General features: G+C 38.3%; 2 protein-coding genes across 2 annotated transcripts; both read left to right on the forward strand.

The window, feature by feature from the left end:
* Window positions 1–16,553: 16,553 nt before the first annotated feature.
* LOC124290813 lies at window positions 16,554–76,976 on the forward strand. The gene is made up of 8 exons (XM_046727639.1): window positions 16,554–16,616; window positions 69,166–69,339; window positions 70,769–70,936; window positions 71,508–71,783; window positions 72,340–72,573; window positions 74,429–74,614; window positions 76,083–76,265; window positions 76,843–76,976. Exons 1-8 carry the CDS (start codon window positions 16,559–16,561, stop codon window positions 76,974–76,976), a joined length of 1,413 nt encoding a protein of 470 aa, XP_046583595.1. The 5' UTR covers window positions 16,554–16,558.
* Window positions 76,947–103,323, forward strand: LOC124290812 (sushi, von Willebrand factor type A, EGF and pentraxin domain-containing protein 1-like). Its single transcript, XM_046727638.1, has 12 exons — window positions 76,947–77,066; window positions 79,749–80,003; window positions 81,092–81,340; window positions 88,864–89,142; window positions 89,679–89,852; window positions 90,370–90,543; window positions 91,832–92,005; window positions 93,942–94,115; window positions 98,532–98,705; window positions 100,237–100,410; window positions 101,212–101,382; window positions 102,673–103,323. Exons 1-12 carry the CDS (start codon window positions 77,039–77,041, stop codon window positions 103,020–103,022), a joined length of 2,376 nt encoding a protein of 791 aa, XP_046583594.1. The 5' UTR covers window positions 76,947–77,038; the 3' UTR covers window positions 103,023–103,323.
* Window positions 103,324–105,507: the final 2,184 nt, after the last annotated feature.

Consider the following 105,507-nt stretch of genomic DNA (forward strand, 5'->3'; position numbering starts at 1 on the left):
TTATTTAAACAATTAGTTTTCAAGATATAGGTCGCACAAATGTTACACATGTTAAAATCGGTAAGTTCAGAATCATTTCATTGCAGAAAATTCATATTTAATTCAATTTAATCCTCCTCTTCTCTTTAGTTTGGAAACTGCTCACTAATTAAGTTCTAAAATGATCCAAGGAGTAGTTTCCAGTCCCACAAATGTTGAAGACACACAAATCATACGTTCAAAGCATGTAAAATAAAAGTACTTTTTCAGAAAACCCATATGTTGAAAATGCACTTTGCACTGCATCCCTACGGAGGCTGTTCAAGTTTGAAATGAATCTAAAACATCTCTGTGTAGGAAAGCCGGAATTCCTTGGTGTAACAATATGCCGCTGACGTTTTGAGTCGGAGGTATAATATTCATAAGAGAAACAGTCTACTTGGAACCAAACTGTATCAACAACTACCACATATCCATACATTCCTTCACCCTAGTGAAGAACCCACAACCCCAGTCACAAGAACGCTTCCACATCCTACATCCACAAACTAGCCTACGCTTACACATCTAGTACCCATTTAATAATACAAAAGTAGTGAGTGAGTGAGTTATTATTTAACGTCACATCGGCAATATACAAAAGTAGTGACAAAAAGGCTCATTGGAGACACACATTTGTTCCTTGACATTTTACAAATTATCCATTTTAATCTGTTATGTAAAAATATTCACTACTTAACAGCTCGGACACCATATCAGAATAACGACAGAATAATGTAAGGAAAGCTTTATTTTGATTCAGACGAAATATCTATACACAATGCATTCTTTTCAGAGCACGCTGCAGGAATATATATTTTTGAGTATTTGTGTGATCATTTTGTCGAACTCATTATGTTTCAAATATCACTTGCACATAAGTCACTACAAACTGTTATATATGCTGATCCACTCTACGTAAATATGTGTTTGCGTAGCTCACAGACGATTGCCCTGTTTTCACAAATAGCTAGCCAGAAGTCTACACGAGGGTTGATTCTTATCCAAATGAGGACTGTTTTATTTTTCTAGGTTTGTTAACATTATGGGCGCAGCTAGTACATGTAAAATATCTTCATTATTTTCCTCCAACATTATGTTGATTGTCGGTTGCTTGATATAACTAAAATATTGTAAAATCTAAATTCATTTGTATTTGTCTTGTTTGACACACCAATATCGCGACAATTGTAATAAACAGGTTTATCAACCATACTATCTGGTCATGTTATGTTTTCTAGGGCACGTGTAAGCAAAGATATTGTGGCACACAGACAACAAGGAGAACATGTGTTAAACTTGTACTTTCAACTGAAATGTTATTACATGGAAAGACGAATGTTTCAAGGAAAGGTAACGATCAACAGTCCATAAGAAATACGCACCTAGCATATGCAAATGAGCCAGAAGTAGGTGTTCACCAGCAAGTTCACACGGTCAGTAGCGAGTGTGTCCACCTTGTGCATTGATGCAGGCACCCGTGAAGGTCCGGGTTAGAATTGATCTTCAGTAATCCATGCTTGTCGTAAGAGGCGACTAACGGGATCGGGTGGTCAGGCTCGCTGACTTGGTTGACACATGTCATCATATCCCAATTGCGTAGATCGATGCTCATGCTGTTGATCACTGGATTGTCTGGTCCAGACTCGATTATTTACCGACCGCCGCCATATAGCTGGAATATTGCTGAATGCGACGTAACACTAATCTCACTCACTCACTCATTGATGCAGGCCTTATACCTTCACCGGATTGAGGCCGATAATCGTCGATTGAAGTCCTGAGAAAGATTAGTCTATATCCGAGGAAGGATTTTGCGGAGTTCCTTCGGCGCTGTGGGGGATTTGGACGACGTCGTAAAGGTCGCTCCATTTAATCCCAGACGTGTTTATGTCTTTCATTCATCCTTATTTCAGGAGAAACTTCATTTGGATTAATTCAATGTGCTAACTAATGAAGCGTCTTTAAAATATATACATGTTGAACCTCACCAATGTGAGTCTTGCAGACGTCAGCCCAAATCCAGCTGACTACAATCCTTTTTAACTGAACGGCCCGAATTGTCCAGCACCATAGAACAATAGCAGACTCGGGTGTACACTAGTAGTGTTCCGATTAATTGAAATAATCGAAGATTGGTCGCAGTGACCAAACGACCAAGCAATCGATCACATTTTCTCATAATCGAACATAAACGATTTTGGACCTACTGTTTTAGTCTTTGAAATACTTGACAATGGAACATATCTTAGACGTTGTCAGGGCCTGAAAACATGTTTATTTCTTAGAAACCTCACTCCACTAACTTAAAAGTCATGACTGAATATTTCTCTAAGACTCCAGGAAGTTTATGTTCATGATAAAATTAGTCATCACTTTAATGTAGCAAGTTGCAACATGTTATACTTTTCTGCAGTAACAACCTGGATAGGAAAACCTGAAAAATGACGCTAACCAATATTTTTCGATGATTGTTCGTTGGTAATGAAGCAATCATCAATTATGAGATTTCAACCAATTCCCAACACTAGTGTACACCGATACAGAATCCCCTTGTTCCTGAATGCAAATACCGGTGAAAAATAACAATGTTTCACTTGAAATTAGCGATGACAGGAGCCATTTGCGAAAAGGATATACAACTCCTTCCTTACAATCAACTCGCAAAATTGGCTCATGGACGTTATTGCCGATTCTTGAACAGTCAAGTAGCAACCTAATGAGTTAAAAATGTACTGTCTGGAAAGGGGCCATTACAAGCTTTGTCCACAGTGCACCGAGGATCTCTCCCAAAGCAACTCTAACGTCTCAATGCCCTCTACTCGGATATGCTTAATATATACTCACAGGCAAAAGTTAGTGTGATCAAAACATTTGTTTATATAAATGAGAAAGTTTTTATAACGCATTTCAATATTCTTTATATAACTGACTGACTGACTGAGTTTAGTTTTACGCCGCTTTTAGCAATATTCCAGCAATATCACGGCGGGGGACACCAGAAATGGGCTTAACACATTGTGCCCATTTGGGGAATCGAACCCGGATCCTCGGCGTGACGAGCCAACGCTTTAACCACTAGGCTACCCCACCGCCCCTTTATATAACACTTAATTCATAACCAAAACAGGGTCCTGTTGGAGTTTTTGCATGCGTTAATCGTGCTTTCAAGAAGTTGGTGGAAAAAAGGCATAAAACGAGCCCTTTAAAAAGTGTGGCTCTAAACTTCGAATCATTGTCACCCAAATCATTGTTCAGACGTCGACGGGTGCAAAAAACACAAAAAACACAAAAAAACGTGGGATGAATTTCTTGCACATATTAAAAAAACGTGGGATGATATTTTCTTGCAATATTAAAAAGATCTCATCATAAAAATATCAATTGTTAATTCACATTTCAAACTCCATCTGTCAAGCTTTGGAATATTTAGAAAGAATGAATAGCCATGTTTTCAGAATGATTCGTCACTCATACTAAGTTTAATGAAGTGATTCGTCACTGATACCAAGTTTTATTAAGTGACTCATGCCAAGTTTAATGAAGTGATTCGTCCCTCATACCATGTTTCATGAAGTGATTCGTCACTGATAGCAAATTTAATGAAGTGATATGTCACTGATACCAAGTTTAATGAAGTGATTCGTCACTCATACCCTGTTTCATGAAGTGATTCGTCACTGATACCATGTTTCAAGGAGTGATGCAAACAAACGTTTCATGTACGAATGAGAGAATGAATAGCCATGTTTTCAGAATGATTCGTCACTCATACCAAGTTTAATGAAGTGATTCGTCACTGATACCAAGTTTTATTAAGTGACTCATGCCAAGTTTAATGAAGTGATTCGTCCCTCATACCATGTTTCATGAAGTGATTCGTCACTGATAGCAAATTTAATGAAGTGATATGTCACTGACACCAAGTTTAATGAAGTGATTCGTCACTCATACCCTGTTTCATGAAGTGATTCGTCACTGATACCATGTTTCATGGAGTGATGCAAACAAACGTTTCATGTACGAATGAGAGAATGAATAGCCATGTTTTCAGAATGATTCGTCACTCATACCAAGTTTAATGAAGTGATTCGTCACTGATACCAAGTTTTATTAAGTGACTCATGCCAAGTTTAATGAAGTGATTCGTCCCTCATACCATGTTTCATGAAGTGATTCGTCACTGATAGCAAATTTAATGAAGTGATATGTCACTGACACCAAGTTTAATGAAGTGATTCGTCACTCATACCCTGTTTCATGAAGTGATTCGTCACTGATACCATGTTTCATGGAGTGATGCAAACAAACGTTTCATGTACGACAGAAAGATTATTAACGATAGCTGTCTGAGACATAAAAGGTATGTTCAACGTCATTGAATAAAGAGAAACTAGAATTGGAATTGGTGAGTGAGTTTCACTTTAATCAATATATCGGCATTACATGGTTGCTATTTGCCTAAAGTCAAATCTTAAATGACCTATCCCAATTCTATTGTCAATTCTTTTCAGTTAGTGCATTCTACCAACGGCATCACGCACTGACCCATTTCAATACAGATGTTGATCTTCTCCAGTAGTACATTATTCAGCAACATCCACACTGAAGCATACTGGCAAGCAGTTAAGAAATTTCGGGAAGCAACTTAATAACTGACGAAAGTTTCAGCTCCTGCTACAGAACCTAATATTGCTTACGTACGTTGTAGTTTACAATGGAGTTCAGCCTTAACAGGTGTGAGGTCGCTAGTTCCGATGGGTTTGTAAACGTTGTGTTCATGTGGTTATAGAATATCTCTTACTAGCTCTGTCAGGAAAACGACAGAACGTATGGTAAATAATCATATAGTTTGGTACCTGGAAACCAGCAATCTGATTACTAATACTCAACGTCGTTTCAAACAGAACTCTTAACATCTTTCAATATTCCATGATCAATCAATAACAGTTTTTTTCTGTTTTATCGATCCAGAAATGGTATGTGATACCAAATGGAAGCACGGAATTTTAAAAAGTCTTCATGATTTTGGTTTGGAGGGGTGTTTGCCTGTACTTATATTTCAGTTGTTAAATGATGGTGAATATATAGTCCGTGGGAGCCCTACCCTGTCTAACCATTACCATCTGGATAAGAGTGGCCCAGAAGAATGTATTTTGTTTGCCACATTGTTTAGTGTCAAGATCAACATTATGTCAACGGTCAGTGGATAAGTTTTTGTGGATGAGCTTAATGTTTCTTGTTGCGGTACAACATGCATATTATTGAAAGACAACTGCATTTGTGTTTAAATTCATATATTGTGTCTTGAAACTAGTTTTAAGATTCCAAATACCAAGACTAACTGCATTCATTTTTGTAGAAAATATAAGCCACATAAGGACCCTGATTTAGTATTGGATGGCTGCTCCTATCAAAGTTGTAAATGAGATCAAGTTTCTTGGTATTAAGTTTTACCATCGCCTGTTCTTTCTACCGCATATAAATCAATTAAACACTAAATGCACATGATTAATACTATTTATTAATTCCAAATGGAGAGGGGATCAAACAACCCTCCTCTAATGGCACAGAACGCTCATACGGTCCAAACGTGATTACCGCTCAATCATTTATGGTGGAGCTTGTAAAAACAATTTAAAAACCAATAGAAATACCCCATCAGCACCAATAAAAAAAACAACAGACTAAAAACCCATTGAGATTCAATTCATCACCGAGGCCTGAGGATTTGCCTTTTGGCCTGTACAACTTCTGCGTAGTTTATATGTGGAGGCTGATGAGCCATCTTTTAAACAACGTTAAAACAAGTTCAATTTGTTTCACAATTATTCTCTGTCAAATCCATTCCAGCTAATGACTGTGTCCTCTCTGTCGGAATAACTCTACATTAAAACAAAAACATACTTCTTCTATGTCTAGGAATACAGCAAACTGACACTTCAGCTGAAAAATAATAGATCCTGGAAACATAGTCCCACTCTACTTTTGACTTCACCACCATTGCAATTATTAAAGCCAGAATTCATTTTAATATTACGTACATTATAGAATATAATCATTTGAGCAGCATATATTTTCCTTCCAAAGTTATACTCATCAATGGATGCAAGAACGGTAACGCTGTTGACAGGGCCACTTACATTAGAACTAGGACTATATCCTCAAGATTACGAGATAACTGATCCATCCTTACGGCCGAACAAAAGCTGTATTAAAGGCATCAGTCTTGTAGTCTGAAAGCATTGAATTATTATGTCCTTGCAACAAGCCAATACGACTTCGTTTGTTGTTGGTAACTAACCATACAGGAATTACTGGCAACACAATGGTTAATGCTGCAGCAAAAGCAGCACTCAACAAATCTGTGATACCTCTTCTCCAATATACTGATGTGGTTAGATCTTACACCCGTGATCTAATGGGAAAGAAGTGGGACAGCCAAGTAAGTAAATTACTTGAAATTAATGCAAGTATCGGTTGCATCTACTTGGGTTGCCAGTCCAGTTTTGAAGAGGGTATTTCAAGACAGGCCATTCACTGGCCATTCTCTATATACACGTACTCATGGCAATATACAGAAAGATGAAGATCATCGCTATCCATTTTCCATCCTTTTGACAGTCAAGCATATCCTGCTTGACTGTATTGATTTTTATATCACAAGGGATAACTGTTCCAAGGGTTCATCCATGAAGGATCGTGTTAATATCAGTTCACATTTAGTTACTGCTTTAGTGAAAGAAATTGATTCAAATGATATTTTTTTATTGTAATTAGAAACTGAATTTTCTAATATGGCAGAATGAATGAATAACTATTATTTTTAGTAGCGTAACTTCAAAGATGGTTGAAGTAGCGTAAACTAATGTTTATATTGTTTTTCTTATATACTAGTTTTAGATCTATGTATGTGATCATCTAGGTATTTCACTGTTGACAGGCTGTATTGTTTAAAATGTATTACTAACTTGTATAACGGATTGTAGTCACGTTATGGCTGAAATACTGTCGACGTTACTTTTATTAACTCAACCACTCACTGCGTTAACCTGGGTATTGACACCTGCATCGATTTTGTAAAGCCAAAATACCACAAAAGTCCCTTGATGTACAGGTTGTCCAGGATGAAATGTTGGAGAACAAATACTTCAATTATACAGTCATTAAAGTTAAATGTTTCACAGTGCGTGTAGGCGATTGTTACAGAGCGACTTAGAACTCGATCAATATTGACGTTGTGTTTCACTATTTAATGCCTGTATTGTTCTCGTGATTGTTCTACAATGTTTCTATCAGTCGACCGTTGAGAACCCTAGCCAGTAGACAACGCAGAGATGTACGTCAACTCCACGTGGCTAGGTCGGACAGGCAAGTAAAGATATGTAGTAGCCACGTCAGTATATCTTTAAATAAAGGGCGTTTAGGCGAGTCTCATAAGACGGGTAACACCATTTGATATTATGTTCATGATTAAGAGCCTTTGTTTCTTTTCCTCCTTCTCCTTCAAAGTATTCATCAGTCGACTGTGGCGATCCAACGCCAATAGACCACGCAGACATGTACGTCAACTCCACGTGGCTAGGTCGGACCGTCAAGTACTCCTGCCATGACGGTTATGTGCATACGTCAGGGTCGCACCAGGTCACGTGTCTTGACACGGGAGTTTGTGATATCGCAGGTATGACATGTGAAGGTAAATGATGAAACCAGGCATGTAACCGTCTACGTGAAATGAACGATTTCATATACTAGATGCTGACGGGATTCCTGTCTGAATGGTCGTTTTAAGGTTTCAAGGGAAGACTTCAAGGATTGAATGCTGAGGCTCCGTAGTTCTCAGATCGCATGCCATTGTACCCCGAGGGCATGGATCAAACAGTGGACAGTCTAGTCCGGACTAGATTTGTTTCAAAATAGGGCTGGGACGGGTACTCGGGTACTCGAATCCGGGTCGGGTACAGCTAAAATCGAGTCCTATTTCTTGGAATCGAGTACCCGGAAAGGGAAAGGCAGATAATATCTTGTCTTTTTCATAATTGACGTAACACACATTTACATCATTGGTATTGTCCAATTAATGAAGATTATTTATTATTAACGACTGTAATTTATCTGCGCATGAGCAGTGAAAGTTACAGTAACAACGGGAACGAAAGGTTCTGCCCAGCGGGCACACAACGTTGAATCAACGTTGAATCAACGTTGAATTTTGGTTGTTTGGTTGATCAACCTTTCATAAACGTTGATTCAACGTTTATCATGCGACCAAAGAAAGTTAGTCGAGATTCGTTTAGTTGTCAACGTTGTTTCAACGTAAGGAACCAACAAAATGTCAACTAATTGTTTCCTTGGCAAATTTGATACATAATTCATATTGGTAATAGGTATCCAACTTAGCAACTATCATTTCGGAACATTATTTTCATAAAAGATCAAGATCGAGCTAGTGACAGATATAATCTTATATATTATTTGATTGTGCATCGATCAACGGACGGAAATATTACGTAAATCGCAGTTTTAGGTATAAAGTCATCAGTTATCCAAATTGCATTACATTTGATATTTTCCCACAAAACTGTGAAAATTGTATAATTCCCGACAATTTGCTTTCAAACACAAGCCAGATGTTGACCTTTCGATCGCCTCGTTTGGCCATATCCGGACATGCGCACAATTATCGCGCGCGCAAAGGCAGCTGATCGTTGTCAGTTCACTTTGGCGAAGTTCAAGGCAATGTCGTTCTATTTTCACCATCTTCACGGCATGCTGGTGTTTATGTGGTAAGTATGTCCTTCATGTATAATGAAAACGTAGGAATGCCGTTTAAATCTAGCAGTAGCAAGAAACTCCGAATTAGGGCTCATGTTTTATCTCACAAGGTTACCGGTATGTCACAGTACATGTTTCTCAAAATTTTGTTTTGTTATTTTTCAATATATTTACATGCATATATTTGGCATTTTATTATATAATCGAATAAGATTTCCTTTCGTACCCATCACCTGATTTGAATTTTGCAAATATACATTTTCAAATAATCAATGAAGTACATCAATATAAGGAACCGTTCATAATTAAATATATGGCTGCGGGTGGGGGTGTTGATTGTAAGGGTTGGAGGGTGGGGTGGGGTGGGGTGTCACCCATTTTGTTCAGGGGAGCTAAGGGGTCAGCATTTTTGTACACACGCACTATGTTTAGAAATTATGGGAAGGGGCGAGGGCGTCATATATAATGTACATGACATGCAGGGTGGGCCGTCTCTTATTCTGTACATACTCATACACTTTTAGGGGTGGGGTGGGTGGGTGGGGTGTAATTCACATTGTACATAAAAATCAACATCACCCCAAAGCCATACATTATGAACGGTCCCTAAGGGCAGCTATACAAAATCGGATAGGATAAATCAACATTTTATATTGCATCCCATTATTATGAACATTTGTTCGTTTGAATAGATCTATCAGTAAATGATGCATTGAGCACGCCCTGAACCCTATCAACATATGTATATTATTGGGGGGGAAGGGGTGGTGGAGAATGGCGTAAGGAAATGCAACGAAAATTTTCACTTTAAAATGTCTTGTGAAAGTCTTTGTTAAGGATTAAATTGTATATAATTTATTTGAACTTTTATTTATTTACAAAAAGTGTAACTTCACTAATGATTCTTTGATGGGACAATTAACAAAACTGCACCCACAGACTTTCATTCTTACACTTGTTTGGAAGGGATATGATAATTCATGTCTCTTAAAGGTTAAAATCTTACATACAAAAGAAGTAATTTTAATGTAAGGAACATTTAATTATGAAATAAGATTATTTTAATGGAATTTGCAGAAATCTCATCTTCGATGACTGGGTGGCAACAATTTTGTGGATCACATAAAAGGAGCAAGGCTAAGGTAACACGTTTTTAACATTTCACATGTTTCCAGTATATCCACCACAAAGTTTAAGAGAAAGATGATAATGCTCTTTCATTACCACCTGTTTTGAATATTTGTGATAATGTTTGGTCTTTTTTGGTGATAATAGTTGGTCTTTATTTTCATTTATATATTAAGGTTGATCATTTAAGAGAAAAAAATTGACAAGGATTTCTCCCGGAGATGTTTAGTTTAATGAGCACTCCCTTGCTTGGCGCCATATTGTTTTTCGCCGTAAACAGCTGGATGCAAGATAGCACGCGAGAGGACAGAAGTCATACATTTATAGATATATAGAGATGTTTATTGCTGGGAAACACACTCTTCAGGTATTTGGTCAGCTGTAGAATTTGAATATGATGTTTTTATTATTGTCAAAGGGTAGGTTTTTCATTATTTGCAATCTAATATGTGTGCAGTGAAACATACTGAGATTTGGAAGAGTCCATTATTTAAAGTACAGGTGTGGTTAGATATCAGCATTTTATGTACATGTTCCTTGTTAAGATCATCTATCGAGTATATTAGAGAGAAGGTGTATATTTGTAGTGTTTTAAATCAGAGTTATTTTCAGTGTATGACCTACATTTCAATATGTTTTGGCCACCTGTCACCCCTTTGGTCAAATAGAGTAGGACTTCCATTTCTTGGAATTGAATTGAGAGTCAGAGATGCACTGTTTCCAAGAATTTGCGTTAGCCAGCGATGTTTATTTACGAGTACATTTAAGTCTTTTTGAGTGTAGATTGGAGTTGTAAGAGATGTTATTCAATGTCTTATTATTCATGGTATGATAGATTATTTCTGGCAATGTAGAGTTTAATCTCATTATTTTATTGTTCATGATTCAGAGAAGCATAGTTATGGCGTCGCAGATAATACGCACACATAATTCATTATATGAGAGATTTTCTAAGCGTTCCTATAAGAGATTACGTGTTAACATTTATGAATTATAAAAAAGTTATTTATCTGAGTTTTATGAGTGTACAAATGACAAAGAGAGAGAGAGAGAGTAGATAATAGAGAATATATTGTATACTTATGAGAGCTCATTATTGTTTTCAGAACTCCATGATCCATACTTCCTTGTGTTTGGGAACAAATGGTGTTGGGAGACCTCCTACAATAGACTTGTTCTTTGACCTGTGAACCACCACCCATTTTGTTTTCTTATCATTTAATGTAAAATGGCTTTTGTTACAATTTATGACTCCTGGTAGCAAAATTGCTACATCAGTTCAACTCCTATTAATTTGAAATAATCATTTCCGAGAATCTCTAAAGAAAACTAAATCTGACAGAATAACAACAATCTTCCATTGTTTTGCAGGACAATGTCAAACAATTTGATGTCAAGAATGAATGTTGATGGGCAAAACGGCAAGTTTTTTTTTTAAGACTACAAGGTTGTATTCAATCATCTCTGGTAAGTTAATTACCAAGTGCAGCATTTTCATCATGACCATGGCAAATAATATATGACAGTAAAGCATCGTCTAATTCATCCTACCGGCAATTCATAGTCTAATTAAATAATCAACTTGCAATTGAGGATTTTCTTTGAAAATGTTTAAGAAAACTTCCATTCCTTCGGTTGAAAATATAAATTGTTTACACTTTTCGTCATATTTTGTATTGATGCTGTTCATATGCTCACATGCCAAGTTACAGCAGTGAAATGAACCTTTCAAGTGATTGATTAAACAAATACTTGAATCATTTAAGACAATATATCTTCCATATAACTTATTCATGTATTTAAATATAAAATTTCAGAATGTGTCCTATCTCAAGGGAATGAGATGGGAATGCATCCGAAGCAAATTTCAAGAAAGAGTTAGGAACGTTTCTGAAGTATCCACCTGACCGCCAGGCAGGAGTGGCAGAGAGAAGAGGAGACGATAATTGTGCTTTTGGAGTTGTAATTGTGTTGAAAAAATCTGAACTGTGGTATTGAAATTGGTGGCGTAAATGTCACTTTGATGCTATATGCAGATGATATTGTGTTATTAGCACAACAGAGATCACCTACAGACTATGTCATGTGTGATGTTTTACATTATGCATTAAACCACGTTTTCTGTGTGCGTGTGTGTTCATAAAGATTTCATGAAAAGTGACTTGTTTTATGTGCTGTCTTCAGGTATAGTTCCTGGTCATCTTGGATCCCTTTCATGGTGAAAGTAATTGCATTGTGTTTATTCAGGGGTCTGTCTAAGAGCTGAAATTCAGACAAAATGTCTTCTCGGGACAATTTTCACCTTTTCAAGGTAACAATACAACAGTAAATAGTTTTTCTTAATTTGGAATACTCTTTTCTTCTTACTGGAATTATACGTCTTACTGACATAAAACTTAAATGAACATTATATTGAATGTGGAATTTTAACCAAGTATTTTATCAGGTAAATATTTTTACTGCAATTTTCTGTTTGAACACTGTTTATTGCAGGTAGCTTTTTGGGTATTTTAGCTGGATGCAGGAGTTTGGTGCTACTTTATTGTAGTTTAAAGATGAAATGCGAGTCTATTTACAGGAAAGCGTAATACCTCCCAGACACAACCACGGAACAACCCATTTTCAACGTTAATAATATGTCAGACTTCAACATTGATTCCACGTCGGATATCTACGTCAAAAAAACTTTCATATACAACCTATTTTCAATCTATTTTCAACGTTGAGGATCAACCTTTTTCAACGTTAATAATATGTCAGACTTCAACATTGATTCCACGTCGGATATCTACGTCAAAAAAACTTTCATATACAACCTATTTTCAATCTATTTTCAACGTTGAGGATCAACCTTTTTTCAACGTTAATAATATGTCAGACTTCAACGTTGATTCCATCGTCGGATATCAACGTCAAAAAACTTTCATATACATATTTACAACCTATTTTCAACGTTGAGGATCAACCTTTTTTCAACGTTGATAATCGGTCAAACTTCAACGTTGATTCCACGTCGGATATCTACGTCAAAAAAACTTTCATATACAACCTATTTTCAATCTATTTTCAACGTTGAGGATCAACCTATTCTCAACGTTGAAACAACGTTGATATGCCTGCTGGGTTTTTCTGTGTGCGTGTGTGTTCATAAAGATTTCATGAAAAGTGACTTGTTTTATGTGCTGTCTTCAGGTATAGTTCCTGGTCATCTTGGATCCCTTTCATGGTGAAAGTAATTGCATTGTGTTTATTCAGGGGTCTGTCTAAGAGCTGAAATTCAGACAAAATGTCTTCTCGGGACAATTTTCACCTTTTCAAGGTAACAATACAACAGTAAATAGTTTTTCTTAATTTGGAATACTCTTTTCTTCTTACTGGAATTATACGTCTTACTGACATAAAACTTAAATGAACATTATATTGAATGTGGAATTTTAACCAAGTATTTTATCAGGTAAATATTTTTACTGCAATTTTCTGTTTGAACACTGTTTATTGCAGGTAGCTTTTTGGGTATTTTAGCTGATGCAGGAGTTTGGTGCTACTTTATTGTAGTTTAAAGATGAAATGCGAGTCTATTTACAGGAAAGCGTAATACCTCCCAGACACAACCACGGAACAACCCATTTTCAACGTTAATAATATGTCAGACTTTAACATTGATTCCACGTCGGATATCTACGTCAAAAAACTTTCATATACAACCTATTTTCAATCTATTTTCAACGTTGAGGATCAACCTTTTTTCAACGTTAATAATATGTCAGACTTCAACGTTGATTCCACGTCGGATATCAACGTCAAAAAAACTTTCATATACAACCTATTTTCAATCTATTTTCAACGTTGAGGATCAACCTTTTTTCAACGTTGATAATCGGTCAAACTTCAACGTTGATTCCACGTCGGATATCTACGTCAAAAAAACTTTCATATACAACCTATTTTCAATCTATTTTCAACGTTGAGGATCAACCTATTCTCAACGTTGAAACAACGTTGATGTGCCTGCTGGGTGTGTTTTAACGATGAATGTAAGTAATGGTGTTACTCTTTATATTGGTTTAACAGACGTAAATTAAATAGCCTCAGATCTGTTTTAATGTCTTATTGCCATCCTTTCGAGTTTTCTATAATAATCTCTGTCAACTCGTGATTCAGAAAGTTGACAGAAGCGCTGTATTCCTTACATTTCCGGGTACTCGATTCCGATTCGGGTAAGTACATGCGGGTACTCGATTCCATTTTTTCCTACCCGTCCCAGCCCTATTTCAGAGTGCCGTCATGTACCTGTAATACTGCCGAGACCAGTGTTCCAGAACAAACAAATGATCAAAGTCTCTCTCTGTATTTTTCTTGTCTATTAATTTATACAATGATACTCGACTTGGTCGCTTGCACTAAACGTCACATAACCTTACTGAAATGGCGGGCAGGGAGGCCTTGTCGTCTGAGGTGCATGTCGTTGTGCAGAGTTGCGACCGTTGCGCGATAGAAACGTGTGAACACCGCTTCTTGTTCAGAGTAACACTCATTATGTTTCTAGGTTTGTCAACATTATAGCGGTACTTTTAAAGCGACTTAGACCTGACTCATCTTTCGCTTTCCTCCGCCATAACGCTGACAATAGATGTCGTGACCAACTGAAATTCTGTAACACTTTATAGCTCCCTCGTATTGCCTTTGTGAAGAAATATAATACATTTACTTTTACATCCAGCGTCTTATTTATCCTTCACCTGTGTATATGTATAAACTTGTTCTTGTCGCAATAAAGGCGTAAATATTTGAACTTTTCACGGGCTTGATGATTATGGTGGACTGTAGGCCACAAACATTGCTGTAGTATACGTTTGTCAACCATACAATCTTGACGTGAGTTAACATTTTGTATCAGATATGTTCACACGCGACTTACACTTAATGACACACTATCACGCCACACTTCTCTAAAAACAATATTGCATTTCTCTCATTAATACTAACTACCAGCCACCAGCGAAGCTACCATATAATTTATTCCGAAATAAAATACGTATTAAGAGTACAAAATGAAATTTAAAAGTTCGAATGAATCGATTCTCGCGCCCTATACCGACCGAACTTTCCTTCAAGCGAACCCCATAGAGTTATGTCCCTTAGAATGCACTTTACGAATATCCTTTAACGCAACTTGTGATTAAGGCCAGTTCGGCAAACACCGACAACACCGCGTGCGACAGTTTTCGATATGCGGATGTTATCTGTTTGGGATCTGTTCGCCTCGAAGTTTCAAATATCGATTTCGGGCAAGTCGTAAGGAGTAATAAGTCGTTTATTGTATCAATAGGAAGCTAACGTGAGTGCACATGCACCAATATATGTATTATAGACCAAAATATTGTCAAAAAAGCGTGACATTTTCTCGCTCATTCAGCATCACACACACTCACACCCTCAGTTCATTTTATTCCTCAACCTCTAAATTTGAACCATGTTTTATTTTCGTTTGATACATACAATCATGTGTGCGTACAGTGAAACCTGATAAATCTGGAATCCGTTACTCCTGACGATTTCTGTTTTGGCTTGCAGAAGTTTCTATGGGCCGTCTCCCTTCTGTGTGAGGCGACCACGCCCATGCATTCACTTGGACATACAATCAACAGATCATGACCTTTGTGTTTCCAAATAAATGTTACATGTTGATTGCCAAGTTGTAACTGAAAGTTGATCGGGAATATGTCCTTAAAAGCACTTTGGACAGCCAACAAACAACAAAGCAGTATTATATAATTATAAAACTGTATTCTAAAATTAACTAAGTTTACAAATTAATACAACGGTATTGCAGTGACAGTGCAAATGCTAATGCAGTATGATACAAAAGCAGTGATTATAGCAATAAAGGCAATGTCAAGAATCACCTTACCGCAACAATGGTCAAATTTCCAAAATATCCAGTATAAGAATGATCTTCATACAGTTGTTGGTCTTCTTGTAACTTCAGAGGTAATGTAATGAGATGAGATGGAATGGTTAATTCCCTGATTGTTCCATCAATACATTAAACGATTTTTGTTACACTTTCGGATCTAAGGCCGGGGAAAAGACGGAAGCTAGGTACGAATTAAACTATTTGTAATCTCCAATATCCTGGTTTCAACGGCTAATGTATGTATGAAATGATTTGGTCCAAAGCATGGAGAACAATCACTCTGCAATACTAAAAACATGAAAGGACTCGCATTTAATCAGATTACACATCCTAGAACATAACACAATCTCGCTCTCCTCTGTTGTGCAAGAAAAGTTCGATCAAGATCAAATTCAATTAAACTATTATCCCTCAACAAAACGTATCCGTCGACAAAGGCCTTTACTGTAACAAACCAAATGTTAATGCACTTGGTTCATCACTGTATCACAAAAAGGGCATTCAAGAATGCAAAGAGTGATGTCTGTTTTGAGTGAACATATTTTACACATAGTTGCTAAAAGGCGGCACCAATAAGTGGTATCACTACAGTAAAAGAGCTATTTAGCAGAGAGATGTATTGACTGGTTTCAGTAAGTATTGATCGGTTCTTTAGAAATCAGCTGCATCCTTAATTGCATCCCATGACATACACTGCTTCAGACAACAGCGAGCAGCAGGATGGTGAGGAGTGGAGCTTTATCAATGCTTGTGTTGATGGTATATCATACTGCAGCTGGTAAGTATGTTATAATTACTTATAGGTTCCAGGTGTATTTTTATTTTATCCATGTATTTGTTAGGTTTTACAAAACTACATTGTCTTTTTAAACAGTATTTTATTGTCAACAAGTTCTGCGTCAAGGATGCGTGTTACGCCTTTCGCTGTTTTCTTATATATTAGTGAAATACAATTCTATCCTGATGTTGTACAATTATTCTGTTTGTAATTTGCTGTTCCAATTCTTACATATGGCGCTGAGATCTGGGGTTTTCCAAAAAGAGAGAATATTGAAATTATCCATCGTATGTTTTGCAAATTCGTGTTACAAATTGGTTACAGATCTCCTAATGTTGTTGCTTATGGGGAAAACGGACGACTCCATCTGTCAAATGTCTATTTTGTAAAATGCATCAAATATTGGATAAGACTATTACACCTGCACCCAGATAGATACCCTTATCAATGTTATCGATTTTTATTGTCAATTGAATCTAGAAAACGCCAAACCTGGGCAAGTTATGTAAAGCATTTATTGTTTAGACATGGGTTTGGAATTGTATGGAACACACAATCTGTTGGTGATCCAAAGATATTTTTATGTAAATTTATTGAAAGAATTAATGATTGTCTCCACCAAGAGTGGCATTCATCTCTTCTTGACAGCAAATCACTGTGTTTTTACTATTCTCATAAATCCTTGTTGAACTCTGAAAAATATCTCCTGTCTAATATTAGTAATGATAATAAACGTATTTTTACAATGTTTAGATCTGGATGCAATATACTCGGTATTCAGGCAATCAGGAAAAGTCTTGCTACTGTCAATGATAATGTTGCATTATGAATGCATTGTAAAGCTGTTGAAGATGAAGCTCATGTTATATACCACTGTAAGTTTTATGAGAGTCTTCGGCAACGTCTTATTCCAAAGACATCAAGTGGACACTACGTCTCCATTCAAAGTCTCTGTACATCCGTAGATATTAATATCATTAACAACTTTGTGAAATATTTGAATTACGTTTCTTTTTATTCTGAGAAACATTGTTAGCAAATACGTCCAAAACACGTTTCTTCGATCTATACTATGTACAACAATTGGTAACATTGTTAGCAAAGTTTCTTCGATACAACCATACTATGTAACTATTATTTTGTACTATTGTAGGTCGTATGGGTATGTCTCTGTATGCAAATATGTCCAAAGAACATCAAAAGTGGGCATTACGTCTCTTGTATGCAAATATTCAAAATCCATTCTGATCATCCTCTGATATTAATATCATCAACAAGTCTGTGAAATATTTGAAATATGTTTATTTTGCGAAACATTGTTAGCAAACACGTTTCTTCGATCCATACTATGTACACATCTGGTAACTCAACAATTATATTATGTACTATTTTGTACTGTAGGTCGTTTGGCCTCATATGCAAATAAATCGCTCTCACTAATTTGCTGATGACATAGTGTTATTTGCTGATACTGTATGTGGTCAACAAAAAACGTATTGAAGTTTAAGGAGGCTTTTGGAAAAGTCATCAGTCATCTGTGAACTAAGTTTTTTGTTGTTAATTATTGAAAGATGTGAACAGTGCAGTTTTCAAGACGAAAAAGATTTTGTATATTGTCCTTAAATTTTACATATGGTTAATCCTCTGCCACATCTCGTAAGATGTTTCAGACGAAAATTATCCCTATTTTTTAAGATTAATCATAAAGTATTTGAATCTGTCCAAATGGATGGGTGTAATGGTTCTTGGTGATACGTCCTCAATGTCAAAGCATGTAGCCAGGGAAGAATGTTGACTTTGTTCAATGTATGATTTTTCTTATTAAAATGACGATGTGTATAAAATATGCCAAATACCTGATACGAAATTAAAACAAACGTTACAAAATATCAGATTGTGTCAAAGGACATGTAGTTTAATAAACTGTTACATAAGGGTTAAATTAACCCAGGTTAGCACTAATTTTCCACGTCATTAAATTGTCTTACTATTTACTGTTAATCATGAAATTAGTGATGTTTTCCAATATTCTAGCAAAGTTTAAAGATACATAAGGTTGTCTTGGATGGTTAAATACATCCTATTTATTCCTAATACAGGACAAAATACAGCTCAAAATTCATACATGTGATAACATGTGATTCTTAAATTAAAACACTGCTGTCTTCGTTCACAAAGGGTTAACATGTTCTTGGAATGTGCGCATTAACAAATATTACATCAGATGTTCTCCGATTTGTCAGTCGGATAGTGACAACAGTCAATGTTCTTCCGACTGAAATCTGTTTTAGACTGTTGTGTTATTAACAAAACAACACTCGATTACAAATATGTCAGTCCGGCCGCTAAAATAATTGCTCTTAAAAATATTCCCTTCAAAACAACAAGGGATACGTCGATGAAACTTGGCAATGGATATTTGAGAATTGTAAGCACTTTCTAGTAACAGTTATATTGGAATGATAAACGAATTGGGAACACATTATATTAATGAAGTATTGCCAGTAGATGTAGGCCACCGACGTTCTTAAAGGGCGATGTGGGATACGACTGTTGACGGTTTTGGATCCGGAATACTTAGCAATGCTGCCATGGTTTGTCAAACATTCGTTCACTGGACGAGGCAGACTGCGCAATGTCGATCTGAGGGAGTCTGTCCCACTCCTGTTGCAGCGCGTGGTGAAGTTTAGCCAACGTAGTTTGCGACCATTGAACAAATGTCCTCAGTGTTCAGTAAGGGAAAGTTTATACGCTCTTTGCTGGTTATGGCATTCTGTTTATGTTGTGCTGCAGGAGGTGAGCGTTGATAATCCCGTGCGTTGTCGTACTGAAGGAAAAAGACCCACAGGCCTTGCTAACGAATTAACAAAAGGTGGCAGCATGTTGTACTGTCCCGGAACCTTATATGGAGTTCGATCACTGACAGTAATACCACCCACCCCATAGTATAACCGAGCTTCTGTGAAATCGGTAATGAGGTCTCAGGTTGCTTGGGGTTCTTGGGATGCAGCCAGACACAACCATCTCTATCAACTTCTTTGATTGGCATTTTAAAAGTTGGGACCTACAATATTGAACAAACTTTATGGATAACAACTTCTTCGAAATCTTTGGCTTCCACGCCGTTCCCTTTGTCAACGCACTGGCTTTATCAGCTTACTGCACAGATAGTTATGTTAATTATGCTGTTTTCCTTGTTACATTAAGTGTATATACTTACCCCCATCCCCTCCTCGTCATATGAGCGAAATATTCTCAAGCACGACGTAAAACCCAATTTCACCTCACCTCACCTCCTCGTCATCTTACATTCCTGCTTGACGGTACAAGAATCTGTATTCCTGCTTGGCAACGGTATAACAATCTGTGTCGAAACGTCGCACTCACGAAATGAAAGAAGTTGTTATCCATAAAGTTTGTTCAGTATTGCACCTCTATCAAGGAAGTGCAAACGGAATCTTTACTCACCTGAAACATTACATGTGACCAGTCCCGACTACCCCACTTTTGGCTTTGACTCCACCTTGGACATCTGTTGGCAATGACTGTGTTATGGGCGGTTCAACACGTAGCGTCCGAGTATGTAGATGAGCTTGGATGACGCGTTCTAATCGTCTGACTTGTAACTTGTACTTAAGTGGTTGTCGTGTTATACATCCTGTCAACATCAAGTTTATATTTCATCATGCTCTACTTGTTTTGGTTGAAGTGTACATTTGAGGTTCCATTTTGCATGTTTCTATGAGTAGAATAGAACCTCAACGTAAAACATTCTCATCTTATACGTGTTAGATTAAATGTCGCTAATATGTCCTGCAACATGTTTCATAGTTATTGGACTATGACCACCTTCTGAGATTGACTTTTCAGACTACTAGTTTGTGTGCATATTTTTCACCTATTTGTGCTGTCAAACCGAATCCCTGGGTTCAATTCCCCACATGGGTACAATGAGTGAAGCCCATTTCTGGTATCCCCGCATTGCTGAAACAAGCGGCGTAAATCTAAAACTTACTCACTCCTATATGTGCACTCCTTCCATGGTCTCTAGTGTTGTGATCTACCTTCAGTTGTTGGCGATCAATAGCCCACTTTTACGTTGTATTGTCCACAAATAGTTTTCTACTTTTAAGATATCTGCTAGCTAGTTTTAACTCATTTTGTGATAATCTAGTAATTTTACTGTCTTTCGTTGACAGGGTTTTATATATCATATGTATGTATTGTGAATTTATTATTATGAATCTTAACTCACTCACTCACTTCTTTCTGGATTTTTGATGTGATAAAATAGCAAAAACAGACCTATGATTGTCGCTAGAGGCGTCAGATTGATCAGGAGGTCCCATTCAACATCTTGGTAGGATGCAATACAGAATTGAACTGATACATGGCATTGTGCGGCAATATTCAGGAATGTTGTGCATAATAACTTAATTATTTACAGGCCGTGATATAGTACTGGTGACATCGAACCAATCAATGTAAACAAAAAAAATTATGGCTCAGTTGAATGTTTCGGTAGAAAATCAATGCTGAATCGTCTAAGGTGTTGATGTTACATACTATGTTGACTGAGTGCACGAATAATGATCTCCGTCCAACCATTAACCTTCAATGTAGATTTCAACACAACATTATCCAGCAGTATTGATGTTCCCAATCGTTTACTTTGTGCATGTAACTACATGGATCAATGTTCATGACAATGATCACTGGATTAACGGGTTCCCGTCGGTGACAGGAAAATTGATTGGTGCGGCATTAGGCAACAGACAGACACATACCTAGCCTTGTGTTGGTACGGTTACCCAATTGATATGATTCCCTGGTGGTTATCTTGTCCAATAAAAGTAACGTCTCATTAACGTTCATTGTAATGGAAACAAGTGCATTGACTGCATTTCATGTTGAATTCAAATTGTTTTTAGACTGAGGTCCTGTTTCTAAAATCGATAAACACGTACGTGTAGAACACACAGTTTTTCAATTTGTAACGAAGCTGCTGAAATGCTAATAAATCACCGCGATACTTGCAATGAATGGTAATGACAATGGTGTGTTTCTCCTGGCTCTGTCACACAATAAGATACACGTGACACATTCTCAAATTATTGATTTAATGATATCTGGATTAGCAGATTTTGCTTGTATGTATATGTATGTATCCAAACACAGTCGTATGGAAAGAGGAAAGTTGACCCGTTTACCACGGTGCAAGTTCAGTAAAAAGACAATTTATATTACATGATCACTATACAGCTTTTGGAGAATGTCCCTTGTTATGTAAAAGCTTTGTTATGTAGAAGCTATTTACAGATTTTGTATTGTTTTGCAGTTTTTTACCCGCTCTAAGGAATAAAGTTAGAGATTCCAATGCAATATGGGTTAACTTGCTGTTATAATATCTCGATTGACACAGTACCGTTAGTGATGTACAAAACGGTAATAACATAAGACTCATGATTTCTGACGTGTGTGCACGTCATCTGTCATAACGGTACATTGTTTCACTGTCTATTGTTAAAAGTCCAGTAGATGAAGCCGCAAAACCATTTGCGTATTCTTAAGAAATCACTACTATAAGCGTTGGTCAATGTGCCCTCCGTCTATTCCAGAAGCCACGTTACCAACTTATCTATCCATAATTTTCTCCACTGTTTGTTTTGCACGACAATGACTGGAATGGTCATTGCAAATCAGTACTGACAATAGAGTTGACAATAGAGTTGACATATCCTCTGTTACCATAGTACCCGCCATAGGTCGCTTAGTTGAGGAGGATATGGATTTTTACATGTCATTAGTAGATTTTAAACAGTACAGTATGATACAGTTTATGTTATAAATGGTTTCAAAGTAAATCTTACAAACCCAACACTGAAACCTTTCAGTTCTCGTTGTTTAGTTCCTGACAACGCCTTCCTAATGAAACAAACAGGCTCCGTTGATGACATTCTGTAGGGTGTGTAAGTCACTCAAACACATCACTAAGAAGAGTGGCCCTTTACCTTCCTTCATTCCCGTGCGTACATGTGAATAAACAATAGACATAAGTCATTTCCGGTGTCAAATGTCAAATACACGTATATATACATGTAAGCTGGTATATTGTCCACTTTATGGAAAATCATTTTAAACTCATCATAAAATTATACGCCAGATAATAAGCAGTCTCCCTCTTCTGTCAAAAAGGATTCCATTGGGTTTAGAAGTCAAAACAGAGCCGAGATTTTATGAATGAAAATCATTGACAGGAGGTCTTCGCCGAAACCTTAAAAGATGTCCTGAGCCCCGTTTCACAAAGCTATAATTTTATGAAATGGGACCCTGCTTTACCGGAGATCCTCCAAGTTATGTCTGGTGATTTTGGAAAGGGTTTAATTGCCTTTATTTAAAGGCTTATTATCGAGCCAAAGGTATTGGAAAAAGGTCTAAATCTATATTACACGTATGATTTAGATGGGGATAGTGGGGCTCGTCAAGACATATTCTGTTCCCTTTTGGCCTGGCAAATGGAAATAATACGATCATATATTTGCTGGGGAGTAAGAGATTGGATCTGATGGGTTTTTGTGATTGTTGACGAAGTGATCACGTTACAAACGCTGCGCTAAAATACGGCATTCGCTTTTGGACAGCCAACATCACTAAAATTGGTGGAAACTACTTCCTTTGGTCAGACATGTACGAATACTTCGAGGATTGCTTCTAAAGAGTCGACCATTACCATCTTGACTCCACTTCCACTCTTCAATGAGAGCTGACACGAGTTCATTTAAATTGCTGCGTGGAGTTTGACGCTGACATACACATCTGTCTGCCAGTGACGTCAGAGGATATGTTTAATACGGAATAGGTCATCGGCGGAACTGGGTAACAATCATGGCAGGTTGTATCTGCAATATGACCCTGCACTGTCATTTGGATAACACGTTGCCCTGTAGGTTATACAAATGGCAACAGTGTTGTCCCTTGATTCACTTAAGACTATACCCTGTGACTCTTCTCATGACGGAGATAGCTACACGTGAACTATACCTTCAGTCACTGTATCTATTGGGAAGTCATAGACACAAAGACACCATTGTAAACTGATCAATAATGCTTGCCGCTTGGAATACGGTAAACATTCGCGTATTGAGAAATGTCCTTTCAAATAGATAAAAAAAAGTCTGGTTGGTCTTATGCCGTGTATACACAAAGAAGAAAGACAGGTTTACGTACAGATAATACAACTGCACTTTGTCTCCTCTGTTTCCTTCAGGGATTTGACACCTCACTGCTGTGAAAGGCTTGTTTAAAATTCAGTTCGTGTGAACACAAACAAAGTACTCACGCAAGGGACACGCACATGTGGACGGACTGACTGACTTACTGAGTTTGGCTTCACGCCGCTTTTAGCAATATTCCAGCAACATCACGGCGGGGGACTCCAGAAATTGGTTTCACACGTTGTACTTACGTGGGGATTCCCTCTTAGAATCAGGTCTTCTGTAATCCTGGCAATATTGATCGGTTTTCCGCACAAAGGTACACATGCATGATTGAAACAATACCCAGTAGCATAATAACTAGAAATATACATACCCACGAAAGCAGATAAGCGAGGCAGACACAACAGCAGGTCTATATACAGTTGAACAACGACTTCACTTAGCCGAAAGTTATCAGTTATTACGAATGTTTTCACTCCAGACACACATTAAATCACAACACAAAATACAGGATAGGTCATATGACCACGTAAGTGCATCAATTACAATGTGTTCCTCACATTGGTAATTTTCTAAACCTCTGGTCATTTTATACATGTGTCATAGCGAAACAGTTTGCAAAGTTGGGTCACGTTTGTGTGTATATGCTACTATGAAACCGTGTAGTTTCACCATTGCGAACTTCCTTTACGAAAGGCTCAAAACTCATTAATCAATCATGAAACTTTACACCTCTGCTTAGTCGCAGTTGACTTGACATACACGATCTTGTATGCTCTGACGCACAAGAAAAGTGCTAAAGGTACATCAAGATCAAGCAGAATAGTGAGGGTAATTATTAGTTTTGGGAATTGGTTGAAATCTCATAATTGATGATTGCTTCATTACCAACGAACAATCATCGATAAAAATTGGTTAGCGTCAATTTTCAGATTTTCCTATGCAGGTTGTTTTTGCAGATATGTATAACATGATGCACCTTGCTACTTTAAAGTGATGTTGATATATCATTAACATAAACCTTCTGGGGTCTTCAAGAAATATTCAGTCATGACTTTTCAGTTAGTGAAGTGAGTTTTCTAAGAATTAAACAGGTTTTCAGGCCCTGACAACTTCGAAGTCATGTTCCATCGTCAAATGTTTCAAAGACTAAAACAGCAGTTCCAACATCGTTTGTGTTCGATTATGAGAAAATGTGATCGATTGCTTGGTCGTTTGGTCACTTCGATCAATCTTCGAATATTTCAATTAAACGGAACACCACTAGTAATTATGTAAGGAACGACTGTCACACAGACACATTCTTTACAATGGCCGGAATCCGACACATCAATTATTGCTCACGTACATTTATCATACCCATGTCCATCTGGCCTTAATCTTTGCAATCGTATTTCTACGTTTTCCTACTGTATACCAGTGTGTCCTCGTATTTTAAAAGAGGATTCTTCGAATTTTATCTGTTCCGTAACTCAAGACGACTCGGGATTTCAGGACAAAACACAGTAACACAAAGCACAAACCTGCTTATCGTACACCTTTGCACAGGGCGGCAGTCGACTTATCATCTTTGGAAATTTTGTATTCGTACTTGAAGACCAGTTGAGATCACTTGTATTTAAATATTTGTTACCAATTTTGGTTACAAATTTAAAATACATTTAAAAGAAATTCAAATACCATATCATGGGACCTTAGCCTTAAGATCCCCCTTTGAACTTTTTGTTGATGATTTAGAGTGCAACATCAACAAAACCAATTAGCGCATAGCAGGTTTAACAGATTCTTTGAAGATGTGAAATGCGACAGTCTGGTACTTAAGGCTGGTTACTTAAGTAACGATGATCGATTTGTTGTTTGCTTGTTTGTGCCCAAAGTTTCTGCCACGGCAAATAATGTATGAACCTTTCAAATGTCGAGTCGTTCAGAAACATAAAAGAAGAAAGGAAAAGCTTTGTCAAAGAAAGCTTTGGATTCTTACTAAATAACCTTGTCATTTCATCCTTGATGCTTTCGATTTTAAAGCAGTCATACAGTGAAATGTCGATTGGTGAATAAGTCAGTCCGTAAGTTCAAAGGACAACTGATGTGCAAGAACACAAAGATACGTCGATGGGCCCAAAAGGTACCACAATATCACAGAGAATAACTACAATCAAGGAAGGACTTTCTTTATCTTCACAGAAAGAACAAATACATTAATATTTATTTCAATTCTATCAAAATATGTGACTGTTCAACGTTGTATTCCACCTTTCTACATGACCAAAGTAAGGAATAACTTCATTCTCTGATCTAAGGAGCTTCTAAAAAAGCGGTGACCTTAAATGCCGTTACATATCTATATACATAGGGTCAGTAAAGTGTGACAAAAATGATAACAAATGTCATATGAAGTTTACTGAGAAAACAATACGTGGAACGATGGACATTTCTGCCCATGGACACTATTTGTGCTCGCCATATGAACCTGAATTTCTGTTCCTATTGACAAGTAAAACCAAAGGAATTTGGCGGAGAATTGAGAAACTGAGTTTATCTTCAGCTTCAGGTATATCGAAATTCTGATGCTGTTCTATAACTATACATATCCACTTCCCATTCCTTAATTTACCTACCTGACCTAGAAACCATGTAGAACGCCTCGTGTGTCTCATTTGTCACTGGATCAATGCATTGAAAAAGATCAAACACTCTCATCAAAGCTTTTCGAGAGGACGGATGACATAAAATTTCATGTCAATGAATATTCCAGCAGCTCCTCCTTCTTCTTGCTGTATACATTTCAGAACTGTTCTTGGTGGGGCAGGATATGCTCACCTCGTCGTGAAAACCTGGTATCGTCACTATTTGATAGTGATTCCTAAACGCATTCTCATGCTTAAGTCAAAATCGTTCACTTGGCAAAGAGTTCATATGACATTAAAAGGGGTTTTATCATGTTAATTGAACATGAGTGCAACATGTTATGTATACAATTGTTAAGATTGCAGACTGATGGCATCTTTAGTGGGGTTAGCTAAATATTTTTGAACGTTTACACCAAAGAACTACGGCGTTGTTATGGAAACTACCCCATGTGTTGTTTAAGTATTAGCATAGAGGAATGAATAGGTATATCAGGATCAAATGAATACAAACGAATTTCATTTCAATCATATGTTAGTTTTATGGACAAAAGAGAAATGTCTTACCAGGTTATGTTCTCATCTGTGTATTATCTAAATTTTCTTTTCGCCAATCCATGACAATGTTAGCATACCTTATCGTTTTTGTGACAATACACTTAACGACAATGACCTTCAGCATAGAATGCAATTCCACTTGGCACTTAAGAGAGCCGCTGTATTGCCAAGAACGCCTCGTCAATGGAACTGAATCATATTGCTTTTAAGGCTTGTGTCACTTGTTATTGTTACTGTGATAGCACATTTATATGACATATCTCTCTGGTAGCTCTACTTGTTACGCCCGAGCCGCTGATCATTGGTATCTAGAAACTCAAGAAGAAGAAAGAATGATATGGGATGAATCTCACCCTCACATCTTTTGACATCCTACACATCAACACTTGGCGATCAAGGTTAAAAACGCGGCAAATTACTTGGCTCAATATATTTGATATTGAAAAATAAATACATAATGTTAATGCATAATGTCTTCAGACAACTTTCACTTTGCCTCAACGGAAAACTAGGCATAAAACCTTTTGAATGGACCACTCAAGAACACTGGGTGACATTATTTTAAAACACTATTGGGCCTCACCCAAAGCTTGGGATTCCAAAACAAAAACAAAACAAAACACGGGGGCATTCGAACTCACACCATCACCCTCAGATTGCATGTGTTTCATTTGACCACTGTAGCTTTCGTTTGTGGGAACCGTGCCAATTTACACTTATCAGAGGGCTACACAAAGTCCATTGTCTAGACAACCAGTTATCCGACTTCACATACTATCAGGATCCGGGATGGACTTGATCTTCATCAACCCATGCTTATCGTAATCTTAGGCTACTAACGGGATCGGGTGACCAGGCTCGCTGACACATGTCGGTACCGAACAGATCACGCATACTTGTTCTTGTCAATGATCCATCGATATTCACAAAAGCGTAAAGAGCATTGTTAAAGAGTCAGACTTGATTATATAAAAAACAAAATAAATATTGTCAGAGAGTTACCACGAATGCCTACATGATTAATGTGTTACAGTTGATGATATTCTTTACATTCAGCATTGTGTTTTTCCAGGATTTTGGCGACCTTGTCTTTTGTCCAATGTCTTTGTGAAATTATATTCATGATGAACAATACCTAGTTACCTATTCCTTAGGTTTCTGTCCAACGTTATGGTTGACTGGAAAAAGGGAGAGTTATAACATCATACGCTGTTGTCATGGATAAATAATACATGTAGTTCAAGTATCGGCGTGTGCATTTGATAATCGATATTGCGAAGAAGAGTTAACACAATTACAATTCTTTATTCAGCGCAAACAGTTAATAGCGACCCTTTAAACCCTGTTTTAATTCTATTGGAATGTGTTGAAAATTAATAATTGGACGCCTATACACGGCTAGTTTGAGAGGATAAACTCATATGAGGAACATGTTAATGACGGTATATGGCTGTCAAATGTATACGTAGGCAAGTAATAATAGAATGTCTGTATATGTGTAGCATGTGTGAGTAAACAAATAACAACAGACTCGATTATTTACAGACCGCCGCCATAAAGCTGGAATATTGCTGAGTGCGGCGCTAAAATAAACTCACTCACTATACGTGTCGTTGTCAGACCCCATACAACAAGACTCAAACTCAAATATGTCTTTCTGGATAGAGTTAACACTTCTCGTTAGGTTGGCCTTGTTCCCTGCCTCTTTTCCTGAAAGAAAACTTTAAAGATCTCTTGGATAAACTTCTGCTTTTCGCCAAGACACCTTGCTTGAGCCGGAACAAGCCTTATGAGAGTTGTTGTTGCCTGCATAGGTGTCCATTGGAGTCAGTCAAGATTCTTAAGTTGTGTGCTGCAATTTACATGAACATCTGTCAAGCTTTTCATTGTGGAGTCGCAATGTTATTTAACATGTAAAATCTCTCTTTGACCACTCACAAGTTTGACTGTCTGTTCATTATCGAACTTTTGTAATTACGCTGACTTTGCATTAATTATGCATCAACGTTTAGCATCAATGACTTATACAATACAATTTAAATTGGGTTGGATGTTTTTTGTTGATAATTCCGATGCTCACGTTCTTTGGCTAGTCACCTTCCGTATTCCTTATGATCCTTTCCAACATTATAGTTGAATGCAAGAGGGATGATTTTTAACATAACAGACTCATCACGTCTTGATAATTCATGTTAATATTATTCGATTTGCTCCATATTATCATTCCATTTCAACAAGTAATAATTGTTTTCATAAATCATTGCATTCTTTATGGCTAACAATTGTATTACCTGTGATCCGTAAATTATTGACTTATATACAAGTAACAACTAATCGCCTGTGTATGACTAATATTAGTGGGCACAACCAGGCAAATAACAATGAAATGTCTAAATATATCGTAAAAGTGAGCAAACAAGCAATGATTGAACGCCCATATACGACCAGCATAAGTAAGCAAACAAATAATAATGGAATGCGCTTGTGCCTTTAGTAAAAGGGCATGAATAAACAAGAAAGGGATGTCTATATGTGTGTTGTGGTAAAATGAATACTAGTAATAATGGAATATCCACGTGCGTCAAGTAGAAGGGAATGAGTAGTCAAGGAATAATGGATAGCTTATGTATGTAGAGGAGAAAAAGAGAGTAGAATTTTAATCGGCAAAGAGTATTTATTATAAACGTTCTGTTTAACCTCCCCATTCCAGCCATCACAAACATATTTCAATAGAATAATGACTTTCATTTAAAGAATATTTAATATGCTCTTATCTCCAATGCATTTAGCCAGTTTGTGCTTTTAACGAAGGACTTTCATTTCCTTTGGTATCTATTTTTATCACATGTTTCGTTCGTGATAAGTATGTTTGAAATATATAACCTATCTTTGTTCTATTGTAACTGTGTTGATCAATCGCCGTGGTAGTGCTTGTACAAAAACGTGTGCAGTGGCACGTTCTCGAAACTAATAACACTTTACCTCAGAACATGGACTACCGACCTATTGTTCAAAGTATGAGCCAGGACGTGTTGTATTGATTGAGCCTTTCAGTTTAAAACTTAAGCATCATGTAAAAACACTTATATTTGACTTCTTAAAGCATGCCTTTGTAATGTGTTTCTGCAATGGGGTTGTTACACTTGCCTTAGCTATTGTATTCATATTTATATTAGAAGTAGATCGTGCCTGTAGGTACAAAAAATGAAAGTTGTCACATATAAGGCCACTAACTCGTGGATTAAATGGTTCGGACAAAAAGAAAGAATGTAATAAAATCATTATGTTTCTTTATGCTTCCATCCCCGGGATACATAATCATAATCATAATCTAAAAAGTCCTTAGTTCACTGCAAAATATGGTTCTTTTCGCTATGTGGCCATGCTACATGCTATATTAGGGATTATACAATCTCACTCCTTAATTATACCCTCTTCATGGGAATCTTAACCGAAAGTTGCATAATTTGTACGTTACCTAGAAAGTAAAGTCCCGATAAAACACATTTTACCTTTGGTAAATGGCATTACATATTCACACTCATAGCGGCCATGAAAGCAGCGCCAACTTACACTTATCAGAGGGGTCCACAAAGTACGTGATGATCGTGATCTAAACTACCAGTTGGCGGGACGCCAGGATTGTGGAAACCAGGTGGATGAGCAGGATCAGTCTCTGACTGTTTGGATTCGAAGCTGGGTAGGAACTCAACAAACCAAACCAGTTCTTTATTACTGTATTAAGAACATTTAATCCCAAGTATATATCTTACATTGTTAGCACATATTACATTGACACCTTTCTAAAAGGCATTGTCCATACAAAGCTGATGGCATAGTCAGAGTTATAATGAAATAGGTGAGAATTTATGGATGTCAAATTCACGACGTGTCGGAGCATATTGGGACTCCTTCATCAGATGAATGAACAACTAAGACCGGACTATTTATACTTGGATCAATTCCTGTGTGTTTATTGACATAACTAATCAACACAAATTAACAACTGCTTCCCTTGTTAAGCGCCCACCATTGTTATCTTATCACATTTGTTGATTCACATGTACGCATAAGTTTTTCTCTAGAAAAGGTAGAATACGTAGAGTTCTAAGATAATAATCCTTGAACTACATATTTTATTACTTTACCTGGTTTTTCTAAATCCATTCAGAATTATGTAAAGACAGAAACAAGAGGTCAGGTGAGGACGTGTATTGATTTCCTTGAACGGAGTTTTGATCTGAACGTGGGATAATTGGGGCATCTGCTGATTGTATCATGTGTCCACACAGCGGTGACGTGTCATGTTCCCGTGTTATCGGACTCCTTCTGTTGCTGTATTTGATGCCAGGATTGACCGAGATGAAGCCAGCTTCGTACATCTTCCTTCGACCCCTGCCAGATTGGACCTGTTTCCAAACACGTTGTTTACCATCCGTAAAGCGTAACATGTCCTCGATTAATCTGTATTGTCGACCTCGAAACTAATGGCTCAATGTTCACGGGGATAAAATGTGTCACAGCCTTTCCTATAAGAAAAGTATAATACTTTATGGATAACAAGTTCTTTATTTATTATGATGCGACGTTTCACAACGGAACAAGAAGCTATACCGAAACGTCGCATCATAATAAATAAAGAAGTTGTTATCCATAAAGTATTATACTTCTTCTTATTATGCATCAACTTCTAAAATGCCAATCAAACAGATCAGCCTTTCCTATGACAGGACGTCTTGATTTCACGCACCCAATTTTCAACCTGTTTCCTATACTTGTCGTCGGATATCGGATTCCTGTACCCATCAGTTCCAGTACAGAATAGATACAGATTACTATACGAGTGTCTGTCAGATACCATTTATCTTAACAACGAGATCTTCCCAAATGTATATAACAAGCGAAAGCGAGTTGTAAGACAAATATATCTGACGGACACGCGTACAGTAATCTGTTTCTTACACACCATACAATCGCACCACATTAGGGTCAGATTTTCTCCTTGTAGTGACGAAATAATGTACAACACAGTCATGAATGAGTGATGTCACCCGACTTCTTGATCACTACGCATCCTTAAGGTGACCTAACAGAAATATTTTTCAGTCAGCCACTTGGGATGTTACGGCGAGGATGAATTGTGACTGTACGTCTTGACACTCTACACGTCTAACATGAAATTTGCGTTGGAGGAATATTAAAGCAGACCCTTGTGTACCGTGCCTGTAGATAGTGGGATGGATTCAATAGAAAGTGTGTCGCCATTTGCACTTATGAACCCCTGGAAATAGTTCATGTACTACATTGTTTCACGCTGTTGTTTGGTTCTGATTGTCAACAGCGAATTTGTTAATATACGAATGAACAATATATTAGCTTAGGGACTTGGAATGGATCTTCATGTTGTGCATTTTATATGTCCAGGGGGAACCATGCCCTTTGTCTTTAATGGCGATATTCAAACAATTGTGTTACACAGGTGTCAGTGATTGCTCAAGCCATTTTAAATTCATGACTAGATTCTAAAGTAGCAAACGGTAAAGGGAATTAGAAAGACATAGATTCATGCTGTTAACTATCCTAAGTTTGTTTTATTGCATGAATACATGTTTAGGAAACAATCGCTAAACACGAGCAACACATCAATGCATTTCAGTCAGGAAAGTGGTCTGACATAATCTGACATCACTATGGAGTAGCCAATCACGAGCTGGAAATCGAACTCACACATATGTTTGATACCAGGTTTCGTAGAGATGAATAAGAAAATGTTTTCCTTAACACGATGATGCATAGTTATTCTGTTGAAGAAAAGTCGGGGATATTCCAGTTTTGGGTTGTATGCTTGTTAATGGAATTGGAAAATAAGTATTTCATATACAACGTGTTATGTATTCAGTGCAAACACGCCAATTCGTATATGAGTTTTCCATAATGTGAAGGTGAAAACAGTCGATGACGTGTCAACCAAGTCAGCGAGCCTGATCACCCGATCCGATCCGATCCGTCAGTCGCCTCTTACGACAAGCATGGGTTACTGAAAATCAATATTCTAACCAGGACCTTCACGGGTAATTGTAGGTGAGCTTCACAGAGCAAGAGGTGTTGTTAGAGTGAGTGTACAGACGATTCCTATTTATTCGGCTACAGAGAACTGGCATGCCCAATGTCCACAAGGTATCCCGCGATTGACGGACCGTTACAATACTTAACGACTTGGTGTGAAGTGAGGAACGTTGAACCAATTTTCGTTGGACTTTCTTGAGAGGTGCAACTGAATGAAGCGTAGGCGCAGAGCACCTCTACATGATATTCACGGACCTGTCACCGGACAGTATGACCGTGACAAAATCCTGGAGGCACGCTTGGTGCCATTTGCGAGCTGACATGGACGTCGTCTTGAATTTCAGGATGACAAGGCAAAGGTACAGGGGTTCATATTGTTACTGGGTTCCCCAAACAGGAATGCATAACCACCTTATCACGGCCAGCACCAGACTTGTCACCCATCCAACCTGTCTGGGATGTTCTTGGGCGGCACGCGCATCACCGTCAACAACCCTCTACGGATTTGGCGCTGCCCTGCATGAAGAATGGGATGGAATGACTCAAACTGACATTGAGACCTTTTATTAGGAGTTTGCCTCGTCGAATCCGACATTGTATTGGAACAGACTATGTGGATTCACGCGATATTTATGGTAAATGTCGTGATGCATAGTAGGGCGCTTTCGTCAAACAAATTCTGTGGCCATCTGACGTTCGACGACTAATGCAAATCTCAGTCTGATGTCCCAATTACACTGATAACATATTTATCTAATTAAAGATATAAGATGTCAATAGTTGTGACACCTTTTTATTGAAAAATTATTTAAAAATATATATGGGTTCAAAACAACACGTGTTTGCCCATATTGTTTGAACACTCGGGATGCTACACTGTCATATTTACCAAATCGTCTGGCAACCGCATCCTGTAGTTTGTCACCAACAAACATGTCTATTGCATTTATGCATTCTTTATCAAGTACACTTTCATTTCCTTCTTTGTACCCGACCAAAGAACAATGTGGTCGTGACGTCTATTGATACATGTCTGTATGCAGTGTTTAAGCGAGTTTTCTCCCCGGTTTCATTAGCTTGTCTCGTCCTACAAAGATAGCCTTTTAAAATCTATAGCTGAAATGAAAGAAGTTCCCTTAAATGTTGTTCCTGGTATGCGACAATAGAGTGAGTGAGTGAGTTAAGATTTAGAGTCACATCGGCAATATTGCATAGTATAACAATATATACTGTAATAATAAAGAAATACGACAAAAGAACACATATGATAATATAAAATATAACGCGAGTGTGTGGGTCACAGTTATATCATGAAACAAGTTGCCTGAGTTGTTGAATGAATTTCAAAGTACTGATTTTCATTAAATGAGATTGGTAGTTACAAAATCAAAGGAAACTGTCTCTACATCATCAAAAGAACAAACTGGAAGATTAGGCTGTGATCTGACAGAACGTTACACATCAATGAAACAATTGTGTTATTATTACGTCATCAAGGATAAAATGACGTTTTTGACGGTGACGTGTTATACATTTTTTGACGGAATATTTTATTGCTATACTAAATAAACCAAATAACAATTTTAGTTATTTAAATGATAACAGCAAGGTCCGGGATAGTAACATAATAGTTATATCTCGATAGCAGATAAGATCATGTAATCTAGTCAGAGTTTAACTTGACTCGGTTTTAATTAGATCAGTTTTCAGTGATATTTCAGTTAAGAATTTGTTTCCAGCTTTATCCATTTAAGGGAAACAGGTTTTAGAAAACAAATGAAAAAAATACCTCAGCTCTGAACTCATCATCATTGACATTCAATCCGATGTTATTGTATGTTCACCTACATATTCGTTTCCAGTAATAGATTCGAATGGCCAGACTCGATGACTTGGTTGATGTATATCATAGCATGGTGCAGCTCGCTATGTCAGGCACTGGGTGGTCTGGTCCTGAATCGATTAATTGCAGACCACCGTTGAAAAGGTGGCATGTTGTTTTCAGTTCAACAGACAAACAAACATAGTTGAATAGGAGAAACCGTCAGCTGCCATGTCTACTCATTTGAAGGATATTGATATTTTTATACTAAGATAACATTGATGACATTCGTAAAATCCATAAATTGCAACTTCACCATGACATACATAATAAAAAAACATAATTCTAAGACGTATGCGTTTGCATAAAAACGTCCAAATCCATCCTTCAAAAGTTTAAAAATGCTGAGGTCTGCATTAACTGATCAAGCCAGTTGCATGTTTCCAAAATCCTTTCCAAATCACGCTATCCTTGTTTGTGCTTGATAAATATGGGTATCAGCTCCAGTAACACTAAGTGTTATGCCGTTCGTCAGAGTAAGCAAAAAGGCAGTTCGCGTTTCTGATTTGAAACTTGGCACACATGACACCGGTCAATGTATTGCTGGGATTTGCTCTTCGAGGATGTCCATGACTCACACTCATTTCACTTTATTCATCACACGTCAACCAGTTGGAAATCCGTATCTGTGGCTTTAATGTATTGTAGTGTGTCTTTCAGATTCCTTTATATGGAAACGTAGGATTCAGGTGTTGTTGAGCTCGCGTCCAGAGCTAAAATAGTCAGAGCAGAACTAACAAAACTTTTATTATTCTTCCATGAAAGATACATCGATCAGGCCAAGTTGTTTGTTTAATCACGCACATTTCGAACATGTCATGACAGGTTTATGTTTTTCAACCTTTGCTATATTTGTCCTGGCAGTTTTGTTGATGATGTGTTTGGTTTCCATGACACGAAAAAGCACAATCAGTATGCCCCTATGATGCTTTGTACAAGAATGACCCAGGGAGGAAGTGACGTAAATTTTAGTCACTTGACAGGAGTAATACTGTGCTGTGTCAGTCAAACAGCACATGCCTTTTTAAGCAAATCAAGTGGTTGTCGGATGCAATCAATAAGGCAGGAAATGCTTAGCATTTTCTGTGATGAGGCCTAACTGAATCTGTTCATCTGTGATAATATGACAGAATGAATCATCCATTTCAGTTTTGCTTCTGTAATGATGAACTACTCCAACTGTGTTGCACACAGATATAATGAGGCGATAGGGGTGTCGTTATTTCCATAACTATTGTTTTCAGGATTGTGTCAAGAGCATTTTATTCTATGTGCTGTTGAAACTTAATGTAGTCCTATGATTACTCATTCAGTGACCCGTGAAGATCCGGGATAGAATAGGTCTTCAGCAACCCATTCTTGTCATAAAAGGCGACTAACGGGATCGGGTGGTCAGGCTCGCTGACTTGGTTGACACATGTCATCGGTTCCAAATTGCGCAGATCGATGCTCATGCTGTTGATCACTGGATTGTCTGGTCCAGACTCGATTATTTACAGACCGCCGCCATATAGCTGGAATGCGGCGTAAAAGTAAACTCACTCACTCACTCACTCATTCAGTAGACAAACCAATAACATTGTTGATCTGGACGACGTGCACACGTACGTGGCCCCGCTCAGCTATAGAAGACACTATCTGATGTTACGGATATACGGTTATATGATCTCAAACACACCCTTCTTTCGAACACCCGAGTAGCATAATGATTGAAGTCACATTTTTATTCCACGTAATCCGTGAATTCATATTATTTACAAAACTTACAATATAAACTACCAAGACCTTACGTTATCTATCATGAACCCCAATTTGCCATACCGTCATTACCATTTGATATAATATGATATAATGTGCATGATATTATCGGAGTCGTACACCATATAATTTGCAGTTGTTTTGATGTTAACTGTATTGTTTCCTCACACTGTGCTATCATTGTCTTCACTTAGTGCGGACACTCTGCCAAAGTCCGGGAATGATCATGAATGACATATTCATGGTTGTAAGTTTTGTCCAATTGTTTATGTTCCTAGAACTTCAATTACAGTAATCCATGCATATGTTCGAAGGTTTCCTGTTTAAATAATGAAGACTGAAGGACGGAAACATTATTTATTCTAGATGCTGAGAAATATAAAAAGACATATTTATAATATTTTAAAGATATCCGCAAGAGCAGAAAAGGGTATGAATGGCCATAGCTGAGGTGAAATTGGGGTTTATCGTCGCACTTAAGAATATTTCGCTCATATGGCGACGTGCATGTGTGTGTATGTGTGGCTGCTTGTACTAGCCCAGACTTAAGCTGGTTTATAGTGCTCGCCCACTGAGATACCATGCCGCAGTTAAGCATGAATACCCCACTCACATCATACTGACTCTGCGCTGACCAGTCCTTGTTGTATCCATTAATGCCGAGCGCCAGGCAGGGACCAACAAGTTCCATATTTTAATGTCTTTTTGTATAACGCGGCTGGGGATCGAACCCGCAAACTTCCGCTCTCCGGGCGGACGCTCTAACCACTACACTACGGAGGCGGTCATTAATGACCATAAGACAAATACTTCAAAATGTTTGCAATTGTAGTCAGCACGTTGTGGAAACATTTTTTTCATCAAGGTTATGGCATTTGACTTCTCACTGAACCTTTCAAAACATTTTATGGTAGGAGTGATAAACACATTTCCAGTTTCGATGCATCAGTGTTCTATGGTGCCCGATGCTTTCCCCCACTTTCACTTGTACCATGACTATTTGTGCTCCGATTTTCTTATCAGGTGAACAATTAAATTGGTTTTACATGTGTCTGTGGAAGGTGCCATTGGTGGAGCAGAATATCGTCACCTTTTGGCGAACTCCTGATAGTATAACAGCTTGACACTGATTCAGAAACACACGCATATGCTAGGAAAATCTCTTATAACATCCGAAATTCCATGCGAAGCATTAGTCAATTGTTCTAGGTTAATGCCGTTTTTACAAAGATACAGGATCATTTCATATCCAGGAGGGCTTGTTTATATTTTATACGATCCTTAGGAACATCAAAAGAAGATGCTTACATAATAAGGATACCCCTAAATTATTTACTTGTATACAAATATAAATTACTCTGTGTTTACTGGGAAGAGATCAAATGTTAACAACGCGTGCCCATAGTGATTTCTCTGTTTAGAAACTCTTTGTTCACGCTGTAGACATTACACCAAGCAACTAATCGTTATCGATTAATTGAGAAAAAAAATGTTTTCTTTTGGATTCTTTCTCATTTGCAAATGTGCAGTTTTCTTTACAAGACTCTTCATTCCACAGTTGTCATGAAGCTTGATCTCATAATTAGCAACTGCGATTGTTAGTGGCTATATCCTCAAAGGGGGTTAAAGTATCGTAAAATTATTGTCCCCCTGAGAGGGTATGTAAGTCCCAGAACTTTCAAAGAAAATATTTCACGTACCCCGTTTTTAAACGAAGTATTTTTGTCATTTTAGATTAGGCTAAATTTTCCTACAATCACCAGCGGCTGAAGGGATGGTGTCCAAAATCCAACTAGTAGCAAAGGTACTGTAAGTCCCCATGGACCCTAGTATGGTGATCTACCTTCAGTTGTTGGCGATCTATAGCCTATTTTTATATTGTATTGTCCAAATAGTGCTATTAGTTTTAACTTTCCACACTAGATTTAATTGTAATTGTGATATTCTAGTTGTTTTACTGTCCTTTGACGACAGGTTTTTATAAAATACACATATTCCATTTCACTGTCAAACATGTTTTCGTCACGATATGGCTGAAATATTGCCGATGTGACGTTAAACATTAACTTACTCACTCACTTGATCTCATAAAATTCAGAACCAGTCAGGGGATTGCTGAATTGTTGGAAACAATTGATTTATTGACATCCAATTCATTAAGTGGCACATATATTTTCGTTTTAACGTAAATATGATGTTCATGTCCCTATAAATATTTTATTAATTTCCTTGTGGCTTCATATCGATTTCTCCATAATGCATACAGAACATTAACCTTGTCACTGGTATAGCATTTTGCTTGGACAACAGCCACACATATTTTAATATTGTGATCCAGTTTAATATCGATCAGCACACAATATACTGGTAAGTCAGTGAGTGAGTTTAGTTTTACGTCGCACTCAGCAATATTCCAGCTATATGGCGGTGGTCTGTAAATAATCGAATCTGGACCAGACAATCCGGTGATTAACAGCATGATCTACACAATTGGGATAAGATGACATGTGTCAACCAAGTCAGCGAGCCTGACCACCCGATCCCGTTAGTCGCCTCTTACGACTAGCACGGGTTACTGAAGATAAATTCTAACCCGGATCTTCACGGGTCAGTTAATATGAAGATTAATAAGGCATGCTTATATGCGATGAAGGTCAGCTGACGTCCAAAGAAATCACCTTTGATGACACAATGAATGATCCATTTCAGTTTTGCTTCTATGAGCTGTTCGTTGTGTTTCACATACAGGTATAAATGGAAGATAGGTGTGCCGTATTTTCACGATGGTCGTGCCTTGGCAATGTTCTTTCAGTGTATGTGTGCTTTTGAGATTTAATGTAGTGCTATCATTCCTGATTCTCTTAGAACAAAGCATGCCATTTTTGTTGATCTGGACGACAAACACATGTGGGTGACCACATTCAGATGGATTACTCACGACCGGTTATTATGTGCCATATGCTTAGACTGCTGCACATAGCTATCAGCTCTTCAAACACACCCTTCTGTAAACACCCGAGTAGCATTGTCAGTAGTTTTGTCATAATTGCAATACAACGACTAAATCCTTTCAATATCCATAAAGAATCTCTGCTAAAGGCAGAGTCGAATGAACGATATCACGAATCATGTGTTTATGGATCATAATCAATAAAGGATATGGTCAGGTGTTCGAGAAAGGTTAAACACGTTCCGTCCGCGGGCGACATGTTTATGATAGGGATCAGTTTGGTAAAATCCAGTGTTAACAATGGGTTGTTTGTACTTCGATATCCATACACTTGTCGTTAATTACAAAGAGCCTTACACAGCCAATGTTCAAAAAGTATTTTGATTCTATTAATCAAGGCCCTTGTAAGCTTTCAAGTATTTTGGTGGACATATGGAAGACCTTTCCAAATTTGAAGCATGAATGACCCAAAAGATGGCCGATGAATCCCCTCTTTGGATTTTTACCGTGTGTTCTCGTGTTTGCTCAGGTGAAAGCTTGAGTTTCCTCTGCATGTGTTTCTGACGTGTGTCATCGGCGGGGAAGATGCTTTTATCTTTTTGGATATTCCATTTCGGTGTCAAATGTGTTCTCGTCACGATATGGCTGAAATATTGCCGATGTGACGTTAAATAATAACTCACTCACTCACTTTTATCTTTTTGGAACGCCTTGTATCATAATTGTTTGCAATTGCTTGCATGTTGTCAGAAAAATGTTATATCAATGATCTTATAACATTCAAAAGTTTAACATGTTTTATGGTACTAGACATGTGACATTTTCAAATTTGACGCATCAGTGACACAAATGATCGTTTTCCCTAGTTTGACTTGTACCATATGTTACTGGTTTTCAGATGAACAATTGACTTGACTCACATGTGATTGTAGAGGGTGAAAGGGATTGGGGAATATCCTTACCTTTCATTTCTCACGTGCTATTATCAGATTGTAAGAAAAATGTCCTCGCTAAAAAGTATCGGACAAAAGTACTCCGGAAAAAAGTCCTATTCTAATAAAAAAATATTTTTTCATCAACTTTGAGGTCAAAGATGTAACATATGTTATATTTGGGATTACACTTTCTTAGTAAAGTACAGACATTGATACAAAGGGTGATTAAAAGGACGTATTAAATACTTAGATAGGTCTTTGATCTTTTAAATGAGTGAGTGAGTGAATATTTAATGTCACATCGGCAATATTTCAGCCATATCGTGACGAGAACAAATTTGATGATTATAAAGAATAGGTATATATTATAAAACCTGTCGTCAAAGGACAGTACAACGACTAGACTATCACAATTCTAGTTTTAAAACTAGCATGGGAAGTTAAAACTAATAGTACAATTTGGACAATACATAATATAAAAATAGGCTATAGATCGCCAACAACATCAAGGTATACGTAGATCACCATAGTAGGGACTTTCGATGGGGACTTACAGTACTTTTGTTACCTGCACGGGCCTGCATTTTGTGATAATATTAACATTTATTTATCAATATTCTGTAGTAGGAATAAAGCTGAAAACCTCGCAAATTTATACAGGATCTGTCTAATTTACATTTGTTGTATGAATATGCAATACATGAAAGTCAATAAACGCTATGAAAAACTATGAAAAATTAAATAATACTTTGTATTCTTTTGTCAACAATTCCTTTTTTAAAATAAGACATTTTTCCGGAAGACTTTTTTTCCTAGGCAAATTTATGTTGTGCATTTTATATGTCCAGGGGGAACCATGCCCTTTGTCTTTAATGGCGATATTCAAACAATTGTGTTACACGGGTGTCAGTGATTGCTCAAGCCATTTTAAATTCATGACTAGATTCTAAAGTAGCAAACGGTAAAGGGAATTAGAAAGACATAGATTCATGCTGTTAACTATCCTAAGTTTGTTTTATTGCATGAATACATGTTTAGGAAACAATCGCTAAACACGAGCAACACATCAATGCATTTCAGTCAGGAAAGTGGTCTGACATAATCTGACATCACTATGGAGTAACCAATCACGAGCTGGAAATCGAACTCACACATATCTTTGATACCAGGTTTCGCAGAGATGAATAAGAAAATGTTTTCCTTAACACGATGATGCATATTTATGCCGTTGAACAAAAGTCTGGGATATTCTAGTTTTGGGTTGTATGCCTGTTAATGGAATTGGAAATAAGTATTTCATATACAACGTGTTATGTATTCAGTGCAAACACGCCAATTTCGTATATGAGTTTTTCATAATGTGAAGGTGAAAACAGTCGATGACGTGTCAACCAAGTTAGCGAGCCTGATCACCCGATCCGATCCGATCCGTTAGTCGCCTCTTACGACAAGCATGGGTTACTGAAAATCAATATTCTAACCAGGACCTTCACGGGTAATTGGAGATGAGCTTCACAGAGCAAGATGTGTTAGAGTGAGATTCCTATTTATTCGGCTACAGAGAACTGGCATGCCCAATGTCCACATGTTATCCCGCGATTGACGGACCGTCACAATACTTAACGACTTGGTGTGAAGTGAGGAACGTTGAACCAATCGTCGTTGGACTTTCTTGAGAGGTGCAACTGAATGAAGCGTAGGCGCAATGAACGTTTCCATGCCGTTAACGTTAGACAGAACGATCATTTTGGGCTTGGTTCAGTAATGGTGTGGATCACTATTCGGCAGAGCACCTCTACATAATATTCACGGACCTGTCACTGGACAGTATGACCGTGACAAAATCCTGGAGGCACGCTTGGTGCCATTTGCGAGCTGACATGGACGTCGTCTTGAATTTCAGGATGACAAGGCAAAGGTACAGGGGTTCATATTGTTACTGGGTTCCCCCAACAGGAACGCATAACCACCTTATCACGCCAGCACCCAGTCCAGACTTTTCACCCATCCAACCTGTCTGGTATTTTCTTGGGCGGCACGCGCATCACCGTCAACAACCCTCTACGAATTTGGCGCTGCCCTGCATGAAGAATGGAATGGATTGACTCAAACTGACATTGAGACGTTTGATTAGGAGTTTGCCTCGTCGAATCCGACATTGTATTGGAACAGACTATGTGGATTCACGCGATATTTATGGTAAATGTCGTGATGCATAGTAGGGCGCTTTCGTCAAACAAATTCTGTGGCCATCTGACGTTCGACGACTAATGCAAATCTCAGTCTGATGTCCCAATTACACTGATAACATATTTATCTAATTAAAGATATAAGATGTCAATAGTTGTGACACCTTTTTATTGAAAAATTATTTTTTAAATATATATGGGTTCAAAACAACACGTGTTTGCCCATATTGTTTGAACACTCGGGATGCTACACTGTCATATTTACCAAATCGTCTGGCAACCGCATCCTGTAATTTGTCACCAACAAACATGTCTATTGCATTTATGCATTCTTTATCAAGTACACTTTCATTTCCTTCTTTGTACCCGACCAAAGAAAAATGTGGTCGTGACGTCTATTGATACATGTCTGTATGCAGTGTTTAAGCGAGTTTTCTGCCCGGTTTCATTAGCTTGTCTCGTGCTACAAAGATAGCCTTTTAAAATCTATAGCTGAAATGAAAGAAGTTCCCTTAAATGTTGTTCCTGGTATGCGACAAAAGAGTGAGTGAGTGAGTTAAGATTTAGAGTCACATCGGCAATATTGCATAGTATAACAATATATACTGTAATAATAAAGAAATACGACAAAAGAACACATATGATAATATAAAATATAACGCGAGTGTGTTGGTCATAGTTATATCATGAAACAAGTTGCCTGAATTGTTGAATGAATTTCAAAGTACTGATTTTCATTAAATGAGATTGGTAGTTACAAAATCAAAGGAAACTGTCTCTACATCATCAAAAGAACAAACTGGAAGATAAGGCTGTGATCTGACAGAACGTTACACATCAATGAAACAATTGTGTTATTATTACGTCATCAAGGATAAAATGACGTTTTTGACGGTGACGTGTTATACATTTTTGACGGAATATTTTATTGCTATACTAAATAAACCAAATAACAATTTTAGTTATTTAACCCCCTGGCTGCCGAGTTTTTTTTCAGGCGCACATTTTCATACGCTTTGAAAAGTGAACGTTGTGCGAGAATTGCGCTCGCGTGGTCCTGGATCTACGTACGGCTATAAAATTACACAGAAATGTAGAATATTAAATTTCCTATCCGTTGGTATAAATATAAGTGCAACTACCTTGGCGGTTTGAGAAATAGACACTGCTAAATGTTGTCCAAATTTTTGTTACGCGTTAAAAAACAGTAAATTTCTCCGCTTTTTATCGCGCACCGATAAAAGCCCTGTGCTTCGAATTTTTAATGTGGCATCTTTACGGAATGTGTGAGCAGAAGAAAATACAGCCTGATATCTGAACGACATAAGTGTATATGAATTGGGTTTATGTGCTTGTGCATAACGTTATACGCTCAACATTAAAAATGACTCGCAATAAATGTCAAAAATGGATTTTCTTCTGTGACGTCAAACGACGACAGAGAGGTCATACACGTATAATGATAAGGGGTCATAACTCCGTTATGCGTAACACTAGGTCAATGTAACTCAGATCACTTGGAGAGAATTTGTTGTGGATACGGACGCTATATTTTCGTTATTTTATGTTCATGGTGAACCAAACTATTCCAATTCAAAGTTCCCCAATGTGAACGGATGCGCTTTGGTAGTTTCACAATTTATAAGAAAAGATGTCAACGTATTACATGTGAAAGCACGTAATAGCGATTTGAATGGCCCTATCCGATATATAAGTTAGTTCTTAGATTCCCATATTCTCCTGTTTGTGTAGATGTAATTTGACTTATTTTGCATCGTTATTACCAGAGTACTAGCCATATCTTCAAATGTAACGAAATTGCTGAAAATGATACAACATTTTAGTTGACGTCATTGCTTGTTTTATGCATTTTGCGACGTCGGAAAAGACGACATTGGTATGCTGATTAGTATATATGTCACTTAATTTCCATTAATTGTATAAAAGGTCTAGACTTCTATGTCAGAATTTAACACTCTTTAGACAAAACATAAAATGACTGATTTTTCCATTTAAATAGTGTCCTGAATATATCAACCATTAGACGGTTTGACAGCGTATCTTTTGTGAACAAAACGCGCACCTATTTGGCATCAGTTTAACGTAAATAAAAAAAATATTTCACAACACCCGAATATTTTGTTTGGGATAAGAATTTTGTTTGTTTATGAATATGTCGCTATTTCTCTTCATACATATGCAATGAAAGATGCAAAAGATAGCTTTTATATATGGAACTATATATTAGAATATGGATGTAAGATTTGTCCGAATTGACACGAGATGGTATATATATTTTTCAACAATTTTCCTATAAATGTAGTTAGAGTTTGATATCCTGTCATCACAATATTATTTAATCGAATATGAATTGAATATATTATCGAAAACAATGATAGAGAATCATAAAACGTTTCCAACAAACGCGCACCTTGCCGATCAATATGCATAATTCTTTTGTCTATAAAACGACACAAAATTATGCAATGAACAAGACAATTCCTTTAAATATGTGTGCATATACATTTCATACCATATATAAATCATTGTCATTTATATTATCAGTTTTACATCTAAGGTTGAGTTAAATCAACTTTCATTAACCTGTTCATATGAAATTGCAATATTAGTAAAAAAATTGAATATTGTACATCATAGGAACTAAAGTAGTTGCAGTTATTGCTACGTTTGATCTTCTAACACTTGTGTAAAGGTTTCGAATATGGTGTATTTCACCAAATATGTCAATTTCTTATGTAAATATGATTCAAACAATCAAAACTTTCAAAGAATAAAACACCGTAAACCCTATAGGCACGTATGATATGATATTGAACAAGGCTAAATGTAGATACTGAAGTCAGTTTCATGAAAAAAGTATCTGAACTAATACGCAAAATATACACCATAATACTGACAGTGTAATCGGAAGGATATGGCGATTGTGTTTACTCTTGTTCAACCGACCTTCACCTCAAAGAAATTGCCTAATATGTAGAACAATGTTGACGTATGACATCACTACCGCTGACCGATTTCTTACAAAATGGCGGCTTTGCTTACAAGGGTACACAGGATTTTGCGAGGACCCTTCCATTGATTCAGGGATCGTTTGTACATAAATATGACATGTAAGTAATCAGAATGATTCTGACTATCTGTGTATTGTTATATGTTTTTATCGTTTTCACTATAAGTAAGAGAAAAAGCCAGAAATGCAGATAATTACCGTTGTCGTTCTCCGTGATTTGGCGTCAGTCATGGCGTCACGCTGCACGGAAACTTTGACAATTTCTTATGAATTATCAAATCATTGCATTGTATCTATTTATAATTTCCTATTTCTTGCTACGATACTCTTTCCATGCATATTCCAAAGGTATTGAGCCATTGCAAGCAATGAATAGACGGATGAATGTTGAAAATTTTCAGAAAATGCTACGCAGTGTAAAATCGGAATTTGTCTTTGTTTACATTTCAGACTAACGCAGTCTTTCAAGCACAGCGTTCGTTTTCACACCCAATATGTTTCGTCTCATTTTATCTAGACAGTTATCATTGGTGACACAGACCAGTTGCAATTTGATTCTAAAATGTATGGGGAATTCAGTGATGCATTTTTCGAAGCTGAATATGAAATATACGTGATGTAATAGGCGTCTCAATACCGGACTTCGCGAAACGTGATTTTGTAAACACTATCCAATATGGCGGAAAGCGCTCTACGGTGCATTCGTGTAAGTGCATTTTCGAAAACATCCCAACCGATTCTAGATTCATCGGCAACGTTTCAGAATTATAATTAGCGATTTCATGTAAAAAACAGATATCAGTGATCATGAATATGTTATTTCTGAAATTCAATACTCACAGTAATTATCCGATTTTCACATTTCAAAGCATACAGCAAATAACGCTGTGAATCGCGATTTCGTACTGTGTCAAAATGGCGACATTTTCGATGAAGCCAATTTTGAAAGGTCATTTTCAAGCACTTGAGCTTTGTCTAAAATACTAGTGGGTGTTATCAAGAAACAGGAAATTTCCCGCAGAATTCGAAACTGTGAAGTGTATTTGTGTGCGTGGGATATTTTGATTTTTATTGGACCTGAAATTGAGGGTTGAAGGGGAAGGACATATATGTCCCTGTGGCAGCCAGAGTTTAACTTGACTCGGTTTTAATTAGATCAGTTTTCAGTTAAGAATTTGTTTCCAGCTTTATCCATTTTAAGGAAACAGGTTTTAGAAAACAAATGAAAAAATACCTCAGCTCTGAACTCATCATCATTGACATTCAATCCGATGTTATTGTATGTTCACCTACATATTCGTTTCCAGTAATAGATTCGAATGGCCAGACTCGATGACTTGGTTGATGTATATCATAGCATGGTGCAGCTCGCACTGGGTGGTCTGGTCCTGAATCGATTAATTGCAGACCACCGTTGAAAAGGTGGCATGTTGTTTTCAGTTCAACAGACAAACAAACATAGTTGAATAGGAGAAACCGTCAGCTGCCATGTCTACTCATTTGAAGGATATTGATATTTTTATACTAAGATAACATTGATGACATTCGTAAAATCCATAAATTGCAACTTCACCATGACATACATAATAAAAAAACATAATTCTAAGACGTATGCGTTTGCATAAAAACGTCCAAATCCATCCTTCAAAAGTTTAAAAATGCTGAGGTCTGCATTAACTGATCAAGCCAGTTGCATGTTTCCAAAATCCTTTCCAAATCACGCTATCCTTGTTTGTGCTTGATAAATATGGGTATCAGCTCCAGTAACACTAAGTGTTATGCCGTTCGTCAGAGTAAGCAAAAAGGCAGTTCGCGTTTCTGATTTGAAACTTGGCACACATGACACCGGTCAATGTATTGCTGGGATTTGCTCTTCGAGGATGTCCATGACTCACACTCATTTCACTTTATTCATCACACGTCAACCAGTTGGAAATCCGTATCTGTGGCTTTAATGTATTGTAGTGTGTCTTTCAGATTCCTTTATATGGAAACGTAGGATTCAGGTGTTGTTGAGCTCGCGTCCAGAGCTAAAATAGTCAGAGCAGAACTAACAAAACTTTTATTATTCTTCCATGAAAGATACATCGATCAGGCCAAGTTGTTTGTTTAATCACGCACATTTCGAACATGTCATGACAGGTTTATGTTTTTCAACCTTTGCTATATTTGTCCTGGCAGTTTTGTTGATGATGTGTTTGGTTTCCATGACACGAAAAAGCACAATCAGTATGCCCCTATGATGCTTTGTACAAGAATGACCAAGGGAGGAAGTGACGTAAATTTTAGTCACTGGACAGGAGTAATACTGTGCCGTGTCAGTCAAACAGCACATGCCTTTTTAAGCAAATCAAGTGGTTGTCGGATGCAATCAATAAGGCAGGAAATGCTTAGCATTTTCTGTGATGAGGCCTAACTGAATCTGTTCATCTGTGATAATATGACAGAATGAATCATCCATTTCAGTTTTGCTTCTGTAATGATGAACTACTCCAACTGTGTTGCACACAGATATAATGAGGCGATAGGGGTGTCGTTATTTCCATAACTATTGTTTTCAGGATTGTGTCAAGAGCATTTTATTCTATGTGCTGTTGAAACTTAATGTAGTCCTATGATTACTCATTCAGTGACCCGTGAAGATCCGGGATAGAATAGGTCTTCAGCAACCCATTCTTGTCATAAAAAGGCGACTAACGGGATCGGGTGGTCAGGCTCGCTGACTTGGTTGACCCATGTCATCAGTTCCAAATTGCGCAGATCGATGCTCATGCTGTTGATCACTGGATTGTCTGGTCCAGACTCGATTATTTACAGACCGCCGCCATATAGCTGGAATGCGGCGTAAAAGTAAACTCACTCACTCACTCACTCATTCAGTAGACAAACCAATAACATTGTTGATCTGGACGACGTGCACACGTACGTGGCCCCGCTCAGCTATAGAAGACACTATCTGATGTTACGGATATACGGTTATATGATCTCAAACACACCCTTCTTTCGAACACCCGAGTAGCATAATGATTGAAGTCCCATTTTTATTCCACGTAATCCGTGAATTCCTATTATTTACAAAACTTACAATATAAACTACCAAGACCTTACGTTATCTATCATGAACCCCAATTTGCCATACCGTCATTACCATTTGATATAATATGATATAATGTGCATGATATTATCGGAGTTGTACACCATATAATTTGCAGTTGTTTTGATGTTAACTGTATTGTTTCCTCACACTGTGCTATCATTGTCTTCACTTAGTGCGGACACTCTGCCAAAGTCCGGGAATGATCATGAATGACATATTCATGGTTGTAAGTTTTGTCCAATTGTTTATGTTCTTAGAACTTCAATTACAGTAATCCATGCATATGTTCGAAGGTTTCCTGTTTAAATAATGAAGACTGAAGGACGGAAACATTATTTATTCTAGATGCTGAGAAATATAAAAAGACATATTTATAATATTTTAAAGATATCCGCAAGAGCAGAAAAGGGTATGAATGACCATAGCTGAGGTGAAATTGGGGTTTAACGTCGCACTTAAGAATATTTCGCTCATATGGCGACGTGCATGTGTGTGTATGTGTGGCTGCTTGTACTAGCCCAGACTTAAGCTGGTTTATAGTGCTCGCCCACTGAGATACCATGCCGCAGTTAAGCATGAATACCCCACTCACATCATACTGACTCTGCGCTGACCAGTCCTTGTTGTATCCATTAATGCCGAGCGCCAGGCAGGGACCAACAAGTTCCATATTTTAATGTCTTTTTGTATAACGCGGCTGGGGATCGAACCCGCAAACTTCCGCTCTCCGGGCGGACGCTCTAACCACTACACTACGGAGGCGGTCATTAATGACCATAAGACAAATACTTCAAAATGTTTGCAATTGTAGTCAGCACGTTGTGGAAACATTTTTTTCATCAAGGTTATGGCATTTGACTTCTCACTGAACCTTTCAAAACATTTTATGGTAGGAGTGATAAACACATTTCCAGTTTCGATGCATCAGTGTTCTATGGTGCCCGATGCTTTCCCCCACTTTCACTTGTACCATGACTATTTGTGCTCCCGATTTTCTTATCAGGTGAACAATTAAATTGGTTTTACATGTGTCTGTGGAAGGTGCCATTGGTGGAGCAGAATATCGTCACCTTTTGGCGAACTCCTGATAGTATAACAGCTTGACACTGATTCAGAAACACACGCATATGCTAGGAAAATCTCTTATAACATCCGAAATTCCATGCGAAGCATTAGTCAATTGTTCTAGGTTAATGCCGTTTTTACAAAGATACAGGATCATTTCATATCCAGGAGGGCTTGTTTATATTTTATACGATCCTTAGGAACATCAAAAGAAGATGCTTACATAATAAGGATACCCCTAAATTATTTACTTGTATACAAATATAAATTACTCTGTGTTTACTGGGAAGAGATCAAATGTTAACAACGCGTCCCCATAGTGATTTCTCTGTTTAGAAACTCTTTGTTCACGCTGTAGACATTACACCAAGCAGCTAATCGTTATCGATTAATTGAGAAAAAAAATGTTTTCTTTTGGATTCTTTCTCATTTGCAAATGTGCAGTTTTCTTTACAAGACTCTTCATTCCACAGTTGTCATGAAGCTTGATCTCATAATTAGCAACTGCGATTGTTAGTGGCTATATCCTCAAAGGGGGTTAAAGTATCGTAAAATTATTGTCCCCCTGAGAGGGTATGTAAGTCCCAGAACTTTCAAAGAAAATATTTCACGTACCCCGTTTTTAAACGAAGTATTTTTGTTATTTTAGATTAGGCTAAATTTTCCTACAATCACCAGCGGCTGAAGGGATGGTGTAAATCCAACTAGTAGCAAAGGTACTGTAAGTCCCCATGGACCCTAGTATGGTGATCTACCTTCAGTTGTTGGCGATCTATAGCCTATTTTTATATTGTATTGTCCAAATAGTGCTATTAGTTTTAACTTTCCACACTAGATTTAATTGTAATTGTGATATTCTAGTTGTTTTACTGTCCTTTGACGACAGGTTTTTATAAAATACACATATTCCATTTCACTGTCAAACATGTTTTCGTCACGATATGGCTGAAATATTGCCGATGTGACGTTAAACATTAACTTACTCACTCACTTGATCTCATAAAATTCAGAACCAGTCAGGGGATTGCTGAATTGTTGGAAACAATTGATTTATTGACATCCAATTCATTAAGTGGCACATATATTTTCGTTTTAACGTAAATATGATGTTCATGTCCCTATAAATATTTTATTAATTTCCTTGTGGCTTCATATCGGTTTCTCCATAATACATACAGAACATTAACCTTGTCACTGGTATAGCATTTTGCTTGGACAACAGCCACACATATTTTAATATTGTGATCCAGTTTAATATCGATCAGCACACAATATACTGGTAAGTCAGTGAGTGAGTTTAGTTTTACGTCGCACTCAGCAATATTCCAGCTATATGGCGGCGGTCTGTAAATAATCGAATCTGGACCAGACAATCCGGTGATTAACAGCATGATCTACACAATTGGGATAAGATGACATGTGTCAACCAAGTCAGCGAGCCTGACCACCCGATCCCGTTAGTCGCCTCTTACGACTAGCACGGGTTACTGAAGATAAATTCTAACCCGGATCTTCACGGGTCAGTTAATATGAAGATTAATAAGGCATGCTTATATGCGATGAAGGTCAGCTGACGTCCAAAGAAATCACCTTTGATGACACAATGAATGATCCATTTCAGTTTTGCTTCTATGAGCTGTTCGATGTGTTTCACATACAGGTATAAATGGAAGATAGGTGTGCCGTATTTTCACGATGGTCGTGCCTTGGCAATGTTCTTTCAGTGTATGTGTGCTTTTGAGACTAATGTAGTGCTATCATTCCTGATTCTCTTAGAACAAAGCATGCCATTTTTGTTGATCTGGACGACAAACACATGTGGGTGACCACATTCAGATGGATTACTCACGACCGGTTATTATGTGCCATATGCTTAGACTGCTGCACATAGCTATCAGCTCTTCAAACACACCCTTCTGTAAACACCCGAGTAGCATTGTCAGTAGTTTTGTCATAATTGCAATACAACGACTAAATCCTTTCAATATCCATAAAGAATCTCTGCTAACGGCAGAGTCGAATGAACGATATCACGAATCATGTGTTTATGGATCATAATCAATAAAGGATATGGTCAGGTGTTCGAGAAAGGTTAAACACGTTCCGTCCGCGGGCGACATGTTTATGATAGGGATCAGTTTGGTAAAATCCAGTGTTAACAATGGGTTGTTTGTACTTCGATATCCATACACTTGTCGTTAATTACAAAGAGCCTTACACAGCCAATGTTCAAAAAGTATTTTGATTCTATTAATCAAGGCCCTTGTAAGCTTTCAAGTATTTTGGTGGACATATGGAAGACCTTTCCAAATTTGAAGCATGAATGACCCAAAAGATGGCCGATGAATCCCCTCTTTGGATTTTTACCGTGTGTTCTCGTGTTTGCTCAGGTGAAAGCTTGAGTTTCCTCTGCATGTGTTTCTGACGTGTGTCATCGGCGGGGAAGATGCTTTTATCTTTTTGGATATTCCATTTCGGTGTCAAATGTGTTCTCGTCACGATATGGCTGAAATATTGCCGATGTGACGTTACATAATAACTCACTCACTCACTTTTATCTTTTTGGAACGCCTTGTATCATAACTGTTTGCAATTGCTTGCATGTTGTCAGAAAAATGTTATATCAATGATCTTATAACATTCAAAAGTTTAACATGTTTTATGGTACTAGACATGTGACATTTTCAAATTTGACGCATCAGTGACACAAATGATCGTTTTCCCTAGTTTGACTTGTACCATATGTTACTGGTTTTCAGATGAACAATTGACTTGACTCACATGTGATTGTAGAGGGTGAAAGGGATTGGGGGGAATATCCTTACCTTTCATTTCTCACGTGCTATTATCAGATTGTAAGAAAAAATGTCCTCGCTAAAAAAGTATCGGACAAAAGTACTCCGGAAAAAAGTCCTATTCTAATAAAAAAATATTTTTTCATCAACTTTGAGGTCAAAGATGTAACATATGTTATATTTGGGATTACACTTTCTTAGTAAAGTACAGACATTGATACAAAGGGTGATTAAAAGGACGTATTAAATACTTAGATAGGTCTTTGATCTTTTAAATGAGTGAGTGAGTGAATATTTAATGTCACATCGGCAATATTTCAGCCATATCGTGACGAGAACAAATTTGATGATTATAAAGAATAGGTATATATTATAAAACCTGTCGTCAAAGGACAGTACAACGACTAGACTATCACAATTCTAGTTTTAAAACTAGCATGGGAAGTTAAAACTAATAGTACAATTTGGACAATACATAATATAAAAATAGGCTATAGATCGCCAACAACATCAAGGTATACGTAGATCACCATAGTAGGGACTTTCGATGGGGACTTACAGTACTTTTGTTACCTGCACGGGCCTGCATTTTGTGATTATAACATTAACATTTATTTATCAATAGTCTGTAGTAGGAATAAAGCTGAAAACCTCGCAAATTTATACAGGATCTGTCTAATTTACATTTGTTGTATGAATATGCAATACATGAAAGTCAATAAACGCTATGAAAAACTATGAAAAATTAAATAATACTTTGTATTCTTTTGTCAACAATTCCTTTTTAAAATAAGACATTTTTTCCGGAAGACTTTTTTTCCTAGGCAAATTTAGGACTTTTTTCCGGTACTTTTTTTCCGAGGACTTTTTTTCCGTACACCTATTATCACTGTATAGACTGAACTGTAAGTCGATTTCTCTACGGATTATTTGTGGACTTTATTATCAGAATGAAGCAACGTAAAACCACCTTCACTCCTCTGAATTCCATTAAGATACATTGTCCACAGTATGGTGACCTACCTTCAGTTGTTGGCAATTTATAGCCTGTTTTCATATTATTTGGTGTTCTATAGTTAAAAAGTTTTAAATTTTCATACTAGTTTTAAATCTCTTTCTTAGATCATCTAGTTATTTTACTTCCCTTTACGACTGCATTTAGCTTTAAATGTATAGCTTAAAATTATTGTAGAATTCTATAACTTCTATAATTTTATGTAAATTTCGTTGCTTATCGCACAAATTGGGTGTCCAACAGTTGCGTTTCAATAAAGACAATATAGACGATACTATAGCAGTATGTACCAAGTGTCATTTAGATGTCGTAGAAGATGAATACCACTTTCTATTAGTATGTCCTTACTACCATACAAGTAGGGTGCAGCTTATTCCTGGGTATTATCATATAAATCCATCTGTATTTAAGTTTCAGTTGTTATGCACAAACAATATGAATGTTATTAAAAGCCTAGCAATCTATCTGAATAGAAACCTACCTGACTGACTGCTATATATTGATGTACTATATTTATGTATATGTATTGTATATGCACAAACAAACAAACAAACTCTGGACCATGAGGCCATTATGCGAAATAAACTCTCTCTACATATACATGTATTGGTCAAATCACAATATGGCTGAAATACTGCCGACGTGACATAAATTAAACTCACTCACTAACATGAAGATACATTACTCAATGTTTCCATTTAGGTGTCGCGTTATGTGGACGTTGCTTCATTCTGATAATAAAGTCCACAAATAATCCATAGAGAAATCTCTGCCAAAAGCAGAGTCGACTTACAGTTCAGTCTATACAGTGATAATAGGTGTACGGAAAAAAATCCTGGGAAAAAAGTACCGGAAAAAAGTCCTAAATTTGCCTAGGAAAAAAGTCTTCCGGAAAAAAGTCGTATTTTGAAAAAGGAATTTTTGTGGACGCGTTATGAGGATGCTCTTAAATAAATTACTGGTATGCAAATACAAGTGGCTTTATATATTTACTGTGAAGAGATAAAGGTGTTTACCAGTCAACATAAAAATCCATAGTGATTCCTCTGTGAATTACTTCAAGAAAAACATCCGTTCCATTGACGCTGCCGAAGCCCCTATTGAATAAATATAGAAAAAATGTTTTCTTTAAGCCTCTTTCTCGTATATATACAATGTACCCTGGTTATATTGCCACCGTTTGTCCTGGAGAAAATATGGCATTACATCCAGGGTGGCATTAGAACCAGGTAGGACAGTTAGCGGCCCTCTGCAATCAACAAGGTGATTGAGCTGATGTCTCCTGTAATGAGCCTTTAATGACTGGATAATCTCAGCGTGTAGGGGCTGCTGGTGACTTGTAGGTGGCAGGAAGTGTATTGTCACATGTGTTATCCTATCTGGGATTACATGGCTACCTAAAGCATTAATGAGTTTAGGCAATTAATTTGAGTCATTGTCAATTAACCAATTAAGGTATGTATACTACATGCAGCCAGTGTAATTGTAATCAAACCAGGGGAAATTTATTTTTTGTTCCAAAAACCTTTGGCATTGTTGGTTTTCACTCCTGAATCAAACTGCATTATATCCAGTTTGGCATTATAACAAGGGTATTATATAGGCAGGAAATCCGTTCTGGCAAATACAAGGCATTATATCCAGGGTGGCATTATAACCAGTATAACCAGGGTGCACTGTAGGTTTCCTTACAAGACTATTCATTCCAAAATTTGTACAGAATAATAAAAAAACAATGCTCCGTAATATCCAGCACTTCACTTAGACGAACTACGTTTGCGTCATAAACACTCAAGTGATAAAGGATTATATTCCGAGTGAGTGTTTAAACAGCACTATCCTCGCATGTTTCATGAACTAGAATATGTTTTGTTGTTCAAAGTGTTAAAGTTGTTAAACTGTTCATGAAAGCCAACGCTATACAGTACAATGTACGTCTAAGATAGTCAGCTTCGTGGCAGATTACGAAGAGTCTTGTTTTCATCGACCAAATTAACCAATGCTGGTTACATTGCACAATGAAAACAAGACAACTCTTCAATCAAGATTACGTTTAACGTTACAGCGGAAAGAAAGCGTTTTCTGTTCTAGGTCATCCTGATTTGGCATTGATCACATATTTAGAGGAGATACCTTTTTAAGTATATGTACAGTCTTTATTGGAGAAGAGCTAATGTCTCCAACAGAGTAAGAATTGTATAATTTACAGCCAGTTTTCTTTAACTCAAACACATATGAACTTTTATATCAGCCACCAAAACATCATGCTAAGTAAATACCAGAACTGACTATCTTCCAGGTTATACTTGTTTGTTTTTCTCTCCTGAATCAAAGTTGTTTTGGGATGGACAGCGTTGGTGACAAGAGTAGGCAGTGACGTCTGTATGTTTTGCTTTCATTGTTGCCGAGATAACTAGCACAGCAAAAATAACTTGGAAAGTGGACTGAAACTTAAGTTTCCACCTAGAATCCAATGAGTTTCCGTTCTTTTACATTGAGTTTCCGCAATAACGGAAACTTACAATTACCCACTTTCTAAGGGTTTCCGCAAGGTTTCCATTACCCACACTCCGACAAGTTTCCGTTGAGTTTCAGTTAACTTTGAATCCATCAGGTTTCCGCAAGGTTTCAGTTATTAATAAGACTCCAACAGGGTTCCGCAGAGTTTCAGTTACCAACAATCCGACATAGTTTCCGCATAGTTTCCGTTATCAACAATTCGACATAGTTTCCGCATAGTTTCAGTTACCGGTTTCAATTTCAGGTTCACAGGTTTTCATATGCGCTTCAAAGAGCCAAATTTAAATATTCTTCTTTATTCATACCATAAACTCTTGTTAAAAACAATATAAGCAATTTGTTATTATCATGACATTTACTTAAAGAAAAACAGAATATATAATAAGATTCATTGTTTTATTTTCTCAACATGAATATGAATTAGCATTTAAGGCAAATGAAGATCATACATATAACTAGTAATATAGCACTAAAAGATAGCAAAACATTTGGCATAACTCAATCCAGTTTAAGAACTCATATATCATTTAAAACAAAGTAGTAATTTTTCATCAGTTAAACTTTGATTCACTTATTATCTTGAAATAGCATGCTAGATATGAAATTTATTTCAAAAATCATGCTAATGGTGAAAAATAACAATAACATACAACTTAACAAAGTAATAAAACATAGCTGCATCGGACATTTATTTGCACACCTTGGCATTCAGCCACACACTCTATGTCACAACTATCGCCAAACATTCACTATGATATACATCATACAATAACACAACATACAGCTTACAATACAAAAATAAAATAAAATAAAGATTACATTATGAAATTGAAAATAAATTCAATTATATTGCAAGAGTTGGTCAGTTAGCCCAATAAGGGGCATCCCTGGGCGGAGATCCCTCCGGTTGGTTGGATGCCTCTGCTCGTCCTCACGTTGGCCATGACGAGAGCAGTGGAGGTGTAAATTTTCTTTCCAAGTTCAGTGTCGTCGTGTATGCCCTAAGCTTGCTGGACTCCCAGACAAAGGGGACGGAATGCAACTAATTGACGTCATCTTCGTCAGTCACGACTGGTGATGTCATATCTATGGTGAGTGTTGTCGCTACCTTTTCTTTCGTCTATCTGGCCAATCGATAGATGCAAGTTTGTTTAGGCGTTGTGCAAGTTTCTGAAAATGGGAGGTAATAACGAATTACTAGGTTATTTTGATAAATTATACAAACATCAATCAACAAGAAACTGAAAATGCCAAGGATGATTTAAAATGAGTAATCCAAAAGGAAGTTTGAATAAAAGAGAACTAAATTGAACAATCACACTTTGCACTAGTTTTCTCAAAACTCAAATTATGCAATTCATCACACTTCATTGACCGAATGAAATATCTTATTTTCTAAAGAGGACACACAATCTATAAAAAAAAAGCTCTGGAGTTACATGCTTCCCAGACCAGAGGTAGTAATACGCTATATATATATATCTGAACATTTACTGCATTTTCTATATAGTAATAATGGTACTAGTAATAGATTTTCATCAAATTGCTATATTCAATCTCTTACAGTTCGTATTGAGCCCATTTCTGGTGTTCCCCGCCGTGATGTTGCTGGAATATTGCTAAAAGCGGCGTAAAACCAAACTCAGTCAGTCAGTCGTATTGTTGAAGGCACAAGTATATTCACCCAGTAGTGACTGTATGTTTACACCATTAAGTCTTTGAGGTGTATTTAGAAGTGAATAATACAAGACATGAATTACGGATGTCAACGTCTTTATTATGTGAAAACACAATGTTTCGGAGTGAATGCTTACACCTGACGAAGGGGTAATCATTCACTCTGAAACATGTTTTCACATAATAAAGGAGTTGACATCCATAAACCTTGTCTCTACACTATTGATTTGAAATTATTTTCTATTTATAATGAAAGTCACTACAGATAGGTCAAAATTACCTTCACATGTTCCTGCTGACCATCCGTGGTCATTCATTATACAGTCTCCAGTCTCCAGACTCCAGACTCCAGACTCCAGACTCATCAGCTTTGCTGAAAAAAATAAACAATAACACGTTACTTTTCTTTGCATTTCCCCATTCATTCATTCGAGTTTTAAGAAAACCCCAAAACAATTGCAGTGACATTTATACCAACAAACAAACTACAGATTTATCACTTTAGGTAATGCAATCAGTAAGTGAACAGCCTGACATAAACATTATTTGGTCCAATTTGAAATCATGATTAAATTACCGGTTATTCAAATCCATTTGCAAATGTAACTTTAGTATGGTTCATTTTGTCAATATGTATCTACGGAAGCATAATAATAAAATATTCAAAGTGAAATTATGTCTATGTTTCGTAGTACCATAAACACATACCTTCAGTAAGAGAGGGTTGTTACGACGTAAATTGTAATAAAAACGCAAATTGTAATACTTGCAGCAAATTGTAATAAACTTGACGTAAATTGTAATAAAAACGTAAATTGTAATAAAAATTGACGTAAATTGTAATACGCAAATTGTAATAAAAACTGACGTAAATTGTAATAATTTTCGTTGCGGTAACATGTAATAATATTTACGTAAATTGTAATAACAGTTTTAATCACTCGTAAATACGCGGGTGTTTGTTTTTCGTTGCATTTCATACATCAAATAAGCTTGTTAGGGCGATAACTGATGGATTTTGTTCAAATTTGGTACCAAGGTATATTGGCGTGACTCACCGACACAAGTGAAATGGAGTGACCTTGAGATAATTTTCAAGGTCACAGCAAAAAATCTGAGGGTTTTGCCAATATAAAGATTGTTAGCACGATAACCCAAGAAAGAATTGACAAATCTTAGCCAAATGACGAAAATGATATTCGTCCTGATATATAATCGATATAAACTGTCCTCTGTATCATGTCTTTTCGCAAATATCTTTTGAGGTTTTGATATGTATAAATATAAAGTGGGGTGGGGTGGGGGTGGGTTTCTAACGGGTATATCAAATCAAATCAAATCAAATTAGACATTTGTATAGCGCTACATATCCAGAGTCCTGCTCATGTGCGCTTAGTCGTATGCTCGTTTGAAGAGGATGGTTTTGTGACAAGATCGGAAACTGTTGATATTTTCCGATTTTCTGACATTTTCAGGTAATCAATTCCAGAGTACAGCGTCCGGTCTGCTAAATGATCTGTCTCCGTATGTTGTGGTTCGGACAAATGGAATAGCCTAGCTGACAAGCAATGAAATGCATCACAAAGTAAACTTCAGGAAACAAAATATGAAAGAAACATTTTTGTATGTTTGAGATTGGTAGAGGTCGGCTAGAATCAAACTTAGATATTAAACTGCACAAAAGGGCAATTTGAAACTACAATCGCTTGTTCAAATGACTCCCCCTTCGGTTTACTGAAAGAACTCGAGAAAGAAATGATGGATTTTGTTCAAATTTGGTACCAAGGTTTTTTGACGAGATTTACCGACACCACTTGAATTTAGTGACCTTGAGGTCATTTAAAAGGTCACAGCGAAGGTGAAACAGTTTTGCACATGCCAAGCTTGGTAGCCGCGAACTTAGGAAAGAATTAATAGATTTTGATCCCATTTTATAACAAGGTGTGTTGGCGGGAATCCCCCCTACACCAATTGAAACAAAATATGCAAAAAACATGTTGTATGTTGGTAAAAGTCAAACTTAGATATTAAACTGCACCAAAAAGCAATTTTAAACTATAATCGCTTGTTTAAGGGACTCCCCCTTCATGTTTACTGAAAGGGCTTGTTTTGGTGACACTACCACCCCCTTTCAGTTGACGTCATCATAAGGATATAACTCATCCTAAAGTTTTCACTTATTCCTACATGGTGTCAAGGGTTCAAACTAAATACTGAATGGTCACACAAGTGTCAGCTCTCAATATGTTGTATATCTGGGAACAATGTTTTTGAGAATTTAAAATGAGGGTGTCCTAAAAAACAGTCCCCGTCTAAATGTAAATCCAGCAATCCAAATCTTTGAATGTTGATGATGACGGGAAGTCATCCAATACTATGCTGAACATATTTTATATGATACTATCTGAGGGTATAGCATTATCCAAGAGATAGCGCAATAGTGCAGTTGTAAGGCGTCTGCCTATCACGCTGAAGGCCCTGTTTCGAGGAGGCACCAAGGTTCGGTTCCCGAGATGTGCACATTTGCGTAGTATCCTTGGACAAGATACTTAGATCTACACTGTCTCAGTTCACCCAGCTGTAAAATGGGTACCCGTGAGTATGTGCTGGCAATGTGAGTGTTTAGTTCATTGCGCCTAACAGGCAGCATGGCTGTACAGTCCCCAGGGAGTTGAAAAAGTATCGGAAACTACGATACTGTCCTATGATCGGGGATAGTAATGTACGTAGCGCTGTGAACAGGCAATGTGCCTGGATGTGAGCGCCATATAAGCGGACTATTACTATTACTAGATACCAAATGGGAGATTGTTTTCCATTTTCTACAAATTTGCAAGAAACATAATACCCCAATGATGTGATGACTAATATCTCGTTAACCACATTACCCACATGAAATTTTGGATATGACTTTGCTAATGATTCCTTCAAAATAAAATGGAAGCTTTTTTTCAAACATTGGACATCGAGAATATAGTTAGTTTGACTACTTTTGCAATGCCCCTCGTAACATACTTAAAAGAAATGAGAACGTCTAAGGAAAAAAGCATTTCGATCTCTGAATACTTCTGAGCTATTTAAATATAAAAAGCAAAGGAATTAAGTAAATAATCTGAAAAGAATAGCCAAGGGAAACTTTTAATCTATTTTTGATAACTATTTATCACTTCAGTCTACTCAATCAGGTGGTTACTACTTCATCGGGACCCACTCCCCTTCTTGTCACTGATGATTCTGGGATACCTTCAGTTTTTACAGATTTGGATAAAGCTCAAACATTAAATGAATATTTTGTATCTGTTTCAAATGTTACTGATGGCGGCAAGACTTTGCCACCTGTTAGCCATCGCTGTGTTAACAGTATAACAAATGTCATTGTAACCGAAAAGGAGGTATCTGATAAGACCTTCCCAGCAAACAAATCTAGTGGACCTGATGGCATTAACATGAGAGTGTTAAAACGAATTTGTACATCTATAGCTGAACCTCTTTGTTTGTTGTATAATATATCACTGAGTGACTGTTTCCTACATTGTGGAACACTGGTAATGTTACTCCTATTTTGAAAGAAGGAAATGCATCCCTCCCAACTAATTACAGACCTATTAGTTTAATACCTATCCTTTGGAAAATCCTTGAAAGAATAATGGTAAAGCATGTGCACGACCATTTCCATGAACATAACATTTTAAGTAAATTCCAGTCAGGTTTTACTGCTAGTCATTCTACTACATCTCAACTTAGACATTTATCTAGTTTATGCTCAGTCCTAGATAATCACCACCTTTACTGTATGCTGTTTTGTGATATTTCAAAAGCTTTTTACAGGGCATGGCATAAAGGTTTATTGCACAAATAAGAAAATGATGGCGTTCGTGGAAACGTACTTAGTTGATTAACTTACTACCTATCTGGGCCCGGTTGTTCAATACTCGGTTATCTTAACCACCGGTTAACTCCTAACGGCCGGTTAAAACCTTAACCGGCCGTTAGGTAACCGAACGTTAAACGTGCGTTGTTCAAAACATGGTTAGTCATGCCGTTAGCTAACGTCGCCGTCAAAGTTCAATAGTGTGGTTAACGTCACTGGTTAGCTTCCATATATCCCATAGTTCCGTTTTCTGTTTACTTCCGGTTTACCAAAAATGGAAACGCAAAATGTCGCCTGCACCCCAAGGAAAAAGAGAAGTCGAAATTTCTCTGCTGACGAAGAGAATGTAATCCAGTCAATGGTTGAGGCCAACTCTATAGTTTATCATAGGCATGCGAATGTCGTAGCGTTACGAACGTTTTGAATTGGAACACAAGGTTCCAGCCGTTTGCATAATGTATATTTCAAAGACATATGATCCCAGCTCTGTGTAGGACTTACTTCAATTCCAGCAACAGAAAAGACATTTTATTGAAAAACTATAGCACAGCTATAGATAAAATATGATGAATCCATGAAAATAATATTAATATTAGAAGCATGTTGTCCGTGGATAGAAAATGTATAAATATTACACTCAGAGTTACGCTTAGACGGCTACAGTCTTAATGAATCTTTGAATTCCCACAAGACCTATCGCTCACTTTTCACTCCTTAAATTGTCATGACTGTATGGCCAAGTCGTGAAGATGCTATCAATATCATTTATTAATTATTTGCCAAGTCTGTCAAAAATTGTAATGTATGAACGCACATTGCCAAATCCTTTAACATCAAACAATATAGATGTTGTGTAATTAATACCATAGCTTTTATCTGAAATATGCATTCAATACCAATAGAAACGTAATATGTTACTAGCACCTCGTGCAATTAATCAAACTGTAATCGTACTATAGGCCCCAGGGCTAACACTGCTGAATAAAATCGATCTATTATCCGACCTTACTTTTGACAAAAATCTCATGAATAATACTGTGCAATATCGTCATTACCTGAACGCCTTCACAGACGCATATTCCGGAAAGATGTCTTGAAAAACATGAAGCTGCGTCTAATTTATAGATGAACATAATTTCCTCGATACTCATTAATCAGATGAGCCTTCATTTAGTTCAATTCACAAGTGACTGCAGAAAATGCATAATTCTTGTTAATGACTTCACGGTCGGAAAACATGTATTATATTTCATAAGTGCATTATAGAACGCTGTAGTAGATAAACATAATTTCCTCGATACTCATTAATCAGGTGAACCTCCATTTAATGCAAAGATAGTTCTTTTCAATGTCTTCAAGGACGGAAAACATGTATTATATTTCATAAGGGTATTATAGAACGCTGCAACGATTCGGCAGAGAAATACTATTGTGCTATTGTATTCCTTCTATGAACCTATCAGTGTATAACAATAGCATTCAGATATTGTTATAAAATAAGTTAAACATTCCAAATATTATCGTGTAATATGACAAGAGATAGTGTTGTGTTCGCTGGGACAAAAAGGTTTCGATATTCAAATATAACATTTAATCAAAGTGACTACGAAGTAGGCCTGCATATCACTCACAACAGAAATAGATACATACTATTACTGAAATGATTAGTAAAAATATAATTAAAATCCATCTAGGGGAAGGGATGCCAGACGGACATCGGATAATTACTTGGAGTATAGACTTTCAAAATTAGCATATTAATTAACAATGATATCAGTTTTTAATAAAATCACTAATAATTCTGAAACGTTGCCGATAAGCCTGGAATCGTGTTCAGATGTTTTCATAAATACACTCACACGAACGCCCAAGTGCACTTTGCGCCCTATTGGATAGTGTTTACAAAATCACGTTTCGGGAAGGCCGGTATTGAAGCGCCAATTACATCACTTGTATTTCATATTCAGCGGCGACAAATGAATCACTGCATTCTAAGGCTGGGACGGGTACTCGGGTACTCGAATTCGGGTCGGGTACAGCTGGAATCGAGTCCTATATCTAGGAATCGAGTATTCGGAAAGGGAGAGAGCTCTGTAATGACAAGGGCAGACAATAGCTTGTCTTTTTCAATTTTGACGTAACACACATTTACATCATTGAGTGAGTGAGTTTAGTTTTACGCCGCACTCAGCAATATTCCAGCTATATGGCGGCGGTCTGTAAATAATCGAGTCTGGACCAGACAATCCAGTGATCAACAACATAAGCATCGATGTGCGCAATTGGGAACCGATGACATATGTCAACCAAGTCAGCGAGTCTGACCACCCGATCCCGTTAGTCGCCTCTTACGACAAGCATGGGTTACTGAAGATCCATATTCTAACCCGGAAATTCACGGGTTTTTACATCATTGGTATTGTCCGATTAATTGAGCATAGTTTTAATGACTAATTTATCTGTGCATGAGCAGTGAATAGTTAAGTTACAGTAGCAGCAGGTACAAAACGTTCGTTGTTATAACGAGGAATGTAAGTAATGGTGTTACTCTCTATATTGGTTAAACAGACGTAAATTAAATAGCTTGAGGTCAGTTTTAATGTCTTATTACCAACTGTTCAAGTTTTCTACAATAATCTCTGTCAAATCGTGATTGAATATTCAGAAAGTTGACCCGAATGTATTTCTTACATTTCCGGGTACTCGATTCCGATTCGGGTACGTACATGCGGGTACTCGATTCCATTGTTTCCTACTCGTCCCAGCCCTACTGAATTCCTAATACATTTTAGAATCTAATTACAACTGGTCTTTTTGGCACCAACACCCAGTGTCTAGATAAAGTGAAACGAAAGATATTGGGGGTGGAAACAACTGCTGTTCTCGAAAGACAACACCTGTTTGAAATGTAAACAACGAAAATTTTAGACTTTATACCGTGCAGCATTTTCTCAAATTTTCAGACACCCATTTGCATGGAAAAGGTAGTAGCAAGAAATAGGAAATTAAAAATAGATACAATACAGGAATGTGATGTAGTTACACGAAACCGTCAAGTTTCTGTGCTGCGTGACGCCATGACTGACGCAAAATCACGCAGAACGACAACGGTAATAATCGGCATTTCTGGCTTCTTCTCTATCTTAAAATGGGAGTGTATTTGGCAATTTCTCTGAGGTGAAGGTCGGTAGAATAAGAAGATAAACAATCACCATATCCCGCCGATTACACTTTCAGTATCATAATATAATCATTCGGATATTTTTTCATGAAACTAATTTAATTATCTACATGTAGCCTTGTTCAATATCATATCATACGTGGGTATAGGGTGTTCGTGTTATATTCTTTGAAAGTGTTTGTTTGAATAATATTTACAGAAGAAATTCACACATTTAGTGTAGTAAAGCATATATAAACCTTTCCACAAGTGTTAACAGATGAAACGTAGGCATCATGTATTTGTACGACATGTATTTTAGTTCCTATGATGTGCATAGTTACAGTTTCGTATGTAACTTTTCGTCAGAATAATATACACCCTATCCTTTCTTTGCTGAACTGGCATCATGAAAGCAGTGTTAGCCATGAACGCCATTTGCGAGTTATGTTAGCGGCGGTCCTTAGGTGTGTTAACTTAACGTCACGTTAACAGCCTGTTAAAGTTAACAGAGTTTTGAACAACAAGATAACCCTCTGTTATTAGGTAACAGTCAGTTAAATGTACTTAACGGCTGGTTTAAAGATAACCGAGTTTTGAACAACCGGGCCCTGATAGACGACAGTGTGTCTCTGTTAATGGAACATTATGAAAACTAAATGTTACTGCAGGGGTTCCTCAAGGGTCTGCCCTTGGTTAATTTGTGTTCCTTGTATATATCAATGATTTACCTGGAAATTTACAAAATATCACAATAATGTTGGCCGATGACACATCAATCGGTGTTGCGGGAAAATATGTAAAATCCATAGAAGCAGCTCTCAACTATGATTTAGCCCAATTGAATAAATGGGCAGAAAAGTGGTGTGGTGTGTTCTAACGGTTATATCTAGCATACTTTAAGACAGAGGGGGTGGTGGTGGTTCTAACGGTTATATCTCAACTACATGTAGAGGCGGGAGGCCTAACGGGTATGAACAACGATAAAAAATTTCATGCATTTATGACCGAAAGTTTCTAACCTTTTATCAGTCTCTAAAAGGGAATTGGCAATAGATTTTAATGAGCTTCGTCCTTCAAGCCTGAACACCTTTTAATATGGTTGATTAATCCTTTGTCATTTATCAAAATAAGTAGTGAGGTTGTGCTTTATTGTTATAAATATCTAAAATATATGGACACTATTGGGACGTTGGTAACTGTCATCAGACATTATTTGACGACATTTCTCATGGTTTGAATATAGCCGACTTTATAGAAGATACATATCAGTTTACAACACAACTGCCTAAATCTTGGTATTTTCGAAACCAGAGAAGGGATATGCCGATATTTAGGTCGTTAATCTAGCATATTATGGTCACGAATATAATTTTCTAATTATTACCGAAGTCTTTAATTGCGGAAATTACGCGATAATCTACTTTCCAACAAAGGCAGGCTCCCCGTCATCGTTGTATTTAGAAGGCGGCTTCTTAGAAGCAACGTGACGTGAGAACATTGTTCATGATGTCATGTCACCATGACAAAGTGATATTTTACCCGGTGCATATGGCATGAAAACAAATTATCCCCGATATGTTTGCCCTCGTATGTTATAAGCATTTTTTTTATCATTCTTTGAGGTTAATGCCACCCGTTGAATTCTTTGTTGTATTTTGAGCGGTGAAACTAAATAAATGATTTCTTTGGTCTACCCTAGCAATTAAGTTGTCAACTTCCACTGTATACCTTACGGAAAGAAGTTTTGACTTTACTTTGATAACGAGCACATCTGATCGATTCCTTGAAGCAAATGATGCAATTCAATATCATTTCTACATTTTATTTTAAATGCATCAATCAAATACAACAAATGAGTAGACAGATTGACTGCTATGTGGCAAGGAATAACCAGGCACCAGCGATTTATGATATCCTTAGCAAATGTAACTTAAAATTCCCTCTCATAAAAATACAATAATATGTAGTAATATGATGAAGAAAATAATACGAACCAGGTTAAACTATGACAACGCAATATATGAATGTATGATCGAAACATAAATCATAATAAATCACATATGATTAAAACATTAAAATAACTTCAAATATGTCATTGTGTCAACATTGAAAATAATTCGAAAATGAAGAAAAAGAAACGTGCAAGCGTAAACAAACAATATCCTGTTATTTTGGGATATGCTATGAAGAACTTCAAAATGTAATAGAAATAACATTAAATTATTGAAAGCTATTGCTCGTAAAATATGTCCTTGCGTCAACACCGAAAATAACTCCATAATGAAAAACAATTAACTTTAATTTTTGAAACATACACAAATAATCCCTGGCTTTTTTAAGACGTGTCACGAATAATTTCACAGCTGGTAGAATTAACATGAAATTATAGAAACCATATGCTAACAAAAATTTGAAAATTAGTAATGACAAAGCGTTTGTCACAAACATATAGCTATTACCCCCGCCACATGTCGATATCTGAATGTCGCAATTATCCTCTGTCTGACCCTGGAAATTATGTAAACGTTACCGAAACTGTCATCTGATGCCTTGATACAAAATGCGAACAAATTCCATCCATAAGGTTTGGAGATATCGCAAGAATACTCACTGTGACCTTGAAAATAATCCGAAGGTCACTGAATTCGACTGGCGTTAGACGATACTCCCAACGCATCTTGGTACTACCTTTAAGCAAAACATATTAATTCTGTCTTGTATTTTCACACTAAAAAGTTAGACATGTGCAAAACACTTCACTGTGAACTTAAAATGAGCACAAGTTTCCCAATCAATTGGTGTTGGGGGAATCCCGCCAATACACCTTGATATAAAATTGGATCAAAATCTATTAATACTTTCATGAGTTCGCGGCCACCAAGCTTGGCATGTGCAAAACTGTTACACTTTCGCTGTGACCTTTAAATTGTCCTCAAGGTCACTAAATTCAAGTGGTGTCGGTAAATCTCCAATCTCCAGTCAATAAACCTTGGTACCAAATTTGAACAAAATCCATCATTTCTTTCTCGAGTTCTTTCAGTAAACAGAATGGGGGGTCATTTGAACAAGCGATTGTAGTTTTGAAATTGCTTTTTTGTGCAGTTTAATATCTAAGTTTGATTCTAGCCGACTTCTACCAATCTCAAACATAGCATATTTTGTTTCCTGAAGTTTGTGATGCATTTTATTGCAGATTTTACGTTTTTTGGGAGTACCAAGCCAAGATACAAAGTCTCACAAAATGGGGATCGTGAGGCTGCAACATAGAAAAACCAATTTGCTTGAGGCTGACAGATAATATGTAGAAAAAACCCCATAAAAACAGCTGCATTTGTATCATATTCTAGGTGAGGCTGACTACTATTTGAACGTCCCTCGTAGTTATACCCGTTAGAAAACCCACCCACCTCTCCGACTCTACATGCATGCAAGTGTGTTAGATATACCCGTTAGAAACCCACCCCTACCCCAACCCCACTTTATATGTATACATATCAAAACCTCAAAAGATATTTGCGAAAAGACATGATACAGAGGACAGTTTATATCGATTATATATCAGGACGAATATCATTTTCGTCATTTGGCTAAGATTTGTCAATTCTTTCTTGGGTTATCACGCTAATAATCTTTATATTGGCAAAACCCTCAGATTTCTGCTGTGACCTTGAAAATTATCTCAAGGTCACTCCATTTCACTTGTGTCGGTGAATCTCGCCAATATACCTTGGTACCAAATTTGAACAAAATCCATCATTTCTTTCTTGAGTTATCGCCCTAACAAGGTTATTTAATGTATGAAATGCAACGAAAAACAAACACCCGCGAATTTACGAGTGATTAAAACTGTTATTACAATTTACGTAAACATTTATTACATGTTACCGCAACGAAATTATTACAATTTACGTCAATTTTTATTACAATTTGCGTTTTTATTACAATTTACGTCGTAACAAGGGTGATCTTTTCCTCCAGGAGTAGTCGTGACACATATAGCATTTGTGTGTTGCACATAATTTAGGCTCATACAACCGATTTAATATCTTAATACAAAATAAGTATCCTGAAAAGGAATTAATGTACTGTATAAGTAAACCCACAAGTATTTGTTTTTATGGATATGTTTTCAGACCTACCCCACAACGACTGTGGTGAGCCTCCGCCGTGTGCCAATACGTACAGGACATTTCCGGAAAACAACACTGTGGAATACCGGTGTATAGACACCTACTTTATATCATCAGGGGACCTAGTCCGGCATTGTGTCAACGGAAAGTACAATGGCACCTGTCCAGTTTGCACACGTAAGTTCCTTCATGATACTTTTCTGTAAGTCCCCATGGTCCCTAGTATGGTGATCTACCTTCAGTTATATTGTATTGTGATTTATAGTTAAAATATTTTAGATTTAATTACTAGTCTTAAATTTAATCCTGTGATAATCTAGTTGTTTACTTTTCTTTACAGACAGGTAAGTATATTTTTAGTTTGCTTTTATTCATTAATATATAAATTTACAACTTTCTTAGTCACGATATGGCTGAAATACTGTCGATGTGACTTTAAATTCTATCTCGGTCACTCACTCATAATATTTTCTTAAATCAGTTAAAATGGTTTGAGGAAATACATCGCTTAATGGGGATTGGGAATATTGAATTTTTTAAAGGAGTGAATGTAATTCAATTCTGTATATTTTTTTTATTCAAAACATCAGAATGTTATTATGCGCAAGTCATATATCTGACATAAACATTGTTTATGTTATTTTTTCCATTACTTAAATTTCGAAGCCGCAATACAAACTAAAAGATGAGAGATTTCTGTGTTGTGGAACGCCGCACTCAGGATTATTCCACTTATATTACGGCGGTCTGGAAATAATCTAATCTCGACAAGGCCATCCTGTGATTGACATAACGAGCATCGGTATCCGGGATCTGAATACGATGACGTGCATTAACCACGTCAACTAGCCTGTCAACCCGATCCCTTTAGTCGCCCCCAATGAAAGGCCTGGGTTGCTAAGGACCAATTTTAACTGGGAAGATAAAAAAAGACAATGTTGGTATATTGTAGCAAATATATTAACGCTCATATTTTAATGAAGTTTTGATTGCTAATGAGGGAATAAAAGTTGCAGTCAAAATTATTATCTGGGAATTATAATTAATTCCAAACATTTGGGATGAAAAAGTGTTAATAAGAACTACGACGTAGAAAATACAACCTCTGTTTTCCTTTCAGAATATCATCTCAGACGTGTAAGGGTTTTATAAAACATAATTTAGGCATTTAATTCCATTTCCCTTGTTTATTCACGTTTGTCTCCCTATCACTAAGAAACAAAGCAGAAATTCACTTCAATGTTTATTCGTCAATTTGCATGTTGTTTTGGTTGTGTATTTTGAAGATGTAGCTGAATAGTGAAGAAAGAATCTTAAAAAGAAAGAAAACTTCATAGTGACACCAAGTTATAAGAACTTTGTTACAACGTTGTGAGGAGCCTAAAGTAGAACGTTTCCTCAACGTCAATGTGTAACGTCGTTATCATGTCCTGACATAACGTTATAAAATGACGTAATACTTACGTTGTGTAATGACTTTACCAATCAACAACATTCCCTCAACGTTGTGAAAATGCTGTGTGTTAGCTGGGATGAGAGAATAAAGCTAACTCAAAACACTCAACTTCAAGCATATAATAACAAGAGCAAATCGTTGTGTTTTCAGTGGACTGTGGGCCTCCTCTTAACACAAGCTACGCCAGTATAAGCTCTACAGGAACTAAAGCAGGAGACAAGGTGACGTACACCTGCCCCGACGGTTTCCTTGTACCCTCAACAGACACTGAATGCAGTGGATCATCTGGGACCTGGTTGGCTGGGGACAGATGCTTTGGTAAGTCCTGCACAGGCAAATATACAAAAAACGTGCATAGAGAAACGTTGACGTACTGTTTCAGTTTGAACAAGACAACACAAGCACCACACGAAACTGTTTATCCAGGAATGCCCATGAAATGGCATTTTTCAGTATGCTGCTTACTGTCGTAAACGGATGTTAAATCTAGACATAGGCTACATCCCTTCATTTGGGATGGCCCAATTGTCTGAAGCGCAGTTCTCTGTGCCAGTTGCTTCCCTTTGCATGCTAGAAACCTGTGATCATGAGTTCGAATAAAATATTCTGACTTTGTTTGAAGGGTTATCCCTACTATAGACCTTCGTGGTTTTCACCAAAGTGGTAAACGTGTCCGGCTGGCATTGATTCTGGCTATCTTCTGATGCCAAACTGATGCGCCATAATATAAATGAATTTTGGTCACTTCCATGTCGGCGCCGTTTACTGAACAAAGAAAATTAACCCACACTATCGCCGTTTTGGTACTGATAATGATGGTGAAGGCAAACAAGTTATAAAAAAAGTTTCTTGATCATAAAATTTTATAAAGTTTCACTTATCCATCCAGCCAATAGCACTCTAGACGTTGCAGCGTTCACCGCAGTACAGACGTCCACAGCGACTTTGGACGACATCCTCAACACTACAACCGTGCATCTCCCACTGCCGACTAACCCTGTATTCAGTGCTGCCTATGCTGTGGATCCAACAAAACTGGGAGTTAGTCTTGCCAACGGCGACTGTAGCAGCACTGCACGTGAGCAACGTCCTCATATGAACGTCACTTTGGGCAACTTCTATGACGTCTTTCGAGTAGCCGTGACACTACCGGACGATGACTTTGGTGAGAGCGGATCAAAGAATATTACTGTTTGTTTGCTATTGACTTCTCGTTCTAGTAATATTCCAGCTATAATATAGTTGTATGTTCGTTGACCAGACAATCAAGTGTCATCGGGAACATTAACATTGTGAAGCAATTTTCTCATACTCATGTATGCCAGATGCCCATGTTCCTTTTGTCTGTTTACTGTTACCAGTATACATCTGTTCTCAAGTCATCACGCTTCTTTGACCCGTGAAGATCCGGGGTAGAATAGGTCTTCAGCAACCCATGCTTGACACAAAAGGCGTAAGAGGCGACTTAACGGTATCGGGTGGTCAGGCTCGCTGACTTGGTTGACACATGTCATTGGTTCCAAATTGCGCAGATCGATGCTCATGCTGTTGATCACTGGATTGCCTGGTCCAGACTCGATTATTTACAGACTGCCGCCATATAGCTGGAATATTGCTGAGTAAACTAAATTCACTCACTCACTCACGCTTCTTTATATTGATTTCCATGACATGGTTCACTAGCATCTTGTCTATTTCACTCCATGCCTCACGTGTTTAAGCCTACTCGCTACCCAACCTGGCAGTGAAGCTTCAAAACAACCCCGCGCACAGGTGGCATACCTGTATGAAACACACGGCCATCATACCAGTGGGGTCCAGGTTCGTTGCTACATGTACGGGTCAACGGTACCCAGGGTTTGGGAAGTATCTACAACTTGAGGTGGATTTTGGAGACAATCCTGGCATGTTACAGATATGCCGGATTGAGGTATATGCCCGGCCCTTAACGTCAGGTAGGTTAAGCATGCCTTATGTCCATCCAATACACACTTTGATCGCACTCGTAACTTTTTTTAAAACGCTTCACCATGAACTACAGAAGTAGGTATTAAAACCATTCTTGATAAATGCACAATCGTGAGCCTGTACGGTTTTATTTAGTGAACACGCGTTACTTGTTTGTTGTAAGAGAAACCTTTGCAATGTCATTCCGATCACGTCACCCCAGGAGAACATAACAATCTAAACCTTGCATGGAGGTAATTAATTTATATAAACATCTATATCGTATTCGTGGGTGTGTAATATACTGCGCAAAAGGAACGTCACTGCACGAATTCAGGGGTTTTGATTGCAATGAAAATAAGAAGAAGTAGGATAAGGATGAATTTATGATTGTCACGTGTCAATGAATACTGTTTCAATAACAGATTCTCCAGAACAGATAAGAACATGGGAGCTTAAAGTCAGTTACTTGAATGACCACTTCAAGCCATACATTTCCGTAGTTGGATTAATTTAGTTAACGCCCCAGGAAAGATTAGACGGAGTTCATCCGACCTGAGTCGGGCATCATTCATTATTCTTTGAAGCTGTTCTCACATGTGATCCTTTAAGTTTACATTTTGGCTTGAGGCAGGTCAGTGCATGCTTCCGATACCAGGTAGTTTCAGGAAGTATCTTGTTGGTCTGACTGTTTGGTCGTTGACGGGCTGGAAGACGTTCTAGCAAACGCCTTTGCCAATGTTCTGACTGTTAGTAATAGTATTCCATACCATGATGGTTAGAATACCCCTAGTCTGTCTAACAATCACCGAACCACGTTATTGTCACTACCGTCTAACCTCCCTGCAATGCTAATGTCCTAAATGAAGAAAGTCTTGAGTTCCTCAGGTTCTGAATTTCCAATCTCACTGGGACTTCTTTTCAATTTAAATGGGTTTATTTGTTACTATCAAAATTATATATATTCCGAGACTAAGTGTTGTTTAAATGGGTTTGTTTAATCCTGTCAAAATTATATATATTCAGAGACTTAGTGTTAGTCTAGGAATACCCCATGAGTCGCTTTCCATAACGTAGACATCTGAATAGAGTCCCTTGTGTCTACCCCAAACTCTCACCAAGCTCACTGCTGTGGACACGAAGCTTCTGGGACTACAGAAAGCAAGCTGTGAGAAAAGGCAGTGATGCTGTCTTTGAGAGCTGACATTCACCCTGGCTAAAAGTCGACTTCTATACCATTAAAGAAAGTAGGGGATATTCCATTTTGCGAGTATACCACTAGCCAATGCCAGTGCCAATGCAAATGAAAAAAGTAATATATATCCATACAGATGAAACATTTCCAAAGGAATAAATTGTCACATTTTCCCTTAATTTCTCATCATCTGTTTCCTCAATCTTGTAAATCCAATATCCCCTACGTGTTTTGAATGGTATATATCAGAACCGATCCCTGATAGGGACCAGCTGTTTTTGTAGCCACTGTGAAATGATGACGGCCTCTCTGTCAATTATTCTGTCATGGCTTTTTTACCCTAAGTCTACCTCTGCGCAGGTGATCGTAGGTAGTGTCGGTGGCATGGTGTAAATGCTGTTGCATGTAGACGCATTTAAGTTGTGTTTTGGCGACCCATTTTACGCATATTTATATCTTTTTTGACCATTAGATATACATTTGGATACTGACAAATAAAACGATATTTTAGTGGGAAATATTCATGAAATATTGTCAAGAAAATATCCTTGCATTTTTTACCGTTCAGTTCAATTGAAACTAATCTTTAATAGAATTAATAGATCTCAATTATTGAGCGTGAAGACAATGAATGTATGCTCTTCAGCATTCGTCGTCTCGTGTTTCAGTTGACTGTGGTCAACTACCTCAACGTCCGTTCTCAGTGATAACTAGTCGTCCGTCAACCACGCACTACAATCGGGCTGTGGAGCGCGTGACTTACGAATGCATAGAGGGCTATAGCGTCAAAGGTGGTCGGATATTAAGTCACTGTAACGTCAACGGCTACTGGACCGGCTCAATCGTGTGCACAGGTCAGTGGACTAGAAAACATTAAATGGATGCCACATTTTGGTCAGACGTAAAGGTTTACGCTCAAGGTCTTATGTAGTTGTTGTGGTTCTCCGCACGGCAAAATGCCATCTGGCAAGATGAGGCTATCAGTATCATGTTCAGAATAAGCTGAAGAAAGCACAAATGTGTTGTGCTGTGAATTTGTATAACAAAGACCAACGCTTCACTCAGGACCAGACAGCCCAGTGATCAACAACATGAGCATCGATCTGCGCAATTGGGATAAGATGACATGTGTAAACCAAGTCAGCGAGCCTGACCACCCGATCCCGTTAGTCGCCTCTTACGACGAGCATGGGTGACTGAAAATCCATCCTAAGCCGGATCTTCACAGGTCCTTTACTCAACCAGTATGAATACAATGCATGTGTGAGAAGGTTGTCGTGCCAAACAGGGTGCCGTTGTACAAAGCGATCTTAGCGCTAGGTCACCGTAACTCACATTCATTAACGTAGACTTAAGGTAGCCTTAGCGCTAAGGTTGTTTTGTACAACGGCACCCTGAGCTTATAACCTGTTGCATCATGGATGGGAACAGTCTATGACGTATTTGGGTTACATAACTACCCATCCCATAACATATTCGTATTACGTTATCCTATTATAAATATTAATATATTCATCTAGTGAGTTTGTTTTGGTTGTTGTTTAACTCCGCACTCAGCAATATTCCAGCTATATGGCGGCGGTCTGTATATAATCTATTCCTCTAGTGAAGTATACTAACGGAAACAGTAACTGTACTTCATATAAAGTTGTGCCTATGTACTATTTGGACATTTTTCTGATGAGTGTATAATTATAACAAATGTATTGACAATGTCATACCAAGTATCAGGAGGCAGATAGGCACGACGTGAAAGAGGGGTATATCTGCGCAAAATATTTCTCTGAGACTTGTTAGGAATGCAATATATGTTCCATGTGAATTTTTGTAAACTTTTTTTTATCTTGAAACTAATGATGGTGAAACGCAGTCTGCTAATCTGAAAACACAGAAAATGAAAATTTTATCAGTAATTTTCCGTTGCAGTTTCTTTGGTGCCTGTTTATCAAAGTGAAACATGACATTTGGAATTTTATTCCAAAATTATCATAGTTAACATTTGCTCATGTTGTACAGAAATCGCAAATTCGGAAAACAAGTTGTTTTATTAAATTAGTGATTGAGAACAAAATTAGGTACTTGTCTCGAAAAATACACATACTAATAATTTAAGTGTTAAAATGAGACTGCAGCACAACCTCCCATTAATTTCCAATGCAATGTTGCCGATCAATTTTTACAGATAATTAATGTGAGCATACCGACGATTACTTTTACATCGAGATGAATATCACGATATCGTACAATTTGTTTCAAATTTGGTTTACGAGACAACTACACTACACGAATAGATTTGCATAGAACGAGTTCCTTTCTCTACAGCTGATGACAACCTCGCACACGACAAACCGGTATCTCTGACATCCCACGACTCCGTGGACGTTTCACCACTGACGGATGGAAACACGTCATCGTGTGTTGTGACACACAACGTGACCGAGAGCACTGTGGTCATTGAATTGGGAAGTGATGTCGAGGTTGGGGATGTTTCCATAACATATTTTGGTAAGAAAAGTATATTAACTCGGCAGAACGTAAATAAAAATATATTTCCCCAAATTTTCTGTAGTAGTATTTTGTTATTTAAAAAAAAACAAAAAAATAAACATTTTACATACCAGGGAAAAATGCAACAGAACGTCTTTTTTATTATGACGTTGAGGAGTAATAAAAGATGAAATTGGAAATAATTACACAAATATATCGATACCTAAAATGTCGTCGATCGTAGTCCTCTTGATGTTCACCTACTCCATTCTATTCTTTGCCTAAAATGTCGTCGATCGTAGTCCTCTTGATGTTCACCTACTCCATTCCATTCATTGCATAGATTACTAATGTCAAGACACTTCATTCAAACTAATCCCAATTTATGTAATGGCCAATTAATTCGTATTGATGCACGATTTCTACATGCATACGGCTTTACGCGCTGGTAGTGGTGGAATGTTGCTCTCAGATAAGAATTAATTCATTACATATATATGTATGGGAGCTGTAACATGTAATTCACATAATTATTCACCTTGAAAGTAATGACGCAATACATTTCCTTTAAGTTTAAAACTGTTCTGTCCCAAAGCGACGAAAACCGATTTCCTGTTATCAGCGCGACGGTGTGGCGTGAGGGCTACGCTAACTCATCCTGTACACCAAACAGCTTCAACTCCTACCTCGGAGCGACTGCAAACGTCCAGTGCCCCAACGTCCCTGTAGGCAGATACGTCAGTGTCCACATCAAATTCAAGGTGATCGTCCACCTTGAAGTCTGCGAGATTATGGTTCATGGGAGGCCGTATAACGAAGGTGAATACGTTTATGTCACTGCTGATGTTGATATCATATGCATGACAATTAGACAGACCAGTTTAATTGTTTAGAGAGAGAGCATGATTTATCTGTACATGTGGCGGGGAGTGGTCCTGTGCGTTTTTGACACGTCACAATCAGTTGAAGTTAAGCAACGTTGGGCGCGGAGCGTTTTGGATGGGTGACCGTGTTTGGCAGCTTGACTCTTGAGAGTTTCTAGGGCTTGATTCCTGCCCCACAACGTAGTGATACACGTGGTCCCACCTTAGGCATGTGCGTTTCTTCAAAATTGCCTCTGTCGACCCAGCAGTAACTTGGGTACCTGGTATAATACGATGGTAGCCTAACAGGCGACCGGTTGTATTCTCAACGGGTAGTGTTCTGTACTCGTTGACCAGGGGTAATATGTCAGCGTTTTGAGCATGCAATGTGCATGAATAAATGCGCAATATAATTGGACTATCATTTCTATTATTATTATTATTGCAATAGGCATTATATGATGTATTCACTAGATAAATAATACCAAACACGTTTGTACTACACATCAGCTGTCAGGGAAGTCATAGGGTTTCAGCGTGCGAAACTGTGGTCAAACTTCTTGTGTACTCCCCGGAAGTTGAAAAATGATAATTGGAAAGCAAACGAATTCCCCGGTAGGGGATGAAAATGCAGACACTAAGTTATCTTGATAATCGCGGTATAAACATGTATGATGCATGATGATGATGATGATGATGATGATGATGACCACGACGACGATGACGGTGACGCCCTCGATGATGTCACTCCATGCCGGAACCACTTTCAATCATCCTGGCTGGTCACCAGATAAGAAGCACACTGTTTGGAGAAGCCCAAGCCCCTTTTTATTGAAATTTACCTATGTTAAATTTCCGAATGAGTCTATCAAGGCGGTGGGTTAACGTCTGTGAGCTTTTCGTTTCGTGTGCCGAGGGTCCCGATCCACAACGCGTTCGTAACATTACGACCTGTCGTAACTCTATAATTTAGCATGAGCTTACGCATGGTCTGATTACAGATTTTCAACTTATGTCTGATTGACGTTATATTTGTACATTACTATTTAGTGATCTTTATCAGACCTATTCATTCTTAGCACTGATAGACATACCCCACCTCATTGTATTGCGGCAATCATCGATTCGCGGCACGTGAAATCATCGGAGAAGCAGAAACACCACGCCCCGAATCGGCTGCTTACATATGCAGATTACGTAAAAAAATCATGTCTAGTCCTAGAAATATTAAAGTATTCATCTTTGCAGTAACTTCTGGAACATTTTGAAACTAGTATGGCCCCTACCGCTATTGCATCTTGCACGAATTAAAATTTACTTCGCCAAGACTAATCCCCGAAAACTATAACGTCATTTGCATATTTTCCATCCTAAAAATATAACAGGAAGTGACGTATTGAGCAACTTCACCCTGCACACGACAGGAAGTTGTTTTGCACCTTTTAAGGTGGCCAAAAATATTTGGTTATTTTATTGCTACCATGTATCCAAAATGAATAGAAGTTTCAGATGTTTTGGCTAAAACATGATGATATTACTAATCTTAATGACATTCCTAAAACTATTTAGATTCGTTACTTGTCTTAAGTAAATGTTTGACAGTGTCATTTGCTTTTACCGCAGAACCATATAAACAAAAGAGCAATGCTGGAGTTCTCTGCCTTGTAATAATTAAAGATTAATCGGTTTCGTTCGTCTTATGGCGAACTGTCAAAGTTAAAATAATAATCTGTTCACAAATATGTTGATTAAATGTCATGTTACTCAGATTTCATAATGAAATAGGTCTTATAACTTCACAATTCTATTTCCGATCACGGATATATCACGAGGTCGCAGGCTATGTAATAATCTGGCAAAGCATCTGGCAAGGCATCATGCAAGGGTTCTTTTCGTACCTCTTGTATTTACAAACCTACATGTAATACCCGTTTACACTTCAAGCGTCATTCAACAAATACTATCAAATGAAGTGATTGTATCAGAGGAAATAATCACTAAATGTTCGACAATTGCTGTACAACATCATCGCTACCTTTCAAGGTTACATGCTTTTCAGTAGAAAAGGCACTGTAAGTACCCATGTTCCCTGGTGTGGTGATCCACCTTCAGTTGTTGGCGACCTACACGTATAGCCTGCTTTTATTTTGTATTGTCTTCAAAAGTAAAATATATAGTATCACATTTACATGCTAGTTTTAAACACCATCTGTGAGGCTCTAGTTATTTTACAGTCCTTTGATGACTGGAATTTTAACAACTTGTATTTATTATAAATGCAAATCCTTTCTCCTCACTATATGGTTATATTCTATCTCACTCACTCACTCACTCACTCACTCACTCACTCATAATTCATGGCACGTGGACATACCGAAATTAAAACCATACAGGTTGTACCGAGTGAATGTAAGCCTTAGGGGTCTTGTACTAACGTTGTAACATACTACAGTAACGAAAGATTCACCTGATGAAGACGCACGAATTTGCTCTGAAACCTCGAAACAATTGGTATCCATAAATATCCGTCATGTATTCATCATTGCATTTGTTCACTTACTGTTCTGGTGATATATTGCACCGGTTGCATGCATGTAACTTATTGCAACTCACTGTCAAACATTTGTTTACCTTACAGCTTTAGAGTGTTTTCGCCAATCAAGGCAAACCGACTATAAGGGACATTTAAACATGACAGTGGCGGGCATCCCTTGTCAAAGGTGGGATTCCCAGAACCCTCATGTGCACTCCCAGACGGACATATCAAAGTTCCCGGATGATAACTTTGCAGACGCCGCCAACTATTGCAGAAATCCCAACGGAAAAATCGGGCTCTGGTGCTACACCATTGATCCAGATGTAGAGTGGCAGTATTGTCCCCTGCGGCACTGCGGTGAGTTTATTCCTACTGACTAAAGGTGTTCGGAAACACTCCGTCGTTGATTGTAAATGCGCATAATACTCCCTATTATGTATTGTCATATTGTATTGTATACTTGTACGCGTTTAAAGGAATCTTAATCGCGGTACGCCGATTGTAAAGTCACACTTAACGTTCTTGTTCACGTATTGACGACCCGTGAAGATCCGGGTTAGAATTGGTCTTCAGCAACCCATGCTTGTCGTAAGAGATGACTAACGGGATAGGGTGGTCAGGCTCGCTGACTTCTTTGTCATCGCATCCCAGTTGCGTAGAACAATGCTCATGCTGTTGATCACTGGACTGTCTGGTCCAGACTCGATTATTTACAGACCGCCGCCATGTATCTGGAATATTGTTGAGTGCAGCGTTAAACAAACAACCAGTCATCACATGTTACCTGACACTTAAATGTATAAGAAGGGATGGTGTAAATCCAGCTAGGGTCCATGCAGGAAGCAAATGTACTGCAAGTCCCCATGGTCCCTAGTAGGGTGATCTACCTTCAGTTGTTGGCAATATATAGCCTGCTTTTATATTGTATTGTCATCTATAGTTAAACTGTTTTAGATCTAATTACTAGTTTTAAATTCGAATCTGTGATAATCTAGTTATTTTACTGTCCTTCGTTGACAGGTTTTTACAATTTATCATTAATTACTATGTATAAAATTAATTGTTCTCGTCACGACATGGCTGAAATATTGCCGATGTGACGATAAATTTCAACTCACTCACTCACTTAAATGTATATACACATGATAAACTGAGGCAAACAAATAAGGGAACACTACCTCATGGCAGGGTTCCTTTATTTATTCTGAGATTTCCTCCCACAGCGCTATTCCAAGCTGGTGATAGAAACCGGAAAATATTAAAGGAACACTTGAATTTCCCTCTGTTTCTTTATTTGTTTCTCTCAGTATATCAGTACATGCATCCTATAGGTATACATAGGAATAGGTGTCCATAAAACAACAGAGGCTGCCTTTATCTTAGAATGTTGAATGGATAACAAAGAGAACAATGTTAGGACACTTTATATTCTCATGTAATTTCAGATCATATGTGTATGCAAGACGACAAAGGCTCAACATACAAAGGGGCCATAATAAGAACGTCATCTGGTGCCAGTTGTGTTTCATGGAGTGGTCCAAGCATTCCCTTCAAACAGAAAAGCCATTTCTCCAGCTTCTGGCAAGGCATGATATACTGTCGCAATCCATTACTCTCCCAGAGTCGCCCTTGGTGCTACACGAATGCCGTGAATACTAGTCAGTATGGCCTCTGTGACGTCCCAGCATCCTGTCGTAAGTCAATTTCGCATGTCAGTGAAAGTTGGGTATACCTAGACTTGAGTGAGTGAGTGAGTTGAGTTTTACGCAGCACTGAGAAATATTCCAGCTATATGGCGGCGGTCTGTAAATAATCGAATCTGGATGAGACAATCCAGTAATCAACAGCATGAACATCGATCTACACAATTGGGATACGATGACATCTGTCAACAAAGTCAGCGAGTCTGACCGCCGAATCCCGATAGTCGCTTCTTAGGACAAGCATGAGTTACTGAAGATTAATTCAAACCCGGATCTTCACGGGACACATAGACTTGAACGGTAGTTTCATTGATGTTTTATGTTGTCTCTATGGCAGTACGTCAATGAAAATGAAACTGTAAGGCTTAGACATTCCGAGGAAGTAAAACCGTGAAAAACATTTGTTCTCGGGTTTTACAGTCTCAAAATGCATCCTTAGAATAGAAGTGTTTTGAAAAACAAAACTGTGTGTACCTTCCACAGAAAAGATTACGAAGTAATAAGTGGCGAATTTTGCCCTTCTTAAAAGACAAGGTATTGTATGGGCCCTTTTCGACCCATGGGAACATACATACTGTCGAAATGGCTGTATCCTATGTGTTGATATGATTGAGAAGATTTCATTTAAACACATTCAACTAATAACATCACTAAGCGTTTGCAATGATAAACGTATTTCGAGACGTAGTACGTAAATCGGAAGTATAGGAATGGTTCTTTCGAAGCATGCTATTTTTCCTGATCCTGACTCATGATCTTTTGCTTATCTCCCTTTCCTCTTCGAATGGTAGTGGAACACTTGAATCCCTTGACTGACTGACTGAGTTTAGTTTTACGCCGCTTTTAGCAATATTCCAGCAATATCACGGCGGGGGACACCAGAAATGGGCTTAACATATTGTGCCCATGTGGGGAATCGAACCCGGGTCTTCGGCGTGTGAATCCCTTGAAGTTCCCGTAGCGGACGTATAAATACACTCACCCACAAGTTACCCCCCTTCGCCCTTTCCCGCGCAAACCAGTCATGTGACGTGCCTTACTTGTCACTCTCTCCCTTTTCGCCCATATAGGGCATCACATACTTTTTTATTTAGACGTATTCTTCAAAATTACGCTGTATATGGATTTGGCTATAACTACTATGTAGTATTTGTAAAATTTTGTAAAACAATTATTGACTTTGAGTCGTAAATTCATCGTCATGTAACGTTGTTTACATTTCATGAAATCCTGCATTGTTTGCAGGCACAGGTTATCCTTGGCGGATCCTCACCCCCAATGGCCTTCGTGAATAAATCCATGTTCCTCCAGCTTGCGCTGTAGTTAATGTATTGATTTATCAAATCTTCAATTAATCAATATTTGTCTTATATTATATCTATGAATAGTCACGATTGATAATATATCGAAGAGATCGTCTACATGAAGTTGAGGCACATAACTCATCAGCGTTCGGGAATGCTTCATCTACACCGTACGACTCTGTCGCAGCGTCAACCTATGCGGAGTGAAGTTGAGGCACATAACTCAAGCTTCGATGATGTCCATGATGTCCATGATGGAACGTAGATTCCAGAAGGAATTGAAGGCTAAGAAAAGCCTCTCATCTACCGGAACCGTGCGCAAACGTAAAGATAGGTGCGAACCCACGGGCTGCGCGAATCTACTCGTCTTTGATCTACACCTCAAGGCTACGTTGGAAAACGTACACCTTTACGAAGGTCTCCGTAGTGAGACGACTCTGTCATCTTGGAAGATGATAGAGATGACTTACCTACTCTATCTACGTCTGCGAATCCTCAACGTTTGAGAACGTACACCTTTGCGAAGGTCTCCACAGTGGGACGACTCTGTCATCTTGGAGGATGATAGAGATGACTTATACTCTATCTACGTCTGCGAACCCTCAATGTTCGAGAACATTAAAGGATCCTGCTCCTACACCTAGCCTCTCTAGATCGAGATCTCATATTTCGCACAGACGTTCGCGAAGCTACTCACCTGAAGCCAGAGGTTCGCAAAACGTTCGCGAAGAGATAGCTCACCTCACAAGGTTCACGAAGCGATGTATCCACAGAAAGAGGTTCGCGGACAGAACACTCTCAAGATAGACGTTCGCATAGGGAGGAATCTTCAGATAGAGGTTCACGAAACGAGGATGAAGGTTCGAGAAGGGAAACAGGTTCGCAGATGGATGAACTGTGAGACCTAACTCTAATAATCAGGAGACTTCGGTCTTGCAAACGGACCTCGTCTTCCCAGACTCATAAGTTACAGCATGGATTGCTAACGCACAGCTTTGAGAAAGCTACAGACATCTACAAGGTTCGAGAACTCTCAGATCTACAGGCAGATAACAGAAACGTAGACATCTACAGGGTTAGCAAACCCTTACATCAACAGGCAGGATGTTGACGTCGACTCTATTACCATACGGCTGAATAAAATGAAGCAATGATGGAAACGGATGCTGAGGTCTTATACCGGGTAGCAGATGGCCTACGGATATTGTCGTTTACTCACTCACTCAAACCCAACTGAGACGTACTGCATATACGCTGATGACTTCGACTCCAATATGATATCACTTATGACGCGATATATCAAGTACTGGAGAACCTTAAGACGACCTTTGGAATGGGCTTAAGGTTAACATCGCCTTCAAGTATACTTGAACGGACGTACAGATGATCGTATTAACACTCGTCACTCAGCGTGGAGATAAGGAATTATATCCTATCAACTAGATCCATACAGACATACGTCTCGACAGCCTGCTTCGTCATGCTCGATTCATATCATAAACAAGCTTGGAGCAACCCTTAGTTAGGAGGCTTATATGAGCAGCTTAGGATTACACGTGCTTTTACTCACAGATTGTATGGAGGCCAACTGGCTACAACACTGGTGACGTCATGCTTGCAGCTGATTGGTCCACGTCAGACAACGCCTCCCACTGACAGAGCAGGCTCCAGCATGTTTTCTCATTGTAAACAAACCCGTGGTACGGGAGAATACTTCATCGGCAGCCTTGGAAACAGTATACAACTACGGCCTGTTATCGTCATGGAAATCTAGTAGATGTCTAGCCTTGACAGCAGGATAAACGATGTTTATTTTGGAAGTTGTCACTGATAGAAGTCGGTATGAGTACCTGTCCCCTGCGATGCTACATGGGAGCCACCCTTGCTATAAATAGACAACGCTTCAATGTCAACACAGATCGCCTGCGTATATAAGTGGAAGAATGATGTATCATCACTGCAATCAGAGGTTAGCACTTCCAATGGAACGTCCTATCGTTTGGAATATCGTAGGCTCTATGATTATTCATACGAATAACCAAGCCTATCGGCACCTATTTACAACATCGAGATCTACGCAGTGCCGGTTATCTGGAGGACGGCATACAGGTTCTTCAACGTGCCAATCAACTCAGAGAGCAGATGAACTTCTCAATTAAGTTGCTCACGCAACTAGGATGGCTAATGAACCTGATGGAAATTGGAGTTAGAATCAATCAAGATCTTCAATTGCTGGGAAGAAGAATTATCACAATACAGGATTGAATTCTGATCCCAGAAGATCATTAGGTCAAGATATAAGCAATGATTCAACAAGCAGTCATTTCTCCGTTAACACTACGAACATGGCAAGTGCTACTCGGTCTGCTAACCTTGGCGCAGGACTTGACGCGGACAGGAAGGTTACAAATAAGACTGCTGCAACGGTTCCTGATAAAACATTTTGACAGCGTCGACCCTATCTTGCTGCCAGAAAACATCAGGAGATATCTACTGTGGTGGACACACAGGTAGAACGTTTGCGAAGGGACCTATTTACAAGATTCGGCCTTCGACACGCATCTCTACGCAGATGCCTCAAAGTGGCGTCGGGAAAGTGGTCCAAAATAGAACAGAAACTGCACATCAATCTGCTAGAGATGAAAGCAGTGATCAACGCCTTACAACTATGGTCGAGCTTGTTTAACAAAAAAATGCTGATGATCGACACGGACAACTCTACAGTAGCGTTCTCCATAAACCGGCAAGGAACCACAAGGTCTCCAAGCCTATTGCAGCTCACATTCCAGTTGTTCCAGATTACACAGGAAGCAAACGTCTGGATAAAGGCGTGTCACATACCCGGAGCCAAGAACGTACTGGCAGATTCTCTCTCAAGACCACTACACCCATCACCTACGGAATGGATGCTCCATCCAGAAGCGTTTCGGAACATAAGGGAGATAGGATCCCCTTGCATAGACCTGTTTGCAACGAGGTTCAACATACAACTAGAGACGTTTGTCTCGCCAGTTCCAGATCCTCAAGCCTGGGCAACAGATGCACTGAGCATGTCGTGGGAAGGAGTAAACGGCTTCGCTTTTCCACCCCCGATACTACTGCCAAAAGTACTGTTCAAGACTCAGATGCTACAACTGACTTTGGCCGCGCTTTACTGACCAGCAAGAGCATGGTTCCCAGACCTAATAGAAGATCTCGGAAACCCAGTAATCAAATTACCAGATTGGCCGAACCTACTAATACATCCGCACACCAAGCAAGTCCACGGAAACCCAACAGTGTTCCAGTTACACGAGTGGACCGTATCTAAACATGCTTGAAGAAAAGAGGATACTCCGCCAGTGCAGCCAAAGCAGTAACGCTAGCGTTACGTGGATCGACTCGTAACCTATATGATGACAAATGGCTGAAGTTTGAGACTTATGCAAGGCGGAAAGGCTTCACAGCGATGATCGCCACTCATCCTCAAGTGGAGGAATATCTGTGTCATCTTAGACAGACCAGACATCTGAAGGGTTCGACACTATCTACATACCTCGCTGCAATCAGTACAGTGATTACTATGTAAATAGGCATCAAGTTGACGAAAGTACCAGAATTACTTGCTTTGCTGAGATCTTTTAAGCTGGAGGACCAGCAAAGAAATTCAGAGCTTCAGCCTGCGATCTAAATGTAATTCTGCGTCATCTTACCAGTGATGTCTACGAACCACTAGATCAGATTACACTCGAGCTGCTAACACAGAAAACACTGTTCCTGCTTGCGTTAGCCACAGCAGGTCGCATATCGGAGATACATGCGCTTTACGTTGGTCGAACCACATTCGACAGAGGGCAACATAATGCAGTTCATCTAGGACTTAGATGGAACTTTATTGCCAAGAACCAGCTACCTGGTCAACCAGATAGCAGTTCCAAGTACCAGCGATGTCTACAGTCCTTGGTCCACAGGATATAGAGGACTTATCCTTGTGTCCAGTCAGAGCCCTGAAGATATATCTTCAAAAGACTGAGGCGAGGAGACAAAAATTCAAGCCTGTTCATCCCATTATCAACAGAGACTTCAGCAGAGAACGACCATATCATTCTGGATGAGAGCTGTAATATTGAGAGCCTATAAAGCAGCAGGACTAGAACCTCCTAGAGCTTCCAACCCACACGAAGTCAGAGCACTAGCATCAACACTAGATCTGCATGGAAATTGCTCTATACCAACAATAAATTGAGGGCTGCTTTTTGAAGTCGGACACAGTGTTTGCCAACTACTACCTCCGAGACATAGCCACTGAAGACGTATCAGGCATTCACCAATTTGGGCCTCTCATTGTAGCACAGCAACTATCGGTTCCGCAAAGGCGCTGAGTTGGAAAATCTCACCCTTTATCATGTTCACTTGTAGATAACTTTTACTAAGGAAAAGTACTAGTTTGAAAGTCCATGCGCACAGTCAAAGACAGGCTAGCATGAGTGATTAAAGAACCTGTACGGGTAAAGATCTTACCTGTACGTGAAGGGGTCGCAACTCATTTATGATAAACATCTTATCATAATCTATGGGTTGTTATAAGATATCTAGTAGTAGGAGAATATTAGTTTATCTGTAGCCACAAAGGTTTATCAAAGGCGCTGAATTGGAAAATCTCTCCCTTTATCACGTTGACTTGTTGATAACTTTTACTGAGGAGAAGTATTAGTTTCAAAGTCCATGCGCACAGTCTAGGACAGGCTAGCATGAGTGATTAAAGATCATGTAAGCGTAAATATCTTACCTGTACGTGAAGGGGTCGCAACTCATTTATGATAAAAAATCTTATCATAATCTATGGGTTATTATAAGATATCTAGTAATAGGAAGATACTAGTTTATCTATAGCCACATGAATCAACATGATTCAACTTGTCTGAGATTGAAGTAAGACAAGAAAGTAAGACAATTTTCTGTACTGCCACCAGCCAGAAATAAAGTGACGTCGTGAGGACTATGTTAACTGAGAACCATTTGAAAATGTATCATAATCCACGTGTTATTACAGTTGTTAATACCTAAACAATGTCATTACCAGTAGTCCACCACATAATATGGACTGTAGAGAGAATTTTTACCATTGCAACGGATCTGAAGCCGAGCACATCCAAACTCTTCGTCAACCAATGCTTTTCGTAACAGGCGACTAAGGGGATCGGATGATCAGGCACGCTGACTTGGTTGATGCATGTCATCGTATCCTATTTGGGTGTATCGATGTTCAACAGGTCGTTTGCAGGACTATCTGGTCTAGACTCTGTGGTGTGCAGACCACCGTCATATAGCTGGAATATTGCTGATTAACAGAACAACAAACATATGTGGCAAGATGCCACATGTACACTTCATTGTTTTACACGAACATACTCTCGTCATACCTTTTGAAAGCGTTGATATATACTACCAATCAAAAGTTTAGACTCACTAGTGTAAATGTAGCCACTTACTTCAGTCAACTGTTCAAAACTAGATTTTGGAAACTACTCCACAATATTTACAGGTACTGTTTACACATGAACTGATGTATTGTAAAACAAATTCATAACGTGCACGATATTTGCACATGCTCTTCAGCAATTTGATGCATGATCAACGTGCAGTTCATCTGCATAAGGTTTGCAGTTGGTTCCCCCAAGTCAGTGGAGAAATTTATCTTCGATGTAACCATTTATATAAATATATACATAACATATAGTGAGTGCTTTGAGTGAGTCTAAACTTTTGATTGGTAGTATACTTACCTTTCAGGAATGAAATCACTACATATTTATACATTATATACCCATGAACGATGGACATTAAAGTGTCAAGGCACTATATGGAATTATTCCACTCTTTCGTGTCTTACGTTGGATGTTCAAGTATAACTAATATAAATTCAAATTATAAATGTCACTTCTAATAAATCATAAATCACTAAACAGTTGTGTTCAACTTAACATACAACCTGAAGGTGAATTCGCTATCATACTTATAGTATCTACCAATCGCGACAAAATATGCTAACTAACAGTCACTTTAACCCCCCCACATTGAAGGCACGTATTCCATACCATCAACAACGTAACATACAACCTGAAGGTGAATTCGCTATCACACTTATAGTATCTACCAATCGCGACAAAATATGATAACTAACACTTCAATCCCCCGAAATTAAAAGCACATATCCAATACCATCCACAGCTACGACATCAGAAATGACTCGAAGTCGCTGGGTTGCGGATGTTGACCAAACATTTGATGACCTCCTACCGTCCACTGAGTGTCTGGTTTGGAACCGATTGTACACAACAGACGGAAACTTTAGCGCTACTTGGAATGACGCCTTTAAGCCTGTGCTCTACCGAAACACATTCACGGCACAAGCTATATGCCATAAAGGGAGAGTGTTCAATACGTACTTGCAGTGCTTCAATATCACTGAATCTGGAACGGTTTGGAAAGCTGGTGTCCTGGAGTGCGGTAAGTTGAGCGATGAAGGAAACTACTGTAATTACAATAAGTCCCTAATGTGCAAAACGAAAGGTATGTTTGTCTGAATCTGGTGGGTCGAAAGTTTCAGGTTTCATTTTGAAAAAAGACTTCACATTCAGCATGTCGATATGGGTATTTTCACATTATAGTTCACTGCAGATGTTTTTATCGATGTGGAAAAACAGGTTCATTTGTCATTGAAGCATATGACCTCTTCTCTTCCAGATGTCATATTAGTCAGTTTGGGAGACTTAGAACAAGAGTATAAAAATACATGTCATGTCTACATCTACAATAAAATCTTTCAGGTCTACATCCTGCAGGTCATACTGTGATTCTAATTTGTGCTTTGCTACCTTGTTTCCAGTGGCGTTAGTCCAGTTCTGTAAGAATACCAAGCCAATATATTAAATAAACCTTATAGTTGAATATGGATATTATAGATAATACATTTTATAATTAAACCTATCATTAAGTATTTATGACTCAGTACAGTAACCATTGCTTTTATCTTTGGTCCACAGTGCACTGTGGGTCTGCTCCAAGTGTAGAGAATGCTACCGTCACTATCTCCTCCAGTCTGCTGAACGGAACAGCCACATACGCATGCGTGACAGGATACGGACATGATTCCAGGTCAAACAGAATCACGTGTATGAAAACTGGCGAATGGGAGGTTCCTGACATAATCTGTGAAGGTATATCTTTGTGGCACATAGTTCGTGATTATATTTTTGCTATATGATTTGTTTTTGCTTAATTAACGATATATGTTTAGTCAGACAACACCATCAGGGGCATATGCAGAACCGGGGATAAACTGTGAAGGTACACATGAACAAGGTCCTGCAACATGACATCATGTTACCATTTCAGATTGAAATACTTTCATGTTGAAGAGTTTAAACCACTTCTTTGCGTAAATGGCATGAAACATCAACAACATTAACAATAATTGAAAAACAGAAATGTGGCAGTTTAAATTGTAATTTAGGCCACAATGATATATTTTATCTGGATTTGGAAACATTGGCTCTACTTGACGAAGTGTCGTTCGCCTAACACTGATGAATGAGCCGGTCGAAACTGGGAACAGTTATTCCAAAGGCCAAATACATATGGCAATCGCAGTCTGTTTGGGAACATAATGTTGAATTTGTTACTTATGATGATTCATAATGTTTGCTCTAGTTGTTCATCCCTTACTGTTTCCAGTTGACTGCGGCACTCCGCCTACCTTGGACCACGCAGACGTCGACGTCAACTCGACCCTGGTTGGAAATACTGCTAACTACACTTGTCACGATGGCTACGAACACTTATCTGTGTCGAACGAGGTCACGTGTCTCGACACAGGCAATTGGGATGTCGCAGACATGAAATGTGAAGGTAACACATTATGAAGAAAAACACTCCATTGATCATTGTACCCGATAAAAAGTGAATTTGGTAATTATGAGCAAGAACATTTTAGAAAACTCTCAGTACCAAAAATGTAAATGTAACACTGTTTACGGGATGTAAAAACATACGAAGATCTTATGTAAACTAAAAGACAAGCATGAAATACTATCCTATGTCCTAGGCAAGCTGCTGTAGACACCTCCCGACAGTTGTGTACGGCAAACTAACCTATCCTATCAGACCATATACTCGGAGCTGTATAATTAATATACATTTACGGAAACTATCTTTATGGTGTTTGTAAAGTTCAAGTGTCATGAAGTACGTAGACGATGTAGTAACTGAACAGGCTGTCCCTGTTTCAAACATTTTCTAAGTTTGTTACAAATATATAGTGGAAAGGTGGTATTTCTAAAATCTCCATTAAGTATGGTAATCTCTGAAATTTTCCAGGGTGTACATGTTGTAGAAATAGAATAGCTACCATGTCTATCACATTTCTTGTCATGAAATTTAACTGATCTCTTAAGGGGTGTATTTCATAACTGAATGTTTCAGTTATCGATGTAATTATCTCATAAAAGACGAACATTAAATTTCAAATCTTCGATAAATAGGGGCTATCGTTTTTTAGTATAGCAGCATTTACAATTCTTCTGTGCATATCATGTGCATACAAACTGAAGGGAGCAAGAAAGGAACCCACGCTCATAAATATTCGTATATATTAGTTGATAACATATCCAAAGTCTGCAAGGGATGAACACCTCTCAGTACTTGATATTTATGAAACTATAGATCAAACGCAGCGTCTACAAACATGTTTTACACAATCGAGATCGTATTTCCTACTCATAACACACACAACTGTAAACTTACAACCAACTTATATATTTCTCGTCTCCGGTAAAAATGTACAGGAGGTCGATTGCGTCTGTGTATATGACAAAAAGGAATATGGTGAAGTATTGTTTTATTCATTACACACGAGTCGAATTTCCATAAGAAGACAAGTTGCATACAATCCTCCATCTACACTCTGACCTACACACCCGCCTTAAATACAATCCTTTTCCCACCCAGATACAAAACTAAAACAAACAAACAAAAGCAACACCATAAAAACAAATAATAACTCTCACGCTTAAAATTAAAGACCAACAAAGATCATGGACTAAAATATCATACTATAGTAACAATCATCCCCACATACATAAAGCAATAAATAATGAAGCACACTTGATGTTATCACAAGAGAGCCTTTCTGTTTCAGTTAACTGTGGAGACCCTCCCTCCTTAAACAGAACCGAGGTCTCGTTTACCGATGGTTTTGTGAACGAGACAGCTGAGTACACGTGTAAACCAGGGTATGCACACTTGTCGGGATCATCAGTCATCACCTGCCTAGATACAGGCACATGGGAAGACCTGGGGATATATTGTGAAGGTACACATCAACATGGTCCTATAATCATACCATTAAATTTCCATTTTAGATTTTATTACTTTCAACATGTGTCATCATCTTCAACATCTAACCGGTCTTGTGCATTATTGCAAGAAACAACAACAAACTATGAAACATTTCATTTGAAACTGAAATCTAACCAGGTATATTGATCTGCATTTGGAAATATTGGCCCATGAGACATTGACTACCGTACTCGGCGTCATTAATGAAGGGAAAAGCTATTGGTAACACTGTTTCTTAAAAGTTGTAAAATCGTCGTTTTGGTTTGAAATATATACAACTGAATGTTTTACAAACTTTCTTAACTGTGTGGGAAAAACACATCAGGCCGTGGAAATATAATTATTATTCAAATTGTCAATATGGAAATCCACCTTCTATTCAATGTCAATAATTTCCAAGAGCAGATCGGTTTATCAATGGAAAGTGGAGGACAATACACATGCATTGATGCTTTTTTCACTGTCGTTCACTGTTCACGTATCTGTTTGAAATCGCAGCTTAAAATGAGACGTTTCTGACACTTGCTGAAAGGGGTCAGGCTATAGGCCTTTTGGAATCTGGCAGCGGCAGGTTGGTGTCCGCTTTAATGTGAGTCAGAGTGCTATTGGTAGACTGTGACAGAGATTTCAAGCCAATGGTTCCGTGGAATATGCACGTCAACCAGGTCGGCCCTGCGTCACAACAGTCCGAGATGATAGGCACATGAGTAACACTGCGTTACGTAACAGATTCCCTAACACAGCAGATCTTCAGACAGAACACTTCAATGTTAACAATGTAACGATATCCAGGAGCACAGTTCGTCGACGTTTAGGGGCAGCCGGACTCCGCTGTAGGCGACGTGCAGTTCGTCCACCACAAACACCACATCACAGGCAGGCGCATTTGAGATGGAGTAAATATCATGGCCGCTGAGAATCAACGACAATGGTATCGTGTACTCTTCACAGATGAAAGCAGTTTCAATTTGTCCTTCCGTGATGATTGGCAGAAGATTTATCGTCATGAGCGAATCACAGATGCATCTGTGGACACGCATAAACGATTTTGTCGGGGGATCAGTCATGGTTTGGGCAGGGGTAACTACTGCTGGACGTACCCATTGCACGTGGTCGACGGTAATCTTACCGGACAGCGTTATCGGGACGAAATTCTGGCTCCTATATATCATTTCTGCAAGCTATGCATGGCCTCTATGGTCGACCCTCTTTACTGAAAGACGACAACGCTAGGCCTCATAGGGTCAGGATTGTCATGGAATTCCTTAGGCGGCAGGGTGTAGAGCGGATGGAGTGGCCAGCATGCTCGCCAGACCTCAACCCAATTGAGCATCCCTGGGAAGAACTCGGTCGACGTGTGTACACACGTCCCCCAGCACCAGTGGATCACCCAAGATTCCGCAGAGCTCTAGTAGAGGAATGGAATGCAATTCCGCAAGCTTTCTGTATGAACTTGATAAGAAGCATGAGAAGAAGGTGCGCCTGTGTCTTGGACGCGCGAGGAGGGTAAACAAGCTGTTGAATGACCGGGTGCTTCATGTTTGTCATTTTCATTTCGGGGGGATTGGTCTATACAACTGATGCCAGTGCTTTTTGAACTTATCATCTGTATGTCACGATGTGTCACGTTTCTCAAGACATTTAACATTATGATGACGCTCTTAGTTCTATTATTTCTGAGAAAAGTTTCTTTACATGTGCTATATATCATTTGACCCTAAATTAATACATAGCATATATTCTCTGCACACTGACTGAGCAATGAGCCAGTCGCAACTGGAAGCTGTAATTCCAAAGGAAAAATACAAACATACATATTACTGTTGCAGTCTGTTTGGGAACATAATGTTGAATTTGCGACTTGTTATCAAGAATGTTTGCCGTAGTTGTTATTCCCCTACTGTTTCCAGTTGACTGCGGCACTCCGCCTACCGTGGACCACGCAGACGTCGACGTCAACTCGACGCTGGTTGGACAAAGCGCTAATTACACTTGTCACGATGGCTACGCACACATATCTGTGTCGAACGAGGTCACGTGTCTCGACACAGGCAATTGGGATGTCGCAGACATGAAATGTGAAGGTAACACATTATGAAGAAAAACACTCCATTGATCATTGTACCCGATAAAAAGTGAATTTGGTAATAATGAGCATGACAATGTTAGAAAACTCTCAGTACCAAAAATGTAAATGTAACACTGTTTACGGGATGTAAAAACATCCGAAGATCTTATGTAAACTAAAAGACAAGCATGAAATACTATCCTATGTCCTAGGCAAGCTGCTGTAGACACCTCCCGACAGTTGTTGTACGGCAAACTAACCTATCCTATCAGACCATATACTCGGAGCTGTATAATTAATATACATTTACGGAAACTATCTTTATGGTGTTTGTAAAGTTAAAGTGTCATGAAATACGTAGACGATGTAGTAACTGAACAGGCTGTCTTTGTTTCAAACATTTTCTAAGCTTGTTACAAAAAAACATATCCCAGGTCTGCAAGGGATGAACACCTCTCAGTACTTAATATTTATGAAACTATAGATCAAACGCAGCGTCTACAAACATGTTTTACACAATCGAGATCGTATTTCCTACTCATAACACACACAACTGTAAACTTACAACCAACTTATATATTTCTCGTCTCCGGTAAAAATGTACAGGAGGTCGATTGCGTCTGTGTATATGACAAAAAGGAATATGGTGAAGTATTGTTTTATTCATTACACACGAGTCGAATTTCCATAAGAAGACAAGTTGCATACAATCCTCCATCTACACTCTGACCTACACACCCGCCTTAAACACAATATTTTTCCCACCCAGATACAAAACTAAAACAAACAAACAAAAGCAACACCATAAAAACAAATAATAACTCTCACGTTTAAAATTAAAGACCAACAAAGATCATGGACTAAAATATCATACTATAGTAACAATCGTCCCCAAATAATTTGCACGAGCAGGTCGCTCTATCCATGGAAAGTGGAGGACAATACACATGCATTGATGCTTTTTTTCACTGTCGTTCACTGTTCACGTATCTGTTTGAAATCGCAGCTTAAAATGAGACGTTTCTGACACTTTCTGAAAGGGGTCAGGCTATAGGCCTTTTGGAATCTGGCAGCAGCAGGTTGCTGTCCGCTTTAATGTGAGTCAGAGCGTTATTGGTAGATTGTGACAGAGATTTCAAGCCAATGGTTCCGTGAAATATGCACGTCAACCAGGTCGGCCCTGCGTCACAACAGTCAGAGATAATAGGTACATGATTAACACTGCGTTACATTACAGATTCCTTAACACAGCAGATCTTCAGACAGAACACTTCAATGTTAACAATGTAACGATATCCAGGAGCACAGTTCGTCGACGTTTAGGGGCAGCCGGACTAATTGCAGTCTGTTGGGAACATAATGTTGAATTTGCTACTTTTCAAAATGTTTGCCCTAGATGTTCTTCCCCGACTGTTTCCAGTTGACTGCGGCACTCCGCCTACCGTGGACCACGCAGACGTCGACGTCAAGTCGACGTTGGTTGGACAAAGCGCTAACTACTCGTGTCACGATGGCTACGCAAACATATCTGTGTCGAATCAGGTCATGTGTCTCGACACAGGCATATGGGATGTTGCAGAGTTTAAGTGTGAAGGTAACATATTACGTAATAAAATGTAGTATGGCTCCATTGAGTATACCCGATAAATAGTGTGATTCTACTGATATAAGGCTTAAATATATTTTCAAACTAAGGTTAATTGCTGACATACATGCTGCCGTTTACACAAACGTGCGAAGGAAATAGCGTAAATAAATGAATTGCAAACTATCGATTTGAATCATTTTCACTGATGAGGTTTGATTATCATGTTATACGCTCTAGAAGACACCAATTGTCTTTAGAGTAGGTTGTTGACGGTTGTTCCTTAAGGGAAAGAATAGGTTAGAAAACTCATAATATACTCTTTAAAAAGTAGGTGTACCTGAACTTTCAATTTGGATAGGAAGTATAAGCGTTAACAAACTTTTCAAAGACTGTCATCTTATGAACGCACCACCATTTCTCTTTATCACCACCCATTTAAGGGGCACGCATGGAATGCACGTGTTCAACGCAGTAGCCCCATACACGTGCATGGGGTGTCATTCTTAATTTTGACGGTTTTCAAGAAGGTCGATAAGTCACTGTAGACCATTAATTTTGACAATCATCCTGCATCACACAGTACCTAGTGTTTGTTTCTAACCGTTTTTGTTCTCTAAAAAATGAAAATCGTACTCATGCAAATTCTCAATCATACACCAATCATCTTTCAAGAGCAATTACTGTACAAACAACTAAGGTCATAAAGAAGTGCAAGTGGTGATGCATTCATTATTATCACATCAGTATTGATTGGCTCCGATATATCTCCCAATTGTTTCAATCATAAATTAAAAATCAAGCTGAAGTTGATCGTATCACAGGATAGCCTATTTGTTTCAGTTAACTGTGGAAACCCTCCTTCCATAAACAGAACCGAGGTCTCGCCTACCGATGGTTTTGTGAACGAGACATTTGAGTACACGTGTAAACCTGGGTATGCGCACCTGTCGGGATCAGCAGTCATCACCTGCCTAGATACAGGCTCATGGGAGGAACCGTGGATATATTGTGAAGGTACACATGAACCTATGGTCCTATAATCATCAGTCTAAGTAAACTTAGGCTCAGTATTATTAATTAAACTGCTATACTGAGTCTAACAAAGCCTTGTAGAAGGTCGCGTCAGCTAACCTTTTGGACTGACCAATCAGAACACAGCTTACCAAAACGCGAAAGTTAACATTCGCACATACCTTTGAACCTTTACCTAAAAATACCTGAATGCTATTTTCCGCGCAGTCGCTGAAAAAAGCGTTTTTGTCAAGGATGTCATCTTGCGAAAATATAAACAAATAGTAACCATGTCATTAGAAACCCATAAGCGTAGATACTGCAGGTCAAATATATGTGTTTATGCGGATTTTCGTTTGTTGATAGATCAGTGTCAGCGACCAGGGAAGATAAAATTCAAAACCGTTTTGTAAGTCCCGCCGAACCCCTAACAAGTAGTCGTTGTCTGATTGGTTAAATCCGTTCGGCCGTCTCGCGTTTGATTGGACGGTCATAGGTCGCTCAAAGGTTAGCTGACGCGACCTTCTACAAGGTTTTGTTAGACTCAGTATAGCAGTGTAACGAATAATACTGAGCCTAAGTTTACTCAGACTGCTATAATCATACCATTAAATTTTCATTTTATATTAGACAAACCACTTGTCACGACGGCTATACATACATGTCTGAGTCGAGGAGGGTCTTGTGTTTTGACACAAGCAAATGGCCCGTCCAGGAATTGACAAGTGAAGGTAAAATAGTACGTAGCAAAACACAGTTCAGGGAACATCGAGTTTTCCCGAATTGTTATTGATCAGAATATTGTTATAATCGAATTTTTGTATTTTCCAAATAAGGTTAATTGATAACACCTGTGCTATAGTGTACATAAACGTAATAGGAGAAACAGAAATAGCGTAAGTAAATGAATTGAGGACTATCAATTTGAATCACTTTCATAGATGACTTTTAATGTCAATGCATATGACATCCTTTGTCGAGTCCTTGACGGGAACGAGTGGGTTGGTGAAGTTATAATACATTACTAAACTTCGTACACCATCAAACAGTGCACACCACTATTTTACAATGCAAAGTGTCATGTGGCTTACTAGAAGCAAGAAAGTGTAAGGATAATGTAAAGAAAAAAACAGTTTGCGGAATGTTAAAACATAAGAAGATCTTATGCAAATTGATCGACAAGTTGGAAAGACTACTTTGTATCCACGGAAATCCTCTGCGGAAAACTTCCGCTGATATGAATGAAATACAGTTGCCAGTTAAGTGAACACAAACTGACTCTCTCCCAATAGAGCAATGTCTTTTGGTGTCCGAAATTGAAACACTTCTAACAGAGGTATAACAGTATGTCTTTGGTATCGTTGGAAAGCTTGAAATCTATAGATTTCCAAAACCAACGTTGCCAGACTTGAAAGTGTCAGACAACGTGTCCTTTTTGATCATTTCCATGGTAACAACAAATGTAAATCATAACGTCAAGGCCAACGGTAAGGGTCACGGCAATCGGATTTGCTGCTATACTTGCTTGACATCCTGCTTGTCAGTTGGTTTTGGAAAACAAGAGATTCCTAGTTTTCCAAATATACCACACACACCTTGCTCTATACCTCCGGTAGACCTATCTCCTGTATATTGCTAGCTTGCTGGAGATTGTCACTGGTCTATTAGAAATAAGGAAAATAAAGAAAAATGAATCATTCTATCAAATTAACAATAACTAAGATGGAAATTGTTTGTGGGCCACATGTTTATATTTCATTTTTTTATTTTCACTATAGGCATGAACGTGAGTGATGTGTCAGTAAAACCATCATCTATCTGTGTTGCATATAGTCGACTGCAGCAGTCCCCCGGTTGTTGCCAACACCGTTGTGATATCTGACAATACAACACTGAACAGTACCGCAGTCTATACGTGTTCTCCTGGCTTTGTTCACGTCAGTGGATCAACCAACATCACATGTCTTGATACAGGGTTCTGGGAGATTCCCTTTATAGAATGTGTAGGTAAGTGCAATGGGGCGAGTACGTGAGCATCACAGTATAAAGGATAAGGACATTAGATATCAAGTGAGTGAAGGCCATAGAGCGCAGGTCAACACAAAGTTCCTCACACCATTTAGCGGACTCGCAAAGTTATTGTACAATGCACTGCTGCAGTGCTGGGAGCACACGCCAAAAGCGTCAGACATTTGTTTAAAATTCTGCAGAAAATATGCGTGCAGTTGCAAATTAATGGCCAAGCTCTATTTGCAGATTATCATGTCACCAAATATGAGTTTCAGACACCTTTTTATTTACATATTTTACACGGTGAAATACAGACCAACAACGCCGTCAGTGCAGTTTATAGGGAAGCCAAACCAAAATGCCAAAATAATACAAATCACATCTGGCTAGCGTTGTACAAAACAACCTTAGCGCTAGGGTGATCGTCACTAACATACCTCAACATAGACTTACGATATTCTTAGCGCTAAGATTGTTTTGTACAACGGCGCCCTGGACAGTAAACTACGGTTATAACCACAGGGGCGTGTCACGCTTAGAAACAGCGTTAGAAAGATATAGGTATTTAGACCCTACCCTAGTACTATATAAAAGGAAAGGGATGTAACGACGGAACCACCCCCTCCTCAATCTAAGTTAGATTTCACCACGTAAACTATCTTAAGGCCCCATCGAGGCCTACGGATCAGAAGCGAGATGATTTCCCTACAAAATGAGCTAAAAATGGTCACAATCGGATTATTATTTTAAAAGTTATACGCCACGACTCCCCGAAAACAGCTACCTCCGCAATTCCAAGCCAAAATCATGGATCACCCAAGACAGCGAAAACTCACCTTTTAAATTCGTTTATTAATTCCAGCCACGTTGACAGCACCTATGTAGGGCTAGATTCGATCGGCAGCGCCATTCCACGGGTCTAAAAACTTATTGCAACATCTACAAATCATTTCCTCGACAGTAAGCAAACATTTTCTCCAAAACCATCGGCAATCATACTCACTTGTCGGCCATAGATGGCCTTGACATTTAACGAATTTTTCGCTGTCTAGGTGATCCATGATTTTGGCTTGGAATTGCGGAGGTAGCTGTTTTCGGTGAGTCGTGGCGTATAACTTTTGAGATAATAATCCGATTGTGACCATTTATAGCTTATTTTGTAGGGAATTCATCTCGCTTTTGATCCGTAGGCCTCGACGGGGCCTGAAAAATAGTTTACGTGGTGAAATCTAACTTAGATTGAGGAGGGAGTGGTTCCGTCGTTACATCCCTTTCCTTTTATATAGTACTAGGGTAGGGTCTATATACCTATATGTCTTTCTAACTCTGTTTCTAAGTGTGACACGTCCCTGTGGTTATAACCAACTCAAAGGGGCCACTAATTTTAGTTCTTTGTAACCGTAGGTTGTTAGACGCATTTCGACTGAAAGTAATAACATAAGTGGCTTCAGTCGGTTTATTCTAATCGTGTTCGTTATTAACGAAATTTTCTGTATGTACTCTATACTGTTTTATCATATACTTACAGCTGACTGTGGACTGCCTCCTCAAATTACCAACACAATTATGACATACAACAGCACGCTGGTCAATAGCACCGCAGAGTACACATGCGTTGACGGCACTGCGCATGCGTCAGACTCTACACAGGTCACGTGTCAGTCAGATGGAAATTGGACAAACTCAGATACTTCGTGTCTTGGTGAGAATATTCTAAGGTTAACTCTTTGGAACTGATGTAAATCAAATAATATTTCCATGTATGAATGTGTATGTGTGTGTGTGTGTAACAAGTTTGATGTACGTATGTTTGTGCGTGCGTGCGTGCGTGCGTGCGTGTTTAAATGTATGTATGTATGTATGTGTGTGTGTGTGTGTGTGTGTGTATGTATATATGTGTGCATGCACTTAAGCACGCACGCACGCATGTATGTGTGTGTGTGTGTGTGTGCGTGCGTGCGTGTTTAAGTGTACGGCACGGCGCATGCCTCAGGCTCAACATAGATCACGTGTCAATCAGATGGAAACTGGACAAAATCAGACATTTCGTGTCTTGGTGAGAATATTCATTGTTACAATGTGGAACTATAATTCCAGTGATGTTAATACTCAAAGTTTCGGAAAATCCACTGAGGAATTCTAAATCCATCTAATTCTAGCCAGTCACGACATGTGCTAGTGAAAAATACTTTTTTGACGTGAATAATTTGACGTGAAGTCTTCACGTTTTCACGTCATCATTTGCAATGATTGGGTTTCGATTTACTGTACCGAGAGTTAAATGCTGGACACGGAAGAACTCATATGTATACAGACACATTTCGTACACCCCAATACTGACATATGTATCTGATCATGTAATATTAATTTATCTTATTTCGCTTGGTAATAAATGCACAGTCACCCGTACCAGTATTATATGACCGCAAATATTGATCAGCAGTTTGGATGTAAATATCAACGAAATGTCAAAGTTTTTCTTTCCTTTTTTTGCGTCTAAAAGTCAATTGCGGAAGTCCCCCATCCGTTCTCAACGCCACTGTAACAATTTCGGGCACCTGGGTGAACAGCTCTGCGCAGTATGCTTGCCACGATGGATTTACAGCATCGGGGTCTGCATCCGTTATCTGCCAACTGAACGGGACTTGGGAAGTCCCTTCATTTATGTGTAAAGGTAAGAGGTCATTCAGAATCGTACAATGGAGAAGGCTCTCAGTGGATATTTCTTAAAATAATGGTTGGGGTTTAGTCACTTCTATTGTGGACAGGTGTGAAACCTGCATTGTCCTTTCATTTTTGTTTTGTTTTATCTAATATCTTTTATGAAACCCGGTTGTTCAGTAATCTTTGACGTGCGCACAATGCACTCACAATGCAGTGAGTGAATCATGTTTAACGCCACTTTGAAAAGCTCTCAAGATACATCATGGCGCGTCAACTTGGCTTGAGAGGTGATGCAGGTCAGAGAAGCTTATCAGTGAGTGAGTCAAACTTTATGTGAGTGAGTTGAATTTCATGCCGCTTTTAGCAATATTCCTGCGATATCGCGGCGGGAGACACCGGATTTAGAAACATAATATCTGGGTTTTGTGGTAGGGGTGGGTTTAAGACAGTGGACATGTAAGGGGTAAGGTGTCTGCAAAATGAAAGTGTACACCCCTGAAATACCCCCTCACCGCCGTGTCACCCCGATCCCCTTCGGTATAATACCTTGTCATAGTCGTTCGGTTTCAACGGCTGCAAATGTTCTTGCATTATGAAGACGAGAGTGTATATATACTATTCACACTTTGCTAAGGACCAAATCATGGATTGATTGGTTGATTGGTGCCATGATAAACATTTTGATGGCTACTCATGTATCAAGTCCATATGGTTTGATTAATGTGACTGTTTGCCATATTATTATTCATCCAGTTTTAAATGGATAGAATTTCAAATTATAAATCTACGTTTAAGTAAAGTTGTGAATTTTTGTGATCCTTAGCAAAGTGTGAGTAGTAGATGTCAGCTTCTTTATTTATTGACATCCATAAATTCTCGCATATATGTGTATCAATTCTAAATGCCGTTCAAAGATTCTTGCATTATATTACGAGGGGCGTTCGATACGTTTTGCAACTTGAGCATTTGTGCACGTGTTTACACAAACGATGTCAACTTGTGTCAGGTGTGACATTAGTCATAACATCAGTTTGACACGTGTCATAACAAGTTCTAGACACAACAATAGGTTAGTTATGGTGGCTTCATTTACCAAAGGGTGGTCACAATCATGGACAAGTGGAATAAGGGTACTGAGGTAAAAAGAGATCATACTAAAAATACACGTGTAACAATTTTTCTGCGACTTAGTCTTATATTGAAGTTCCAAAATATATTGAACGCCCCTCGTAGTCAGTGGTACAACAGAATACGATATTATATCTATACGTCTCACATATGAGCCACTGTTTTTTCACAGAGGTACAGTTACCGTCCACGACGTCTTCATCTACGTCGACACAGATACCAGTTGATAAATACGGAAGAACACGTACCGAAAAATGTATCTGTCGATGCATCAACCCAGTACCCAGAAAACAAGAAGACATTGTTGCTGAAATCTCCAAAAACCTAACTTTAGAAACGAAAACTCTAACGTCCTATATAATTAAAAAAGAGAGCCTTCCAGACGAAAGAAAATCATCTCATGGCATTGCGTATGTCGCAATAGCACTGATTGGAGCGTTGTTCGGTGTGGTATTTCTTTCGGATATATACTTTTTCATACATGGAATAATAACACACTTTTGGCCACGAAGGTCACATTGAAACTATGATTATTGCGTGATGTAGGCAGGCCATCAATATGATAAGTATATTCATCATCATCATCATTTTTGATGATGATAAGTATATTGTTCTATGTAAAAGCGTTGTGGTTCTATAAACATGAATAACAATATTCACGCCGTGCTGGTGACGACAGGTAAGACATGGCCCCAAAAGGTGACGAAGATTCAGTTTAACTTAACAGTGAAACTATTAAGGCTGTGGATGTGGTGATGCGATAACTTTGGTAGCATTGGGGATAGAGCGTCTACAATGTTAAGTTGATAAAAATTGACGATTCTCCGGAGTGGGTCAGTTACGTTTACAGACGCATTGGCGTTATGTTGGCCACATCGCCACGAGACTAAGTTTATATATAAACGAATCACATAATATTATTCCATTCATCGGATGAAGCATGGAAAACTGTCCAGAATTATGTGTCCGAGTTCAAAGCAGTTCGCAAGCTCAAACCAAAACGCACCCGTAAAATCCTTTACAACACGTGGACACGTCGCCAAGGGAGATCGGTCGCAGCCTGGTACCCAGTGACTCGTGCTTTGCCCGCTGCCGTTGGCCACCTCTTTTGTTCAATAATTCAGAGAGTGGGATTTGTTTCTAGATTACTCACTTCAGACGTGAGTGTTCTTATCACACCGGTATTTCATAAAGAATAACATCTTGTGCAAAGCGGGATTCACAAGGTGTATCTGCTGAGGCGAGGCACCCTTCAAGCACCAAGAAAGGCTGATTCACAAGGTGTATCTGCTGAGGCGAGGCACCCTTCAAGCACCAAGAAAGGCTGATTCACAAGGTGTATCTGCTGAGGCGAGGCACCCTTCAAGCACCAAGAAAGGTGGATTCACAAGGTGTATCTGCTGAGGCGAGGAACCCTTCAAGTACCAAGAAAGGCGGATTCACAAGGTGTATCTGCTGAGGCGAGGCACCCTTCAAGCACCAAGAAAGGCTGATTCACAAGGTGTATCTGCTGAGGCGAGGCACCCTTCAAGCACTAAGCAAGGTGGATTCACAAGGTGTATCTGCTGAGGCGAGGCACCCTTCAAGCACCAAGAAAGGCTGATTCACAAGGTGTATCTGCTGAGGCGAGGCACCCTTCAAGCACCAAGAAAGGCTGATTCACAAGGTGTATCTGCTGAGGCGAGGCACCCTTCAAGCACCAAGAAAGGCTGATTCACAAGGTGTATCTGCTGAGGCGAGGCACCCTTCAAGCACCAAGAAAGGTGGATTCACAAGGTGTATCTGCTGAGGCGAGGCACCCTTCAAGCACCAAGAAAGGCTGATTCACAAGGTGTATCTGCTGAGGCGAGGCACCCTTCAAGCACCAAGAAAGGTGGATTCACAAGGTGTATCTGCTGAGGCGAGGCACCCTTCAAGCACCAAGAAAGGCTGATTCACAAGGTTTATCTGCTGAGGCGAGGCACCCTTCAAGTACCAAGAAAGGCGGATTCACAAGGTGTATCTGCTGAGGCGAGGCACCCTTCAAGCACCAAGAAAGGCTGATTCACAAGGGTGTATCTGCTGAGGCGAAGCACCCTTCAAGCACTAAGCAAGGTGGATTCACAAGGTGTATCTGCTGAGGCGAGGCACCCTTCAAGCACCAAGAAAGGCTGATTCACAAGGTGTATCTGCTGAGGCGAGGCACCCTTCAAGCACTAAGCAAGGTGGATTCACAGGGTGTATCTGTTGACACCGAACATCATCATGATCCTGATGGCATTGCTGATACTTATGTAATTAAAATCAGAATGCAGCTGAGATTATAGTAAAAGCTGTTTGACACATACTTTACCATGTTAGAGACAGGAAATTCAGAGTCTGCGGTTGACGTAATAGAAAATGATTTTCGAATATCGTTTTTAGTTACTCTTTGTAAGTTCAATAAGAAAAATGTAAGTCAACTTTGCAGCATTAGGCAGTCTCTTATAAAGGACTTAAAATATCTTGCATATTATTGTTATTGACTAATAATTTTCTCTCGTCATGATATGTCTGAAATGTTGCCCATTTGACGATAAACTTTAACTCAATCACTCTAAGGAAATGTTTCATTTTTCACTCGGGTCTGTAACAAAGTGTAGGTAACCCTCATTCCTGTGGTATGGCACGTCTGATTCAAGATCTCAGTATTGTTTACAAACATGATCTTCGCAAATTTCTTTGTACAGATTACACCACCTGATATATTCAACATATAACGACATTGATACAGAGACTTGGCCATGCCTGGACCGATAAGGAAATATTTTTATTCCATGTTTAGAGGATGATTGTAGTGTAAAATCTTTGTCCCTGTTCGAGGGACAAAGATTTTACACTACAATCATCCTCTTAAAATTTACCGCCACAAACAAGCTGTTATCAATTGTATTCTACCGATTATGAAAAAAAGATCGTTTATAATATAGAGAATGTATCAATCCGTGAAACAACTTTGTTTCAGAGAACACTTAGAAAACATGTCAGA

This window comes from Haliotis rubra, unplaced genomic scaffold, assembly GCF_003918875.1.
Source record: "Haliotis rubra isolate DU_JTF1 unplaced genomic scaffold, ASM391887v1 Scf475, whole genome shotgun sequence".
NCBI classification, from domain to species: Eukaryota; Metazoa; Mollusca; class Gastropoda; order Lepetellida; family Haliotidae; genus Haliotis; species Haliotis rubra.

Bases quoted from the DNA above. Each gene is read 5' to 3' on its own strand.
- LOC124290813 (XM_046727639.1), top strand. From the start codon at position 16,559: ATGGTGAGGAGTGGAGCTTTATCAATGCTTGTGTTGATGGTATATCAT. The intron at 69,340-70,768 runs GTAAGTTCCTTC...TTGTGTTTTCAG, and splicing joins CACCTGTCCAGTTTGCACAC to TGGACTGTGGGCCTCCTCTT. The intron at 74,615-76,082 runs GTCAGTGGACTA...CTTTCTCTACAG, and splicing joins CGGCTCAATCGTGTGCACAG to CTGATGACAACCTCGCACAC.
- LOC124290812 (XM_046727638.1), top strand. From the start codon at position 77,039: ATGGTTCATGGGAGGCCGTATAACGAAG. The intron at 90,544-91,831 runs GTAACACATTAT...TTTCTGTTTCAG, and splicing joins CGCAGACATGAAATGTGAAG to TTAACTGTGGAGACCCTCCC. The intron at 100,411-101,211 runs GTGAGAATATTC...TGCGTCTAAAAG, and splicing joins CTCAGATACTTCGTGTCTTG to TCAATTGCGGAAGTCCCCCA.